A 144,179-nucleotide genomic window follows, 5' to 3' on the forward strand; every position below is an offset into this window, starting at 1 on the left:
TCTCCAGGCAACACTGGGATAAGGCTTGAATGAGGCTCTGCACGGGCCACTTCTCTATCCTTGGTCGCGCTAACAGGCAAAGATAGCTTCTGTTTCATCATTCACTGACAACTAAGGTCGGCTTTAAAGACTGCTAATGATTCTGAATCCAACCACCCATTTAAAGGAAACCCAGAGGCCAGAGGGATACTGAACCACACCAAAATCCAAACTGGAAAATTGTCAGCAAAATCCAGACCGGAAAATTCTTGAGGTACACAGTTGTTCCCTTCATGAAATAAATTGCAAGCCTTGATAGAGAGAGAGGGAGACAGGGAGAGAGAGATATTCATAGATTAGAAAAAAAAAAAAAAGACAGGACACATTGACCAACCACAATATATGGATCTCATTAGGATGCCGATTTAAAAGAAAAACTGTAAATAAATGAGTAGGAAACAATTTGAAAATTGGATATTGACTATTTGCTTTTCAGGATTTTTATTCATTATTTTAGCTGTGGCCATCGTGTTATGGTTGTTTTTTTAAAAATCCTTGTCTTTTAGAGTTACACAAGAGGTATTTAGGGATGAGATGATATGATGTTTGGAGGACAGAATTGCCCATGGCTTAATGGTTTTTGGGACTGGGTGGCTAGGACATGAGGGGTTGTAATACTATATTGTTTATTTTTGTGTGCAGTCAAAATTCTTCGTAATAAAAACTAAAAAAACAAAAAAAGCTTATTGGTTAAAGTAGCATGGGATTATAACCTGAAGTATAAAATAAATGTCCAGGAATCAATAGTAATGCAAATAATTATATTTATGTTGAATGAATACATAAATAAACAGGGAAGAAGAGACAAATGCAGAACCCCAACAACTAATGTAGATACTCTACCCTTGAGAAAAGGAACTCCCACTCCTTAAGTGTGGCCTGGGCCTAGTGACTTCCCTCCTGAGAGTGCCATGGAAAGTAGGGAGAAAAAGAGTGACTTTGCAGTGGAGAAAACTGACAACCTCAAGCCAGGTGATCAAGGTTCACATCAGTAGTAGAAGACATACTGATAGCATTGCTCCTCACAGGATGTGGTAAGAACGGCTCTTAGCCTCTGTGGTCCTCCTCTTGAAGACCCATTAACCCAGTGTAATCAGGCAAAACCAAATTGAGGGCAATGCCACAAAGTAGCTCACCGCCACTCCTCAAAACTCTCAAGGCCATTAAAAACAAAGGGAGTCGGAGAAATGGTCACAACCCAGAGGAACCTAAGGAGAATAACAAATGAATGTAATGTGATATCCCGGTTGGGATCCTGGAACAGAACATGGATATTAGGTAAAAACGAAGACAATGTAAATAAATGTACGGACTTCAGTTAATAATGACTGTAAAAAATTTTGTAAAAAATTTGTAAAAAATTACTTGTAAAAATTGTAAAAAATTAATATTGATTCTTTAATTGTAAAAAATTACTTACTACATATACTTATAAAAAATTCCTACTGTAAGACGTTAATGATAAGGGAAACTGGGTATATGGAAACTATTTGTACTATCTTCACAAAGATTCTATAAATCTGAAACTAGCCTAAAATAGAAAGTGTATTGTTGGTGTAAGCTGGTTATTGGGTAGAGTATGGTAGTATGATGGGCTGAGCCTGTCATGATTTCTCGTTTCTTCTGTTGCCATAAGCAAGCCTGCTTTCCTTAGCTAAAGACTGTTCTAAGTATGTTTGTGAGAGAAGGAATTGAAAGTGACTGAAAGTTGGTATTTTGCAGACATTTCCTCTCATCCTCCTGTTCCTCTTCAGGAAGAGGAAGCAGGTTGGTGCTCACTTGAGACTTACTACTGGTTTCCACTTCAGGGTTGCAGATACATGGGTAGGGAGGGGAGGTGAGGGGGAAATTCTGATTAACACAATAATGTTTTCTAAGAATTCAGGTGGATTGGGCCTCATCCCTCCTCTTCTGTCTCAGCAGAAGCTTCATTCCTTTACACCTTTGTCATTGCAGGGAGAAAATACTCCCCTTGGAGAACTCTCTTGAAAGACTTTGGTAGTAATTGTAATACGGAGGGGTTGGGGAGGGGGTCGGGTTGGAAATACGGTGAGGTTAGGGGATAAAGAAAAATTACATGGAGAAAATATTTTTCATTACTTTGACTCAAAATGGAGAGGGAGAAATATTATAAGAAGACTGGATTCAAAGGCTTTTCACATACAAATGGGTCCATTTGCTGGACTGCCAGCTTCTTGCTTAGGCATTAAGGATGTATCTCTTTCATTCTGGACCTGGTAAAGTTTATTTAGCAGGATACTAAAACAAGCTTATTGTGGAGGATCCCTGCCAGCTAGAGGGCGATCCCCTCGGTGCAACTGCTTCTTCAGGGACAAGGTTTATCAAGCAACTACTAAGGCAATCTTCTCTCTCTTTCCTTCTTTTAAGAAAGGAAATGTCGGAGTCCTTGGACCAATTTTTCACTGTCTTTGGGAGCTCTAGGAGTTTGTTTTTCCTAAACATATTCTTTGGAGAAGCCTGGAGAGGAAAGAAAAGTGGTCCAAGTGCACACAGATGGTAAACCCACAGTTCTCATCAACAGCTGCAAGAAATCATCTTGACTCAAGCAGGCCACCTCTGAGATAGGAAATGAAGCCTCGTGAGAATGAGGAATGGAAGTCCTTGAGTCAGAATGATAGGATGCTCTCAAGAGACCTGCAAAATAGCCCTGAGTCCCGTCTTTCCCCAAAAGGCGCATTTTAAAAATGACAGCAAAATAGATATTGGTCTAGACAATCAATCAAGTCATTGGATATGTTGTTTGTATTTTTCTGCAGTTTTCCTCACTGGACCTTAAAGTCATGACTGGAAACTGTTTGGAAAGAATTGCAGAAGAATATAATATAATTAATAGAATATAATATAATGTATAATATAATTAATATAATATATAATATAAGTGAATATTTATATTCTCTTGAGATAGGGAATTTTTTTCTAAATATGGCATTAGAATAGAACATGAGGAAAAAGATCAGTGAATTTGACACAGTAAAAACTAAAAATGTCTGTTTATTTTTTCAAAAACACTGTAAATAACATTAAAACGCAAATAGCAACCTTGAATAATGTTTCCAACATACCTTGCAGACATGAGATTTAAAATCTTTATATATACATATAAAATAAAGGAGAAGACCCTAATATGAAAATATATGTAAATAAATGGATTAGATATTTATAAAAGAAAAATTCAAATAGCCAATAATTTTATGAAAAAAAATTGTCTATAAAACTAGTAAACAAGGTGGGGCACCCGGGTGGCTCCATTGCTTAAGTGTCCAACTCTTGATTTCAGCTCAGGTCATGATCTTGGGATTCTGAGATCGAGCCCTGGGTTGGGCTCAGGTGCTGGGTGTGGAGCCTGCTTGAGATTCTCTCGCTCCCTCTGTCCCATCTCTTCCCTCAAATAATTAATTAATTAATTAATTAATTAAAACAACAACAATTGGCAAACAAGTAAATGTACATTAAAACAACCATGAGGAACATTTTCGCCAAATAAGCCACAAAGGAAAAAATTACTAACGTTAAGCATTCATAAAAAACTAGTACTTTCATATATGCAGAATATAACCTGGTATGTTCCTGAAATTTGGCAATATGTATCAAAAGACTTAAAAATAAGTTTCCCCTTTGGCCTAGGAATGATCATAAAGAAATAATTGAACATATTTGCAAAAGTGTATGTTTGAGGATGTTCAACTCAGAATTGTTGATGATAGCAAAGCAGCTTCTGAGTTGGAATGACAGTCACCAACTGGGAATAGGTTCAGTAAATTACAGTATGGGATGAGTAAGTGGTTAAGAGCATGAGCGCTGGGCGCCTTGGTGGCTCAGTCGGTTAAGCATCTGCCTTTGGCTAAGATCCTGATCCCAGAGTCCTGAGATCGAGTCCTGCATCAGGCTCCCTGCTCAGCAGGGAGTCTGCTTCTCCCTCTTCCTCTGCCTCTCCTCCATCCCCTGCCCCCACTCCCTTCTCATGCTCTCTCTCTCTCTCAAATAAATGAATAAAATCTTAAAAAAAAAAAAAAAGAAGGCATGCTCACGGACACTGCCTGGGTTCACATCCTGGCTCTTAGTACTGGGTGGCTTCTCTGTGCCTCAGTTTCCTTACCTGTAAAATGAGGATAATTTTATAACACCTGCCCCACTAAGTCACTGTGAGAATTAAATGGGTTGCTCTGTGTAACGTGCCTGTTCTAGTCCATGTGCTAGCTGCTCTGATCATCCCTCCTCTTTCCTTGGCTAAAACATGGCTATTAAATATGTTGTAGAACACACAAAAATATGGGGAAGTGGACATGATATAAGAAGTTGAAAAAAAAAAAGCAGATGGCAGGAGAGTGTCCATAATCCCAATAACAAGGCTGTAAATACATAATCTATGTAGGCAAAGAAAACACATGTATATAAAGGGAACAGACCAAATGTTAGCAGCGCTTATTTCTGGGTGATCTTTATTTCTTCTTAATAATTTTCAGTATTGGGGTGCCTTGGTGGCTCAGTGGGTTAAAGCCTCTGCCTTCGGCTGGGGTCATGATCCCAGGGCCCTGGGATCGAGTCCCATATTGGGCTCTCTGCTCAGCGGGGAGCCTGCTTCCTCCTCTCTCTCTCTCTGCCTGCTTCTCTGCCTACTTGTGATCTCTGTCTGTCAAATAAATAAATAAATAAAATTTAAAAAAAATAATAATTTTCAGTATTTTACAAATTTCTACCGCAACAATATTTTTGCTTATAATCAACAAATTTTAAAAAATACAAATCCGTGGAGCGCCTGGGTGGTTCAGTGGGTTAAGCCTCTGCCTTTGGCTCAGGTCATGGTCTCAGCGTCCTGGGATCAAGCCCTGAGCATCAGGCTTTCTGCTCAGCAGTGAGCCTGCTTCCTCCTTTCTCTCTGCCTGCCTCTCTGCCTACTTGTGATCTCTCTCTCTCTGTGTCAAATAAATAAATAAATAAATAAAATCTTTAAAAAAAAAATACAAATCCGTTTTTCAGCAAGCATATGCAGATGTAGGCCTGTGGCCCATTGCCTTGTCTGACAGGGGCCGGGTTGGGAGGAACATCCTTCCTGCTCCTCTTTAGAGTCTTGAATTTCACCCCACCTTGGAGTTGATAGCCCCGCCTCTTCCTTTGTCGGGCCCAAGGCTGGACTGCGGACTGGTCCTGGAGGAGCAGATGAAGCTGGTGGGATTCTGGGTCCCCTGAGTCCCCTCTGAGAAGGAAGAGTAGCTCTGGGGCGGGACTGGGCTGCGTGGGGGCCACTGCTGGTTTCTACATGCTAAGCGGTGGATATGTGAGAAGGCCTTATGGGCTTCTGCTAGAGCAGGTCCTGCTGTTAAACTTGAGTTTCAAATGTTGAGAATCTTCATTTTCCTCTTGCCTTGATGAATAACAGCAAGACGTAGGAGGCAGGGAGGCAGGTGGCATTCATCCCCACCTCTAGATTTGGCAATCAGGGCAAGGTCTTTAAATGGCTTGGCATCCTGTGCTCGCTTTATTGTCCAGAATTGCCAAATGATGGCTTTGTTCACACCTCCCAGGGGAGAATGGGAGGGCGAGAGGCCCGAGATCCTCATTGGTTAAGGGAGGCCCCAGCACTGAGATGGGTGAATAAAACAGGTTTTTCCCTTTCTCCTTGGTGGAAAGCAAGAGAGAATTTGGGCGAGTCTAGGTCTCTGAGTCATGAATGGGCGGGTTTCAGTCTTTCCTGAGGCTTCTGGGTGTTTTTGTCTCTCGTTTCTGGAGCCTGGGAAATTGTGGGTGTTTCACAAAACTTGCTGACTGGTGAGCACATAAAGAAGTGTCTGGGGATGAATACGGGAATGGATAGGTGGATGACTGGTGAGCTGGAGAACTGGCAGCTGGAGGCCAACCTGCCTGAACTCCTTAATCTTTCCCCTCCTTTAAACTTCCTGGAAGTAAGGGGCACAGCCCCACTCACAATTCTGATGCTCTTATCACAATTTCCCCTGCTCACAACACCAACGCTGAGGTAACAGCAGGCTAAGCTAAACCAGAAACGGCTGAACGCTGTTAAGGCAGGCTATTAATAGCTGCGTGTTAGGAAGGTGTTCTCAATGTAGAGTTGCTTAGGAGAAGGACAACGGACAAAATTTCCAAACGAAGTCCCAAATCCTGGGTGTCTGTGTAAATAAAGCTGGGGTTCATAGAAATCTAGGTTGACAAATGGTGGGGAGCTGTCTGTCTTTGGGTATCAGGGGAATCTGGTGGTTAGGACTAGGAAAACCAGTTTCTTGAGATCTTTGAGACAGGTCAAGAGTTTATTTACGGGTGAGAAGGCAGAAGCAATGATATTAGAAACTGGGCTTCAGGCCATTAATTCACTCTCAGGGAAATGGAGCACAACAGAAACAGCTCATCAGGGCAGGGTGGTTCTGGAAGGACTCAGGGTCCAACCTGAGCGCTACTGACTGGGGGCTCCATTCTCTCTGTTAAGGGCTGCCACCACAGGTGAAGGGCTAGGAGCTAGGGCCCCAGAGGTCAGCAGATGAGGAGATCTTTACATTCTCCAGCCAGGATCTACGTCATTATCATCTCCCCAAACTTTGAACATTCCCACTCCACTGGTTCCTTCTTCCTCTGAGTACCAACATGTCCCAGGCTCTCTTACCTTTCAAAAGAAAATCTTTAATTGCCCTCACCTTGAACTACCAGCACTGGTTTCCTCTTTTATTGCCAAAATTCTCAAACAAGTCATCTATATTCAATGTTCTTCCACTTCCTGTTTACTAGCTCATTCCGTATTTTTTCAGAATATCACTTTCTCTGATGCTTCTTAACTGAAATTGCCACCCAAGATCACCATGCCTCCTAAGTCCCCAAATCAGTCATCCTGCTCACTTCTCCTCCTCCTCCTCCTTCTTCTTCTTATTTTGAGAGTGAGCGGATGCAAGAGGTGGGGAGGAGGTTGGGGAGGAGGGGTAGAAGGAGAGGGAGAGATAGAATCCTAAGCACACTCCTTGCCCACCACAGAGCCCAACACAGGGCTTGATCCCATGACCCTGAACTTATGACCTAAGCCAAAATCAAGAGTTGGATGCTTCACCAACTGAGTGTCCCAGGCGTCCCATCTCTGCTCAGTTCTTATTCTTCTTGACTTTTTGGTAGCATTTAACAGTGATGACCTGCTACTACTTGCAACTGTTCTCTTTTTTTTAATGGCTGGGGCATCTTGCTGTCTTGATTTCCCCCCCATGTCCTCTAATTACTCTCCTCTCCTTGCAAGTGCAGACATTACTTACTAGGACAGTATGGCACGGTGGTTTCAAGTCCCTGCTTTGTGGTGCATGGAACAGGGCACATTGTAAGCACACAAATAATGTAGCCAATGGGCAAAGAATCTGCTTCCTCATGCCCTTGCCTCATCAGAGCCCTTATCCATTCCATGGGTTTCCTCATGGGCAGCACCCCAAATGCCCTTCTATTTCAACACTTCCCCGTCCCGGGGAACTGGAATCTGTTATCACAGGAGGGGCCTGCTTCCCCTACAGATTTGAAAAGTGCACAGGGGAAAGGCCCTGCCGTATATTTCCAGCCCCAGTGAGTAGCTCTGTGTGGCATTTCAGAGATTCTTATGTTTTTGTTTGCTTGTTTCTAGAAGGACCTCAGTGTAACCAAATGTGTGTTTTCAGGACACCCTTGCATTCAAGGCTACAGATTTATATTTCTAAGTGCCTGCTGGACATTTTCACATAATGTCTCTGTTTAACTAAAACCAAATTTATGGTTCAGAATTGACATTCTCCCAGAAAAACTCAAAATCACAACATGACCACTATTGTCTCTCCGTCATCCCTGACATACAGACACCCACCCCTCCACAATTCTGGGGTATCACACTTCCCCACTCCCGTATCCAACCCACTTTTTCTATTCCCAAGACCCCTGCTGATCACGCTCATTGGGACCAAGTCAACCCTAAAGCTACATTTTGGTTCTGTCACTTCTGTATCCTCAATTAACCACCAACAGAGTTCAGGTAGCCATGGAGTTAGGGTGGGCCTCTGGCCTCCCTTCCCATCTTCCTATTCCATTCCTCCCTACACAAAGACTGGGTGACTTCCCTTGCCTAAAGACAGCACCCATTCCCTACTTTGTGCCTTTTGTTTAGAGTATCCCCTCCCTAACTTTCCCCCTAACAAGTTCCTAGCAATCACCCAGGTAAGTGCCACCTGCCTCGGGCTATCTTCTCCCTATTTACTGTAGCAAGAAGTGATGCTTCTTTTGTCTGATCTCCTCAAACATTTAATTTGTAACTCCCAACATGAATGAGAGTAGATAGATCATTTCTGTCTCCTCCTCCTTTGAGGGAAGGGATGGTACACCCAGTGCTTTGCCCATTTTAGGCAATATTCATGTACATGATTGAAAGAATCACCTTACCAAAACTTTGTACTCAAGAGATCTGTGATCTCCACAGTGACCATCACCAGCTCATTTCCAGTCTAGTTAAGTCTGTGATTGTTGGCCCCTATGGAAAAAAGATCCCATTAGGTTTAGGCTCTGGGGAAGTGTACAAGGCCTAAAAAATGAGTCAAATTAATGAATGAGCCATTCCTCAAGCATGGGAGTTCTTGAGAGCCAATGAAAGGAAGGACAGGGGCATTTCATGACAACAGAGGACCAGGTGAGGCCCATCTGGAATTTTCTGGAGATCGAGGCTTGAAGCTTAGATCATGGCTCAGATTCACCACCATCTAGTCCTTGGGCCTATAGTGGGATCACCCTTGGGAATGTAATTAGGAGTTCCTCCTCTCTTTCCTGTTCATACCCTTGTTTCTTTTCTCTTTTTTAGAGTCTCGGTCTATCCCATAACCCATTTCTGTAGCATCTTTGTTCCAAAACTGAGCATTTCTCAGGAACTAAGTAAGGGGGTAAGACAGAAAACAAGAGAAGCTGTAGATATTTTACCAGCAGGAAGAGCTGTTCTTGACCCTCTAAAGTCTGACCCCATCCAGCTCAAAAGCCAGGCCTCTCCTCCAGAGAGCATTGATGGAGGCATTTCACTAGGAGGTCCGGGCAGACTGAGAGTAGCTGCAGGGATCTTCAGGAGACAGGAAGATGGGAACTAGCCTGTATTTAGTGGAGTTTTATAGGTAGTGATTAAACACTTGTTAAAAAGCAATTATTGAATGATTACATGCTTATAACTGACCCCTTCCAAGAGCATAGTCTCAAGAGCGGTAACATCGCACCATCCAGGATCCTGCTGGAAATCTAGAACCCGAGGCCCCCATTCCAGGCCTGCGGGATGAGAAATCTGCATTTTAGTGTGATCCTGTCATGATCTGGGTCCACATCAAAGCGGAAGAAGCACTGCCATAGGCATTTTATACTGGTCTCTTAAAAACGGGTTTCCAAGAGCCAGTGTCTATAAAAGCAGTCAGCAAACCACCACACGGCAGAGACTTACTTGCCTTCTTCCGAAAGGGTTGAAATGGTGGGAGACAGCCCCGTGGAGGATGTCCTTATCGAACCATCCCTTCCTCCTAGGGTTCACATGGCCACCTCCCTTCCTGGCTCAAATCAAGGGGCTGTTGTGCTTTACGAGATTGCTGGAGTGGCTGTGAAGGGGAAGGGGGGAGACACAGAGGAGTGTGCAGAGATGCTGGGGCATCTGACTCCCCACAACTGTTCCCATACCCCCACTCCCTGGGAGATCAGAGCAAGAAGCCTCGTAAGGCTGGATGCTTCCTAAAGAACTGCCAGGGGTGCCTGGGTGGCTCAGTGGGTTAAAGCCTCTGCCTTCGGCTCAGGTCATGATCCCAGGGTCCTGGGATCGAGCTCCACATCAGGCTCTCTGCCTGGCGGGGAGCCCGCTTCCTCCTCTCTCTCTGCCTGCCTCTCTGCCTACTTGTGATCTCTGTCTGTCAAATAAATAAATAAATAAAATCTTAAAAAAAAAAAAAAAAAAAAACTGCCAGCCCAGCTAGTTTAAGAGAAAGGCAGCTTCACACCTGGAAACGATCCAAATCTCCACCAGCAAACGAATGGTATAGCAAGCAAATTGGGGTATAGCCCTGTGATGGGCTACTACTCAGCAATAAAAAGGAATGAATTATTGATAAATGCAGCAACAGGGATAAATCTCAAAATAATTGTTCTGCAAGCAGCCAGACCAGAGAGAGAGGAAGAGAGAGAGAGAGAGAGAGAAATGTATGACTGCATTTATATAAAGCTCTAAAAAATGTGATCTCACCTATGGTGACAGGAAATCCGTGGGTCTTGAGAATGAGGGACAAGCAAACAAGAACAGGAGAAGGGGATTACAAAGTGGGCATGAGGAAAGTTTTGGGGGTGATGGACAACGTTTTCTGTCTTGCTTCTGGTGATGGTTTCCTGGATGTATGCCCCTGTCAAACGCTATCACACTGTATACTTTAGAAGGTGCAGCTTTATCCTATGTTAGTCATACATCAGTACAACAGGGGAAGAGAGAGGGAAGGCTGCTGGTCAGGGTAACCAAGAGCCAGGGAAGAGCAATGAGAAGGAGAATGGAGAGAAGCCTGGAGCCTGAGCGAGGTAGAAACCAGAGGTAAGGCGAATCCTGGTACCTGCAGGCCTCTGCGCTGCAGGAAGGCGGCCTGCCTTGTTGGGCCCCACCCTGGGCATGGCACACTAGGAAGAAATTCTGCAGGGGGAGCCATCCAGGCCCTAGTTCATCTCTGGCTCAAAGGAGTCTTTCCAGAACCAGTGGCAGTCTGGTTCCCAGCAACATAGGCTTTCTGTGATGGAGGGAACCTGGACTCCCAAACCGGGCCTGGAATAGACCTCGCTTATCAGAGAAACAAAAGATAATGGGGGCCTGTCCCTTCTGAGCCATCCCTGGCTCTCTGTTTTCTAAGCTAGAGTCAGATGGCTTCTGGCTGAAGGGTGAGGCATTGCTCACCAGGACAGAGGCCCCATGGTACTGGAGGGGAAGTTCAGAGGATAACCTGGGATTGGGGACCTTCTTGAACTTGGTCCATGCTTACCGCATTAGGCAAGGCTGCCTCCCATCACTTTCACCCTGGAGGTCAGCCTAGCATTAAAGGACTTGATAGTTGTTATGTCCCAACAATGGGTCCATGATTAAAGGAGCGAGACTGATACAAAGTGAAGGTCAAGCAAAGCTTTATTTCGTGCCAAGCATCAAGAATGAAACTGGCCAGCCAGGGCCGCTCCTCTTACAGAGAGGGTGACCCCGCTCTCCTTTACAGACTAGCTTTTAAGGGCAAAGGACATGTGGTTGGGCCTGGCCACGCACAGGTGGCCAATGAAATTGTAACACACAGAGAAAACTGCACAGTGTTGCTAGGTGACCAATTGAATTACAATTTCACCTTGGTTAGGATTGGTGCCCAAAAGGCTCCCAAAGGGAGGGGCCCATACTCCTTGGTAGCTAGGGAGACAGTATGCATCCCCCCCACTGATCAGATGTCTCCGCCTGGCCTGACCCATCCTTGTATCTGTGCTTTATTACCTGAGGCTGGTTTCTGGGACTTGTTTTTAAGTAAATCCCCTGGGGGAAGGGGAGTAGGGACAGTTTAAGGGTTAAACAACAATGGAATGGAAGCCTCTGGTTAAATAGGTCCTTACAATGGTGACCACATTCCACATCAGGGACTGCCACTTAACTGTATGACTGTTAATCATATGACATTGTTGATCAAGGGAGGTCCTGACAGAGCCCCTTCCAGCTGGGTTTAACCAGCCCCACAAGTTGACTTTCTTTTTAGTGTCAGTTCTGTCCGCTAGTCCATAGCAGCAATCTCCTCCAGAGCTAGAAGTCTGTGGGGAAACTGCATTTCTCTTCAGTGGCTCCCCGGTGATCTTTCTTCCACAGAGGGGGAATGAGAAGCAGTGCCATGCACTTTCAGGCAAGGCTGGCTAGAGATGTGGTGTCCCGGCCATTCACACAGCCTGCTCCAAGACAAACTCCAACTCTGGCTTCATGGTTTTAAAATTAAGGTACGATTTACATGGGTAAAATTCACCCTGTGTGTATAGCTCAATGAGTTTTGATAAACGTGTAAATTTGTGCAACCACCACCCTAATGAAGACAGAGAAGAGCTCCATCTTTTCCAGAATTCCCCCATAACCCCTCTGCCCATCCCTCATCCCAGCCTACCACTCATGCGTTTTCTGTCCCGATGGTTTTCCTTGGCAAAAATATCACATAAATATCATATAAACGGAGACGCGTGAGATGCAGGATTTGGGGTCTGGCTCCTTTCATTCAGCAGGAAGTTTCTGAGGCTTGTGCATGTTGTCACATGGATCGGGACCTCATTCCTTTTCACTGTATGGATGTAGCGCAGTTTGTTTTCCATTCCCAGTAGAAGGACATTAGGGTTGTTTCCAGCTTTGGGGGATTTTGAATAAAGCAGCCAGAAACGTTTGCATAAAGGCCGTTGTGCGGACGTAGATATTTCTGTCAGTGAGGAGTGGGATGATCAGGTGAGATGGTAAGTGTATGTTCTACTTTATAAGAAACCACCAAATTGTCTTCCGGAGTGATTGCACCCTTTCATACTCCCACAACCAGCAGCATGTGAGCTTTCCAGGTCCTTCACAGACTCACCATGGCTTGATACTGTTTGTTTTTTAAGCCATTTTTTAAAAGATCTTATTTATCTATTTATTTGAGAGAGAGAGAGCGAGAGAGTGGGGGTGGGAGGTGGAGAAGTGGAGGGAGAGCAACAAGCAGACACTGAGCTGAGCGCAGTGCCCTGCGCGGGAGTCGATCTCACAACCTGAGCCGAAACCAAGAGTCGGGCACTTCACTGAGTCACCTAAGTGCTCCTTGTTTTTAAGCCATTCTAATAAGTGTGTGATGGTACCTCACCGTGGTTTTAATTTGCATTTCTCTAATAACAAGTGATACTGAGCGTGTTTTCATGGGCTTGTTCACCATCCATCTAGCTTTTCAGGTGACCTCAAATGTTTTGCTCTGGTCTCGTTTTTAGTAGCTGAGGTTGAAGCTCTCCACACCTCAGGGCTCTCCCCTTGCACCCGCCTCCACAGGCTGCTTCAGAAACTCAGACTGAAACAGTGCACCCTGAGAAACTGGTGGGGAGGGGAAGAGCGGGTAACAGAGATTAGTGTAGGGGCTTCTGGGTGGCTCAGTCAGTTAAGCGTCTGCCTTCGGCTCAGGTCATGATCCCAGGGTCCTGGGATGGGGCCCCGCATCAGGCTCCCTGCTTGGCGGGGGGGGGGTCTGCTGCTCTCTCTGCCCTTCCCCCCAGATGGTGCTCTTTTTTTTCTCTCTCTCAAATAAATAAATAAGATCTTAAAAAAAAAACCAAGATCTGTGTAATGCTGCCAAAAGAAAGAGTGTTAAAAAGTGAGATGGAGAAAGGCAGAGTGAGTGTTTTCTCAGATGGATTTATAAGAACAAGGAGAACAGGAAGGGACAAGGAAGCCATGGTTCCCTTGCAGGAGGGACAAAGGCACCCTACCTCCAGCATGGCAAGATGAAAACCATCCTGCTCTTCTAGTCTCTGTGCTTTGGAAGCAGGCACCACGTTCTGCTCTTCTAGAAGACAAGTCAGTGAGATCCTGTTTTCCTGGGCTTCTCCGGAGAAGTAGGCCAGGGATGCTAGGCAGTGGCTCGGAGATACAAATACAAACGTGCAGCTGTGAACATGTGGCTAGAGAGCCAGTCTGTGCTTCCTTGTGTTCATCTTCTTGTCAAGGTCCCCAAAGAATCTTCCCAAGAGGCTCACTCCACCCATCCCCCACCCCCGCCCCGTGTGCTCCGTGGTGCCTCTGTTGCGACGCTGCTGGCCCGGAGGCCTCTCACCACCGCTGTGCATTTCCTTCAGCTTCGATCCATCACGAAGGGTTCTCCGGGCTGCTTGTTCCCTGGGCCTGGGTATGTGAGTGCTGCCAGCGTGGTCATTTCCCTGCCGTGCTGTTGGGCCCTGCGGGTCTTCCTGGGGTCCCAAGGGAGCGCTCCCAGGAAGACAAGGGGCAACTCAGACCCACCCGCGAGGCCTCGGAGGGTGCAGAGAGGCATGTGGATGGAACTCGCAGTAGGGAGGCAGGTTGGGCCTAGAGCAGAAGCCCTACACACACACACACACACACACACACACACACACACACTCAACGTTCCAAAAGATCACCTCCAAGAAGAAGTGAGTCTGGAAACAGTCATTTCAGCAACAGGGCCAAACATGGCATTCAGAAGAAACACCTTCGGCAGACATCCAGTGGAAATGTGGCAATGTGGAGCCTGGCTCTTGGCCACCAGGGGTCCAGCTGCAAACAGTCACCATGCTCCCCAACCTCCAGGGAAGGGCTGTGAAGTCATTCCTTCTTGACTGGCCCTCCCCCACCTGACCGGTCTGACAGCGACAGCGGTGACAGCAACAGTGATGGATAAGGCTCTAGAGAGGCAGCCAGAAGCAGCCAGAGGCTGACTCTCCAGATAGACAACACGAGATGGTTTCATTACTTTGCTCTCCTGAGAGCTCTTCAGAAAACAATCATCCGTTTAAGCAACCAGCCTTCAGGCCAGACCCAGTAGGCCTCAAGAAGGGCTGGCTCCTTTGTTTTCCTCGGGAGGGTTGTCTGGAAGAAGCACCTACGGCCTGAAATTGCTCTCTTTCTCACAACCCCCTTTTGAAGGCTTATCGATGCTCATTTGCAGGCTTGGAGATGTTCTAATTCAAATATTTCTCTTTGCTCAGGGAGTGATTCCCCCTGTCCACCATCCTTTCCGTGAAGCCATATTCCTTCCCTTTCTGGCTTGAATATCATTAGAGGCCAAAGGCAGTTTTGCTCCTGGAGATAGAGGACAGCTACCCACTCCCTTGAAGTGAGTGGGTGGTTTGACTCAGGGCACTGGGTGTGACTAAGTGAGTTCAACAGAACCCAGGGCATCACGGGGTGGTTCCTGTTTCACTGGCAAAAGATCTTTACCGGAAGAGGCCTGGCCCTGAGGCTTGCTCCCCAAAGGGTGATCGCTTCACACTCCACAGTCTTTCTTCACACTTGCACAGCTTTGAGCCCTCACTGTTCTCAAAGTCTCAAGCCGACTCACTTGGGCAGCGAATTGCTAGAGAATTTACTACTCTATTGAGGGCTTCAAACTTCAGCTGTTAATTTCTGCGTCTTTTTTTTTTTTTTAAAGATTTTATTTATTTATTTGACAGAGAGAGATCATAGGTAGACAGAGAAAGGTGGGGGGGAAGCAGGCTCCCCGCTGAGCAGAGAGCCCGATGCGGGGCTCGATCCCAGGACGCTGGGATCATGACCTGAGCCGAAAGCAGAGGCTTTAACCCACTGAGCCACCCAGGCGCCCCAATTTCTGCGTCTTGTTTAGGCACTGCTACAACAGAGACATTTTGTTCATTGATTTCCATAAGTATTTATCAGGGTGTATTTGTTCCCATTATAAATCGTTTGGATTTATGAGTTGGTGTAGTCCATTCTTACTCATACCCTGCAAAGCCCAAGAATCCTGAAGAAATAATTATTATATATGTTCAACTCTTAGATGCCCTTGAATAGTGCTCTCACTGCACATATAAAATGTGAGCCCGGGGAGGTTTGGTAGCTGCCTTGTTTTCTCCTTGAACTATGCATAGGTGGGAGACTGGGTTATTTTTTCCTTTCTGTTCCCAGAGCACTCTTATTTTCTGGTACAGAGGGGAAGGAAGAGCTAAATATTCAATTAGGAGAAGAAACACCAGGAAATGTAAAGAACTTCGTGTGAAAAAGAAGGAGGGGAATTTTAAGGATTGGTAAAGAAAGCCTTCTTAACACAAAATAGTGCATGCCCATGGAAGAAAAAGGGATAAACTTTAGAAAAGCAAACTATAGAAAATAAAGAGGTCACCATAGAGCCACCCCTTTGGAGATAATCACTGTGAACATCTTGATGTACGCTCTTCCTGAGTGTGCTGAAATGTGGGTGTGCGCATTTGCATATGCACGTGTGTGTTTACATGACTTTCTTTTTACCAAAAAAGGTACACCTTGCATGCTTTTCCTCTTGCTTTTTTTTTTTTTATTTTATTTTTAAGTTATTTTAATTCCAGTTAGTTAACATACAGTGTAATATCAGTTTCAGGTGAAGAGTATAGCGACTCAATACTTCCATACAACACCGAGGTCTCATCAGCGCCCTCCTTGATCCCCATCACCTGTTCTCCCCCCCTACCCCATAACCCTCAGTGTGTTCTCTGTAGAGAAGAGTCTGCTTCTTGGTTTCTCTCTCTTTTTATCCCCCTTTGCCTATTTGTTTTGTTTCTTAAATTCCACACACAAGTGAAATCATATGGTATTTGCCTTTGTACCTTGATTTTTAAAGAAGATTTTATTTATTTATTTGAGAGAGAGAGAGAATAATAGAGAGAGAGAGAGAGAACACGAGAAGGGGAGGGGCAGGGGGAGAAGCAGACTCCCTGCTGAACAGGGATCCTGATGTGGGACTCAGTCCAAGGACTCTAGGATCATGACCTGAGCCAAAGGCAGTTGCTTAACCAACTGAGCCACCCAGGCACCCGTAACTTGTTTGTTTGTTTTTTTAAATTGGGTTATGTTATAACCATCTTTTAATTTAATTTAATTTAAATTTAATTTAATTTCAGTATATACTAAAACAACCTCATATGGATGTATGACAATTTACCCAACTAATTCCTTCTCAGGTAGGTCTTTCGCATCAACGAGCTGGTCAACTAACAAATGCTAACTGATTCCAGCACCGAAGTCCAGAAAAGATCTTTATGGATTAGGGGGAAGTTAAATGTAAGGCCACAGGCTGGGGAGAAAATAACAATGTAGAGTGGGGGAAAAAAAACGTGGACTGATGTGCTGAGGACCTAACAAAAATTAGGATGAGTGTAATGGAAATCAGGTAATGGATCTAAAATAATTTATGATGTCAAAGAAAAATTATAATGTTGAAGCTGGATTTTCTACTTTTTTATTTTTTTCAAGTTGCATAACATTTTGAGCCTCAGTTTCTTCATCTACAAAAGGCAAATAATTATTTCTGTATCAAGGAGTATAACTACAAACAGAAAAGAGGGTTTTATAAAAGACCTTAAAGAAAGCCTATTATAGAATAGAATGTGTGCTCAATATTTCTTCATTTCCTGTTCTACTTCTACCCGTTCGCGTTGTGTTGTGGAAAACTGGGAAGAGTTGGCGGGCGCCCTACACTGGGAGCAGATGTGTGTGCTATGTTGTTCTGGAAACACAGCTGCCAGTTGTTTATAAAGGTGGTCAGAAGTTGGTGAGTTGCACGGAGATGATTTTTCAAGTTAAATAAAACTTACATGGGTTTGTGGGAAATTTTTTTTTTCCATTGCCAGTCTAGTTGGCCAACAGGCATGGTATAACAATGGTGGTTCTCAGGGTGTGGTCTCCAGACAATGACAGCAACATTACCTGGGAACTTTGTAGAAATGCAAATTCTCAGGCCCCACTTCAAACTTCCTGCATCAGAAACTCGGGGGACGGATCCAGCAGTCTGTGTTTTTTTTTTTTTTAATAACATTCTTTTTTTTTTTTTAGATTTTTATTTATTTATTTGACAGACAGAGTTCACAAGTAGGCAGAGAGGCAGGCAGAGAGAGTGGAGGAAACAAGCTCCCTGCTGAGCAGAGAGCCCGATGTGGGGCTTGATCCCAGGACCCTGGGATCATGACCTGAGCCGAAGGCAGAGGCTTTAACCCACTGAGCCACCCAGGTGCCCCCAGCAGTCTGTGTTTTAACCAACCCCATAGGGGATTCTGATTTGTGCTAAAGGCTCAAGACAGCTACTGTGGCAAGAGTCCTGGGAACCAAGACTCCTAGGTCAAGAATATACTCCAGTTTTCCAATTCACTGTGGGACAGTGGACAAGTCATTTTCCTTCTTTAATACTACATTTTCTCATCTAGAGAAAATAATATATCCCTGCCACCTCAAATGATTATTTCACCAACAATGAATTTAGGAGGATGAAAGATACTCAGATAATATATGACATAAATGGAAGGGATACTTATTATTCCCCCTATCCTCAGGCAGGGCACTGTCAAAAGCATCCCCATTTGAAGAAAAATGGTCCTATTTTTATTGACCATGAAAAGAAGAGCCTGTACCCTCCATGGAAAATCTGGCTCAATGTTTTCATAGCCCTCGCAGCATTTTCTCCTGTGTAAATCGAAATCAGCTCAAGGAAGCACCTTCAGTATCTCAAAGGTGTTCCGAGAATGAGATGCTCTGACAGGCATGACAATTTTTTGGCCAAGAAAAAAATCCACAGGAGAGGTAACATTTGTTATTTGTTCTCCTTTTTCAGTCCTTAGGGAAAATGGAGAACAGTGGGCCACTACCCTGTGGGTGCCAACCCTTCATCAACGTGAAGGGCGTTATTAAGATGTCCCTCAGACTGCCTGGCTTTTCCTGCTAAAGGGTTCTGCTTTCCTTCCCTCTACTCAAAGGCCTTCCGGTACTCCCCATTACCCAGCTTTGCTTCTGCTCTCTGAGCTCTTTCCATGTTCTTTAGCGATAGCCGCTCACGCACCTGCTGCCCAGGCGTCTTGAGTTCTGGAGTGCAGAAATATGCACAGACGCCCGGTCACCATCAAATGGATGGCTGGGAGCATGGCTACATAGTTCTAGGACATTGGCCTCCAGGAGCACCGTGTGACGCTGACACCACAGAACGAGACTGTGGCTCCAGAAAGTTCAGATGCTTTTTATTTTTATTCCAGTTTACCTAGTCATTTGTGTTTTATTTTCCATTACCCTTGGCATGCCATCTTTTATTTGTGCCTAATGATCTTTGCTGTTCTCCTGACACCTTTGATTTTCCTAATAGAAAAAAATAAATTTAATCCATTTATATACATACAGAAAATTAGAATATATGTGCTTAAGAAAATTGGAAGGAGAAACACCCGAATCTTAAAAGCCATTTTCTCGGGGAAATGAGATCACAAGCTATGTCATTCATTTTTTTACTTGCTTCTCTGAATATTTAAATTTTTCTGTGATTGAAGCATCAATTGTTTAATTTTTTCCCAATGGCTTAATTTTTTAAAAAGCAAAAACTAAAATTGAGAAATTAACTTCCTGCATGCTCAAAGGGCATCGAAATAAAACTTAACACATGCTTGTGTCACGGCCGGCTCGACAAATCGACCAGGAACATGAGGGTAAGAGGATGGTGAAAAGAAATTAAGAGACAAAGGGATGGGGGCAGGAGGAACCCATCCTAAGGAGGATGTCCAACAGTGCCAATTTTATTCCACTTCTTACAAGCATTTATAAGGCAGATCATAATAGAAGGAGTAATACATCAGTATCTAGTCTAGTCAGATAACCGCAAGTTCCTATAACAAGTTTACATTAACTACAAACAAATCTCGTGATGCCAGGTAGTCACGACTAATGCCATTAGCTACTATTGATTCAAGAAGTTACAATCAACCAGGGAGTGGGTTATGGGAGGTACAGGAACAACAAGGACCAACTAAGAATTCATGACCCTGACCACACTGTTCCCTTCTGTTTGGGGAACGTGTGGGAAGTCACGTAGGTGAGCGCACGACACATAGCACAGACCCTTTCTCAGTGTTACTCAACGTTCCCGTCCTTAACCCCTTGTCAAGGCGTCTGGACTTTAAAGGAGACACAAGTCAGGGCCTAGTTTGATCCACGACTCCAACCGTGCCGTGGCCTCCAACATGCTTGTGTTAAGTAAGGTCCCTCTGCCACTCCTGAGGCTCCATTCCAGAAGAATATAAAGCCACGCTTGGCCATAAGACATGGTTTGTCCCAGACTGTCCTGGTTTTAGCACTAAAAATTGGCAAACCAGCACAGTTAGTCACCCTACACCCCAGCCCTTTCTGTCTTCTTTTCCTTTGCTCACCCGTGGCCACTTCCTGGGCTCTGCACAGTCCTTCTCTCCTGTATCCAGCTCTGCCTTTCCTGGGGACGTTCAGCTTAGTTGAGCCTTGAGGACAGGAAGGAGCCCCAGAGGCATCATTTGTGTCTGTTGGTTCAAGTGAGGCTTAGCTGTAGAGGGCAAACGAGAAGAGGCCATTGAACTGAGCTCACTCCTGGGGCAGGGAGTGAGAGCCAAGCCTTTGGGACAGGATGAAAAGACAGAAGGTTGAGAGGAAGAGCCAGTGTGACTAAAGGAGCTGTGGACAGTGCTCCATGGTAAGGGTAGAGAGGGAACAGCTGTCCGGGCCTTCTTCCTTTTGACATGAATTATTTGGGGACTTTGGTTAACTGTATTTCTCCCTTTCAGTTTCAATATGTTATATTTACCTTATCTGGAGATCTCAGTTTACAAAGGGCTCATTCTAAATCAGTGGTTCTCAATCCTCGCTGGATGGGAAATTACCTGAGAAGCTTTGAAAACGTTTAGGCCCCAACCTAGACCACTTAAGTCAGAATGTCTAAGAAGGGAGCCTAAGGAGTTTATATATATAGAAGATATTATAATTATACCTAAGGGATTTACATATATTATTACATATGAAAGTCTACATAAAGGAACTTTAAGTATTGTAATTATGTAATATGTAATTAACATATAATTTATATAAATTCCTTTAAACATGTAATTATTTTATGCATACGTATAATTTCCTAAGGATATATATAAAGGAATTCATATATAAAGGAATCCATATTTCTGTATTATATATATAAAGGAATTTATATATAATACAATTACATGTAAAATGTAATCGCGTATATATGTGTATAATTAATATACATTACAGATTACATTAGCTAGATATATTATTATATCTAATATAAAAATTATATATAAAATAATACACAATTTTTAAGGAATTCATATGTAGATATTATCATTACATAAATAAATGTACATACATATATAATACATATAATTATATATGTAAATTCCTTTATATATATATGAAGTTACATATTCTATGTAATAGTATGTTAATAGAGCCCCCTTTATACATTATATATGTAATCACATAAATTCCCTGGGTTCCCTTAAGTTCCCTCTTTACAGCCCTCTTTGTTTCCTCTCTGCCCTCATCCTCTTAAGAAGCATTACTACAAAGTACCGTCTATCTACCAAATCTTCTCAGGGGAGTCTAGCCATGATTAAGCATCATCAATACAGACATTTAAGATGTGTGATAAGGGGACCTCAGGAAGTCAAAGGAGCTGAAGGACAAGCTAGGGAAATGAGTCAGCAGGGAGGCAGTAAGGCAAGTAAGGCATGCAGAAAAGGACTCTATCTATAGAGACATGTCAGTCAAGGAAATGGCTCAAGAATGGGCCGGAGGCCTGGATTCTGGTCCTTTAATGTTCAGGACTTCGAAAATCTTTCTCCAAGTCAACAGGAAGTGCCTTACCTTCTAGGCACTGGTATTCCATGAAGGGTCAGTGCTGTGGGCCATGGGCTCCTGGAGTCCCCTGCATTAGACTACAGGTTCAAGCGAGCACAAATGTTGGAGAGGGGACAGAAATGAGCCACGAAGGAAAATTGGCTAGTACCCATGACCAAGATTGGGAAAAAAGGGTTGCGTGTTCTCAGTGAAAAAGCAAAGTACCAGATGAGCCTAGGCAGGTTCACTTTCTGAGGGCGTGCTTGACTGAGCTGTTGAACCCAATGGTTTGCCTTTAAAGGCCATGCCCAGCCTCTGTTGGTCCCACCCTGTAGCCATCCACAGCAGCTGCACTGCTTTCATAGCACTGATAGGTCGCTGGCTAGCTGGGGAACGGGCCCAGGCTGGAAGTGAGGAAGGGCATTGTGTTCCCAACAGGTAGGTGTTCAGAAAACACGAGACCTCAGTCAAGGATTTCAGCATTGGTCTATGCTTTCCCACACTGGGTCTTCTTATCTGAGGGTTAGATGCCTGTGGGTAGGGCGGGTATATGTAGACTTACTGGAGAAAAGAAATGAGAGCTGCTCTCATGTTTGCTTCATCTTTTCCTGAAGGTTCTTAGCCGGGCTGTGCGGTATGTGAGCAGCAAATGTGAGCAGGCAAGGGGAGCCAGGAAGGGCAAGAGGCCTCTCCAACCCTCCGCTCTCAGCCCAGAGGCGCTAAGGCAGTGGTTCCAAGGATAGAGGATTTCTTAGAAATACAAATGCCAGGTCACCACCCGCAGGGCTTCTGGCTTACTTGGTTTGAGGTGGGATTTGCAATAGGCATGTTATTGAAATACTCTCCAGCTTATTCTGAAGTGTAGCTAGAGTGACAACCACTGACTTTACCTTTGGTGGAGCAACCAAAGAGGTGGTCAGTCGGGAAAGGGAGGGGGATGGGGCAAGTGAAGAGGATCAGAGGACCCGCTTGCCCCACACGAGAGCATTAACCCTGGAATCGGTCCAGGGGCTGGTTTTTATTTTGCCCTTTTTGCCTATCGATCTTTTGAATTTTGCAAGTCTTAATGTTTTAAAATATCTATTTTCCTTCTGGAGCCTCAGATTTGAGCTTCATCAGAATCACCAGGTAAACTTGTTAACACAGATTGCTGAGCCCCACTCCTAATGAGGAGTGGGGATGGGGCCGAATCATTTGCCTTTCTGACCAGTCCCCGGGTTACACTGGTGCTGCCTCCAAGAACCACACTTTGACAACCTCCGGTCTCACTTTATCATTTCATTCTTTTAGTATTTTAGTTCTCTGGATTTACTGTTCCAGTTAGATCTTGATTTTCCTCAGCTTTTGTTTTCCTCTTCCCATTAAACTATATTTTTTTCTTAAATTATAATTTTTTTTGAAGATTTTATTTATTCATTTGAGAGAGGGAGAGTGAGACAGAGAGAGAGAGGGTATGAGATGGTATGGCGGGGGGAGGTGCAGGGAGAAGCAGACTCCCCACTGAGCATGGAGACCTTCACTGGCCAGATCTCAGGACCCTAGACCACTACCCGAGCTGAAGGCAGACACTTGACTGACTGAGCCATCCAGGCGCCCCTTCATTTATAGTTTATCTAGATCTTTCTTGCTGCCTTTGATGCTAATTTATACACCATTTTATTTTATCAATATATTTTTTTAATTTGCCCTTTTGACCCGTGTAACAGACTGCTAGTTGCCCACACAAGGGTCATTTTCTATCCCCCCTTTCCTGTTAACCAGACCTGAATTTTGTTGAGGTATTCAGTAGTCATTGTCTCACCAGAGGCTCTAGTCTCTGGGGTGATCTTTTTTTCAGCTTTCTTGAGAAGTAATTGATCAACGATACTGTAAGATTCTTAAAGTATACATCACGATGATTTGATGTACGTGTACACTGTGACAGGGTCCCTCTCATCTAGTTAATTAACACGTCCATCACCTCACATGTATATCTTTTGTGTGTGAGAACATTTAAGTTCTACCCTCCTAGTGAATTTCAATGATATGATACAGTGTTATTAGGGGTGACTCTTAATTAGACTAAACCAATGAGGGTAATTCCACTTCCTTGCCTCTGACAAGCCTAAAAATGGCAATGTGAAGGAAAGTCAGCTAGTGGTCCGCGGTAAAGTTTTCTTCAGAACAGGGATCAGGAACATTCTGTGTGTCAGGCTTCAGACTGTTGTGTGAAGGTTTGATCCTGAGAGAAGAAAGAACCATCTGGCATCCATGAGGGAATAAGCCTCAGGAGCCAAGGCAATACCCTGAAGATGGCAGAGCAGGAAGGTGGAAGGAAACTGGGCCTTTGATCATGTCCTTGAGCCACTGAGCTCACAAACCCTGGACCCGATTTATCTTCAGACTTTCTGTTACATGAGATTCTCTTTGTTTAAGGCATTTGAAGTTAGGTCTTCTGTTTCCTCAAGTCAAAAGCGTCCTAAATGACATATGTTATTTTAGCCGCCCGAAGATTACTCTATTTTTATTTGTCTGCAGGTATTTATGTATACATCTTAAATTTCTTGAGACCAGGAATCATGATTTTTTTAGTATTTTTTTAAATGCTCTATTTTTTTAAAAAAGATTTTATTTTTAAGTAATCTCTATACCCAAAGTGGGACTCAAACCCACAACCCTGAGATCAAGGGTTGCATGCTCCACCGACTAAGCCAGTCAGGCACCTCAAAAGGCTTCATTTTTAAAGGAGTAATTTTAGGTTCACAGCATAATTAAGAAGGTACAGAGGTTAACCAGATACCCCTTGTCCTCCCCACCATATATCTAGCCTTCCCCATTAAAACATCTTCTACCAAAGTGGTGCATTTGTTACAACTGAGAAACTTACACTGAGATCCAAAATCCATAGTTCACATTAGGGTTTGCTTTTGGTGTTGTTTGGACAAATGGATAAAAACATAAATTTACCATAACAGTATTATACAAAGTAATTTCACCGCCTTAAAAAAATCCTCTGTGCTCTGCCTATCCATCCCTCCACCGCACAACCCCTGGCAACTACTAATCTTTTCACTGTTTGCCTTTTCCAGAACGGCAGATGGTTGGAATCATGCAGTCTGTAGCCTCCCAGATTGGCTCCTTTCACTTAGTAATATGCATTTAAGTTTCCTCCATGTCTTTTCACAGCTTGATAGCTCATTTCTTTTAGCGCAGAATAATATTCCATTGTCTGGATGTACCACAGTTCATTTATCTATTCATCTACTGAAGGACTTTTTTTTTCAATTAACCTATTTTTTAAATTAACATATAATGTATTATTTGTTTCAGGGGTACGGGTCTGTGATTCACCCGTTTTACACGATTCACAGCGCTCACCATTACTGAAGGACATCTTGAGTACTTCCAAGTTTTGACAGTTGTGAACAAAGCTGCTATAAACATTCGTGCATGGGAGGCTTCTGTGTGGACATCAACTGTCAGCTCCTCTGGCTAAATACCAAGGAGTATGATTGCTGGATCATACGGGAAGAGGTTATTTCATTTTGCAAGAAACTGCCCAACTGTCTTTGAAAGTGGCTGTTCCATTTTGCATTCCCACCAGCAAGAAGTAAAAATTCCTATTATTCCACGTCCTCACCAGAGTTCAGTGTTGCCAATATCTCAGGTTTAGGCCATTCTAATAGATATGTAGCAGAATCTCACTGTTGTTTTAATTTGCATTTTCCTGATGTCATATGATGTGGGACATCTTTTCACATGCCTATTTGCCATCTGTATATCTTCTTTGTTGAGGGTTCATTAAGGTCTTTGACCCAGTGTTCAATTAGGTTGTTTTCTTGTTGTTGCTTTTGTGAGTTCTTTATATATTTTGGATAATAGTCCTTTATTAGATGTGTCCTTTGCAAATATTTTCTCCCAGTCTGGGTCTTGTCTTCTAATACTCTTAATATTGTCTACTGGAATCATGAAATTACATGCAGAATTTTTCTAAGGTCTCGAATACAACGTAGTTTGAGAGAACAATTTCATTATTACATTTCTATAATTATTTCTTTTCCAAACATTTTAAGACTTAGTTCATATCAAACTTATGCTAATCACTGGAACACTAAAATGAACATACGCACGTACAGCTTGTGGTTCTTCAAAACAAAAACGGGACATCTGATCACCTTTAGAGGCAGAAACTTTATTGTGAGGCTGTGTGTGGACGGCCCTTCCACATCTCACAGCTCTGACCCTGTCCTCTCCTTGCCTCTAGCTTATCTGACCTGTGTGGGCCTCTCCTTCTATTTTTGTGAGTTCTATCCTTCTCCTCCCACCAAACAAGTGGCCAAAGGGGTAAAAATTCTTTCAAGTTTCAGAGGGACACATTTATATTAGTATTTTATCACCTTTGTAGGAAAAAGCTCTCAGGCACACTACTTTGTGATCACTGGACAACTTTGGGTCAAGTGCCATCTTGAGTCAGCCAATGACTACCTCAAGACAATAAAATACCCTGATGTATCTTCCTTCAAACACTAAGAGGAAGTTGGAAATGAAAGGTACCATGACTTGGATGTTGAAAGTGTTTTTGAAAGAGTGATTCAGAAAATAACTCCAGAACTCATATCTTTAGTCACTGCTGCTGTGTCTTTACTGTGTGCCCTGTTTGCCTTGTTTTTTTAATAATTTCTATCTCCTCAGATCAAAAGAATGAAATAAAAGAGAATCAATTCTCTCTTTTAAAATTAGTAATGATTCTCAGGGCACCTGGGTGGCTCAGTCAGCTAAGTATCAGAATCTTGATTTCAGCTCAGGTCATGATTGCAAGGATCTGGGATCAAGCCCCTTCTCTCTTTTCCTCTTGCCCTACCCCTCCAACTCGGTGTGGTATTCTCTCTCTCTCTAAAATAAATAAAGAAATCTTAAAAAATAAAATAAGATCAGTAATGACTCATAACTTGTTTTGGGGAAACGAAATGGAAACTAAGTTCTCAAGGCTAAAACAAAAATGTGCTCTGTTGGAACAAGGCACAGTGTTATAATTTATAAAGGACTAACAATATTTAGAAATATCGAATTAATTAGATAAGGTAAATGTTAAGATAACAATTACTAGTTAAGATAAAAACAACTACTGTTGTAGTTGTTTTTCCTTACAGTCAAATACTACTGTACCTGTAATTATATTCCCAGAGCAAGAGGTTATCATACTGACATCAACTCCACCAAGAATAAAAAGAGTTACCTGGAGGATAGATTAGGTTCCTGTACTAATAGTTTAATGGAAAAAATTGTTTTTAAAGATTTTACTTATGTATTTGACAGAGAGAGTGAGATCACAAGTAGGCAGAGAGGCAGGTGGAGAGAGAGGGGGAGAAGCAGACTCCCTGCTGAGCAGAGAGCCCAATGCAGGGCTCCATCCCAGGACCCTGAAATCATGACCTGAGTCAAAGGCAGAGGCTTAACCCACTGAGCCACCCAGGCACCCCAGAAAAAATGTTTTTTAAAAGCTTATTTATTTTTATTTTAGAGAGAGAGGACATGAGTGGGTTTGGGGGAGAGGGAGAGAAAGAATCTTCACCCAGACTCCCCACTGAGCTGGGTGCTGTACTCTAGGCTTTATCCCTTGACCCTGAGATCATGACCTGAGCTGAAATCCAGAGTTGGCCACTTAACTGACTGAGCCACCCAGGCACCACTTAAATGAAAAAAATTTAACTTTATTTGTTTTCATTTTATTTAAATTCCAGTTAACATACAGTGTAATATTAGGTTCAAATGTAGAATTTAGTGACTCAACACTTCCATACAACACCCAAGGTTTATCATAACAAGTGCCCTCCTTCTTGCCATCACTCATTTAGCCCATCCCCAACCCACCTCCCCTCCAGCAACTTCCAGTTTGTTCTCTATAGTTAAGAGTCTGTTTTATGGTTTGTCTCTCTCTTCTCTACTCCCCTCTCCCATTATGTTCATCTGTTTTTCTTAAATCCTACATGAGTGAAATTATAGGGTATTTGTCTTTCTCTGACTTATTTTGCTTAGCATAATACACTCTAGCTTTAACCATGTTGTTGCAAATGGCAAGATTTCATTCTTTTTGATGGCTGTGTAATATTCTGTTATATATATATAGATATATATATATCTATATATATATATATATCTATATCTTCTTTATCCATTCATTGGTCATTGGTCAATAGACATTTGGGCTCTTCCCAGTTTGGCTAGCATTGATAACACTGCTATAGATATCGGGGTGCATGTACCCCTTTGCATTAGTATTTTTGTATCCTTTGGATAAATACCTAGTAGTGCATTTGCTGGATTGCAGGATAGTTCTATTTTTAACTTTTTGAGGAACCTCTACACTATATTCCAGGAAATTTTTATTTTTAAGTAGAAAAACACAAGTGTAATTTCAGAAGTATTCTTTAAAAAAAAGAAAGACTCTGGAAAGAAATAGTGGGTGATGCTTTTATTTTCTGCCATCTACCAATCTGCATTTTCTAATGTTTCTACAGTGAGCATATATCACTTCAAAAATAATAAAATGGTAGGGCACCTGGGTGGCTTGGTTGGTTAAGCATCTGCCTTTGGCTCAGGTCGTGATCTCAGGGTTCTGGGATGGAGCCCCACATTACCATCAGGCTCCCTGTTCCACGTGGAGTCTGCTTCTCACTCCCCCTCTACCCCTCTCCCTGTTCATGCTCTCTTTCTGTCAAATAAATAAATAAAGTCTCTAAAAAACATACATGGAAATGTTGCATTAATGTATGACCCCTAAGTAAGGAAAAGGGAAATAAAGAAATGTATTTGGTGTAGTGCCCAGTGTGGTGACTTAAGTAAATTTAAGTGCTTTGTTTTCTAATGCTTCTGAGGGTAATGATCTCCATCCCAGAGTTGGCAAATGTAAACAACACAAGATACCCTGGAAACACACTGGAACCTATTTTGATTCATTTGAATTTAGAATTGTGGTAATAAACCTATTTGAGTAAGTGTCAGATGATGGCTACTTCTATGAGTATTTGTCCTGTGACTTCACTTGCTGTGGATTTAGAATGCACCCAAAAGGACAGCTGTGCAAGATGCTATTTTTGTCTGCCTCCAATTCCTCCGGGACTTGTTTATCCAAATTGTCGAAAACCACCCAGTCCTCAGTGAAAACCCACCAACATCAAATGCAATGCTTTTAAAAAGCAACCCATTCTGCAACACGGTCAGGGGAAAACGTGTTATTTAAAAGAAAATGTCCTTTGTGGGGTGGACTTCACTAGAACGCCGGTCAAGCCATATGCTACTTCATTGCCAACAGAACCCAGTTCCATTCCTCTAGGACCTTGTCCCTGACTTCCTTTCCAACCTCACACTCCACTTTCCAACCACATGAGATCGCCCTTCCCCAAGGCCACCAAACCAGCTCAGCCGGAGCAAATCTCCAGACGTCACCATGCAAACACTTTCAAAAGTTCATATACGAAACGCCAAACATTAAAACCTCTGTTTTATTGTGGCTGACATCCCCCCCTCCCCCCAAAAAGAGCCAATGTGTTTTGCAAAAACAAACAAACAAACAAACAAAACACAAAAACAAACAAACAAGCAACCCCCCCTGAGAATGGATGACAGTTTTATGCAATGGGAAAATAACCACACCAGAGGAAGAGAAGGTAGGCAGCCTCTGCATCAGGGAGTAAATGTTAGCAAATCTAAACTCTTGGCAGGGAGACAGTGAGAATTATTTTGTTTCTGATTTGGTAACTTGTGACCCATTTCAAAGGTAAAGAAGAGATTTTTTAAAAATCCCATTTGAATAAGGGCCGTTTTTAGATTCTTTAATTCCTTTGTTCATTCAACTTGTATTAATTGGTTTTAAGCTCTCTTCTGGGGCAGAGCTTTGAGCTAGAGCAAGTCCTAAAGTTAACTCAAACATGGTTCCTGCTTTCCAGAAGCCCATGGTAGATCAGGGAGGAAAGAGATTGTCTAAATTATATAATCTGAATGTGTTATGGTAAAGGTCATGAGTAGCACTACAAGGCTACAGGCACGCTGTCAGTATCCTTCCTCTCCACTAATCACGGCCATGAACAGTGTTTCTAGCACGACCATTCAGGGACTCAGAGATCCAGGCATACCCTGAGTCATCACACAGCATGACTCAGCCAGATACATTTGCTGGCTCTGGAATGAGCAGTGGCTCTTGCAGGAGGAGGAAAGAACAGTGGCAAGTTAAGTGTGAACAGCCCTATCTTTACAAGCCCCATCTTTGCTGTCTGCCGTATGGGTGACAGCCACATGATGCAAAACTTCATGGCTTTGCCAAAAACAGCTCTATTTTCTCTGATTTTCCCTATTCAGGCTTGCAACTTGTGAATGAAGACGCTTAAGGGATATGTCACTCAGCTCTTGCTGCACTCGTGCGAGGTAAAAAACAATCCTAAATCTCTCCATAGCTTATAATCAGAAACACTCATTGTCAAGCCCCTGGGTCTCTAAGTCAGCTGAGGTCTGGCTGAGCTAGGCTGGATTCCAGGTTTCTGACCTTGTTGAGGTCTGCTTCAACTTATGGCGCTCATGATCTCAGATCGCAGAAATGCAAGAAGCCAGATTACACGATATGGCTTTTAAAGGACTTGTTCGCACCTGGCATATTATCTCTTCCCCGCATATCTCCTTGGTGAGAGCAAGTGATACAGGACTGGCCCCACAACGCTAAGGCAGGAAAATAATCTCTGCCTATCTGAGCGGCAGGAACTGCCAAGTCACAAGAGTGTGGATATAAATTTATGTAATTCAGAGAAAGCATAAGGAACTGAGAACAACAATCTAATCTACTGCGAGAGAGAAACTAACAATGAGATACGTAAGTAAGTGCAGTGGGGCTGTTGCCGACCTTCGGGTACTGGAACATAACATACGACTGATACCCGTGCCCAGTGCTTCTGTGTGGTTAGAGCTGAAGTCACCGTAACTGCTGACTTTGAGGGCTTTTGTTTCTGGCTTCCAATAAGCTTTGAGCCCGCTGCTTCACGATCAGTGAAGGAAACACATCACCCTTCTTTTTAGTGTCTTTGCCCGCTCCTTCCCTTCCTCCTGCCCCTCTTCCACAACTGTCAGGCTTCTCCAGCCCGCCGCCTTTACGGCTGCTCTCCCCTCCACTCAGGGATGCTCCCCTCCCCTCCACTCTCACCCACCAAGCCCTGCTACGTTGCTGTTAATACACGTCTACGTTTCTGAATCTCGGTGATGAAGGAACATCTCAAGAACACCCCTGGGTTGTTTGGAAGCAGGTCCTGTCTTTGGAAACGGAGGTCCGGGTCTCCTCTGGAAATGCTTCCGTGAGCCTGCCTCGGAAAGAAACTCACAGCCTCCTAGAATGTGGGTGCTGGGACTTTAGAGGGCAGCTAGCCAATCCTGCTGTGCTAGAGATAAAGCAAATGAGGCCCAGAGAGTCCATTTACTTTTTTTTGCCTTTTCTTTTTTTTCTTTTTAAAATGTTTATTGTGCTGTGTTAGTCATCATAAAATATTTCATTTGTTTTTGATGTAGTGTTCCATGATTCACTGTTTACGTATAACACCCAGTGCTCCATGCAGTACGTGCCCTCCTTAATACCCACCCCCAGCTCACCCATCCCCCAACTAAAAGCCCTCTAAAGCCCTCAGTTGTTTCTCAGAGTCCACAGTCTCTCATGGTTCGTCTCCTCCTCTGATTTCCCCCAACTCACTTCTCTCCATCTCCCAGTGTCCTCCGTGTTATTCCTTATGCTCCACAAGTAAGTGAAACCATATGATAATTGACTCTCTCTGCTTGACTTATTTCACTCAGCATAATCTCTTCCAGTCCCGTCCATGTTGCTACAAAAGTTGGGTATTCGTCCTTTCTGATGGAGGCACAATACTCCATAGTGTATATGGACTGTATCTTCCTTATCCATTCATCCGTTGAAGGGCATCTTGGTTCTTTCCACAGTTTGGTGACTGTGGCCATTGCTGCTATAAACATTGGGGTACAGATGGCCCTTCTTTTCATTACATCTGTATCTTTGGGGTAAATACCCAGTAGTGCAATGGCAGGGTCATAGGGTAGCACTATTTTTAATTTTGGGGGTGGGGGGAATCTCCACACGGCAGAGAGTCCATTTACTGAAAGAACTAAGACCAGGGTCTTGGACTTCTTATTCTCAATCCAGGGGACCCAGCGTGTCTCAACACTTGCATCCTTCCCTGAGGGAGTCATTTGAATTCTTATTAAAATTATCATGAACATGTGTGGCAGGTATTAGATTAACTTCTATAAATACAAGGATTTGGGGGCCCTGGGCTCTCTCTGTTTATACTCACTCATCGAGAACTCCCCAAACTAGTAAATTGGACTATTTGGCCTGGGAAAAGGAGATTTCAGCTAAAATGCAAAGATAACTATAAAGAGATAACCCTTAGCTTCTGATCTTCTAAGGGGACCAGAGCTGCATTTTAGAGACAATCCTCCTCACTAACCCTGGCACTCCCAGGGCGATCTCAGAGAAAACTAAGGGGATGGAAGGACCCGAAAGTAACTGAAAGTTTATTCCATATAAATCAGAAATTGCTAAACTGACTGGTTGTTTGTGTAAGTGACTCTATTTCCTTTTTCCACGACCAGAATTGAAATTCATAACTGATCCTATAATGGAAAAATAGAGTAAGTTACTATATTCCAGGCCTGAGTTTGCAATGTGCATTTTGAACCTACCGTCTATTGGCAGGATAATAGTACCAACTACTAGTACTGGCAATGAAAGTAGGAGTAACCCTCTTAGCTAATATGTATGGAAAAAGATCTGTAACACTTTAAACACGGAATACTTTCATTTTGATTATGTGCACTTGAATGTTTCCACAATAAACACGCACGGTTTTTGGAATAAGAAAAATAATATTTTAACTGAAAAAAAACCCCTCCTACACTCCGTTACTCATTTCTACCCAATACAGATCCTCTCCATTTTCACTTATTTTTGGCACAATCCACATACCTTGGCATTGGAGTTGCTTCTCCTTACATCTTTCTTATTCAATTTTGCAATTCCCACCCCTTCCCTGAAACCTTTGTGCCTTTGTATTTTCTAGTTTCATTGGTGTTGAGGATTTAGATGGCCAAGACATCAGCTGAATCTGAGAAGTCAAATTAAATAGAAAAGCCAATAAAAGAAAAAGCATTGAGACCACGAATCTGATTTATCATTCTGAAGTGGGCTTCAGGACAGATACTGTGCATTTGCTAATGTTGTCTGCTCTACTTAAAAATTACTTGAAGTCACTTAGAACGAAATGATCAAGATATCATTTGCTCAAAACCGAAACAGCAGTGGAAGGAAACTGAGTTCCTTTTAACGGGCGTGGGAAGCCCCAGCTGAGTAAGACTGGGGCAGTCAAATCTGTTCTCCCCTGCGCTGTGGGGGTGGGGAGGTGGGATGGCATTTAGCTCTGCAAGAGTCGAGGGGAGACTTCTGGGAGGGCTCCCTGGTGGAGACCCGTCTCGAACAAGGTCCTGAAAGAGAAGTTCAATTAACCAAGGAAAGAAATGTTCCTAGAAGGGATAAAGGAACCCGGGCTAGGCAGAGTTATACCACCAAGTTCTACACTCAGTTCCAGGCTTCCTGGCAAACAAGGCAAAATGGGGGGAAATGTGCTACTTATTTTTACTATTTGAGTAAAGGGAAATACCATTCCAGGAGCTAAAGATGAAACTCTAGATTAGTGATTTTCAAGTGTTAGCCGTATAAAAATCCCCTCGAACACCATGAAACACGCAGAGTTCTGGACCCCAGCTCCAGAGATTCTGACTCGATAGTTCTGGGGTGCAGTCCAGGACTCTGAAATAAACAAGTCACCCCAATAATTCCAATGGAGTTTCCACCCATTTAAAAAAATACCACCATCAAATGAATTTTTTAAAAATCAACTTTTCATTCATTTTTTCATTCAAAAAACTATTAAGTGCTGTCCTCAATGTTGGGGGTTGACAGGAGAAGGAGGCAGAGTGGTGGTCTGCCCTCAAGGGCACTATGGGCCGTTAAGAGGAGGGCCACAGGGTCTCCAGGCCAGCCAGCCTCTTCTCATGTGTTCCCCATGGGACCCTCCAGACCAGACACCTGTGCCTTGTCCCACGTGCTCATTGCCACTTCTGCCCCTAACCACAATCTTTCTCAGTTTCATTTTTGGTGACAAGGCCATCTGCCTGGGTTCAGAAGACTCAGTCGTGGAGGAGGTGCCCACTGAGGCACCGGATGGAAGCTCCTAGGATTCTCCAAATGCTGCAGCAGCTTCTTGGAGTGACCAGCTGAAGAGTATGTCACCAGAGTCGGCAGCCTGGATGCAGGGACAGGGACCACTGAGGATCCTGACAAGTGCAGAGGGGCTGGTCAACCAGATGGACCTAGATGGATCCAGGCTCCCAGCTTCAAAGATAGTGTGCTATAGATTAAATATGTGTGCCCCCCAAGTTCAGATTTTGGGGCCCCAACCCCCAATATGAAGGTATTCAGAGATGGGGACTTTGGGAGATGTTAGGGGTTGATGAGGTCTTTATGGTGAGGCCCTCCCTATGAGATTAGTGTTCTTATAAGATGAGGCATCAGACAGCTTGCTCTCTGTCAATGTCATGTGAAGACACAGGGAGAAGACAATGATCTCTAAACCAGGAAGCGGGCTTTCCTGAGAACATGACCATGTGAGCAACCTGATCTTGGACTTTCAGTTTCTAGAACTATGAGAAAATACAGTTGACCCTCAACAACACGGCTTTGAACTTCATGGGTTCACTTACTCACAGATTTTCTTTGATAAATTACTCTCAATGTATTCTCCCTTCCTTACAATTTTTTGGGAACTTCCTTATGAATTTCTTTTTTTCCTTGATTCATTTTTAAAAAAATTGTTATGTAAATTCAATTTAGTTAACATATAGTGTACTATTAGTTTCAGCGGTAGAATTTAGTGATTCATCAGTTGTATACAACATCCAATGTTCATTACGTCAACTGACCTCCTTAATGCCATCACCCAGTTATCCCATCCCCCGCCAGCACCTCCCTTCCAGCAACCTTCAGTTTGTTTCCTAGAGTTAAGAGTCTCTATGGTTTGCCTCCCTCTCTGTTTTTGTCTTATTTTATTTTTCCTTCCCTTCTCCTATGCTCATTTATTTGGTTTCTTTCTTTCTTTCTTTTTTTACAATTTATTTATTGGAGAGAGAGAGGGGGAGATGGAGAGAGAGAGAGAACATGAGCAGAGGAGAGGGGCAGAGGGAGAGGAAAATGCAGGCTCTCTGCTGAGAAGGGAGCCCAACACAGGACTTGGTCCCAGGACCCCAGGATCATGAACGGAGCCAAAAGTAGACAATTAACCAACTGAGCTCTCCAAGCAACCTCATCTGTTTTGTTTCTTAAATTCCACATATGAATGAAGTCATATGGTAATTGCCTTTCTCTGACTGACTTATTTTGCTTGGCATAATGCACTCTAGTTCCATCCATGTTGTTGCAAATGGCAAGATTTCATTCTTTTTGATGGCTGAATATTATTCCATTGCATCTATGTACCACATCTTCTTTATCCATTCATTTGTTGATGGACATCTGGACTCTTTCCATAGTTTGGCTATTGTGGACATTGTTGCTATAAGCATTGGGGTGCATGTGCCCCTTCAAATCACTGTGTTTGTATGTTTGGATAAGTACCTAGTAGTGTATTTGCTGGGTCATAGGGAAGTTCTATTTTTAACTTTTTAAGTAACCTCCACACTGTTTTCCACAGTGGCTGCACCAGTTTCTATTCCTACCAACAGTGTAAGGGGTTCCCCTTTCTCCACATCCTCACCAACATCTGTCTTTTTCTAACTTATTAATTTTAGCCATTCTGACTGGTGTGAGGTGGTATCTCATTGTGGTTTTGATTTGTATTTCCCTGATGCTGAGGGATGTTGAGCATTTTTTCATGTGTCTGCTGGCCATTTGTATGTCTTCTTTCGAAAAATGTCTGTTCATGTCTTCTGTACATTTCTTGATGGTTTTTTTGTTTTGTTTTGTTTTTGAGTTTGGTAAATCCTTAATAGATTTTGGATACTAGCCCTTTATCTGGGATGTCATTTGTAAATATCTTCTCCCATTCTGTTGGTTGTCTTTTAGTTTTGTTGATTGTTTCCTTTGTTGTGCAAAAGCTTTTTACCCTCATGAAGTCACAATAGTTCATTTTTGCTTTTGTTTCCCTTACCTTTGGAGACATGTCTAGCAAAAAGTTGCTCCAGCCGAGGTCAAAGAAGTTGCTGTCTGTGTTCTCCACTAGGATTTGGATGGATTCCTGTCTCACATTGAGGTCTGTCATCCATTTTGAGTCTATTTTTGTGTGTGGTGTAAGGAAATGGTCCAATTTCATTCTTCTGCATGTGGCTGTCCAATTTTCCCAGCAGCATTTGTTGAAGAGACTGTCTTTTTTCCATTGAATATTCTTTACTGCTTTGTTGAAGATTAGTTGACCATAGAGTTGAGGGGTCCATTTCTGGGTTCTGTATTCTGCTCCATTGATCTATGTCTGTTTTTGTGCCAGTACCATACTGTCTTGATGATCACACTTTGTAACTGAGCCTGAAGTCCGGAATTGCGATGCCTTCAGGTTTGGTTTTCCTTTTCAACATTCCTTTGGCTATTTGGGGTCTTTTCTGATTCCATACTTCCTTGCGATTTTTTAAAAAGATTTTATTTATTTATTTGACACAGAGAGAGAGAGATCACAAGTAGGTGGAGAGGCAGGCAGAGAGAGAGGGGGAAGCAGGCTCCTCGCTGAGTAGAGAGCCTGATACAGTGCTCCATCCCAGGACCCTGAGGTCATGACTTGAGCCGAAGACAGAGGTTTAACCCACTGAGCCACCCAGGCACCCTACCTTGCGATTTTCTTAACAACATTTTCTTTTCTCTAGCTTACTTTTATGTAAGAATGTGGTCTATAGGGGCACCTGGGTGGCTCAGTTGGTTAAGCGAGACTGCCTTTGGGTCAGGTCATGATCCTGGAGTCCCTGGGTCGAGTCCCCCATTGGGCTTTCTGCTCTGCAGGGAATCTGCTTCTCCCTCTGACCTTCCCCCTCTTATGCTCTCTCTTTCTCTCATTCTCTCTCTCAAATAAATAAATAAAATCTTTTAAAAAAAAAGAATGTGGTCTATAATACATACATAAAATTGACGTTAACCGACTACTTGTGTTCTCCATAAGGCTTCCGGTCAACTGTAGGCTGTTAGTAGTTAAGCTCTGCAGAAGTCAAAAGTTACACATGTGTGGGGGGTTACACACCCTAAGCCCTGTGTCGTTCAGAAGTCAAGTGTAAAAGTCTATGGTATTTTGTATGACAGCCCAAGCTAACCAAGACACGGTGAAATTGCCATCTGCCCTTCTCCTGGCTGTAGTCTCTCTGCACACTCTGGGCTTCAGTTTAATCCTTCGGCCCCAGCCCTGCCCTGCCTGTTTATCTGTATGGGCACTCCTTTTCCAGCCAGGGACCTTAGCCTGCTCCCTACACTCTGTCAATCAGCTTCAGAGTGATTATACGCCCACGTGCTTTTACTATTACCATGTCTGAGGACCTTCTGACAAAGTAAACACTGCAGATCATTAGCTGCCACCATCTAGCATTTAGACAGAGAAAGAAGTCCCAGAAAGTGTGTGCGTGTGTCTCAGTGTGGGTGGAGATTTTTTGTGTGAGTATGCAAAATGTGGGTGTATGTTGAGAGACAATATATAAATGGACAAAGGCCAAACCATAAATGTAATAATAATACTGTAACCCACGGTCCACAGCAAACGACTCAGGAAGCCAGTCTGCTATGAAGCAAACATGTCCAGGTTGGACCCTATCTCTAGCAACGGGCCCCAGAAGTCAAACAGTAATCCCAAATCCCTGTCACAATGGCCCTTATTTTTATTCCCTCTTCCAAGTTGGGAGAAGCCAAATATGCACCCCTAGCCAGTCACCAGAACCAAAAATTAGAACTTGCTTCTAGTTCCTCATGCCAACAGCCTCTGCTCTCGGGGCATACGTGAAATCGTCTCCTTTTCCCACTAACAAGTTTTCCCACTTCTGTGTCTGCCTTTGCATCTTGGCCACAGTGCAAGCCACGGTGGCTGACTCCATTGTTCCAGCAAGCTGGGAATCAAAGGTCTTTGCTTGTTCTTGTTTGGATGATCTTCATGTATTTCCACAGTGTGCAGGAGCATGTAGAAGCACGTGTGTATGAACATGTGAGTGTGAGAGGGAGCTGTGTGTGTGTGTGTGTGTGTGTGAGTCTGTGTGGGGGGGAATGGCAAGGATGTGGGGTAAGGAGAATGGTGGAACGGGATGCCGCACTCACCATGAGATCTCCTTGCTTCTGGGTTTGTTCCCTTTGCCCCTCCTCTTGTAGGGCTGATGGGGAGGGAAGGTTGGGTGGGGAAGAAGCAGGAGGGAAGGGAGTTGGACTTGGATGGGAGTCACTTCCGTGATACAGACAGTTGATGATAAAAGCCAGACTTTCGTGTAGAGTAATAGAGTCCCTAGAACATCAAACCAGTCCCCCTACCACTCCCCCCACCACCCTCTAGAGCACTACACCTCAGAGCATTTCCCAGCCCACCATACTTCAGGACCTCCCTTTCTCCTTTCATTGTTGAAAGCCAATGGCAGATTCCAGGACAAGGTTCCCACTCCCCTCCCCATCTCTGTGCCTGCCATTCCCACTGGAGCCTCCCTGGTGTCTTATGGTTGTGACTGAGTCCCTGACTTCAAGTTAGTTACCAGTGTATCCGGGTTTAATCCGAGGCCAGGCAGCCACTTGCCAAAATTAATGGTTGGTGACATTAGAACAAACAGAGGTAAATAGCCTTTACCTAGCACAGCATCTCCCTGCGATTTTAACAGCAGCAAAGAGATCACTGCGGTTTTACAATTTTCTGATCAATGATGGTAATTTTCCTCCCCTTAAGATGCGGTTAATCACACTAAGGGTCTTAGAGAACACAGGAGTCAAAAGAAAATTGCACGTTTGTGCAGGCTTTCTGCAGGACCTCCATATATTTTGCACATCACGCTAACTGCTGGGGGGTTGTGGCGCCCAGGAGCTGCGCCCTGCTCACTCGGATAAATGGTGCAGAGCTTCCCTACTCTGCCATGGGAAAGAGTCTGGGGTCCTGCCACAGATAACCTGATTCCACAAAGCCCCTGCCAAGCTTCTCTTTTAAAAATGGAAGAAACCAGGGCTGACACCCCACCCCGGCCAGTGAGCGCTTGGAGCCTGGCATCCCTAGTCCTAATAAGACGCAAGTGGCCTAATGGAGGGAACTCCCAATGCTGGGCATCCTCTCCCGCACGTGGGGGTCACAGCGGCTGGGGATGTGTATGCTAGGACGGGGGGTGGGGGACTACCAGCCGGACTCAGAACCAGCTCCGGGCAAACCAGTGGTCTGCTCACTTGCTCGACAAGAGTTCTCTCCCTGCTGTTTTCCAGTCCATCCACCAGTGTTGGACTTGTCTATTTCCTCCAGTTGTGCGCTCTGCATTGTCACCTAAGCTGCAAAGCGATCGTATCTGTTGACCTAAGCCACTTTAAAACAGTGAAATGCATACTGTAGGTCCAGGAACCAACTGGACATTTCATGAATCACCAACCCATTTCTTGTGAATACGAATGGAGATTAACAGCGACTAAGGTCACTGAAAAGCAATAACGCACTAACCCCAAAACAGATAGCTGTGTCAGGGGCCGAGGAATTCTGGTTGCTTCCGGTGTTCACACCAAGCAGAGCACCAGGGATGAACTGACTACAAGGGGTTACTCATGGTACTTGCAGGCAGGGGCTTAGAGACCGGGTGGGTGTCTGCAGGCAGGGGCTTAGAGACCAGCGATGGTGCCTCTCTCCTCTTTCTTGGCACTACCACAAACATGACTATGAAGTTTCCTTCTGTCCTGCCTGGGCCCTAAATCTAGACCAAAGGAATGACTTCACTTAGAACACAAACACGTAACACACTCTAATCTCAGTTGCTTGCTGGTCTAAACATCACATTGTTTCCCCTGGGCAGAACCGCCACCCCCATTCTAATCCAATTCAGTCCTATTTTGTTTGCTAACCACCTCTGAGAATGTTATTGTTATGTAAAAAGGAAGAAAAGCGAAACACAGATTTTTTTACCCCCTGAGAACAGATTCTGTTTCAGAAATGGGCCCTTTAAAAGATCATTGCTCTTCATCATAGAGCCAGCAATCAAGCCCTGCGGCAGTTTCCCAAAGGATCTAAACACTTATGTCTGCACAAATGCATGCATCCAGATGTTTCTGGCAGCTTTATTTGTAAGTGCTGAAACCTGGAAGCAGCCAAGATGTCCTCCAGTAGGCAAAGGAATTGGTAAGTGTGGTACATTCAGACAATGGACTGTTACTCAGTGCCAAAAAGAAATGAGCTGTCATGTCACAAAAAGACATGGAGGAAACTTAAATGCACGTTACTAAGTGAAGGAAACCAATCTGGAAAACTACATTACATGCCACATAATTTCAGCTGTACGCCGTTTGGGGAAAAAGCAAAACTCTGGAGGTAGTAAAAAGATCAGTGGGTGCCTGGAGTTAGGGTGGGAGGAAGGATGAATGGGTGGAGCATGGAGGATATTTAGAGCAGAGAAACCATCCCGGAGGATAATATCATGGTGGATTTGTGCCATTTTGCATTTGCCAAACCTACAGAATGTGCTACACGTGAGAGAACCCTAATGTCAACTATGAATTTGGGGTGATTACAATGATCAGCGTGCATTTCTCCATGGTAACAATTTGTACCAGTTTGGGAGGATGTCCACAATGGGAGGCTGTGCATGTGTGGGGGTAAGGAGTTTATGGGACATCTCTGTACCTTCCTCTGAATTATGCTAGGAACCTAAAACTGCTCTAAAAACACATGAGCTTTATAAAGAAAAAAAAATAATAGAAATAATCTCTCTCGGGGATGCAGAGTACCTTCGGGCACATGCATAGTGTTGTCCTTTATCTCGCTATGAGGGAGGTGGCATTCAGGGCCCAGCGATTGTGATGCGTCTGGCTGGAGAGAAGTGTCCCAGCCATTTTCTGATGGTACAGGTACCCCTGCCCGCTAAGCCCGAGCTGTCCAACACAGCAGCTGCTAGCCGCATGGAGTTCTTTTAATTTAAATTAATAAAAATGAAAGTACAAATTCATTGTGCACTGGTCTCACTGAAGGGCTCTATAGCCTATGTGGCTAATGGCTACTGTATTGGGCAGATTTGGGACCTTTCCATCATCTCAGAAAGTTCTACTGGATGGCGCAGCTCTAGACTCTGGGCCGCCCCAGAGGCTCACCTAGGGTGCAGCAAAATCACCAGTGGAGAATGCTTGAAGTCCAGGATCCTCAGGCCCAGATCCCAAAGGACAGCTGAGCTCTAGACCCCTTTTCTAAGAGCCAGTTTCAAAAGATGGGGGCCGGCGGCAGGGCCAGGACTGAAAAGGGTTCGTGAGACCTTGCAGGGCAACTTCTCTTTTGCAATCCTTGCTGGTCTGACAGGCTCCTACAGAATTACATCACTTCCTAAAAAACAGGCAAACACCTCTCCTTCAAGTTAGCACCGACCCAAACAAGCAGGAAACAGGAAATGTTCAGGTTTCAGGGAGGCTGAAGCCCAGCGCAGCATCATGACAGGGCGGCGGCGAGCGGACAGGAAGGCTCCCGGGGCTGCCCTCGCTTTTGCCCTGGCGATCACGCTCCTTCCCACCAGCCAGGCTCAGGGTAAGCTACGTCCCGCTTTCCAACCCCCAGGAAAGAGGAAAGCCAGGCTGGGTCAGTGCCCGAGGCTACAGAACTCTGCCGAGGAGGGGAACACCCAGAAAACCAAGTCCTTTCTATAAAAGAAGGAGATGAAATTAGAATTGTAGTTTGGGGGGCGGGGGGGTGGAGTTTGGGGGGGGGGGGGGGGGGGGGGGGGGCTTGGCTGGCTTCCCCCGCAGGCGGCCAATCCTCCTCCCGCTCCCTCACTCCATCTAACTTTCCTGCAATTTTTGTCCTCTACCAAGTGCGGGGTCCCTGTAATTTCCCGGCTTGGACGGGCATCTTAAAGAAACCATAAACTTTTTTGTCAGTTGGTGTAAAAGAATGTTTCAATCAGAAGTCGTGAATTTCCTTTTAATACTGTGGGCTGGGAAATCTGCTAGTAGCAAAATCTCCCGGAAAAACTGAGGTATGGAAATGTACTACTGGAATGTATACTAAAGAAAACCAGTCTGTTAAAAAGAAAAGAAAAGAAAAGAAAAAGTAAACAGGAAATTATCGGAGGAGTTACCAGGCATCCATTCTAACTTTTCAAGAGAAGTCTTTCATCTGTTTTTCTTTGAACTTGTTACTTTGGGGGATATTTTCTTTGCATGCGTTTTTACTAACGAACCTTTATTTTAGAAAGTAATGTGATTGTAGCAAAGCAAATGTATTGGAAAGACAAAATATTCAATCTCATTATTTTGAGCTAAGAGCGGGCAATTGATTTATACCCTTGACAGTTGCTACAACGAGCACAATCTCCCTCGATTGCCTCATACAGTTTTGTTGACTTGCCCTTGGGTAAATAAACTCATTGCCCATGATTTCTGTCAACAGATACTACCTGTTTCTAGTAGTGCAGGTCAGTATTTCAAGTAAAAGGAAAGTTCTCACGCTAGGGTTCTTCGAATAGGGTGGGGGTTGGGGGGCGGGCACCGGGCACTGACCTAGCCTGTGGCAATTTCCTGGAGGTTCACAGTCAGCAGCCAAACACACCGCCTGCCCCACCAATTTCTCCTGCCCTGGGTGCTCTCCTTGTGGTCTTGCCAGGCATCTGGGGTGGAAAATGAAAAGTGAAAGGCAAATCATTCCCACTGGAAAGATGTCCGGTTGAAATGCGAGGTGTGTTTCAGATGAGACCCCGGCGGGACAGTGTGTTGTCTTAGGCACAGTTTGGGGGCTGGGAGCGAGCATGAAGATGACGAAGCTCCAGCCGCACGGGTGACACAGGTTAAGTCGCTGAAGCAGGGGACGGTCAGATGTCCAAGTGCCGCGGCTGCTCAGCTCTTCTGACTGGGACCCCGGGTCCCCACTGTGCCCCAGTGGAGATTCCTCCGCGCCAGACTCCTTTCCCTGTGGGGTGTCGCTCAGCAGCCCAGGGGGCAGAGCTCGGCCTTCCAACTTCCAAGTCTTTTGAGTTTCAACGCTACCGCAGGTGCCTCAAACATGCCCTGAGAGTAATACTTAAGGCTGCCTAAGTATTTTCTGGAGCTTCTGAGCATCTCCTTGACATATCTGAGTTGAAGCGTAAGGCATCCAGGAGATGCAGAAGGGTCACATGAAGACCCAGTACAAGTTTTCTTTCTAATGCTGGGCTCTGATCAGTGGCTCTTCCACAATAAAGACCTTTGGTTGCTCCTCATTTATGCCTTGGACCCTTGTTTCAACCTTCTTCTCAGGTGTCTCCTCCCGTGTGCCCTCCCACGGCCCAGTCATACCGAACAGAGGGTGCACTACAGATCTCTGCAGCTCTTGTCAAGAATGGATGACAAGTTCCCTTTTTTCTACTTAGTGAATTCCTATATAACCCTAAAGACCCAGACTGGAAGTTGCCTCCTCCTTGATGTCTCTTTTGACTGCGCCTTGCCTGGTGGCTTTATCTGTGTCATGCCCACATAAAACTCAACTTCAGTACACATCGCTGATTGCATAGAATCCTAAGTGTGTGTGTGTCCGTATCTCCCATAACTGCTGTGAGAGCCACCAGAGAAAATGCTCGGTAGCTTATCTTTGACTTCCCAAATCCTTGTTGGGATCCACATAAATAAAGAACTCTGTAATTGTTGACAAATGCTACAATCATTCTAGAATGGATTTGAGGTTGAGCACTAAAAGCTGATGAGCTCCTGAAAACAGGTGGTGTGAGAATGTCAGGGAAGTCAAAGGGGAAAACCTGCATTTCAGCTGAGCGCAGGGTTTACCTAGATAATCCAACACGCTTATTGGGCCCTGTCTGGATTTCCAATGTCAGAAAATGCAAAATGTCCACTCACAAAAATCTATATAATCAAAGCCAAGGAGAAGTCTTTTATAAATTAAGGACTGATTATCTATTTTTTAATTAATTGATGTATATCCTTTTGAGCTAATGGCGCCTAAGATGTGAGGATGTGAGTTAGTAAATGCGTGTCACACTTGTATTTCCTTGAATTCTTCAGGAAGTATTTTGGAAATGTTTGGCAGTAGAATCCAGTCTACTGAGCAGCCTGACACCCCCTCCTTGCAAGCATATTCCAGGATACGGCTCAAGTCAAGCCAACCACAAACAGGCAACATAATCTATTATCAGCAGTCCCAGGCTCTGCTGCAGTACCTCGGAGTCAGTGTCCTTTCTCTATACGGAGAGCCTGCTGCAGTCTTGATTACTGTCCCAAGTGAAATAATCTACTTAGAAGTCACCGGGAGAGAAATGAGAAAACAGCTTTTCTGGGATTTTGACCAAACAGATGAGCATAGTTATAGAAAAGCTGCGGGTTTAGGTACCTTGGCCAGCGTGGACGCTAAGAAAATTCAGACTCTATGTCAAGGCGACATTCTGTCCACGGGGTGAGGGAGTCATTTTCACCTGGCTTCTTGCCCTGTGTCCTGTCAATGTCAGCTTAACACTATCAGAGAGCTAAAAGCAACCTCCCAAGACACGGAAAGCATGGGATTTATTAGCTGCAATGGGCAGGATGGTCTGTAAAAGGAGAGCTGAGGGCACCGGGCAGAAACAAGGAGGCTGTGTTTTGCTGGGTCAGGGTTAAACAGCGGGTTTGACGGGAAAGACTCGGAGATTTTCTGCACCATTCCAGAAGAGTAAGAACCATGTAATTAGTAGATAAACTTTGAGAAGAAAAGAAGGAATTAAAGAAAACACTATTTATGTAAATGGAACTGCGATTTCTGACACTGATTTCGTTTCAATGAGTGTGACTGGCATCTGCTATTGCCTGGGACAGTTCCAATTTCAAGTAGCAATAATGATGAGAGCAAATGCATATAGTCCTCATTGCATGCCAGGTGCCCTTCTAAATAATTTACATATACTCATTTAATTCTCCTAATGACCTTATATAGTGAGTACTAGTATCCCTGCTTTACATATGAGAAAATGGAAGCACAGAGAGGTTAAGTGACTTGACTCGGGTCACACAGCTAAATAGTGGATCTAAGTAAGATTCAGTCTCAGGAATCCATGCTCTAACGTATACTATAATACCTCTGGGTTTTTAGGCTCTGCTAGTATATGTGTCTAGTTCTAAGTTTAGGAAAATATGTCTCTGGTACCCTTCCAACTATAAATGTATCACATACATCTTAGACCCCCTCAATTGGAGTCTAAGGTTATTGCATATTAATAAAGGAGCTGTATTTGTTTGGTTGGGTCAGAGACCGGCCTACAGCAAAAGGGATGGAGCAAATTGGTTTAACTTTGGCCTGTAGAGGAGGAAGGGAAGGACTGCAAGTTGCAGCAGGAGGAACAGAGCATCTGGGGATTAGCAAAGTTAAGACCAGAAACAGGAAAAGTGGAATGACAAAGTCACCAGTAAGAGGCTTTAGGGTGTGGGAACCAGGGAGAGACAGCACAGCCTTGTGTTAGCTGCCCTGGGAGAGCCCTGCTGAGATCTGACCTGGTGGACCAAATAGCCTTCAGGCACCAAAGAAAACAGGCAGGAAGGGATTTCCTGGGGTTTAAAGTCCCTCTGTGTCTTTAAAAGCCTGATCTAAGGATCCAGAAGACGGCTGGATCCTGGCTGGGTTGAGCCCGATTCTGCAAAAAAAACCAGTATGACCTACAGTCTGCCTACCTGTGTCGAGTTTGCACCACCCTCAAATTTTGGCAAAGATGTGGAGAAAAAGGAACTTTGCAGTGCGGGTGGGAGGGTTCCCGCAACCCCCTAGCCTATCCTGCTGCTTAGCCTGTGCTTTGGGCTTTTCATTTCAGTTCTATTTTTCACTCTAGACAAATTTTTTTACTTTTTTCTTGTTAATTATTCCTTCTCTCAGGTCTTTTTTTTTTTTTTAAACGTAGTCTTTTGTGCTAACTTTTATCTGCACTTTATGTAGACCTAATCTTGTCGCTCATTGCATCTGTTGATTCCCATTCATGATAGATATCTTGGGGGGGAAGTGCGCCTGGGTGGCTCAGTCAGTTAAGCGTCTGCCTTCTGCTCAGGTCCTGATCCCAGGGTCCCGGGATTGAGCTCTGCATCAGGCTCCCTGCTCAGAGGAGAGTCTGTTTCTCCCTCTTTCTCTGACTGCGGCTCTGCCTACTTGTGCTCTCTATCTCTCTGTCAAATAAATAAAATCTTAAAAAGAAAAAAAAAAAAGGAAAGAAAAAAAATTGTGGGGGCACTGAGGACTTGCTGTGGCACACAGAGGATGACTTCACCTCATTTGACAGAAACCCAGATTTCTGATTCCAGCACCTAGTTACTGTAAATACTTTCCCAATACAACCTAGTCCTGTCGCCACGGAACTGTTTGGAAGATACGGAGGCAGGGATGTGCCGGGCTGAAGCTTGGACCTCAGGCTTCAAGCCTGGCTTTGGGTTGGAGATGGGACAAGCTGAGCAGTCTTCAGGGGCCAGACTCCAAGAGCTGTATGAGGGGGTGCCAAAACCTCACGAAATGTACGAGCCAACAAAGCAGCGTCTTCTGTGGGGGCAGGTCAATCCCAGAAATGGGCAGACAAGGATGCCAAAGTCATTGCCAAGGAGAAAGAAGTAGACAGAATCAAACTGAACATCAGAAGAGGGGCCAGGGTCCACAGTGTCAGGATGATGGTGAGATCAGCCTTGGGGTGGCACACCTGACTCTGATTCTGAACTTTGCCAAAATCATTGCTCCTTCCTGTCCTTCTTCCCTCCCTCTTTCCATCCTTTCCTCCCTCCCTCTCTCCTTTTCTTCCTTCCTTTCTTTCTTTCTTTCTTTCTTTCTCTCTCTCTCTTTCTCTCTCTCTCTCTTCCCTCCCTCCCTTCCTCCTTTCCTCCCTCCCTCCCTCCCTCCCTCCCTCCTTCCTTCCTTCCCACAGCCTGGTATTTTAGCTTTAACTTTTTTTAAAAAAATATTTTATTTATTTATTTGACAGAGAGAGAGAGAGAGATCACAAGTAGGCAGGCAGAGGGAGAGAGAGAAGCAGGCTCCCTGCTGAGCAGAGAGCCCGACTCGGGGTTTAATCCCAGGACCCAGAGATCATGACCCAAGCCGAAGGCAGAGGCTTAACCCTCTGAGCCACCCAGGCGCCCCTAGCTTTAACTTTTAACCCAAGAGATGGACCGAAGTCCCCTGAAAGCGTGATATAGCCTCTTATGTCCCAATGGGCCCAACCTTTGTTCTAGGAAATCCCCATAGGTAAATTTGTCTCTAAATTTAAATTTCCTGTATCATTTTTTCTTTCTTCTTAAAAAAAACAAATTCTGGGGGCTGGGGATTTCCTTGTTTTTTTGACATTTTGTTATACTGTAAAAAGTTGTCTCATATTTCATTCAGTATCTCTGGGTGCTGCATATTGGGAGAATTTTTCAGGTTACCAACTGTATCGGATTACTGGAAAAGGAAATTTTTCTATATAATCAGCTTGGAGAACAATTTGGAAATATTTAGTCAGCTGAATATGTTCATACTTGACAACCCCAACAATCCAATCCTAGCTATATACCCCAGATGAAGAAGAAATGCACAGCAAAGAGGCATGGCCAAGAATGTTGATTGTAGCATTGTTTGTGAAGATGGAAAAAATAGAAACAACTTAAATGTGCATGCACAGAAGAATACATGAAATTTAATACAGTCACAGCATGAGATATCATGAGATATCATACAACAGGTAAAATTAAGTAGCCCAAATGTATGAAGATGACTCAATCTCAAATGCAGTGTTGGCCAAAAGAGCCAATTGAAGATTATTATGCACAGAATGATTATATTTATTTAAATTTTTAAAAAACACTCCAAATTATGCTTTTATTGCTTAGGGATATAGGCATATTTGAAAAGTTGCGACTGACACCATTAACTTTAGGAGAGTGGTTACCTTTGGAGAGGGTGGGAGGGGAATGAGATCGGGGCGGAGTACAAGAGGGTCTTCAACTGCATCTCTGATGTGATTCTTTTCAGAAAACACCACGAGAGGCCTGGAGACAGCAGATGAAGACCCAAGGGTCAATTCCAGTGAGTGTCCTGTTTTTTTCTGACCTGGAAGCTAAGAATGGTTTTTGTGTATTTGAATGCTTAAATGAAAACTTATTTAAGTGGTTAAATGAAACCTGCCTTTTGCTTTCTGGACCACAAGATCTAAAATATTTATTTTCTGTTCTTTAAGAAAAAGTTTGCCAACCCATCCTCTGGTCAATATGGAAAGGTATAAGAAAATCAGTGGTGGGTACTCAGTTATCTGTTACATTGTTCTCTCAAAAAAAGGTAAAAATAAAAAAGTATAACCTCAATACAGTTATTACCTTAAAAAATTGATATCATCATATATCCAATAATGTCTAATTAGCTCTGATAATTATCTTATAAATGTTTTTTAATAGTTGTTCTGTTCAAATTCGGATCTAAACAATATCAACACATTAAAAAAAAAGGCAGGTATACATTCATAATGAAAAATAACTAGAGTACCTTTGAATACTTCTCGAGCTTTCCTCTATCTTTCCTTTCCATTGTTCCCAATCTCTTTGAAAGACAGTCAACATGCCTTCATCTCAGCCCACTGACATCTGGCTGCTGTGTTAAGAACAGCCACTCAAATTCCTCTCTCTGGATTCCCAGTGCCCTCTAAATAGCTATTTAGGCATATGGGACTCCATACACAAACAATCATACACAACGGCTTTTATTAAACCACGTTATAGCTATTGATGTATGTGCCATTGTCCCTACTTACCTGTGTTTTCCCTGGGAGGCATAGACCTGGTTTCATTTGCCTTTATATCCCAGGACCTACAACAGTGTCTGGTACATTATAGGCACATGACTGACTGAGGAATGACATGAAATTTATCCAAGATTTACATATATTCATGATAAAATCATAACCATTTAAATAATGAAATGAAATTGTGGTAATACCTGGATAAATATGATTTTTTAGTTAACCATATTTTATTTTATTCCAAAATGTTAACTATTCCAAATAATTTATATATAGTTTACTTCTGTCTTCTCACACCAAAAAAGGCAACAGTTACTACTTCCCTTCCTGTAGAGAATATTATGTAGCTGTATCTATGAGTAGTACTGAGAAAGTACTTTTTCTTAAAAAAGATTTTATTTATCCATTTGGCAGACAGAGAGGGATCACAAATAGGCAGAGAGGCAGGCAGAGAAAGAGAGGGGGAAACAGGCTCCCCACTGAGCAGAGACCCTGATGCGGGGCTTGATCCCAGGACCCTGAGATCATGACCTGAGCTGAAGGCAGAGGCTTAACCCACTGAGCCACCCAGGTGCCCCGAGAAAGTACTTTTTAAAAAAGATTTTTATTTGTCAGAGAGAGAGCACAATCAGCAGGGAGAGGGAGAAACAGGCTCCCAACTGAGCAGGGAATCCAATGCTGGGCTCAATCCCAAGGCCCCAGGATCATGACCTGAGCCAAAGGCAGGCACTCAACTGACTGAGCCACCCAGGTGCCCCCTGAGAATGTATACTTATCCATCTTCCTCTCAAACTAGGGATGAAGTTCAGACCCAGGAAATATGCATTGAGCAGCGTGACAAATTGCAGAAATGTCTGGTAGTCACAAACATTTTGGGGAGACTTTTGAAAAGGATACAAAAGGAAAACAAATTCCATAGATGATAAATTTCAAGCCAGTAAGAGATGATTTAAAAACTTGAAAAAGAAATAAAATTTCTGTAACATAAAATAAATAGAAAAATCTGCCAGGGCGGTGGGGGAAGGGGAATGACAGCACAGAAACATTTCCTGATTAATTAAAGAAGGTAGTTTGAAAGAAGAGTTATTTACTGGAGAAGGGTCCATTTGGTGGTGGCATTTTGATTTCTTTTCCTTGAAACAAAACCACCAAATCTAGTTTGTTTCTGAAATTTCCACTTTTCTTCTATGTGTCTTTGCTATATAGGAATTAAAATGTCTTTATTATTTATTATTATTATTTCCTGCTTCCCCACCCTATTGTAGTTTTCAGAAACAGGAGACCAGTGGTTCCTAGGGCTTGCGGACATGTGCTTTCTTTCTTCCATTGACAATATTATTTTAAAAATTCATGTATTCTTTTTTAAACATAATGCTTCCTTTTTATGTTTAAGATTACTAGATTTAGCAAATAAAAATAAAGGACACCTAGTTAAAGGTAAATTTCAAATAACACTTCTTCGTGTGTGTTTAAGAACATCTTGTGCAATTCAGTATAAGCAGAGGCCACACAAATATTGCACGCGACACATTTATGCTAAAAAATTATTTGTTGATCTGATATTCAAATTAAACTGGCCATCCTGTACCTTAGTAACTCTATGACTAGGATTATCTTTTCTCAAGCAAAGACCATCCTTATGTTGGTATATCACTAAGAGCACAGGCATATTGGCCATGTACCCAATTAACAAATATTAGAAGAAAATTTAGGCTGAGTCCTAGATCAATCATGCACATAATAAATAAAGGAAGTGTGCTGGAAAAAAAAACAAAACAACAAAAAACATCCCAGTAATTGCATAGACTAAAACCGGGAATCCAAGAGTGGGTCAACATTAGAGAAACTTCTAATGTAATTCATCCCATTAAACACCAGAAGAGGAAAAAAAAAATTGTAGGATCATAATGATAAATGCAGAAAAGAGGCTGGCAAGAGAGTGGGACCACCCAGCATCAGTAGTTCAAGCAGCAACACTCAGTTCTCAGCGCTGGAGCCCTGTTAGATCGGCCGGGATGGAGGGGCAGGATTGAGTCTTTCTCAAGGTAAAGTAGGATCAGAAGCAAGCAGGGCTTAGACACCTGGTATGGGAATTTGCTGATCTCAGAATAGCCAACCCCCAATCTGCTCTCCTCAGACACTACTTTAGGGACCTCGGGAGATTGTCTCCTTCCTCAGCCTCCCAAACTCTTGCTCTGTGCTCCCCAGTAGGCTGGTGATGGGAACTTCTGATTACACCTTGTCCCCCTTTCTCCTGCAGCTGGTGATGAGGGTACCGTAGTCCCTGAGATACTAGCCCACATCTCGTTTCCCTGCTCTCCTGTCTTCTGATTTGTCACAAACATCCATCTACCACTTCGTTTTTTGGCTTGTCCCTGTCTTTCGGTTGCTTTCTCTGACAACTCTGAGTTGTTATGCCTAGATGGAGGGCTCTGTGCCCTGCGGAGGAGCCCACCTTTCCCTACTCAGAGCGGGGCTGGTAGCAGGCCAGGGAGAGGACAAGGGCATGGCCAAGAACATTTGTTTCCAACTTACTCTCTAGAATTGTATTCTTGAAACTGGCTATTCAAAAGAGAGCTAGAAATATAATACAAATAGAAAAGTATTCAGATTACTAATGACAATAAATATTATTTTAATAAAATCTTTTTTTCCATTTCAAAGCACTTGTGCATCTATTATCCCACTGATGGTAGAAAGAGTATTAAATATGAAATATGTATGTGTATCTGTCCCATAAAAATACTTAAATTCCTTCAAACTGCCAGGTACCACAGGCTAGAATAGGTCTCCAGTGTGCAAAAAGGTAGTCAGATGATCAAAAATGCAGCTTCCGCAGGTGAGTAACTTCAGACCGGGACAACCTGAGGGTCTGGGCAAGTCTGATTAAATATGAGTAAGCTTTCTCTTAAAAAGACATCAAAATAAACAGTTTGAAACAGAAAAGACATCAGAGCACTGTGGGCCCCCTTCGTGGGGCATGTTTTCATCCGATAGTAAATTGTAATTGCAGGTGTTTCTCAAGGCAATGTGGTGAAAATAGAACCAAGCTTCACAAGTAAATTCCCAGAGCAGGCTACTGCAGGGAAGCATTTTACCAGAAGACCCTCCTCAAAATAAGCAAAAAGAACATTTGTCAACCTTCTTTCAACATGAGACATCATCCCCTTTAGTCAGTTGATGGCTGGAGAGAAAGGGTGTGAAAAACACAGGCACCGCTTTCCCCTGAACCTCCCTGTGATAGAACCTGCCCTTATCCTTCAGTGCTTTGTCTCCCATCAGTTCAGCCACACTTATGCTGACCATATCTTCTTCAGATAAATATGTCAGGAAAAATATTTTCAGGAATATTTTCAATTAACCAAAATTGTTAAATACATCATACAACAGAGCAAATAATGAAAACAACAATCGTTCTGAGTCCCTAGTCCTGTCCCCAGAGAATTAGGTCACCTGTGGAAAACCATGTGGAACACTAGATTCCCTCCACCCCACCAAACAAAAACTACAAACATGAAATTTCATCACTCAGGAGTCTTCACTTGGCATTAAACCGTTCCTCTCATTTTCCAGTGTTTTCTTTAAAATTCAGGTAACCTTTTGAGGAAACCACTTAGTTCTCTTTGTAACTAAGAACGCACTGTATGTATTCTTAGAAGAGGGTGGACAGAGAGAGGAGGAGAGGATATTCTTGATAAAAAGGTGAGAGATGTCCTATTATTGTCTCTCCAACTAACCTGACTTATTTACATTTCCTGAGCAACTTGTACCCAACGGCGACTGCACAGCAGACAGGGTTCCAGGAGTTAGGGAGAGATACGGCGCCAAACCGTGGAGGCATTTGGCAATAAACAAGTACCTGAATGAACTCCTCTCAGATTATAAACAGTAAGCCAGCATTGTTTTGAAACCAAGCAAACCAGAGAAAGGGCAGAACACTTCAGAAGCCATGAAGGATTGTGTCCCAGTGGCTCACCATCAAGGAGCCATTGTCCATCCACCTGGTGTTGGCATGTTCTGGCATCAAACGGCATCCCCTTCCCACAGACAGGCTGGGGCCCCATGAGTCTGCTGAGTCATCTGTTCCCATTCTTCCCTGGCCCATCACAGCCAGATTCCACAGATGCTGAGCCACTGGTTTGTAAAAAGATGCCAGAACCAGAGAGAGAGACCATTCACTTGATGGCCACATACGCCTATTCACCTATTCATTTTGCTTCCAGAGGCTTCTTTCTGTGTAGGGGTCTCCAATCACCTTTAAAGCTGGTGAGGACTATCTTCACGAATAATGACAAATTAAAATAAAGTCAAGTGAATTACAGTTTAATTCAGTAACTCTCAACCCAGCATACTTCCTTACTGCATGCTTACTGCTGAAAGCTCTGGGGCAGCTTTGAGGACATATCGTTGCCCAGGTGCAGCTACAGATACCCTCACATAACGGATGTGGGTGTAGCTTAAAACCCACCAGGCAGTGTTGGTGGACCGTGAGTGTTGAGAATAAGAGGTGTTACCAATAATTAAGCACAACTAAATAAGCTTGTCTGGGCAAATTAGACCAATAGCTCAAAGTATGGCTCCAGACCAGCAGTGGCAGCATTGTGTTAGAAATGAAAATCCCTGGGGCACCTGTCCGGCTCAGTCAGTAGAGCATGTGACTCTTGATTTTTGGGTTGTAGGTTTGAACCCCATGTTGGGTGGGGAGATTACTTAAAAATAAAATCGTAAAAAAAAAAAAAACAAAACAGTAACCCTTAAAATTCTTGGCGTCATTCCAGACCTGCTGAAGCAGAGACTCTGGGAGCAGGGGCCGGCACTCTGTGTTTGAGGAGCTCTCCAGGTGATTCTGACGCTAACGCTTGAGGACCACTGGTACAAACCTCCAGGCTGAACTGTCTGCGAGCACGGCTGCTGGAGATGAGGGTTTTATGCTCCAGCACATTCTCTCATGTTCAGACTTACTCAGGAAGTCATGGTTGTCACAGTGCTCTCTCAGTCCAGCCTGGCCAGAGTTTCTCAGGAGCTCCAGGCTTCAGTGATGATTCTTCGGCTACTGCATTCCGGTGATGGAGTTGGCAGCTTTTGGCATCCAACTCCCTGACCTCTGGCTCTTCCCCGGTTTGCCAAGGAGGAGCACAGAGAGCAGGAGGGGAGGGTGCTAGAGTGGCCCAGGGGGAGACTGGAAATGGGTAGGGTTGGGGTGCAGTGGTTCTCAACCTTGGAGTCACCTGGAGAACTAAAAAATACTGAGGCCGGGGCTCACCACAGATATTGGAGGTAAAGGTTTGGCTATCAGGAGAGTGGAAAGGTTCTGAGGTGATTCTTTCATGCAGCCAAGGCTGAGAACCCCTGGAGAGCTTCTTGGTTTGATTTTGTCTCATCCTTCTCACACTGACTGGCTCTTTGCTGTGTGCAGCCCTACAGAGGGCTGAGAAGTAGGCTGACCTCTTGAGTTTACTGTCTTGAATGTCTTGAAATTCATATCCTCCTGTTACTCCTCAGAGCAGGAGTGAGTTTGAATGCCTGCCTTGTGTTTCCTTTCATTTCATTATTTGAATTATCAACTTGTTAAAAATCACAAAATAAAATGAAATATGGGCACCTGGGTGGCTCAGTAGGTTAAGCGTCTGCCTTCAGCTCAGGTCATGATCCTGGGGTCCTGGGATCCAGTCCGCATCTGACTTGCGGCTTAGCAGGGACTCTGCTTCTCCCTCTGCCCCTACCCCCCTTGAGGGCACACGTGCACGCCCTCTCTCTCTTTCCCTCTCTATCTTGCAAAAATAAATAAAGAAAATCTTAAAAAAATAAAATGAAATAAAAGTTGACATAATATGGGCACAGAGTCCACATAACAAATGAAAGAATGGGTCCTCTGATTGAGGCCCAACCTACTTGATGCTATCCCAAGTTTACGCCATTCTCCTGGCCTTGTTCTACTTTACAATATAACAGCCGCATGGCATTCTTTGAGTTGGTACTAATTCTTGCTTTTTGGGTTTTGTTTGTTTTCCCACTTAAAAAAAAAAAACAACAAAACTAGAGCTAGGTTGCATATTTGTTCCACTTTCAAAAAAAGAGGAAGTTAGCTGGTTTGCCTGGCTGGGAAGCAGAGTCATTTCCACTTAGTGATGGTGTTTGGAAGGCAGCTGGGGGGGGGGCTGTTGGGGGGGGGGGGGAGTGGGGGGGGGGGGGGGGGGGTGTGTGTGGAGTGTCACGTGCCTGTTCCGAGGCTGGGGCTGTCAGGCTTACCAAGAACATTTCCCCCACTTTCCGACCTACCTCCGAGGATTTGCCCCAGGGTCCTTGCCAGATGTGTGGAGTATGCGTTCCAGATGTGTTTGCGTGCATATTGTCAATAATCTTTCGGAAGGGACGCTGCAGGCGCAACTGAGCTGGCAATTTTAGGATTTGAGGATTAAAAGCCAAGTGGAGCGCTTTCCTCATTCCCATGCCAACACCCAAGATGTAGAGATTTGGCGGGACCTGAGTGGAGGGAGAGAGACGGTGAAAGGGAGAGTGCAGGGTGGGGGCGGGAGAGTGTGCATGGGGACCCCTTGAAGACAGAGCTTCCGTGGTGGCCTGGAGCCCTCGCCGCCGCACACGGATTCCCTGGGCAGGTCACTTGCAGGGCCCGGGCCCCGCCGGGTGACCCTTACACAGCCTGTCCAGTACTTGTCCAGTACTTGTCCTTGTACTGTCCTTGCTCTTCCTTCTTCTCTTCTGTGCTTTTGCAGCCTAACGTCTCTCCCTTTTCGCTCACAGGCTGGACCCTCTCCATTTCTTCAGCTTTCTCAGTTTTAGCCCCCGCGCCATACATATTTTACCCCGAAATATGTCCAAATTTAGGTAAGCAGACATAACAACGACAAAACAATGAAGCCGTTATAGCGGACAGATTAGTCCCCTGGGGAGCAGCAGAGAAACCAGTGAGTCTAGAGAGGGGGGAGGGAGAAGGGGCAGAACATAAAGGAAGTAGCAAATCCACCAGCACCTGGCAGGAGTGTGGGGCTCTCTGGGTTAGCCTTAGCCGCATTTTCATGTCTGTGATTCCCTTTGCTCTTCGGGGGACATGGGGTAGGCAGGAAAGGGGCCTCCTTTCCTGGCCTTTAAGAAAGGGAAGGTTGAAGCCGGGAGGGGCTTTCGCAGGCCCTGTCAGTTGGCATCCTGCCTGCCACGATGCCACGGAGATGTCCACAAAGTCCACGCACCACACAAGACACGGCCCTGAACGTTCTGCTTCACACGTAAGCCCCAGACTCGCTTCCTGAAAGAGAGTTCTGGGTTTTCCCGTAATAGTGCTGGACCCCTTAGGTTGGTTATCCCAGCAGCATAGGATGGTTCCTACAGGAAATCACTCTTGACAGTTATGGGCCTCAGCAAGTGTTGCTTAGAAAAGGCTGGGGTCCAAGGCATGTCCAAGGTAGTGTGGCTTTAGGGGGCCCCGTGTTCATTGGGTTAAGAGTTGCTGTTACCCCATGGGCCACAGGACAACCTCCATAATGCTCCCGAGAAACATCCCCTGAGTTGCCCTCTGGACTCCCCTGCCTTGTCTTGTGATCCCTGGTTCCTCTGCAGTTCCCACCTTGGGTTTGTCCATCCCTGGTTTTCTTCTGAACTCTTACCTAGGTCACCCATGCTTGGTCACTGACCTGATTCAATGGCCCACCCTGATTTCCCAGCTCCCCTGTTGATGACATGTAATGCTCCTGGCATGAACTCTTGGGACTGATCCCCACTCTTGGTCAACTTCTGCCCCTCCTTTCTCATCAAACACTCTCTGCACACCCAGTATTTTCCCAACTTACTTTCTGCCAGTCCTCATAGTGTGAGGCCTGGGCTGGAGCTATCTCGGAGAAGTTATGAGGGCAGACCTCTAAGAGTAGTTTGGTGCTGTCTCCTCTCCCAACTGCACCCAACCCCCTTGCCCCTGCTCTCTCTACACTTGAGATGAAATACGGACAGTACAGGGGTGCCTGGGTGGCTCAGTTGGTTAAGCATCTGCATTTGGCTCAGGTCATGATCCCAGGGTCCTGGGATCTAGTCCTGCATCGGGCTCCTTGCTCAGTGGGAAGACTGCTGCTCCCTCTGCCTGCTCCTCCCCCTGCTTTTGGTCTCTCTCTTTCTCTGACAATAAATAAATAAAATCTTCTAAAACAATACAGATTGTACAGGCACACGTGCCAACTGAAGGATGTATAGGGGTATTTATTGTGACATCTCTGAAAATGCAAAAGAAACAACCTAAATTTCTGTGAATAGGAATAGGTTATGATACAACCAGATAATAGGGGGAAAAACAACTCCCTGTATAGAGACAGGAAATAATCTTGAAAACCAGTTTTTAAGTAAAAAAAAAGCAAAGGGTAGAACATATGTAGACTTTGCTACCTTTTGTGTTAAAAACAAAAACAAAAACAGGAAATGATACTTACATAGGCAGGGAGTTTCTCTGGAAGGTAAAAGAAATAATGGCCACCTCTGGGGAAGGAACAGGAGTAACTAGGGGACGTGGTGTAGTGATATTTCCTTTCTGACCTTAGTACCATGTGCCTAAGTACCATGTCTAAGTACTTGTACCATGTACAAGTATCATGTCTAAGTACCATGTGTCTAATAATTCAAAAATCCTAATTAAAAACAAGATAAACACTATATGTGTGGAAATGTGGAAGTAGATGGGGCTTTGGGGATCACCCCTTAGTTGTACAAACTAGGACAGTAGGCCACAGAGGTGAAGAATTCATTCAAATTCCCACTACTACGAAGTGAGAGAGTTGTGACTGGAAACTTCCTTGTCCTTTGGCACCTATGCTTTAGGGAATGCGGTTTTCAAACCCCATGTGGCAGAACTTATAAATGTCAGGGTTGTAACCCAGGGCAAGACATTCGAGACTCAGTTTCTTCATCTGTAAAATGTGCACAATAAATTTGTCATGAAGATGAAATTAGGCAGTGCCTGTTATCCTAGCTAGTTCCTAGCATACAAAGCATCGGATTAATGCCTGTTACCATTATTTATTATTTTTGGCTATGATGGTGTTGGATGGGGCAGAGAGAGTTGGATGGGGAGGAAGGTTCTCATAGAAGCATCTGGAGATGAAGGCTTGTAAGGTAAAGAAAAATAAAATAGGGAGAGAGACTGACCCCTTGGTTCTTACTTATTCAGGTAGTCACTAGAGATTCTGAGAGAGTAAATGAGGCTTCATGTGGAAAATGTATGTTAGGGTGTATATGAGAGGGATATGGGGAGAGGAATGCCAGCCCTTTTCACTGCCAATTGTCACTAAAGGCCAGCCGTGACCAGCACTGCCCCTTAGGCTGAAAAGTGAATGTGCAACCTGGGACCATCTGGTTGTACCATTTCTCTTTCATTCCTGATTATCCAAATGCCCTCGTTATTCCAGCTACCACATTTCCTTCCTTATTTTCTCTTCTTCTGGGGCCGTGGTCAAGTGGTGACTCAAAGCCTTCCTTAGAGGGATGGATGGTTGAGCGTCCAGCTCTTGGTTTTGGCTCAGGTCATGATCTCAGGGTCGTGGGATCAAGCCCTGAGTTGTGCTCTGTGCTCAGCAGGGAGTCTGCTTAAGATTGTCTCTCCCTCTCCCTCTGCCCTGCCTCCTGCTCCTGCTCTCTCTCTCTTTCTCTCTCCAAAATAAATAAATTTTAAAAATAAAATAAATAAAACTTAAAAAAAAAAAAAAAAGCCTTCCTTGGAGAGGTGCCAGGCCCATCTTGCTGTTCTGGGCAGCTTTGCCCACAGTGCACCCGGGCTGAGGAGGAATCCTGCAGAGCCAAGTTTCTGGAACCCATCCCCTCACCCTTCCCTTTCGTGACAGGAAGCCACCTCCTTATAGGCAGAGGAGCAAGGACAGGGGGTTCCCTCTCTTGTTCACCACTCGATGACTGGTAATCATCCTATTCCTATCTTATCAGAAGGAAAATACCATGTGAGGTTTAACGCTCGGGTTCTGCGACTGGCCCTCTTGGGTTCAAATCCTCCTCCATGATTGCTCTGTGACTATGGGCAAGCCGTGTAACCTCTTTGCCCCAGTTTCCATCTGGAAAAATGGTAAGGGCAAATGAGATAATCCAGGTAAAAGACAGAGCACAGAACTTGTCTTGGTCAGTTCTCTAGGAAGGTTAGCCTAACATAGTGACGGCAGCCTCAGCTGTAGTAGAAGTAAGGGAATGAGATAAAAGGCAAGTCTGGGGATTTGATCAAGGTCCATGAGCACTGACCTCAAGGAACAGGGTCAGTACCACCAACTGCACCTGCAAAGGTGCTGCTCCCCTCCCCTCACCCCTGATGCCCTGTAAATGTCTCGTCGTCTCTGGTTGGATTATCAGTGAAGCATGCTATTTGGTCCCAATAGTTCTGCAAACAAGGGGACTCTAATGAAAAGATTGTTCTGTCCTCTAATGAAGGACAAACATCTTTTCCTGGTTCAGGGTGATACATGATGAATCAAAGCTCTTAACATAGGTTATTATTATTAACTTATTTGTTTCAAAACATATATATAGACAAAGCCACTTACCCCAGACAGAGGTCAATAAATAGTAGACATTTTTTAAAATCCTGCTTTTGGCAGAAACACGTGAGGGACACTGGTTCCTGCAGTTTGTGATTGATTCTGATGGTTTTGGGTGGCATTTACCAATGAGATTTTCAAGTGGATTCTGGGCTCTTGGAGGACACTGAGATGTTGGTCTGTATAACAACAACAACAACAACAACAAATTAGACTATGATCAAACAAATGTTTTTATAAATAAAATCAGAGGAATCCATCATCATTGAGTCGTACAGATAGATAGCAGTGGCATGGGCCCTGCAGGGACCCACTCCGACATTCCGCAGGGCGAACTGACCTCTGAGTAGAGAGCTTGGCTTGTAGCAACTGACTTTTCTATTTGCACAGCACCTTACTCTTTAGAAAGAATTTTCCCATCCGTCACCTTATTGGATTAATTTTCTATGGCCCGAACTCATATGCTCTCTTCCTTGGCGGGCCCCATTTGAAGGATAAGCAATGCTATGCTATGGTAGGATGAAAACCTTCTGCTTACCTTACTGTGATCACTACATAGCCAAGGTGAGGGGAGATTTGTCAGATAATTGTCAGGCTCATAGTCCTTCCCTGCCATGGGATGAGCCCCAGGATGGCTTTCCACACAATCGGAAATTCAAACAGAATAAACTTGCTTAAAGTTTCTTAATAGGGAAAGTTCTAAAAATGCTTTTTATGAAATACATTTAAATATTGGAGTAGTTTCCTTAGTCCCTAAGGGAACTTCCTCCTGAGAACGTCGCCTTACAAACGAGGTACATGCTGTGTTTTTATTTAGAACCCAGGAAAATTTCTGTCAGATAACCCCAGAGAGACTCAGTACTCTGCACTATGTGGGAACAGACACTGAAACCCAATCAGTCACCCCAGTTTCTAAGAATTCTTCCACACTGATAGGTAACCTTTTATTAAAAATTAGGACAGTCTGGGACACCTGGGTGGCTCAGTCAGTTAAGTGTCAGAGACTTGGACTCTTGGTTTGGGCTCAGGTCATGATCTCAGGGTCGCGGGATCCAGCCCCACATTGGGCTCTGTGCTCAGCGGGGAGTCTGCTTCAGATTCTGTCTCTCCTTCCATCCCTCCTCCTCAGATCCTGTGCTTCCTCACGCAAGGGCACACACAATCACACTCTCTCAAATAAATAGATAAATAAATGAATAAATAAAATCTTCAAAGAAAATTGGGACAGTGTGCATTCCTTTATACATAAGTGTTGCAAGGAAAGTAGTTCACTTCTAGTAGATACGAATTTAGGTTTATCCAGAAATGTTATTGAAATAGCATGAATCCCCTATAGGAGATGTTCTGGAATATCAGCCTTGACACCACAAAGCTTCTCAATGCCTTTCTGCAAGCTTATCTAACGTACCTGGTCAAGGCTAACCTGCCTGCATTTGTGGAAGTTTTCTCTCGGGGCTCTGATCCCATGTTCAATATACTCCCAGCCTGAGCTCCATTTACGTTTAATCGATACTCGGTCACCCTAAACTGGAAAATCAAAGGCAGGGGACCAAGTTTACCACGGGATGCGTGTAGGATGTATTTAAAAATCATTGAAAACATGACATAGTAGCTTTATATCCATGGCAATCTCAATTTTGTGTGTGTCCCTACAGATTTTTTTGAGGAAACAGAAGAGTCAGCAGATATGTCCCTGGAAGAGGAAAGAAGATATGAAGATTCTAATATACAAAATATATTTGATACAGTGACCACAGGAGCACTCACTGCAAATTCAAGTTTCAGCGACTTTGACGAGGATGAGAATCAGTTAGAGTTTTTATTAATGGTGTTGATCCCACTGGTTTTATTTGCTCTCCTATTTTTATCAGTGATAATCCTTATAATACGCTATAAAAGAAAAAAAGCCAAACAAGGTAAATATTTTGTATGTTCCCATTTCTGGACAATTGCTTCACGTGTTAACAAACCATCCGTAAAACAAAATATTTTTTTGCTTCTTCTCCACAGAAACTTCTAGCCGAGGATCTCAGAGTGCCTTACAGACATGTGAGTAGGATCCTAACGCTGTCTGGAGTGGGGAGTGGGGGAGGAAAAAGAAGGGAAAGGTTTTAAAGTTGAACAACCAGGACTACATGAAATAGTAAATGATGACTATTCCCTTATTTTTCAAAAAGGGAATGGCTTCGGCCTAAATCGAGATTTAAAACACACAGCTGCCATCTCTGTACCTAATCCAGATGAGGGCCTTATCTAATATTGGCCAAGAGGTCCATGCAGCTTTCCCTAAATTGGAGGAAACATTCAAAATGGCGAAGCAGTGGGTCGGCTTAGGATTGGGGAAGGGAAGGTTGATACCCTGGGCTCGTCTCCACCGGAAGAGGATTCTTCTGTTGTATATTCTGTATATTATATATGATATATTCTGTATATTTCTGTTGAAGATACTGTTTTCTTCTCCATGCCCCATCCCAATCTGATTATGAAAAGACCCGAGTAAGCATGGTTCTTATTCTCATTAAAGCTATGCTAACTTTTGTATGAGATTCCTAGTAGGATCAAGATTACCAGCATCAGTCTGAAACCAATCTGATGGAGAATTCCCTAGGTCAGAGATCCCTCTGTGTGTATTCAATTCCAAATCTAGGAGCAACAAATACTAGGTGTCAGGGTTTTCTAAGTCCAGAGCAGACTTGAGTACTTTTGGCTTGTACTGGTAAAAATGACTTAAAGTTGAAGCCTTTGGTTATTCCAAAAATCACTCAAGAATGAGACCATCGCTAATGAGCTACATATTGATATGTATATACAAAACTCACTCAATATCCCTCACACTCACTAACAGGGCACCTCTGGCTTTGAGATTGTGCCCTTGGCCTGCGGGACTGGCTCACTGTCCTTGACCGGCAAAGCCTTTAAGCTCTCGGCAGGAGCTATAAATGGTCATTTTCCATTATACCAGCAGGTATGGTAAATGTGAGCTAGGGAAGGAGCACTGATGTGCGTTAGCTTTCTTGGCAGGAGCCAATATCATAGATTCCAAGGGAGTCGAAAAAACACATGTTTCTCCACTGCTCCACTGCTTGAGAAACACATGTTTCTCCACTAGGGTGACCTAGTAACAGTGTTCACATGGGAGCTCCTTTATAAGCTAAAGAAAAAGATAAAGCAAACAGAGCTGTCTGAACCCCATTTTTTAAACCTCAGGGACAGTGAGAACTTCCTGCCTAAACCGTAGCCCAGTAGCCCATCTTATCTAATGATGTCATGGGGCTTGGGGGGGCAGGATGGGGGTGTCCGTTCAAATGTGCATGCTTTCAGGCTCTAAATACAGAAAGGGATTTTTCATGGAACTTCACCGTGAGCATCTCCAAGTTCAAAAGCCATTTGCCATCAAGAACTGGCCTCCTTCTCAGAAGGCTCATGCACCCTGTACTGGAGCCACTCTCCCAAGTATTTGCTGCTCCCAGAGCCTGGCTTACACGTTCACGATGTTTTCTTACATGACTGGTTGACACTACTCTCCTGTTTGGGATTTCCTTCTTGTCTGCTTGGCAACCTGCCACCTTCTTCTTCCATGCCTAGTTCTGAAGTTTTTGTGAAGCCTTGAATAATCACTCCCTGGGCAAAATGAATGAATCATGGCCTCTTCTCGGCTCTTACAGACTGTGGTCTCACTTACGGTGCACAGTATTTATGTTGGCATAAGTTGGTGACTTGTCTTTTTTTTTTTTTTCTTTTTGGTCTCTCTTACTAGGTTATGTTCTCTTTAGGACCAAAAGAACCAAGGACTTGCCTTGTTTATCTTGTTTAATGGTGTGGTTTGGAGGTTAGAGTGTGGACTCTGGAACCACACTGCCTGGGTGGTTTTTTTTCCTAGCCCTATGACTTCTCTGATTCAGTTTCCTCATCTGTGAAATGGGCAAATCCAACACTGGGCTTACAGAGCCGTCGTGAGAAGTAAATGGATTCATCTATGTAAACCACTTAGGAAAAAGAGTAGCTGGCATGTTGTGTTAGCTGCTGCTTCTTATGATTACTGCCCCTTCAACCCGACACAGTGTGTAGCCCACCACATATATCAGTGGCCCGATAATTGTGGTTGAAAGAGCGAGTTCATGAAACTGTGTTAGCACTTTTTTTTTCTTTTTAGAAGAGCATCTACCTATTCCCAGAGATAAAAAGAAACTTGAAACTTATTCTTGATACAAATTGGCACCTTCTTTTTGTTTTAAATATACCTCACTTTAAGAGAAACAACATAGACATCTTAAGTTTTCAAAAACAATTGCTTATCACAAGTTTTGATAGAGAGAGCTTTATTTGAATATTTCCTTTACTATAGATATGGATGGTTCACTGCTTAACACATGGGTATCTCTTCAAACAAACTAAATGCTGGAAAGTTGATCACTCCTGTCTGCTGAAGTCCGTATTTAATGTTATAATGCAAGCCAATTAAAAGAGAGAGGCGCCTGGGTGGAGAAGTTGGTTAAGTGTCGGACTCTTGATTTTTGGCTCAGGTCATGCTCTTAGGGTTCTGAGATCGAGCCCCACATCAGGCTCCATGTTCAGCAGGGCATCTGCTTAAGATTCTCTCTCCCTCTTCCTCTGCACCCCCTCCCAGCTCTCTAAAAAATAGATAAAAGGAGACAGTTCAAATTAACAAAATCTGATTTAAATATTTTTTTCTTCCAGGAGAAATAAAACTGTCACGCTGGGTCAGACCAGCATTTTGCTTGCAAAGCATCTAAAACAATGTTTTGTGGGAGGGCATGGATGACGTCCCCTCAGCAAGTTAGAAATAGACACATTTGTTCCCCGCCCTCTCCCAAGTGAATAGAGCCTGGTGTGTTCTTCATCACCAGGAAGTAAGCCTGTACATTTGATGACAGGGGAGGACCTGGCCAACACCTGTAGCAAGAACCCTTCTTCTGACTGGCAATCACATTCTTCCTTTGGGCTTGTCCATTTCAAGTCCAGGAGAAGGAAAGTGCTGGGCGGTAACTCTGTTCTACTGTCCTTCCTAGACCTCCAGGAGTTACATTTGCAGTTGTTCTTATTTAACATTTATTAAGGGTCTCCATGGGTTATGTCTCTATGAGAGCTGCAGGGAAAACAGCTGGCAGGAAAGCCTCACTTTAGGCAGGCTGTGACATCTTGGCACCTGGCACGGCTCAGTATATCTCCAGAAAGATACTCTCTCTCTTGCTGAGGGTTCTGAGTGGGGAAAAAAGCTTAAGCAAGTCAGTCTCTTAAGGGGCTCTGGCCCCCACTGCGAAGGCCTCCCCCCTGCCCTGCCAGCCCAGCAATCCCACTACCAGAGGTGCACAGAAGAGAGTGACTGACCGTGGGGCGCGGGTGGCTAAGTGGGAGTAACTGGGAACTGGAGGGGGAGGACAAAGTGGGAAGGAGGGTATGGAATGGAAGAGCTGTAGGAGGAAAGATGGGATTAAGAGCAGATGGAGGTTGTGTAAGAGGTGCATTTGCCCTCCGGTTGCAAAGGGAGTAGATGGCTATAAATAAAGACATAAAGGCCAGGTGGAGTGGTGCAGGCAGCGCCTGATTGCTGGGGACATGTAATTGGTCTCCCTCCTGGCTTAATGCTCCGAGCCGGTGAGCTCTCCCAGATGTTTTTCTGTTGCCATGGCGGCTGGGCCAGGGGTAATGGTCTCAGAGCAGGGGAGAGGAGGCCACAGAAGGCTCTCTGCTCTGTTTGAATACTGATTACAGGAGCCTCGTGTTTGGTGCGTCTGGAGCACTTTTGTAATGGGTTTTTAAACTTTTCTGTCGTCTGCATGCAGGGTTGGCTTTCGCTTGCCACAAAGCCTGCAGGTGCTCAAATTATAAAGATAAAACCCTGCCTTCTATGGTGGGGCTGTGCGGCCACTTGCTCTCTGAGAAATTAGAGTATGTTTGGGGGTTGGGCTTGTTACTAAGCAGGAAAGGAGGGGGAGGGAAAGGGGGGGAAGTGACACAACAGAGGGATCCTATGGGTCACCTATAGGAGAGGCTCAATTGTGTAGTAAAATCCCTTAAGGAAATAGCATGTCAATTTAAGATTTTAAAAATACATAAAAAATGCAAGATGCATATACTCCCCTCTCCCCAGTCCAAGTGTCTGAGGATCAGGCATCTGCAGAGAGCTTCCGGTTCCTACCAGGGCCAGAAAGGCACAACCCAGAGGCCCTGGAAGGTAGGCAGTCATGGCACGAAACTTCCATCTGTGCCTAGCTTTCCTGGATCAGCAACACCATGGAAGCTTGCCAACCCCCAGGAAATGACACCGGCTCCCAGCTTCCAGGAGCTTGGTTCCAGGTGCCTGCCGGCTGCATTTCCTCGATGGGGATCTGCGTTTCTGCAGGCCTGGCAAAAAGAGACCCCTGACTTTCGAGGATCAGGAACTTCTGACTGTTCGGGGGACCTCTGCAAAGTGGTTTGCTTCTCAATGGTTTCACATCATAGAAGGTGCTGGGGGCCTATGCTCTCCAGTCACGTGTCATCACTGCCTTGTTTCTCTGGAGGCATCCGTTTCCCGGCCAAGCAAAACAGAGCTGGAACCGGGGCCCCGGGGTCTGCTTCTTGCTGCACGTTCATGTGGAGCCCGATGGGCATTTGATGTCCTGTTACCTGGTTCTCACATCGCCCGCAGCAACACAAAGCTGGTTTGCTCAAAGCTGCACTTTTATAGCATTATGGAAGTCTGAAGCATTGGACATGAATTTAATCTGCGTTGGACCATCGACATTAAGACCTTCTCATTTATTCAATACCTATTTACCGGGTGTTTGCCGGCTACTGTGTTAGCTGGATGGAAGGTGAGGGGCAATCAGGGCGAACAAGACCGGCATGATCTCTGTCTTTCTGGAGCTATGTTTTAGCCAGAGACACAGACAAAATTAAGCCGATGAATTGATCAGCGATAAATTGGGTCAAACGCTATAAAGGAGTAAGAAAGGTGCTGGGCTGGGGAACAACGGGAAGGTGGGCCCTCCTTCAGATATAGGGTGCTCCTTGAGGAGACAGTATAAACTGAGACCAGAAGGGGAGTGAAGAGTCCAGCCAAGCAAGCAGCAGGGATGAAAGCAGAGTTCGAGGGGAACCCTTGACGGAGGTTACCACAGCCTGCTCCGGAACAAAGGGACAGTCACGGTGTTGGGCTTGATGTGTCACAAGGAGAGATGCAACAGTGATTTTTTTTTTTTAAAGCTTTTATTTACTTATTTGACAGAGGAGAGATCACAAGTAGGCAGAGAGGCAGGCAGAGGGAGAGGGAGAAGCAGACTCCCCGCCGAGCAGAGAGCCCGATGCGGGCCTCCATCCCAGGACCCCAGGATCAAGACCTGAGCTGAAGGCAGAGACTTTAGCCTGCTGAGCCACCCATGTGCCCCAACAGTGATGTTTTGAATGGGATATTTTGGGGCAGAGGACCAAGGAGCCATCCCTCTTGTCTCATTCCTACATGCCTTCCCTCACACTGTTTTCTTCTTTATATGGATTAAAAAAATAAAAAGGGATAAACTTCTGATTTGAGTTACCTCTCAGAGGACCATCTTATCTTAAAAAAACAAACAAACAGATTTTATATGGATGAGGACCTCGTTTCAATATGGCGCATGTCTGACTCAGGCTAACTATTGCTCCCTTAAAAATGCTATTTGAAGTCATCTCTTATCTTGGTAAAGGAGTTTTCAGCTGTGGTTGAAATAAAAAGTTGTTACGGACAGTGAAAGCTAACATGACCTTTGTATTTTCTTCTCTTTAGGTGAACTGGGAAGTGAAAACATCAAAGTGTAAGTCCTCGTTGCCTGTGACCCAGCTCAGTGAGGACAGGGATATCAGGGAGAGGAGCAGTTTAGAGAGCCATCTGCCTTTTTAGGAGTTTTTATTCTGATACCCTTGAGGGACCCTTGAGGAGCTCTTATTTCCTGGACTCCAGGAGAGGGCCCTGAGCAGCCTACTAGGGGAGGGGGATGCAGACTAGTCCTCCAACCCCAATTCAGGAATCTGGGCAAAGAACAAGGTCCTCTTCAGAAAAAAAATCTCTTTTGACTGCTAACAGTTCCAAACGCATTGTAGTTCAATACTCTGATTCTGGGTGTATTTCAAGGACATCGGTTCATTTATTCTGGTTAAACATTTTATCATCAGGAAAGATAGGTTCCCTGGTATCAAAGGAGGAGAGCCCTGGTAGAAGCCTAAAGTTCATGTGGCAGAACCACATTGGGTTGGATGGAGAAGGCAAATGGTGGGGGAGAGGAAGGAAGGATGGAGCAGGGAGTGGGGGGACAGAGTGAGAGACAGAGAGAGGGAGAGGGAGGGAGGGAAAGGGGAGAAAGAGGGTAAGGAGGAGAGGGAGAGCGAGAGAGCAAGATTCCACTAGAAGAGTTTTCTGGGACCCTGTCACCACCCACGCCCCCACCCCTGCTTCCCCGGCCAGCAACCCGGCTTCTTTAGACACTTTGCTCACTTCCTGCACATGGTGTCACGCCCATGCTGCGGTTCAGAGCTGGTGGTCCTCCTCCCCGATACCATTTACATTAACAGGGTCTTCTTTCCCATAATTGTGGATTCCGAGCCCTGGTAAGTGGGGCCTGGTGGGTTTCTGAAAGCAAGGGCTCTATTTCTCCATGACAGAAAAGCCTGGGAATTGAAAGGAGAGGTGAGGAAAACCGCCTGTTCACAGTGGCCCCTTGACCTGGGGCACAGATCAGAAACCTCAAAGAAAGGGAAGTGAAATTAAGCAAGGCAAAAATGCTCAACAGGGCAACTCCCCTGAGGCTCGTCATGGTGGAAGGCTGGCACAAGTTTGTACCTTGTAGGGGCCGGTCAGAGTCTCCTGGGCTCCCTTTGAGCTCCCTCTGCACCCTCCGACTTTGGATCGGTGATCGAGGAAGGTTTGCTTTAGTTCTAGCCTTTCTTCCTTTTAGAGTTTGGTACGGTGAAGAGGGCATACCCCGCCCTCCCCCCATCGGCCCTGGAGTGTCACTCGTGAGATCCCGTTCACCTTCCCCCACACAACCTTCCAGGCTCTCCCAAAAGGAAAGGCTCACCCCACGCTTCTTTGGGTTCCAACACGGTTTTTGCTTCCCTTTAGCCCCATTTTTGAGGAGGACACACCCTCTGTTATGGAAATCGAGATGGAAGAGCTTGACAAGTGGATAAACAGCATGAATAAAAATGGTACGTCACCGAAAGTTGCTTTTTCTGTCTTCTCTAGTCTGAGAGGTCTGCAGGGTTTGAGAAATACCCATAAATCCTGGAGTGGGACGGTGTGAGCCTGATCCATGTTAGATCTGGAACAAGGAGATCATGAACCCGGGTCTGACCATCCTTGAAGGCGGCGTCACTTGGTGCCGTTTGTTTTTATTTTCGTGCGAGCTTTTCAAATGACCTCTTTAAAGAAGCAAATGGTATTTTTTTTTATTTCTCAAGAGAAGAACTCCCCAGGTCCAAATTATCTGGAAAAAGTCAGCATCTGACTCTAGAATTTAGAGATCTATGATTTTTTTTTATTAAAATTTTATTTTTTTGACAGAGATCACAAGTAGGCGGAGAGGCAGGCAGAGAGAGAGGAGGAAGCAGGCTCCACGCTGAGCAGAGAGCCCCAGGCGGGGCTCGATCCCAGGACCCTGGGACCATGACCTGAGCCGAAGGCAGAGGCTTTAACCCACTGAGCCACCCAGGTGCCCCGAGATCTATGATTTTAATCTGCATATGGTTATAAAACTTTACCACATATAGTTTACATAGATCAGTGCTGTCCAGTACAACAGATGCCAGCCATATGTGACCATTTAAATTAAAATTTTAAAAAATGACAGAAAGTTAAAAATTTTGTTCTTCCATCACTCTAGCCATGTTTTGAGTGTGTGGTAGCCACTTGTGGCTTGTAACTACTATATTATACAGCGCAAATCTAGAACATTTCCACCACTGAAGCAAGTTCTATGGGATAACGCTAATATAGTGGTATTACAAATATTCTCCTTAACTTATTTCCCAGTTGATATCTGGCAGTAATTGTATGTGTTCCTTACTTTTCCTTAAATTAATATTTGGATTTAAAAATGATGGTAGCTATTCTTTCCTCTTTAAATTTCCTTTACAAAGTGAATACTTTTTTTTTAAATTTAAGGATTATTTATGTATTTATTTGACAGAGAGAGACACAGCAAGAGAGGAAACACAAGCAGGGGGAGTGGGAGAGGGAGAAGGAGGCTTCCTACTGAGCAGGGAGCCCGATACTGGATCGATCCCAAGACCCTGAGATCGTGACCTGAACGGAAGGCAGACACTTAACGACTGAGCCACCCAGGCGCCCCCAATCAATAAATTGTTTTTAATGCTCCAATTAAATGAATAAATCCATGATTTATTTTACCATATCATTCGTATTTTTAGCACTCATCTTTAAAAAAAACCCTGGGATCTATCATGTTCAATAACAGTGAAGTCCAATTCCAGAGACCTGTCATTAGAATGATTGTACCAGAGGCTTTATCAACATAAAACTTTCCAAAAGATTAGAACCCTTCAGGAACTTGTACAGTTTTGAGCAGAACTGTTTTTCATAGCCCAATATTGAGGAAAGAATGGCTCCATAGGGCATTTAAGGATAGGAGCGGGTCACAGAGATAATCTTGAAGGTAGTTTCATTTTGTTATTTTTAGTTTATAAAATATGCATATGTAATATAATATGGAAAATGCAAAAAAAAAAAAAAGTAGAAAGGAGAAAAAAATACATACTACCCAAAGATAACCTTTCTTATTTCCTTTTGTGCCTGAGATCATTGTAATACAAAATCAGGATCCTAGCACACTCACTAAATCAGAAACCTGGGAAAAAGCACTTCTATTTCACCACCACAGCAGAGTGTTATTTTGACACATGCATGATGGAGGGGATGGATTTTGTTTTTCCTTAAAAGTAACTATGGCATAATAGGAGAGAGCTCTGATGGCTTTAAGAAGGTTAGTCGTTCCTCAGTTTACCTGCAGCTTTTCGATTGGGCATCTTGACTGAAATCATTCTGCAGGCACATCAGGACCTCTGGTAAAGCTATTTTATTCCAGTGTCTAACCTGAAAGATGCAGATTCTAGATCTTGGAGCCACAGTGGGGTTCTTCAGGGACTGAATAAGCAAGCGGTGATCAGTTGTGCCCTTTCCAACCAGGCCAGAGGCATGTTGAAGTCTTGTATCTGTGTTACTAATGCTTTTTCCATTTCAAGAGCCTTGCCATCATTAATCTTTTAACCTCTGGAAGTCCCTAGTGAGGCCATTTCTGCACAAGGAACTGTACAGATCAGGGAAATGTGATGCTCAAATATATGAGTTTTGTGGCTAGAAGACAGAATTTTGGTGACTAATAATGGGTTTGCTTTTTTTTTTTTCTTTCCTAGCTGACTGTGAATGTTTACCTACTTTAAAGGAAGAGAAGGAATCAAACCACAACCCAAGGTACTTCTAGTTTCCACTATTGATGAGAGATCTATGGGGGTGGGGATGGGAGACTATGGGTGAGACCTTTTGCTTACCGTCTCTTTGCCTGTAAATTTCATGTGACAGTTTACGTGGATATATGTGTGTGTCATATGGAGAAAAGAAAGTGTGAGTTATGGCAAATAGGAAAATGCAAAGTAAACATCCTAGTGGCTCCATCTTCAGAAGCAAATTAGTGCTGGCATTTTCTTGCCCCTCGAAAGAGACACTGTTGAGTCAACTTCCATTTTAGTCATAAAACTTTGTGATTATAACAAACTATAGGCTTGTTTAGCTTGGATGAAGAGATGTTTGGTAAGGAAAACAGATGGAAGTGGCCATCTTAAAGGGAATAACTGTACATAAAAGTGAGCAAAATGGACATATAAAAAAACAAGGCAAAACAAAACCCCACCTGGATTGGGTTGTTTGTTACAGGAGAGAAATTAAATGAGAATTTAATAAACATATTCCATCCTACCACTAGGTGGCTCTGCTTGATAGAAGATTTTGGCCTCTAGGACTCTGGTGGTGTTCAGCACCCCGTAATGGTGTTTAACTGTTATCTTTTGGGAGGATGGAATGACCATGTTTGAGGTCTTTTTGATCAGAGAATTGTTTGGTCGGGACGTGAGAAGTGATGCAGTAGGAAGGATTGATGACGCAGCAGCTCGGTCCCTCATCCCACATTGCACCACTGTGATTTGGGGGGCAGCAAGTTGTTGGTAGGGGTGACTCAGAGGTGATCAGTGAGCAGAGAATGTGACTGAGCCTGTGACTGGGACTTCATGCTTCTGTGGGACTAAATAGAAGAAACTTTCGAGCAGGATAAACACCACCCGTCTTCTCTCCCTCCATGTTAACCAAAGGTCCTGTTCTTGTCATCTTAAATGCTTCCAGAATGCAGTCCCTGAGGCTGGAGCATCACAAGGAAAGACTGATTGTTGATAGTGATTGGGGCAGTCAGATGCTTGTCTTCTGGACCCTTCTTCTGCACCTTTCCCTCTACCCTGTCTGAGACGTGGTCACTCCCCCCATGTCACACATCAGGCCCCCACATTCTTACTGAGGCACACCTCAGCTTTGACAAGGAAATCCACTTCCTATTGAATATTTCAGTCATTATTACCTCTCCAGGTATCTGCATGTTAAAAATTCGTCACTGGCTCAGAAAAGAGCCTATCCTGTTTAAATGAGATGCCAGATATTAACAAGCAGAGGAGAGAAAAGAAAATGCTAGGGGGAGTATCACAAAGGAAATTACAAAGGAGTGTTTTCCCCGCATTTTAATCTTACCTAAAAATGAGTCACTGTGTATGTTTTGTGTGGGGCTCACCCACATCACCACCAAAACCCTATAAATATCTTGTTACTGTATCTCTGACGGGCACCCTCACATGATGCGAAACATCAGTGGTTTTTAGGTACCTGCCTCTTGATCTTTGAAATTGTTGGCAACATAGAAGAAACGGAATGTTAGAGGATTATAGGGTTGTGAAAGCATCTTAGAAACCACGTTTCTGAAATATTGAAAGGTTGGTCCTGGGAATAAAGTTGAGCTCATTTCTGCCTGTATGACAAAAAGCCTTAAGCTATTTGGAGGGGTGCTTTATGCTAAACTATGGTTTTCAAGGTGTATGTCTGCATTCCTCCACTGGTCCAGAGCTATCTGGTTTCAATTCATAGGACGACAGCCTGGCTTCACCTCGTTCCCTCTCGGGGAAGCCAGCACTGGCGTATGGAAACAGCAGTGGTGAGTCCCCAGGCTTTGGTATATAGGTGCTTTCTGATTACTCAAAGAGCAGTACAAGATTATAAAGCAAATCTAATTGTTAGTTACTAAAAACTTGGAAAGATACAAGGCACTTAGAACAAACCCTGCCACAAAATAAACTCTCAATAAGAACTGGTATTATTATTGTTTTTAAAGATTTTATTCATTTATTTGTCTGAGAGAGAGCACGTGCATGTGCGAGCCTAAGCAGGGTGAGTGGCAGTCTGTGGGGGGGGAGGGAGTAGGCTCCCTGCTGAGCAGTAGCCTGGCATGGGACTCAATCCCAAGACCCTGAGATCATGACCTGAGCCCAAGGCAGACGCTTAACCCACTGAGCCACCAGGCATCCCTGGTATTATTATTATTTTTTAAAGATTTTATTTATTTATTTGACAGACAGAAATCACAAGTAGACAGAGAGGCAGACAGAGAGAGAGGAAGAAGCAGGCTTCCCGCTGAGCAGAGAGCCCGATGTGGGGCTCGATCCCAGGACCCTGAGATCATGACTTGAGCTGAAGGCAGAGGCTTTAACCCACTGAGCCACCCAGGCACCCCCATCCCTGGTTTTATTATTATTAACTTAATATACATAAATTCACTGCCTTATGTGCTAAGGAGACTGTGTCCAAGGGGCCAGGCACATCCATATCTGTGGTTGGGCATTTAAAAAAAAAAAACAAAACTTGCTATTTTAGAGCAGTTTCAGGTGTACAGCAAAATGAGCAGAAATGACAGAGGGTTCCCACATACTCTGCACTACCTCCCTGACTATTGATGCTCCATACCAGAGGGGTACACTGGTCACAATTGGCTAATGTACTTTGACACATCATTGCCCCCAAAGTTCCCCACTGGCTTTTCCCTGTGAGACTCATCCTTCCTCTCCCATTCAGGCAGCGTGCTGTAGACCACAATGCTTCAGAAAGTACTCAGTGGAGAGTGAGTTTAGTAGAAAACACATGTCTCCCTCCTCTTACTGCATTAAGACTTCCAGAACCCATTTGAAGTGTTCAGTCCTTCTTGATGCTAGAAATACCCTCTGACACAGAACCTCCGTTATATATAGTCCATGTGCTTCTAGAAAAAGGAGTCCATCTGGTCACCATGCTACCCTTAACGTACCACACGGGGTGTGAAGACTTTTCATTAGGGTCCTTAGTCTCAGGTCTTTCAGTTCTTTTCCCACATATCCCATTGGCCAGCCATTGTTCATTACCTTGCCCTGTCCTCATGGAATGGACGTTTTCTCAGGCGCTGTGGAATCTAACATTTAGCACAGGACTTTCGTAAGGGCCAGAGACATAGGAAGCACTCTGGGAAGTTTACACTAGGGTTTTCATGTCTTTAGAAAATCAATAAGATAAAAAGGACTTGTGGAGGAGGGGGAGTTTTATGTTGTTATTTCCCACCTTAGCATTTCTCCCCTAATTCTTACCTATTATGTGTGAAGCATTGTGGGAGTAGTGGGAATAGTGTTGGTGGAACAGTGTCTAGGGAGTACAGTGGGGCAGTGGGAGAGGTCTGCCTGGAGCTGAAGAGAATTCCATCAGTAGCATTGTTCAGCTTTTCCAGCACTCAGTGATAACAGAAAGCAGATCTATTGAGTTGGTTTTATTACTGTTTAAATTCTCTGTAAAGAATGCACTGCCTTATTGTCTACTCTTAAACCTCCCAGCATCTTTTTAAATGCCACTAGATAGTTGTAACCACATGAAGGATAGAATTCCTTTTATCACAGTGCTTAAGGTCTAGCCATCCTGTCCCTTCTTCCCGAGGCCTTTAGAATCAGACAACTTCCTGCAAGCGTTTCTGTCTTGGCAAGCTTAGGTGAATAACCACAGAAAAGGAAACACAAATTTTAGCCACCTGTCCATCTTCTTTCCCTTTATGCCAATTGGCCACAGTGATGAGTTCATATTGAGTAATAGCATTGGGAAAGACTAGGGGGAAAATCGATTTGGTTCCTTCCAAGTGGATTTAGAATTTTGAAGGCACATTAATAACAAAAAAACAAGAAGATATTTATACAGCATTTTATACAGACCAGAAGCCTAGGTACTACCACCTAGGAAGTTAGCTAGTCAGAGAGGGTAAAAAAACAGCATACCTGTTCTGATTTTGTAATGATTCTACTGTTTATTTTATGATTCATGTCTGAGCTCAGTGACATAAAAATGGATTGCTTCAATATTTCTTGGGAAAATCCAGGTTAGTTTAATAAAGAATTTTGTGAATTTCTTCCTGTTTCTGCTCTTCTGTCTTTTTTTTTTTTTTTGAAAAGTATGATTGTTGATGTCGTTTTACAAAATATATTTGCTGAACACCTAGTATGTGCCTGGCATGGTCTGCATCATGCCAGTTCAACCAGTTAGAATAAAATAATCTGTATGAGTAAACCTGGAATCAGAGAGGTTAAGTGATTTGTCCAATTTACACAGCAAGTTTATGATAAAACTCAATGTGTCTTTTAAAACTACATTTTCATTTCCATTTATTAACTGGTTAAGATAAGAGACATTCCACATATTGAAAGACAAATTAGAGATTAAAAAATAGGAGGGACATTCAGCAGCAAGAAAGACAGCCACCATGAAGTTATTAATACCTGACAGTATTTGGTGGGTGGCGTAGCCATCATCTCGTCCAGTCGTTGACAAGACTGAACCATTAATAGTGAGAAAACAGCAGTTTTGGTGAACTGTTTTGGCTTCTCCACTCAAGTATATCTCAGTGGCCACTTCTAGTTATTTTCTTCGTGAATTTCTTTCCTTTCTTCCTTTCTAGTTTCTCAAAAGTCCTTTAAAACTCAACAAGTATTCAATAGGAAGTATGTTTAAGTGGCAGCTGGTTTCCCTCAAATCTGAGGGATGTCTTATGAGGGATAAAAGTAACATTAGAGGGCACAGAGTAACCGCTTATAATCCCGCAGGATGATAACCTCAAATAACACTGTTAAAATGCAGGTGTTGTACGTGTGTGCATGTGCGTGCCTGACGTGTGTGTTGTGGGTGAGAGAAGATGTATTAAATTTAATAAACCACAGCATTACTTGAAGAGTGGCCCAGATTGTGTCAGGGGCAGGCATGATCTATGTGTGTTGGATGAATTTTAGGCCTGGCTGTGATGTTAGCCAGATGTGTGACCTCTATAAACACCCCCAACCCCATCCCTACACCTCCATCCCTACCCCCTGCCCCATGCTGGCCTCTTTCGGGAAGGAGAAGGGAGGGGATATTGGAGAAGAGAAAGGGAGCATGATCTAATTGTTAGGTGACTTTATGCCATACTGAGCTCTGCACTGCCCCCAAACCAAGTTTGGGAGCATCCTAACATGAGAAAGGTTTAATGCCATCTTCGGAGCCAGGGAACATCGGCCGTGGTCCTACGGAGGGAGCTGGTCAGGAGATACTGGTCAGGAGAACCAAGATGGCTGATCTGCTCCCGCCGGCGACCCAGGAACAGTTAGGAAACAAGGTGTTCAGAGCCGACTCTGTCCTCATTTCACTGCGAGCGCTCCAATTAAATGCTTTCTTACAAATCATAAGATGAGGCTTTGTCATAGTTCAATTTGTTTTTACAGTTAGTAGTAGGCCTGTTACTATAAAGGCTGTTGGGGAAGCTGTCCCACATTCTTAAAATATCTATGTAACACTCCGAGAAAAAATTACTCACGATTGCCACTGTCGTCGACAAGACACTAAAGCTGCCAGAATTAACACTGAGGCAAGCAACAGAGGTTTGATGCAGGAGCCCTGACTTTATTTGTTGCAATCGTGTGGCGGTTTGCCAAGGTATTTTTGACAGGGAACTCGAGGGTTTGCCAGCGTTAAAAACGCCCGGCCTTCCTTCATGGTTTTCCGGAGATGATAAACGGCTGCTGAGGACAGCAGGGAGCACACTAACTAGATAAAGGAAGGAATGAGCGAGAGAGAATATCTCCAGGCCCGGGTGGTGGGCCTGACCCCAGGGTGCCGACTTCCTCCCAGACCCTCACCCCTCCGGTGAACACACGCATGTAAGTGTTGGACACTAGGCATGACCTGATGCCCCTGAGGCAGCGGGTGTCAGCTTTGAGAGCGTCTTGTGTGGCAGGACCCGTCACACCACTCACAGACCACGCAGCTGAGCGGGGTGCCACGTGTGGGCTCCCGGGCTCTTGGTGCTCGCAGGAAACAAGTTCTGCTTGGTGGACAGTGTCACAGGTTACACCTTCGAAATGCTCACAGGGTGTTCTCAACAAACCCCACGGAAGTACATTCTCCTCAGAAATGGGAAGTTTGTTTTTGGAAGATGGTTTCTTAAAGCCTTTGGATGTTGGAAGCAGTGTTAAAGCTTATGTTGAACCAACAAACATTTGTTAACGTAGACTCTGCAAAATAAGAATAATACATGTTCACACGTTTGTAGGTCAGGCCGGTAGAGCAGTGACTTCCTGAGATTTGCTCTCTTCTTCTTCTTCTTTTAAGATTTTATTTATTTATTTGGCAGAGAGAGAGAGAGAGAGAGAGAGAGAGCGCACAAGCAGGGAGCGGCAGGGAGAGGTAGAGGCGGGCTCTCTGCTGAACAGGGAGCCCGATGCGGGACTCGGTCCTGGGACTGTGGGATCATGACCTGAGCTGAAGGCAGAAGCTTAATCGACTGACCCACCCAGGCGCCCCTCACTTATTCCTTGTAACAACGCTATAAAGTGCATAGCATTATTATATATGTTTTGCGGGTGAGAGGAGAACAGAAAACTAAGGCTAAGAAAAGTGCACTTGCCCAAAGTCACCCAGCAAGGAAGTGGCTGGACCCTGGTTCAGGTTCTGGCCACCTGACCCTATGCTCTTTTCTACTTTGTAAAAGAGCCACTGTTAGCACGTACTAGCATGCGTACTGCTGTAAACGCAACAGGGGGTGTTTAATGCCGAGGTATAAACTTAACCAAAAAATAGATGGCATAATGTAAAAAGAAACTGTTCAGTTTTATGGAGGGACATAAAAGATTTTTAAAAATAGAGACATACTGTATTCCTGAAAGACTTCACAATGTCATGATTAAAATTAAGAGTTCTCTCATGCTTTAGATTAATATAGCCTCCAAATGAGCTTAAATGTTAAAAAAAAAGTCCAGAAAAAAATAGAGAAATATATTATTATAACTTAAGGTGGGGATTGGTAGAAGGCATGCCACACAGGTCAAAAATCATATCAGAAAAGCATAGTGGTCTGGGCGCCTGGGTGGCTCCATTGGTTAAGTGTCCAACTCTTGATTTTGGCTCAGATCTTGATTTCATGGTTGTGGGACCGAGCCCCTCATGGGGCTCCATGCTCAGTGGGGAGTCTGCTGGAGATTCTCTTTCTCCCTTTCCATCTCTACCTCCCCGCACTCACACACATAACCCTCTTCCCTGCTCAGCGGGAAGCCTGCTTCTCCCTCTCCCACTCCCCCTGCTTGTATTCCCTCTCTCTCTGTGTCTCTCTCTGTCAAATAAATAAATAAAATCTTAAAAAAATAATAACAATAATATCCAGTATTGGAAAGGATGTGGGGAAAGGAAATCTCCCTAAAGAAAGTGTGGGGAGGAAGGTAAATCATGCAAAATGTCTAGGGAAGGGGATAATTTGCCAATGGGCCATTCAAGCTTAGAAATGGCATTAGTTTAACCTGGCAATTCCTCTCCTAGGTATGTTTATGCAAAGGTAACAATTGGAACTGTGCAAAGATTTTTTTATACTAAATAAAAACTAAAAATTGGAAATAGTCTACACATTTAATCTCAAGAATACAGCTTAAAAATGCTTTTTCGGTCTGGTGAGATAATTGAAGACTCTGTAGCTGCTAAAAAGATACTGTATATTTATTAGCAAGGAATGATGTCTGTATGTGAATGATGGTGAGAAATGCCGATTACAGCATGAAATGCGTAATATGATCCCCCCCTTTTTTTTTTAAAGATTTTATTTATTTATTTGACAGACAGAAATCACAAGTAGACAGAGGCAGGCAGAGAGAGAGGGGGAAGCAGGCTCCCTGCTGAGCAGAGAGCCCGACGTGGGGCTCGATCCCAGAACCCTGAGATCATGACCTGAGCCGAAGACAGAGGCTTTAACCCACTTAGCCACCCAGGCGCCCCTGATCCCCCTTTTTTAATCCCCTTTTTGTACATAAAGAATGTATATCATTATCAAAAGAAGGAAGCTTGGGAGAGTACACACCAAGATGTTAACTGTGGGAAGACTTAGTATTTTTGTTTTGCTTATTTGTATTTATTTTTTTTAACAAAGACTATGGATTGGTTTTATAACACTTTAGAAAATCACTTCTGTTAGGACTGCTGGGTGCAGATCAGTGCTATAGACAAAAGAGGGCTTGTGCCCATTGCTATCCGGCTTTGTGCTACACTCTGCTTAGAGTGGCTGGCATTTCAAGATAAGGCCACAGAAGGAAAGAGACTTACTTATGTGCATAGAGATGAACTCCTAGATCTTAGAAATAATAACCTGCTACCACCCAATTTCCAAGAAATGGAACCTCCTTGCCCAGCTGAAGAGTGGTTCAGGGTCACCAAAGTGAAGCGTGGTTATATCTGCTCTTTGGGGGGAAAATGTCTTAATTTTCCATCAGCTTTCCATTTCAGGTAAGTTTCGCTGTGGTAGTTATCTTTTATTCACAACTGTCTGCCTCCTCCTTTCCCATCGATTGCCCATCCTTAATCACAGCTTCTTCCCTCCATCTTTACAACACAAACACAAACACACAACCATACACCCAATGCCTCCCCTCTCCTTCCACGGATAGATCTATTTATCTATCAAACTGCTTCAGTCTTTTTGGAAACACATGCTGTCTCCCTGAGCAGGAGAGCTTGGAAGTAGGAGTCAGATGAATCTAGTCAGTTGCAGACTATCCACGCCTGTGAGCTAAGGAGATACGAGATTCTGTTGGCTATTATCATTCAGGCACTTTCTTGGTGACAGAGGTCACTTCAAGTAGGGATGTTCTGGGACCTGAATGATGGGACAGCAAAGTGAAACAAGAAGCTGGAGGGGTAGAGTGGCTTGCTTTCCAGGAGACGTGGGTGGAGGCATGGTCTCACTGGGAAAAGCTGCGGAGCCAGATACAAGGCCAAGATAGCCAAGCTAGAAACAAAAGCACAAATTAGCCAGCCGGCACAGTCATGTCCGAATACCATGTCCATAATTTATGTCTCCTCACACCCCAAGATGCCTAATGATTGAATTCTAAATGACACCGAGAAGGCACCTTTGTGGATATGAACAAAATGGGCTTTTGAAAACATGCCAGGACCACAAACTCCTGAGAAAAAACAACACATGGAAATTTTTTTAAAAGGGGGGGAAAAAGCAATTTGGCATCAATTCATAGAGAATGGGATTAGATTTAATTAAAGGGAGGGAACCTCCAACTCCATCTGGTTCTCTCCACATCAGCACTAGGGAAGGATATTAGAGCAAGAGCTAAGGGATTATTTCTTGGCTTTCAAGGATTTCCTCCTCAGGGATCAAATACAAAAATCCAAACCAACCTTTGGTTCAGAAATGGTAAGCCGGACACTGTTGGCTTTCTGACTGTTCATGTTTTCTTGAGTCACCTCCGTAGTGGAGTGACCAGCTCTTGGTATCTTCTTGGAAATATACGATTGTTCTGTTTTTTTGCAGTGACAATGAATCCTGAAACTGAATGGTGCTAATGTTTTCCAAGAGAAGCGGCCCCAGAGGGAGCTTGCTAGCCTGCCAACAGAGGATGAAGAGGATGCAAATTTAATTAATTTCAAATCAACATAGACACAAGAACCTTTTGCTGTTTCTTCCAACGCCCACACTTCCTAATGATGGCATCACCTGTACTTGGAAGAATGCACAATTGAGCAGCACTAGGAAGAAGCTTGGCTGCCGTCCATGCTAGCTGCTGAGGGAGGAGGAACCACATGGTATCCCCCTCTCATCAGGGCCTCTTCCCTCCCATCCACCCGCCTCTCACTGTCTGTACTCACTCTGGCCATGCTCTCTAGGTCTTACCTTTCTGCTTCACTCCTCGGAGTTTAAATCAGGAAGCTGTTTTATATATGGCTTCCTTCTGGGTCACCTTGTTACCGAATTAGCTCTGGATAATTTCCTCTGATTAGTCAAGTCGTCTGATAGGTCATCTGCGTTCAGCAGGAACTTTCCTCAAGGCGAGTTACATCATGGGAGAGACAGAAGACAAAGCAAGTGGTTCACTGTATACATCATCCCAGGGGCTTGGTAAGCTCACCTACCTGCCCAGAAGACGTACGGAGAGAGTCTGCCATCCTGATGCTGTTTGGTGCCTTGTGGACTCTGAGTTGGCCGGACCCTTTGGGACCTTCTCTGAGGAATTGGAATCTTCAGTGAGAGAGCAAAGTGATTTCCTTCTCAGCTAAAATCACCTGTCTGTTCACATTTTCCCCAGACCTCATTCTTGCTCTCAGCACACCTCCCTTGCCTATGGTATGTGAATAGGACATGTACACAGGGGATCAGCTGTCAACCTTCTTTGTTCTTGAGATCCTTAAGGTCATTTGAAACAAACAGAATAGGAATAGGAAATACCTGTGTCTGTGGTAGATATCACTCAGTGTACTTTCCTATCAGGCTGGGACAAGCCTCGTGTCCTCCTCTACAAAGCTCTCCCAGAGGCCACAATCAGTCCATTGGAGAGGACATTCTCTGCCATATTTGTTGACACCCTTTACAAGAAGCAGTGGTGCAGTAGGGTCTGCTTATCATTCCCATTCACGTAAAATCATTCCTCATTTAATCCTTAATTTTCTACTTTAAAGCAATCTAGCAAGTTGGGAGTCCTCAGATCTTCTACACACCTGATATTTTATTCTAGGAAAGAAGAATGAAAACTTTATTTATTTTATTCTCTACATATAAACTGAGGGGAGATGAGGTTCACCAAACATTTGCTGCCGAATTTGGGGTCTTGCGTTTGAAAGGCCGCCTTAATGCGTAACAACAACGGCCCCTCTCCCTCCTTTTGGAATCCCTCTGGCATGCTCACCTTTGGGACTGTGCCCATACTTTTAAAGGCAGAGCTCCAAAGCTAGGGAGATCTTTCCACACAATGAAAGAAAACTATCTGGTTGTGTTTAACCACAGCTAATTCTGCTATCCTGAGACTTCATACAGCTTTGGCAAAAGACAGTCTTCGTGGTATATAATTTCAAGAGATTTATCTGTCATATTCTCGTTAGTACATCCTAATACGGCATTTTTGTTTTCACTTCTGTTATGTACATTCATATTCAACTTGTGGTCCACAGTGACTCCCAGATACTTATGCCAAAATTGCCATTTTCTGAATCATCGCTTCAGCCTATTTTGTTAATTTTGTTCCTTCTCAACATTTTGACTCTCAGAAGACTCTCTGATTGCTTCTTTCTCTCTCTAAGTATCCAAGATTTGGGGGGAACACTGAGCCCTGTCAATTTTGTCCAAGACCATCCAATAATGCGACTTTAGAAGTTCAGAGAACTATAAGAGGACTTGGAATCTCATTTTGATGAAGCAATATTTTACGATACAATAAAAATACTCTCATTTGGTATTTAAAATCGTTTCAAATTCCAGAAGCAAGCTTCAGCCCTATGCCTTTCAATTTATCTCTGAAAAATGTACTAACTTCTGTAATTGCACAGTATACAAGCATTTTTTTTAAAGGTTTTTTTTTTTTTTTCTGGCAAGATATAGGAACCAAAGCAGTGAAGGGTCAATCCTAGCCTCCTGTATCTATTAATTACTGTTCAATCAATAGGTGTCAATATTTATGATAATTTTAAGAATTGTTTTAAACTCAAAGTTAATTTTATGTTTCAGATTATTGTCTATAAACAGCTAACTAATTTTCCCTTAATTGGGTAGCCAATCAGAACAAAATCTATTGGGGATATTTTAAAGATATGTAAGTTTCACTGCATTTTTGTACATTTTAAGCAAACCAGGTTAATAATGTTGTCAAGTCGAACTTCTCAGGAAACTTGTTTTAATAAATATGTAAGGATATCAACCAGCTACTCTTACCGCAATGATGTGACTCCTCTTTCTGGCGGGCTCATTGTTATCCAGACACAGGCATATAGCAGGGATCAAACTTCAGAGCCATGGTGGGGTGGGGGAGGGGAGGCAAACGCCTCTAGCAGTGTAAATGCATGCTTTAAAAATGCTTTTGTCTATTTTTAAATTTTGGTTGTTTATCAGTTTGCACCATGTCTGGAAGGAGGCTCCCATGATGAGTAAACAGAAAATATAGACTTTAGTTTCAATTCAATTAATACAAATTCTGAATGTACTGGAGTGATAAGACACAGTTACATACTAGGAAGACACTGCTGAAATTCTCATTGTGGGGAAAACATTGACATTTTAGGCTGAATTAAATTTACACATGCTATGTTTTCACACTCGGAAGATACTCAGGATGAATCTCGGGCTTCCATTTAACAGGGACAACAGGCAGGCCAGAACAGCTTCACGCGTAGATGTCATTTCTTCAATCTTAAGGTAACCAGGAGAGTCATGGTAAATAGCGTGCAATGAAATTAGTCAGATTGGTTATTAATAATTGTAACTGTGATGAATAATTGCATCATCCAAACAATGAATCCTAAATTTGTTTGAGCAGTTCTTTGACATTACCTTGGCACTCTCTTGGTTACTAAGATCTTATTTTCCTCTTAGTCCTTTTGGGAGTGGCTATTTGTAGATACGCAGCGGGTTTTCTTGATTTCTTTTGGGTTTTGCCCTACTACCTTTTCTCAAAAAAAAAAATGTCATATTCACAGGATAGTGATCCATTCAGTTATATAAAACTTTTTCAAATCAATTCCATAGATGCTCTAAGCTCTTTTTGAAATATTTTAAGAAGTTAATTTCTTTTTTTTTTTTAAGATTTTTTTTAGTTATATATTTGACACAGAGAGAGACAGCGAGAGAGGGAGCACAAGCAGGGGGAGTGAGAGAGAGAGAAGCAGGCTTCCCGCTGAGCAGGGAGCCCGATGCAGGACTCGGTCCAGGGTCCAGGGATCTTGACCTGAACCCAAAGGCAGACAGTTAACGACTGAGCCACCCAGGTGCCCCAAGAAGTTAAATTTCTAAACCAAAGTACATCCAATAACATGGAGACTTTTATTTCCATGCTGTATAAGTTTAGAAATACAACACTGAGCTATTTAAGACAAGCAAAGGTGACTGGATTCTCTTCCACTGGACTTCAAGTGTGGAGTGCGCAGGTAACCATATTCCTCACTTCCGATCACAGCATCATCACTGGCCTTTAGTATTTCATAAATAAGTAATTGGACCTTTTACAAAAAGCACGATCTTCACATTTTTCACTTTTTTGGTCTGCATGGCAAGAATTAAATGAATGACACATAGAAACTACAAATAGTAAGAAACATTTTTTTCAGTGTAAAGATCAGTGGAAAGTAATCACCATTTTACTCTGACTTAGGTAAAGCCCCTGAAATTATATATAACATCACAAACTTAGGAAAACTCTGAGTGTTTAATAAATGTCAGCTTCCAGAAAAAGCAGCAATTGTAGTTTTCCAACAAGTTAAAAATAATCTGGTAGGTCATTGGTAATTTAGCATGTACATGTCTTGTTTTAAAAGTTAAGTGAAAATAATGCAAAAAAAAAATCCCTACCTTATTAGACTCTCTCATTTTTCAAGCAGTATAAAGTATTTTCTCAGAAAGTCAGTAAGATCATCAGATGTTGTATTTACCATTGGGCTTCAGTGTAGAAATTCTACCTTGGAAGCCTCATGTAAGAAATCATCACTGATTAGAATTTATTTGCAAAACTACTGAAGTGGTTTGTTTTTTTTTTTTTAAGATTTTATTTATTTATTGTTAGGGAGAGAGAGAACACAAGCAGGCAGAGTGCAGGCAGAGGTAGAGAGGGAAGCAGGCTCCTCGTTGAGCAAGGAGCCTGATGCAGGATTCGAACCCAGGACCCTGGGATCACGACCTGAGCCAAAGGCAGCCGCTTAACCCACTGAACCATCCAGGCATCCCTAAATATGTTTTGTTTGTTTGTTTGTTTTTCTTTTTGTTTGATTATTTTTAGAGAGAGAAGGGAGCGGGGAGGGACAGAAGGAGAGGGAGAGAGAGAACCCCAAGCAGGCTCCACACCCAGCACGGAGCCCAACATGGGGTTTGGCCCCCATGACCCTGAGCTCATGACCTGAGCCAAAGTCAAGAGTTGGTGGCTTAACGGACTGAGCCACTCAGGTGCCCCACAACTACTAAAGTTTTAACACTGATGAAAGGTTTTAGGGTTTTTTTCCCCTTGTCTTGCATGCTGAGAATAATATATATAATATTATTTTTCCTTTATAGCTTATAGCTTTAGAAATGCCAGCTATATATTATATATGTATAAATTGCTCTATTCTCAGCTGCATGATTTTTGATTAAAAAAATTATTAAGTCCATACCTGTTTGTATGCTACATTCATCAATCAGCAGTGATAGAATTAAAAGCATTTCTAAATTCAGTTGAAAAATAAAGTGCTATAAGATAGGAATAAAAAATATCTTTAACATTAGTTTCTATGTAATTAATGTATATTAACATTTTAAATTAATGTTTATTTGAAGGTAAGGTATTTGTTTACTAAAATGTTGTTGACTGAGGGTAAAGAGGTGAATTAAACATCTTTTTAAAGGATAAATCTTTTAATTTCTGTGGCTATGAAAAAGAAAAAATTTTACCTTTGATACTTATGCTCTTTTGATCTATATACCTCTTTAAATAAATGAAGCAATGCCAATTTTAAAAGTTCTTATAGAACTGAACCTTTTTTACACAAAATTATCTACCCTAAAATTAATTGGATTTTCTACATATCTAAAAGATACTATAACACATTGTCTTCTTTTCTTTGCAAAATATTTTTAAATTGAAAAATGAAATTTTAATTGTCTATGGAATATAATTTTTAAACATTTTTTAAGTAAAAATAGGAAAATCTCAGAGCTAAAGCCTTCTCTTTGTCCTGATTACTCACTTTTTTGTCATGTCTTTAATTCTAATTTCATTTTCTACACGTTGACATTATAATAGTTAGAGCAAGGCTGACAGGCAGGTTCACCACACACAGATCCTACGAAGACACCTGTGAATAAGGATGTGTTCTTGCAGGTCACAAAAACTAGTCAGCACCTTGACAAACAACAAGCAGAAAGATCCCTCCTCCAGGCCCCAGCTGAAGTAAAACCTGGTCGTTTAGAGCAACATTATACCCCTAGGGTCTGTGGCAATGGGTATTTCCTTTCTATTTCAACCAGAACGACTGAAGGACTGAAGTGTTGGGACAGATCAGCCTTGAGATGTCTTGGACCCAAAGAGCAGAGAGTCCCACAACATTAGGGAAATGATACTAAGAGAGAACAATAATACTAACTGTACCTAGCATCCATTGTGTGTCTCAGTTAGGAATTAAGTTCAGCTTCCAAGAGTAGACACACGAAATACAGTTGTTTTAAGCAAGGTCTTTTCTTCTCCCACATGAAAGAGCACAAAGGTAAGCTGGTGTGGTAACTCCACGGTCACCTGAGACCTGGGTCCCTTCTCAGTCTCCCACCTCCGTCAGTGCAGAGCTCCAGTCGACCAGGTGGCCACATGATGTAAACTCTCCAGCATCATGTTCACAAGGAGGAGAGAAAGGCAACGAGCCCAGGGGTGAGTCACTTAAAAGAGCTTTCCTGCTGGCGCATTGAGACACCTCAGCCTTATCCCATTAGCCAACCTATCTGCCAGGCCACCGGGAACAGTAGTCTCCGGGGTTGGCACATTAGCATATCCAACAAGGTTCTGTTTCACAAAGCACTAAGAGAATATTGGATATCTATAGAGGCAGTAGTCCAGGCCAGAAGGGGCGAAGCATTTAATCATGTAGCATCTCATTTTAATCCTCACCGTATACTTTGAAGATTGGCTTAGAGAACTCATCAGCTTGTCCCATGTCTTCCCAACTGCAGAGCACATGCTTTAAACTACTACACTAACCCGCCTGTCCAGTAATAACCAGTAGGAGAATGTTTAAGAAGGTGTTGGTCATTGTCAAGGAGGCCCATGGGTGGGCACGGTCAGATGAGAAGTAACGGAAGCTGCCAGCTGGTGGGGAAGGAAGGGCGCCACACAGTGCCAGTGGAAATGGTGTATCAGGCTGAGAAAAAGAAGCCCGGGCTTGGAATAAAGTGGGTAAGGGGAAAAAACCTAGTTTCTGGATCTAGGTTCTGGTAAGGATTTGGTCACTGAGTGAAAAAATAAAATCCCATTTACTGGAGCTGAAGTCAGTAGGGTAGTGGTTGTCCTCTTCAGGGTTGCGATAGAGAGCCATGCCCAGTTACTCTCAAATACAGGGGGTTAGTGCGATCGCGTGTAAATGTAGAGTTGCTTGAAAGATCACCTCTTCAACAGCCATAATCGCTGTGGCTTTCAGAACCAAACCTGGCAGGTCCATAGCCCTTGTGTAAAAGAGGAAGAACAGCAATGTTTGAGATTCGCCCTGACCTCAGAGTCCCACCTCCAGAAGCAGTCATACTTTGCAAAAGAGAAAAATCTGATTGAATTGGCATTTTGCCCATGTATTGCTGCCTAACTACCTTAGAACTGAGTGGCTTAAACCAAAACCAAACCAAAATAACAACAACAAAACAAAGCCAAAAAAATCAGAAGCTTAACCCAGCAACAATCATTTATTTTGTTCGTGAGTCTCCAATTTGGGTGGGGGTTCGTTGGGAGTGGCTCCTCTCTGTTCCACATGGCATCAGCTGGGCGACTGAAAATTGGGGCTGGGGGATCTGCCTTCAGATGGCTCACTCCCATGGCTGGTAAGCTGGTGTCTTTATCGGCTGTTTGATTGGAACCCAGCCAGGCCTGTGGGCCCGGGGCCTTGGTTCCTACTACATAGTCCTCTCCATGGCTGTCATGCAGCATGGTAGCTGGGTTTCAAGAGCAAATATCCCAAGAGAACAAAGTGGAATGACGTGGCATTTTATAAGCTAGACTCAGAAGTCACATATCGTCACTTCCTCCATCCCCTGTCATTTGAAACAGTCACAAAGTTCAAGGGCAAGAAGACATAAATGCTACCCTTCAGTGTCAAGAGCAAGTGGGATAGGAGATATGTTATAGGCATTTTGGAAAACATCATCTGCCAAACTTGGTGTGGACCCATGCTATGGCTGTCTTGACTTAGACATACATCCCAGTAATTTTGGTAGGTTTCACCACCTACATGAGGCCTGACATAACAGAACAGGCCATGGGGGAGCAGACACAAAGAAACTTATACCTATTCTCAGTACATAAGGTTATAATGGGAACAGATTCGACTGTGAGCACCTTGAGGATGGGGATTAAAAAGCATTAGTCATCTCTGTATCCTGAACAGTGCTTGGCCCTAGGAAATGCTCAATAACCATGGGAAAACCCATCACCTACGAAACTAAGAGTCACTGTACAGCCCTTACTCAGTACTACATCAGTCTTTACCATCAGTGACAATAGAACCCAAATAGAGAATTGTTTATTGTCCATTATCATTTTTACCCAAGTTTCCAGTTCCACCGTGTTTCCCTCACCTTCCAGCTAATCGATTCTGATGCCGTTTCTTTTTATTTGACAGAGAGAGATCACAAGTAGGCAGAGAGTCAGGCAGAGAGAGAGAGAGGAGGAAGCATGCTCCCCACCGAGCAGAGCGCCCAATGCGGGACTCGATCCCAGGACCCCAAGATCATGACCTGAGCCGCACTGAGCCACCCAGGCGCCCTCTGAAGCCATTTTTAATCATTATTCGAAATTGTCCTCTTGTGTGTGCTTTTTGTTTTTAGTTGTCTTAAATCCAATCTGGAAGGTGGCAGAGAACGATCGTAATTGAACTAACAAGCAAGTGGAGGTGGAGGAGAAAAGTTGGCCCCAGTTTGGAGGGGAAGGAACACAAGGGGGGGGAGCCCAGCAAACCACTGAAATCCTCTCAGCAGCTCTTTCTACTCAGCTCTGGGCTCCCCTCCTTTGCTCTCTAGAATGTGCATGGAGAAAGGAAATACAAGTTTTATTAATAACAAGAGTCAATGATCTATTTTCGGTGATGACACAAGCAAGATACTGACTGTTTCTTCCTTGGATAGGAAGACAGATGAACAAAATAAAAGGTGCTGTAAATTCTTCTTGAAAGTTCTCCAGCCAGCACTAAATGTAGATGAAGCCAACCAAGCCAGCTAATGGGGCAAAATGGTGAACTATGGGACCCATGTTATTCTCACTGCCATGAATCTGTACAGAAATTCCTCCATCTTGTTACATGCAGTGACCAATGACTTTTTATCTCATGTGAATGTGCCTTTCTGTTTGTAATCCACCCCTGTTCATTACAGATGCCTCCATCCTTCCTCTTTGCTTATAGTGCCCAATACTCTACCTTCAGGGACCAGGGATAGATACATCTGTGGAAACACCCAAATGAATTAATGTTAGGATTTGTGTTCTCAGTAGGGCTGGAACACGAACAAGGGGAACACAGTAGGCTGGGGAAGGAGGTGGGGAGTATGTGAGGAAAAGCTCTTGGGGACTCTCTGATTCAACAGATGAAACCAACATTAGTTGTGAAGACCAAAGGGTAGGATAGGAATCAAAATCTGGAACACAAAACTGAGGCAGGAGTTAGAAGCAGACTAGAAAGGGTTGGGAGTGAGAAGGGTGAGGAGAGTTCTGGGTGATTTCCACAATGGAGCTGAGCTGTCCAGAGTCTGCTTTCATTGTCCACTGGATGCACAGAAAATGGTGCTCAGCCTGGCTTCATGCTGGAAGGGCAGAAAGGACATAGATAATAATACCTTCTCTATAACAGAGTTGCGCCTCCTCCCTATTAAGTTGAGAAATTCAGTTCTAGAGGGAAAGCATGACTATTAAACCCTGGGCTAGGATTCATGGTCTCACAGCACTGGGACTCATACCCTGACTCCTATTAGAGCTCTGAGAGTGGTGGGAGCTAACTGAATTGTCTGAGAAGGGGCAGACCACCTACATCTCTGGTCAAACCCAGAGCAGGTGACACGAGGTGTGGACAGGACAAAGCCCAACATTTTCTTTTGAATAAATTTTACAATTTATCCTAAATAAATACAATTCTAATTTTCCGCCTTCACATGTAATGTTGCTGTGTTTGTTTAAACAAGACTCTTGATTCCATGAGAAAATTTCCAACTCAAAATACCTCAGCTCAAAAGAGACATATGGGCTCAAGTAACCAAACCGGGCAGAGACAGGAAGTTGTTTCTCTCAGAGACAAGCAGAAGGAGGTTCATCTACAGCAAGGGGCAGCCAGACCAGGTACTCAAACACAGTAAGGATTCTTCAGTGTTTCTGTCTTTCCTTTATTGTCTGAAACAACTTTCTCCACGGGGCTATAACTATTGAGCTAGTAGCTCCAGGAAGCTCATCTTTCTGTCTTTCCCACCAAAGTAGAAGGGAATCTCTTTCCTTTACCCAATGAAGAAAAGTCCCCCAGAATGACTTTTATGCCTAACCCCGCGAAAATGGTATTGGGACTGACGGGGTTGACATTTCTCTGCACTGTCACAGGTTGAAATGTGTGTGTCCGTGTGTGCATGTGTCAGGTACACACATTAGTTGGTTGGTGGGGTGGGTAGTTCATTAGTTCATTAGTTGGTTGTTTGGTTGGTTGAAGAGGATTCATGATGAAGTAGCTTCTAAAGGGAATCAGAGTGTTATGACCAGATGCAGGGTATTTGGGACCAGCCACGCATACAGATACCCCCACCCACTACACGTGCTCTTCTTTCCCATTCTCCTTACTTATCCACATGCAGAGTCAGAAGTCTAGAGTGGGGGGGCGCCTGGGTGACTCAGTGGGTTAAAGCCTCTGCCTTAGGCTTAGGTTGTGATCCTAGCGTCTTGGGATCGAGCCCAGCGTCGGGTTTTCTGCTCAGCAGCGATCCCTCTTCCTCCTCTTTCTGCCTACCTCTCTGCCTACTTGTGATCTCTGTCTGTTAAATAAATAAAAAAAAGAAAAGAAAAGAAAAGAAGAAGAAGTCCAGAGTGGACCAGGTTCTCAGGATGGCGGATCTATCGATGCTTTTCATTTCCTCCTTTGTACATTTTTAGTATTTTTCTAAATGTGCTATAGTAAATGTGTATTGCCTTTGTAATTTATGTTACAAAAAACAGAGTGGGTAAGTTTCCATTAACCGAGGCAGAATATTAAGAACTCAGACAGGAAAATCCAATAATATTTTTACCATATATCTTGTGAACCTTAGTTGCAAAGCTAATTAATATATTTAGGTGTATATGACCAGGACTACTTTTTGTGGGAAAGAGAAGGGGTTCCAAATGGGGGTTGGTTAGAAGCCCTGAAAGCCTTGCTCCACAGTGGGGAATGTCTTGTGTTTTTCCTACGTGCGTTCCTGTATCCCAGGGTGAACATGGACACGCTTCATGCATTTCTCTTCAGGGCCTATGGCAGAATCAGGGTGCCTTTGGAGATTGCATTTACCTTGTAGGCTGTGTCTCCATTGAGGACAGGAGCAGAAGATCCTCAGGCGGTTGTCAAGATCCCAAGAAGCTGAATGAGAACAAGCCAACATTAGAAAGACTTTCTCTCCCCAGGATGCCTAATGTCTAATCACTTAAGGCTCTTTTTTTTAAAAACTATAAGAATCATTAAATATTAAAGAATATTTTGAATACAGAGTAAAAATATCCTCCATTTAAAATTCTCTCCATTGTACACATCTCCCTTGCCACAGTTTCTACAATTAACACAGACACTTTTCATAGAGTAAAAAAATTAGTGAAAATAAAGTGCAATTAAAATACCCCCCCCCCATCAAATTCATTCTTAACTCCACGAGCCTAGCAAGGCGATTTGTACTCTCCACCAGCTCATTCCAAGAAAAGCAATGTGAGGGACGCCTGGGTGGCTCAGTGGGTTAAAGCCTCTGCCTTTGGCTCAGGTCATGATCCCAGGGTCCTGGGATCGAGCCCTGAATCAGGCTCTCTGCTCAGCAGGGAGCCTGCATCTCCCCCCCCCCACACCTCTCCCTAATTGTGATCTCTGTCTGTCAAATAAATAAATAAAATCTTAAAAAAAAAAAAAAAAAAGGAAAGACAATGTGAGAAGAAGCCTGAGGATGAACCCTGATGAGGCTCACGGGGGCCACTCCTCAAGCCCCCTGAGGGAGCGTGCTTTCCCGAGGAGAGCAGTAACATTCCCAGCTGTTATCGGGGGCTTTAAGGGGGTCCACAGCAAAGGGAGCCAGTCAGAAATCCTGGAATGAAAATACGTGAAGGCTTCCCTAAAGATGCCACTGGGATCCATTCATTCTGCAAATATTTATTGTTTATACTCACTCTGCTCCAGGTAATAAAGATACAGAGGAGAGGTGGGATAGCGTGAGAAGCCCCCAGCCTCTGGAGCCAGACTGGCTAGGTTTAAATGCTGGCTCCAAAAGGGGAATCCTCCTATACTGTCAGTGGGAATGCAAGCTGGTGTAGCCACTCTGGAAAACAGCATGGAGGTTCCTCAAAAAGTTGAAAATAGAGCTACTTTACGACACAGCAATCACACTACTGGGTATTTACCCTAAAGATACAAATGTGGGGATCTGAAGGGGCACATGTACCCGAATGTTTATAGCAGCAATGTCCACAATAGCCAAACTATGGAAAGAGCCTAGATGTCCATCAACAGATGAGTGGATAAAGAAGATGGGGTATATATACACAATGGAATACTATGCAGCCATCAAAAAAACCCCAAATCTTGCCATTTGCAATGATATGGATGGAACTAGAGGGTATGATGCTAAGCAAAATAAGTCAATCAGAGAAAGACAATTAACATATGATCTCTCTGATACAAGGGATTTGAGAGACAGGGTGGAGGGTCATGGAGAGTAGGAAGGGAAAAAATGAAACAAGATGGGATCAGGAGGGAGACAAACCACAAGAGACTCTTAATCTCATGAAACAAACAGGATTGCTGGGGGGTGGGGGGCAAGGATAGGGTGGCTGGTTTATGGACATTGGGGAGGGTATGTGCTATGGTGCGTGCTGTGAAATGTGTAAGCCTGATGACTCACAGACCTGTACCCCTGGGGCAAATAACACATTATATGTCAATAAAAATAAATAAATAAATAAATAAAAATAAATGCTGGCTCCATGCTTCAGGTTACCTAACGCTCTGTGCCCTACCTGCCACATAAAATTTTCTGAAAAAACCCACATGAATTAATCCATGTGAACGCTCTGAACAGCAAGTGCCCAGTGTGTAGTAAGGATTGGAGAGCACTGGTGGTTACTCTTGTCATCTCTGCCCTTAAAGACATCACAGTCCCGAGGCTGAAATGGCACAGACTGTAAGTCTGTGGAACAAGAGGAAGGACCTGCCAGGCTCAGTGGGTAAGATGCAGAGTTGTTGAGAGGCTCCCCTGCTGAACAGCTGGTAGGAAATTACACTGCCCAGGACTCTGGCCCCAGCACAATTTTGAAGGTCTTTGGGTCACAGAGGGCACAGTCCCCTAGCGAGAGTCATTCCAACTGGGAATGATGGCATGATGATGATGACGATGATGAAGACTTTTATTGAGCACTTACTTGGTGACAGATACCCTTCTACTTGTTCCTTGTGAACGAGCTTGCTTAACTCCCCAGGTAAGTATATTATTATCCCCATTCTATTTTCAATTTTTATTTATTTATTTATTTATCTATGCGGGGGGAGGGGCAGAGGGCGAGAGAGAATCTCACGTAGACTCTGCACTGAGTGGGGAGCCTGATGCAGGGCTCGATCTCACAACCCTGAGATCCCAACCTGAGCCTAAACCAAGAGACAGACGCCTAACCAGCTGAGCCACCCAGGCGCCCCTATGATCCCCATTTACAGAGAGATGAGGTAACTTGCTCAGGGCACACAGGTGGTATGCGGTAGAGCTGGGATTTGAACCCAGCTAGTCTGTTTCCAAAAACAGCCTGCGTGTTACCAGGCTCACTGTGCAGATGTGCCATTTTCAGGGACTGGGAAGGAATTGTGTGAAGGGTGACCCTGGATGGCATTTTGTCCACTTATTTGAGTATCATTCATGTGTTCTTTCAACTGACGTTTCCTGAGCCCCTTATCGTATGATCTCTCTGATACGAGGAATTTAAGAGGGAGGGTGGGAGGTCATGGGGGCTAGGGAGGGAAGAAATGAAACAAGATGGGATCAAGAGGGAGACAAACCATAAGAGACTCTTAATCTCATGAAACAGACTGAGAGTTGCTGGCGGGGTGGGGGCAGGGATAGGGTGGCTGGGTGATGGACATTGGGGAGGGTATATGCTATGGTGAGGGCATAGCATATAAGTAGGGCACAGTGGGACCTGTTAGGTGCAGAAAGAAGCCAGGATCCTCCCACTAAGCTGTTTCGGGAGATAAGGTTTGTGCCCAAATGCAGAGTGACAAGTTCCTGGGGAGGAGCAGATACAGGGCTCAGAGACACAAAGAGAAAGGATGACTGGGTTGGGAACAGCAGGCTGAACCTGAAGGAGGAAGCTGAATTGGAGCAAGGCCTTAAAGGACAGAGGGTTGGGACAAATGGTCATTCAAGAAAATGGCATTCCAGTTTCTAAGGAAGAGCAGGAGGAAAGGCAGGGCATCGGGGGAACATAGCACAGCACAATTTGCCCGAAGCATGCAGGGCGTGTGAGGGAGAGCGGCAGGTGAGGAAGGAGGCACAGGGAAGCCAGGGCCTTGAACTCTGGTTTAGGAAGTTGAATTTCATTTAGCGGGAATCAGGAGCTCTTGAAGACCTTAGGGAATGAGGGCATGATGCCCAGCACTGGGATTTGGAAGACTGATTCTCACATGTGGAGGGTGAGTTTCAGGGAGAGAAGCAACCTATTAGGAAATGAGGGTAGCAGCAGAGGGAATTAAGAAAAGAGGAGAAAAGAAATAGGAAGGACTCCCCAGATAAGATCAGGTCACACTGCCCACCCTCCTTTGGCTGCTTAAAAACCTTCAGATGGCTTCCCATTGATTTTCCAATGAGCTCAAAGTCCTTAATATGGTCTGAACACTACCTTTGCCTCTTGGATCCCCCATGGTTCCCAGTGCTTCAGCCAACAGCCTTCTTTTAACTCACTGAATACACTGTGGTCTTCTTTCCTTGGACTTTCTCACGAGCTCTTTCCTCTGACTAAAATGCACCTCTGCCACCCCACACCTCTCCCTACTCTTTGTCTCGGCAGGTCCATCCATCCTTCAGATTTGAGCTTAGTCAAAGCCTTCCCTGCCCCCACTGTGTGTTCTCACTACCCTTTCTTTGTAGCATGCGCCGCCATTGCAGTTTTACATTTGTTTGTGTGACTCTTCAACAGATGCCTGTCTTCATTACAAGTTTCGTGAGAACCGGGGGCACATGGGTGGCTCAGCCGGTTAAGCATCTGCCTTCAGCTCAGGTCATGATCGCAGGGTCCTGGGATGAGCCCCACGTGGGGCTCCCTCCTCAGCGGGGAGTCTGCCTCTCCCTCTCCCACCTCCCTGCTTGTGTTCCCTCTCTCCCTATCTCTTTCTCCATTGAATAAATAAATAAAATCTTAAAAAAAAAAGAAAAAGGTTTCATGAGAACAGATAAATCCCTGCCCTTGACTGCAAACATGCAACAGGTATCTGCTTGGCCTATTCTTGTACCCCCAGCACCAATCAACTCTTGAGCTACCCGCCCTCAAAATGTTACATCAATGAATGCAACATCTGTAGTATTTGGTAACTGACTGAATAACAGAAGTGAAAACTAACACAGGCTTTGGACCCCTAGTGGCAGGAAACGTGGTGTTGCCATTTGCTGTAATAGAAAACATAAGAGGAACCGTTTTTCAGGTTTTGTTTTCCAGACTATGAATCTGGCATCACACAAATGGATTTGGGGGTGCCCGCAGGTCGTCAGTTTGTCCAGCAGGCCGTAGCAAATTTAACAGTACAATTGAAGGGGAGTGTTACAGCTGGAGAAAAAAAGCGTGACGAGTTTGTGGGCACATTCATGAGAGTTACTTGCTTGCACGCAGCAGAAAATCCAAAAAAAGAGAGGCTTAAATTTGCAAGGGCTTATTGTCTCACCTAAAAGAAGTTTAGAGGTAGGAAGTCCAGGACTGATACGGTGGCTAGATCATGCTCTCTATCTTTCTGTGTCATTGTTCTTAGTATGTGGGTTCTATCCTTGAAGCTGCTTTTGGCCCCTGATGGCTGCTGGAGCGCTGGTCATCAAGCCTGTCCTGCTGACAAGAAAGAAGAAGAGGGAAGATGACATGCGCTCCCCGGAAAGCCCGATGCACTTATGTCTCATTGACCCAAACCTTTAGGAAAGCAGGATGTCCTGCCTTAAGTAACATTAGAAAATGTAGTCCTTTTGGTGGGTGCATTGCTACCTTGAAGAAAGTCAGGGGTTCTCCTGAGAATAAGGTATGTCGGATGGGCAATGGCTGATTCTACCATCAGGAAGCCAGAGCCTAGATGTGAGGGGTGAGGTCATGAGAGAAATCTGCATTTTCATAATGTTCATCCAGCTGGGATGAATGAGTGTCCAGGGATGGGTACATGAAATTTTAGAGAAGCAAGGAATTTCAGTAATCTCCTGGTGCAATCCCTGCATTTTGCTGATGAGGAGACTTGACCCGTAAAAACAGAGAGCTTTGGCCAATGTCACACAGCAGGTGGGTGGCAGAGCTGGGGCCAGAAGCAGAGTCCCTGGATGAAGTGAGGAAACAGACTGGTGGGAGAGTTTATAGCAGCCCCAGATGAACATACTGGAATAAGGAGTCATGTCATGCAACATTACAGTGAATCAGAGGGGACGCTGGCACAGAACGGTCTTGGGTTTGAATCCCAGCTGAGTGAGCTCGGAGGAGTTACTCAGCTTCTCGGAACCGCAGTTCCTCTTCGACGTAATGGGGCTGACGGCACGGAGTAGGCACGTTATCCCTGGTGCTCATCCTTATCGTTATTATTAGAAAGAAACAAACATCTTTAGAATAACTAAATGAATCAGTGAACAAACAAAACATGAATGGATGAAATGACAATAGACAGCTATGGCTGTTTGCTTGCTGAGAGCTTTCGAGCCGGGTAGCTCATTTCTATGTCCTCGCATTCAGTTCTATCGCTGTAGCTCCCCGCATGCGCCCTACGAAGCATCTGGCTTCCTCCGACTCCCGCTGGTCGGCCTGCCAGACCATGCTTTCTCCTCTGTGATACCTGTGCCCCCTCTAAACATACCGGTTCTATAAAAGATGAGCTGGACATGACTTCCATGGACTTCCAAGTGGACTTCCTCCACTCCTTGATTTCAGTTTCCTTTTCCCGCCCTCACATATCCCTTCTCACTGCCTCACCTGCTCCCCAACTTCCTCTTCCATCCGGCAAGGCAGCACATTTGGAGTGTGGACCCAAGACTGAGCTCAGTGCCGTAGAACAGTACGAAGAAGACAAGAGTCATAGACACTGGCCTTGAATTTTTTTTCAATATGATGACAAATGTGTGAGCCATAATGACATTTCCTTCCTTCCTTCCTTTGTAAGATTTAAAAAAAAAAATTTATTTATTTATTTGACAGAGAGAGACACACAGAGAGAGGGAACACAAGTAGGGGAAGTGGGAGAGGGAGAAGCAGACTCCCCACCGAGCAGGCAGCCTGATGTGGGGCTCGATCCCAGGACCCTGAGATCATGACCTGGGCTGAAGGCAGACGCTTAACCAACTAAGCCACCCAGGTGCCCCTCTTTTTAAGATTTTATTTGTTTGACAGAGTATAAGCAGGCAGAGGGAGAGGGAGAAGCAGGCTCTCCACAGAGCAGGGAGCATGATGAGGGACCTGATCCCGGGACGCTGGGATCATGACCTGAGGCGAAGGCAGCTACTTAACTGACTGAGACACCCAGGTGCCTCCACACTGACATTTTCTAAGACTCCATGACTTCGAGGTATGGTGCAGACAGCTGTCCTATAGCTATATTTTTCCCACCTTCCCGCTTTATAGTTGACATTTCCCCAACTCTGTCATTACCTACTCTTTGCTACTTCACACATTTTTGCATTATTAATTCTTGTGAAATTTTGAAGGCTGAGAAATAGTTATATTTATGGTCTTTTCTTTCCCATCCTTTTTTAAAATTCTTCTCCTTTCCTATCTTAAAAAAAACTCATCAATTCAGTATCAACACCCAAGGTAAAATAGCATTAAATTGCCAAATGAAACATGGAAACTTTGTAAATACTACGTGAGAGCCTCGTTAAAATTAATTTATTCTCTTTGGGCAGATAGCGGATTCTAGTTTGATTTGGAAATGCAGAATTTATGTCTGTTGTAAAATATGGCAGTAAGTCCCATATTGCTGTGTCCAGGACGAGATGCCAGCTGGAGAAGAAACAGAGCTCAGTATTTGCCTGTCTGGGAGAGTTTCATATCCAGAGAGCCTGAGGCCCTCTGTGCAGTCAGAACACTCCCATATTTCCTCTCCTATAGGGTTCTGTTTCCACCGCTAACCAGCTGGGGGACTTTGGGAAAGCTGCTTCACTTCCCTGGGCCTCAGTTTCCCCATCTTCAAAACAAAGCAGCTAGACTAAATCATTTTCAAGTCAACAGCTGTCCCACCAAAGTGCACACAAAGAGCATATCTCTGAGCTTCTTAAAAATTCAAAGTCTTGGGTCACCATGCCAAAGGGGGATTGGCTCACAAATGAGCAGTTTAATGAGCGTGTCATATCATTGGGAAGCAAGGAACTTGTGGACCCGATGGAAATCTACCACAAACTCTTATTCAGCCTCAGTATGCTGGATCTTCCTCAGAAACGTATTACAAATAAATTCTCGAAGAAGCAGAAGAAGATGGAGGAAGCGGAGGAAGAAAAAGAAAAAGAATAAGAATAAGCAAGAGCCCTGTTAGCCCCGGGAGCAGAGGCTTGAAGGGCAAGGCCCGTGGTTCCCAGGGCTGAACTGCTGGCCGCTGACCCCTCTCCACCTCACACAAGGGAGGAATGACTAGCTTTGAGTCCTGTAGGAGAAGGTTCTCTGAGGTTTCCACTGGTGGGGAACTCAAGCAGGGCTCCCTTAGCACCCACATATGATGCTTTCAAAAACCAGCTCCCTTCAGGATGGCTCGAGATGGTGAGGGGGAGAGGCTTCCTTTCCCCTGATGAGGTCTTCCTATTGCTAGTTTAGGGTCATGGGGACAACTGAGCACTTTTTTGGCATTTAAATTAGGGACCGCTTAGTACAGGACATTGAAACACCGCCGACAGGGGCTAAAACTTACTTTGTGCTGAGCAATGTTCTAAGTAATTTACCTGTGCTAACTCCTTTACACCTCTCCACAAACCTGTGAGAGAGGTATTATAATTGTACTCAATTTCCGGAAATGGGGGCACAAAGAGGTGAAGTAACTTGCTGAGGGCCATCCTCTGGGAAGCAGGAGACCTGGGATTCCAGGAAGGGCAGTCTGCCTCTACAGCAGAAGTTCTCAACCTCTTGGTTTCACTGCCTCTCTTATGTTTTGGGGTGTCTCAGCTCCCCATCAGCTGTGGCCTGTGACCACAAAGAACTCCTTAGCCATTCCTTTTCTAATTTGTCCATTTGCATCCTCGGTCTGCAAGAGGGCTGTGTGGAGAGAGGGCCAAGCACAGCAGGAAAATGCTCTTGGGCAGCCTCGATGCCTTCCTTCATAGTAGACATCCAGAAATCTGGGAAAGCAGATAGCTTTGGTAGGTAGAGAAAATACTGGAACTGCTCAGTAGTGATGATCAGACCCTTAGGGACCCTGCTGTAAACATACCTGCAAATGTGAGAGCGAAGCTGGAACAGCTCTACGCCCCTCTCCAACCTGCTCCAATAACTTTCAAGGCAAAGGTCTAGTGCATTTCCTTTGAGGGTTGTGTGTGTGTGTGTGTGTGTGTGCATGCGCCCAAGGAAGCGTGCTTCTCTTATTCTTCAGGTGATTAGATAAAATGATAAAATGCCTTGCACAGATAGTTTCCTCCTGCAGGAAGTGAGCGGATGGGAGATTCACTGTCATGATGAGTCACTACCCAGATTTGAAACAAACACACCTACAAAGAGACGTGGGGTGTAGACTCAGTAAATAACCAGCTGGCTGGCACTTCTAAATCCAATCGCTGCCACAGATTCATTTTCCTATTTTTTTTTCCTCTCCATTTTTCAATGCTTTGGAGCCATCCTCGGCTACAGCCTGTTCATTCTCTGCATTAAAATGCAGCGCTCTCCTCTATCTTCAGAGTCCTGGGAGCGGGCTCAGTACCGAGGGGAGAAATGAGGGCAGGGCTAAAGAGGAACATATAAAAAATAAATGAGCCATTCATAAAAATGAATATTATTACCAAAAGGAGCCGTCTGCCAACGTCTCCCTGTATATATTAAGTCAGCTGCTGAGCTCCGTAACGGCGCGGAATTAAGCCAATGCATCATCTTTTTAGTGGTTGCTCAGTTGAGCTACTATTAACTTTAAACAACCAATTGTGAAATGAGCACTTCACTATGCCATAATGATGATGAGGCTTCGCCTGGCCCTATTTTTTATAACGTGAGCTTGACAATTGGTAAAATAAATTCAGCTGTGCTTAGCCCACTCTCGTCACCCTCCAGAACCAGATATTCAGGTGTGGGGGGCAGACAGCTCCCACTCAACCAGCTTTGCGAGGTCATTTGCACAAATTCTAGAAACCGCCTTTATTTTTCTCCAGTTTAGCCTATCTTTTGCCTGAAAATCCGAAAGGCCAAGGTGTGGGGCTTTTTTCGCTGTCTCCATGAGCTCTTGCAGATGGCTTCTCTTCCCACTCGAAGACTTGCATCGCAGGCGCCCGTCTTTTCCCCCGAGGCCTGCACGTTGGTGGAGGTGAGAGTATGAAAGACCCGCGAAGAGCTGGGGTTGACAACACAGTCCCACAGGCGGACTGAGCCCCTGTTTCTTGAGTCTTGCTCGGTGTTTCACCCGGTCGCCGGAGGCTTCTTGCTCTTTGCTTCTCCAGGTCGGGGCTGTGATCTGGCCCCTCCTTGGAGGTGGTGGCCCTGAAAAGCAGTAAGTGATTCCCACACGTGGCTCATGGAATCAGGGTTCTTAACTTCGCAGCCATACCTTGTAAATCTCCCCAGGCTACAAGCCGGTGTCTGTCCCCTGCAGTTCCGAGAACAATCCTGCAAACGCTGACAGGAAGGGCCATTATGGTCGTGGATGTTCTCACCATCTGGAATGGTTACAGTTGTCAGGATCTGAGATGACTCACTGCTGAGGAATCATTTCTCTAATGGCAGCACTAATCAGGAGGGACGAGGCCGTTGCTAAGTGCCGCTGCATGGAGAAAATACCTTGCCAGATGAAAAGGGAGGGCTGTTGATTTGCTTTTGCTCATTTGAAAATAAAGGGGCTTGGAATGTTGTCCTTGCTTCCATCTCATGACAGGCCATCCTTCACATCGGGAGCCCATGTGGCTCCTATGACCAGCCTTCGGGATGGTTGGCTCTTTCTACATACGGGCAGACAGGCTCTGTCCTTCCTCTCTGGCTGCCCTGAGGAGACTGGGCAATTTTCTCTGCTGGAGGTGTAGCAGTTTGGTGTAGAAAGGGCAGTGCAAACAGATGGGTATATGGGGGTTTTTTATGTAGCCCCCTCCCCCGAGTGTTTACCCTAGTGCTCTTCGTGCAAACTCTAACCCTACCATAGACTCTCCCCTCCCTACTGTCCCTTCCCCTGGGGGTAGGGAGGCAGCTTTGGAAATTCCCATCGGCAGCTGGAGCTCTGAGGGGGTCCTCCTGACCCTTAACTGTTGCCTTCAGAACGAATCAAGCCTGTCTACGCCTTGATTGTGGGCTTCCGGCCTCCAGAACTGGGAGAGAAGACACTTCCTCTGTTTTATGTCCCTCAATGTGCAGTTATTTGTTACCACAGCCCTAGGAAACCAATTGGGTGGGGTTACCAGTGGACCTTACGTGTCACAAGAAGACGTCAGATGAGAGCCAAACAGTCTCTTAGTCAAACAGACTAAGAGTTGTCAGCAGCTCCATTGTGAAGTTGCTGCACGAAACACCCTTAGACTTTGTGCTTGGGGTCATTGGCTTGTAAAATACAGGTTTTTATTTCATGGGGGTGGTTGGTTTATCGGAATCCACTCCTTTTGTTACCATCAGAGTCCTGAATCCAAGCTGAAAGCTCATCCCTGCCCTTTTCCTCATGGATCGGAAACCAGGATGCCACGACAATTTTCCCTGGAGGTGACAGTTCAGGGTGTCCTTTGTAACTATTTCACATTCATTGCCATGGGGTGGCCACGTCATCCTTTTCTCTGATCTCCTTCCCAAACTTCCTTTTACCTTGGCCTTGCCTTGTGCAGTTGCATACCCATTTCAGCAGTGATCCTAAGAATCCCGATGGAAGGAAATCCAACGGCATCCTTAATCTTCAAATGAAAGTGGACACTTATGCATGTTTAAGAACTCATTTAATTCTCATAATCAACTTGTTACTATCCCTCATTTACAGACAATAAAATTGAGGTCCAGAGAGGCTAACCTGCCCTAAGTCAACAACCAAAAACCATGAACTCTGGCTCAAGAGATCTGCGTGAACCAGCTCTGCAAACTGCCTCCAAAGGAAAAGCCCCTTTGGGGGCTGCCAGCCGCACACCATCTTCTGCTTCCCAATGTTCCCTTTCCATGTGGGACCATCCCACTTGAGACTGTAGCTCCCCCATGTCATACACGGACCCACGCACTCCCAGCTCCACTTGTAATTCCTCCCAGCACCGCCACAACTGAGCTGACATCATTAAAGCAAGCCTCCACAATCACACAGAGAGAAATGTGCCACGTCCCACTCAGGATGTGCCTCGCCATCTTGCTGCTAGGCTTTCTCTACCATTGAGGCCATCTTGTTCCCTTCCACAGAGGTGGGGTTGGGAAATGAGGACTAAATCCCAGCCCACGGGCAGGGGGAGGCTATCAGGAGAAAGGATGGCTATTTCTGCCTGCCTGCCTTGCCTGCCCACTTCTGCTTCCCAGCTGAGGTCCAGCCGGAATGATCACACACACTTCCCATCAGGAAAATCGTCCCTTGCTTCATGTGGAGGTGGTCCTATCCCCTCCTCTCAACAGGACCTCCACATCCTAATACAACACCATAAACCTGGTATCACCCTGAGGCCTGCAGGTCCAGGAGCTAAAAGAGGGAACATCCGTTATATCATCTCCGTGATGGAGGGCGCAGTCTCCAGTCACACGAACGGTCATCTCATCCCCCTGTAACTTGACAATGTAGTCTCATTCTTAGCTCTACTAGCCATTTCCTCTTTGGTCTAATAAAAAAGACATTCCATTAAAGAAATGAATAAGGAAAAAAGGAACAGAATTTACTCAGTGTAAGAAACATTTGGGTTTTTAGTTCACACGTTCATTGCAACATGAAGGTGATGTGACCACAGCTGACTCACAGAGTTAATCAATTAGCCTGCAACACATAGAAAATGAACATGACAATGACACAGCAGTAGAAGTTACCAAGTGGCTTCCAGGAAGCTGTCCTGAGCCTACATGCTTTGTTTTATTTGGTCCCTCTTGTCCCTAACATTAGGGTTTGCAGACACTGGCTTCTGATTCTGCCTGTGCCAATGGCTCCAACAGTTAGCTCAAAGCTAGGGCGTGGTGTGTTAGAAAATGATTTCAAACTGAGTGACATTTCAGGGCTGGGCAAAGGCTGCATACACTGCAGAAACGGAAGGATGGTTTTTGCTTTTGGACAATCTGCAGCACACTTTCTTATACCACTGCCTGTTGAGAAAGAGAGGGTCCCTCTTGCCCCCGCCCCCAGTAGAACCCCATTTCTGATTTTGAAATAAATATAAGCTGTATGTCATGGGCTGAAAAATGAAGTTATCTATTTTTAAAAAACAATTTCTGATTCAAAACAGCAACTTGCTGTAGTGATTATGATAGTGGTTTAGGGTCAAGTTCTTCAAAAGATAAATAAGATCATCCCAAATGTAATTATGTTGAAATATTAAACATTAAAAGCTCAATTTACCAACAGTTCATAGTCTGGGCTATTATGAAAGCAGTTGAGTCAACCACAGAGCAGCTTCCAGCAGGATCTAGAAAGATGCTTAGAGAATAAAGATTATTGATTTTTTTTTTTAAGTTAAGGAGCAAGAAGAAAACTTAGTGATTCAGCTTCTTATCTTTAAGATGACAGGGAAAAGGACGTTTGTAGGTAAGTTTGAACAAATGTATCAGCTGCAGAAGGGAGGCTTTTCAGCCCTGTGAGGTGTTCACATCCGGTCTCTCCGTAGCCCGTGCTAGACACACAGCCATGGGTTATTTCTAGTGGCTGACCTGAACGGTACGCCACAGCCAACCAGCCTCTTTGTCGTTCTTAACACCTCCCTCGATATTTCACATCTTTTGCAAGTTGTTTGTTTGTTAGTTTTGTGTTTTGTTTTGTTTGGTTGGTTTTTTGGTTTTTTTTTTTTGAACATTGGGGCTGACGGGTGGCGTTAGCCACAGTGACTACACTCCGACTCAGTCTTGCCAGTGGTGGGGAAAGTCTGGTGTTAGTAGCAGTAGCTCTTGTTTGTGTGTTTTCACTCTCTTTTTTGTTTTTATTTTATTGCTGATTACGTTCCTCCTAACCTTCTGACTGGTTGTGTCTTGGCCTCTCTATGAAACTAAGACCAGGAGGCCTGGATGCAAAGCTTACTCTCACTATTACACAGGATGCTGGACTTAGATGCGTCCTTTAATGTCATCTGTACCTCACTTCCTTATTTGTAATGTGGAATTGATGAACCAAAGAACCTTCAATTGGATGAGATCTTAGATGCTTTTTAGTAGAGCAAAATATTTTCTCTCCCTTTTTTTTCAGATGAAGAAATTGAAGATTAGGGAAGCATTCATTAAGGGAAGAATTCATTAAGAATTGCTTACAACTGCCACCTCTCAGGATTGAGAATAAATATGGGGTAATAAGCAAAGGATATTTTAATAACTTACTTAATACTCCAAATTCATAGTTGTCTTTGGCAAAATGTTGAGGTAGATAAAGACTGTTTTCTCGCCTTTCAAGCTCCCTACCACTCTCTGAGTCCAAATATTTGGAGCCATTGTTTGCCAAGAGAAACCGGTAAAGCAATCATAGCCTGTCTAATACAGTTTTTGATTTTACACTGAAGGACATCTGTGTTTGTATACCTCAGAAAATAGACTACAAAAAGCATGGGTAATTAGGTAAGTTCTAGAAATACGAAGGTAGCATGCTTCTCAGTGTTAGCCTTTTGCTACTACTACAGAATCTTGAACATAAAAAGATTATGGGACAATGAGACAACACCTAGAGGAAATGGAAAAGATGTTGGCAGCTGAGGATACAACCTTTGGGATGAACATCATTCTCTGTTCTCCATTCCTAAAAACTTGATCATTTAAAAGGCAACCTGATATGAAACAAAGTTAACTTAGAAAGTAAATAGAACATGATTAATTTTCAGACCTTCCTTTCAATATATTTTGGCTATTTCAGTTAAAAGAATATTGACCTACCTTCTTTTTGTTTTTCTTTCTTCTCTTAATAGGTAATGACTTTACCTATTTATTTATTTACATGATCTTTATGTCCAATGTGGGACTCGAACTCACAACCTAAAGATCAAGTATCGTGTGCTCCACTGACTGAGCGAGTCAGACATCCCCTGGCTCGTGGCCTTATAAAAGGATGCAGCTGTTGGATGTCAACATTCTTAGCAGCATTCTTCATGATAGCCAGAAAGTGGAAATAATCCAACTGTCCATCAACAGAGGAATGAATAAACAAAATATGATATATGCAGTGAAATAGTACTCAGCCTTAAAAAAATAAAATTCTTGGAGCACCTGTGGGGCTTAGTCAGTGAAGTGGCTGCCTCTGGTTCAGGTCACAATCCCAGGGTCCTGGAACTGAGCCCCACATAGGGCTCCCTGCTCAGCAGGAAGCCTACTTCTCCCTCTACCTCGCAGCTCCCCCTGTTTGTGCTTACACTGTCTCTCTCTGACAAATAAATAAATAGAGTCTTAAAAATAAATAAATAAATAAATAAATAAATAAATAAAATTCTGACACATGACACTGTGGATGAACCTTGAACACATTTTGCTAAGTGACACAAGCCAGACACAAAAGGACAATACTGTAAGAGGTATCTGGAGAAGGCAAATTCATAGATACAGAAAGTAGAATAGAGGTTGCTAAGGGATAAGGGGAAGGAGTAATAGTTATTATTTAATGGGTATGGAATTTCTGTTTGGGGGGATGAAACGGTTCTTGAAATGGATTAGTGGTGATAGTTGCACAACATAATAAGTGTGCTTAACACCCCTGAGTCGTGTCCTAAACATAGTTAAAATGGTAAATGTTATGTATATTTTATAAAAAAATTTTTAAGTGCAGATAGGAAAAACAAAACAAAACAGGATGCAGCCAACATAGCAATACCTTAAGGAGCAGGTCCAGCTTCTTTGTTCTTCCACCCACCACCCCCCCAGTCCTTACTAGTTGGATCAAACTGGGATGCACAGAGCAAGGGAGCCCATTGACATAGTTCATGAAGATCAGCCATGCAGGGCACAAAACAGGGTGGAGAAGAGAAGATCTGAAGAGACAAAAGGCAGCTGGATAGCCTGGGTCCCGTCATCAGTCATTTGCTCTCTGGAGGAAGCATCAAACGTACCATCAGAACATCAAAAAAGCACTGGAATGAGAAAAGCTAGCGGCAGGTGTTTTCCCCTTCCCCAGAAACAACCATATACAAGCAGTAAACACAGCATTATGTTTTCAAATTAACCCAGAAATTCTCTGTTTACATGCCATGATATTCATTCATATCTTTTGATCCAGAAACCCCACTGCCAGAGACCACCCTAGGGAAACAATCAGAAATGCAGCCGAAAAAGGACTTACACAGAGAATCCCTGAAACAGTATTTATAATCACAAAAGAGAAGCGATGAAATGTGTGGAGTGCACAATATATTAAGTGGGAAAACAGGCAGCAGAGAGAGTGTATGTGCAATGCCAACTGTGTAAGAGGCTGCAAACTACGCGAACACATTAGAAAGCTTATCTTCAAATGATTGGATTAAGAATGACTTCCCCCCCCCTTTCAAGGTTTCTTATTTTTCAGCATTTCTGTGTTGAACATGATTTACTCTGATAAGCAAGAGAAAACAACACATTATTTTTTAAAGCCTTGTGTCTGCCTCGCAGAGAAATATTCCCAATACAGTGACCTACAGAGTCTTCTCTGCCAGCCTCCCTAAAAGGCATTGATTACCTGCTGGCTGCCTATTAATTTGAAGGGAAGCAGCCAAGGGAGCGCAGCCACTGCCTCTGAAACAGACAGCGTGTGTGGCTGAGGGGGCAGCTTCCTTTGATGAAATATCGCTAAACGATGAAATTCTATCTCCTGCAAGAAATGATTTCTGCTGGCTGTGCAAACGTCAGGCTGGAGCCTGCCCTTGGAGAGGCGGCTGCGTTACTCTGTATTTGTAAAATCAGCAGAGCCTATGCATGAGCGGTCACAGTGGGTGATTTTACAAGCTACTCACGACGGGCATCTGCGCATTGAAAACCATAGCTTGGAGAAGATAGAACCCATTGTGATTCCCTCTTGTTTCACGCTTTGCCGTTTTGAAAGGGGGTCGCTTTACCCAAGAGAAAATGCTCTTTGATGAAATGATGACAGAGACCTATGAAACTACAATATATGAACCTGAACTTGGTACAGTCTGGCCTTTGATACATTGTTTAACCGCTTCTCAGCCTAGCCCCACTCACACTCCTGACCTGCTCCGTCAGCAACCAGCTCTGTGCAGAAATGTGGGCTTCTAGAAGGAATTGAGTGCTGCTTAGGAATAACAGCTGTGGGAGGCCTGACCCATGGATGTTCTGCCCAGTTCTCCCCAAGACTTCAGGTGTCCTGACATAGGCCACAGACCCTGCTGGGTCTGCTCGTTGCTGGGTCTCTACACTTCAGACGACCTACTGGCCATAATGGCCAAGTCAGTATTTGATGGCACTGGGGCACCTGTCTGCTGCTGGCTTGACACTGAGTCATTGCATCAACTCAGCAGATGGTAAGAGTTTTTAACCCACACAGACTGTGCTTCCTTCAGACTGGGACTTGGTGAAGTCTCCAGGCTTTTTCTCCTGTCTGCCTTCACCCGAGTATCATTTGCTGTGAACTTTACCTTGCAAACTGTCTTTCAGCATCACAGTGTTTTAACCAGGGAAATTAATTTTGCCATCAGTGAAACTGGTAATAAAACATCACAAAAAGTTGAGAGCACTTCCAATTTTAAAAATTAGACTACAAAAACGAGCCATTGAGAAAAATCGTTCTTGGTCAAGGTAGACACAACAAAAAACTTGTGAAGCCTTTTCAACATGTTGCTTGGGTCACATCCCCAGAGACCTGAACCTTGAAAACGCTTCACTTAAGAGACATTGCATTCGAAGAATTACTGGAAGAAATGAGGCAATGCTAATAGCATTCATTGGTAGTAGAATATTTCCTGAAGGATGGCATATGATTTTCCTTTAGACTTCGTTGCATCCAGACAAGAAGATGTTTACCCAGTGGTTAGTCTTGCCCCTGACTACTGACTCAGATTGGCATGAGCCCCGAGTGGACAGCCCTCTTAACTGAAAGCAGAAGGATTCTCCACCTCTGTTAATAACGTCTTTCCTAACTGAGCCGCTCATTTTCCCCACAATTTTCCAAGTTATGGCTCAGAGTTCCTGATCTCAAGCCAGAGCAAGAGGGAATTCATATTTGTTAATGACTCTCATAGCATTATTTCTGGAGAGAAATTAAGTGTGAGAATAAATAACTTGGCCAAGGGTCTGATGGATGCAAAGCAGACAGATCTGAAGAGAACATAACAGCGTGGCTGCATTTGACACTAACTATGCATCTATTCAGAGGGGAAGATAAAATGCTTTTTTTTTTTTTTAATCAGTATTGGATAAGAACACAATTCCTACCTCTCCATTTTTAAATATTTTATTTATTTATTTGACAGAGAGAGATAGCAAGAGAGGGGAGTGAGAGAGGGAGAAGCAGGCAGGGAGCCTGATGTGGGGCTCGATCCCAGGATCCTGGGACCACGACCTGAGCCAAAAGCAGACACTTAATGACTGAGCCACCCAGGTGCCCCTCTTTTCCCCTCTTCTGTCCTACATAAATGTAACACAGTAATGAAGTCATCAAAACAGCCTCAGACAAGGCCAGAAAAGGAGGCAAGGCTGCCTCCATTTTCCGTACATGTGACCAGAGTTCTGAAAAAGTTGTCAAACTACCGTGTCAGGTAGTAAACGTTCAGTTAACACAAAGGTAAGTGTCGTAATTGAAAGATTATTTCTTTATTAGCTTAGACATACAGAGTGGTAATTGTATGTTACTATTACTTCATGGCCAATTATTCCATCCCTCTGGGTTGAGCCCTCACAGAAGGTCTTGATAGCACCCGCTATGCCAGATTCATTTTTAAGCCACAATGCTTTCCAAACGATGACTCTTTGTGGCCTCTCTGCAGATCTCAAGTGATCCAGACAGAAGAAGTTAGTGACTTACCCTCCCAGAAAGAGATATTACCAACTTGAATGAAGGCTTCGAAATTTCTCAGCGGGTTCAGAATTTCTGTCCCCTACCTTACTACAGATAGGTTAGAAGGACACACCTCCAAACAATATCTGGGACGAGATAATAGTAATAGCTGGAAAAGAAACTCCCTTGAAGATGAGACTAATAGAGATTGATTCATGAACAGAGCTACCCTTTGGTTCTGATTCTAGGACTTCCCTCTAAGCATGCTGCCGTTATCTGGGAGTTTATGTTCAAAGCTTTGCAGCATCTGTCCTCGAGCTTTCCAGAAAAAGGATGGCTAAGCAGGAACAGAATGATCACATCACACTTGAACTCAACGCGATGAGCACATTTGTTTGTCCTCATTAAGTGCCGCAGAGCCGGCGCTAACGGACGTGCAGAGGCAATGTGCTGGGGTGGGGCCAGGGGGTTGGGAGCTGGGCTCGCTCTGCCTGCAGCCTGGGGAGATGACCGCTTCTCTGAGCTCTCAGCTAACTTGTCCAGAAGAAGAGGCATTAAGGCAGAGGTTTACCAAAAGCTTCCAGGGTCCCCGGGGAAATGCCCAAGACTACCTCAGGGGTCTAGAGGAAAGCCAAACAGGGTACCTACAGGTACCTGTCTTCCATGTCAAACTTGGAGGCTTTATATATATCAAATTCCAAGGTAGACTGATCTTAAAGCTGTGCAAAGCACAAGATGAGCTAACCTTCATGTTCTTTATTTATGAAAAGGCAAAATGAGGAGCCTGATCGTCTTTTCTCGTGGCCAAACACGATGGCGCCTGGAGCCAGCCTGCCTGGGTTCAACCCTCATCTCTTCTCTCTGGATCCGTGTGAACTCGGGCAAGTTTGTTACCTTCTCTTTGACTCGGTTTCCTCATGTGTAGCATGAGTGTAATAGCAGTAGTTGCTGCATAGGATTCTTGCGAGGTTTAGATGATGTAATCGATACAAAGCCCTCAGAACAACGCCTGGCACACAACAAGTGTTTCCTATTATTATTGGCCCCAGCTAGCTGGGAGCGTCTGGCCCGCATGGTTAATAAAGCCACAAAAGGAAATGCAGAAGAGCTCACTTATTCCACGTAAAGGTGCTTGGGAACATAATTGGATTTGCTGAAAGTGCCTTTTTAAACGGTACTGTTGGTTTCTGATTCACATTTGGGAAGAAAAGCAGAACAGAAGGTGATAAATTCCTTTATGGGTGAGCTTGGCAGGAAAGGCAGATGCGACTGCAAAGTTAATTGGCGAATGGGAGGTGGGACCCCTGGGCAAAGGCAGACTGACGGCAAGAACATGTTCTTCCCTCTCCTGCCCCGGTTTGTGGTGATTAATTCATTAGGGATTCTGAAAGGCCATTCTTGGGTGGCTGCTGGTCCTGTCTTTGCCCAGACGGGGATGATGTCAGCATATCATTTGTGGAGTTTTATGGAGTTTATGGAGTTCTGCAAACCTCTGGAGGATTCCAGGAGCTGTAGATCGTCTCCAGGCTGCTGGCCAGCTCTCTGATCACTGAATCCCACTTGAACCTTGCATATTGCAACTTACTTGTCTCCATCATGACTTCTGTTGTGGTCGTTGTTCTTTGTACAAGCACAGGGGCATGAGAAAACCTCCAAAGTCCCTTACATAAGACTCAGTTTTCTAGCCCTGAGGGCTTGAATCTCTCTGAGAATTCGGCTCCATTTGTCATGGAATGAGATAACACACCGGACATACACCAAGTTTAAGATGCAGAATTTAAGACTGTAAAATGTATCATTAAGAAAGAAATACCTGCTAATTAGACTCTGACACAAGCTTTAAAAAAGAGAAGTTTGGGGGCGCCTGGGTGGCTCAGTGGGTTAAAGCCTCTGCCTTTGGCTCAGGTCATGATCTCAGGGTCCTGGGATAGAGCCCTGTGTCAGGCTCTCTGCTCGGCAGGGAACCTGCTTCCCCCTCCCTCTCTCTCTGCCTGCTTGTCTACTTGTGATCTCTGTCTGTCAAATAAATAAATAAAATCTTAAAAAAACACACACACACACACACACAAAAAGAGAAATTTGAAAATACTCCTTTGGACTGACTTAGGCCGATTTTTTAAAATTTAAAATTTAAAATCACACACCACTCTCACATAAATACACACATGCATAAAAAGGAAAATATCAGGTTAGGGTTTTCCTAAAACTTTTTTGCATACAGAGTCTGAGTCTTCTGAATCACTCTTTTTAAACCCTCGTATCTCTGTTCCTTCACATAATACCATTCTGTGCTGTTAGGGGCAATGAGTATGTAGAATGTCAACATCAACATCAACAAATCATGATGTAAATTTCTGAAGTCATTGTAGATGGCCTGGGGGCTCAGCACAGGTGGTGACAACCATGCCACTTCTCAACTGAAATGCCCTTTGAACAGCTGTGACAGGTTTGTAGTTGTGCCAGAACTGATAACTCTTTCATAACTACCACCAGGCCAGCATCAATAAAAAGATGCATCCCAAATGAAGGAACATTTAAATATGGGGGGAAAAAAATCTGTGTCTTGAATCCATGAATTGGTAATAAAGGTTTACACTTGTTTTTTTTCAGAGGATGGGTTTAATTCTTAGGCAACTTTTCAAAGATTGTCGAAAAACTGTACCCCATCCTGTTAGAAGATACGCAGCAAAGTTTTGGCTTTTTCCAAGAACTTGACAGTTCCTCCCATCAGGGTCTCCTGGAGGACCAGAAAGATCCCAGAGTCAAGAGCCAGCCTCTGGAGAGGACAGCTGCTCCCGGGAAGATGATGGCATTGTTATTTTCTCTGTTAAAATACAAATACCCTTAAAAAGGTCATTCAGTGTCACCCTCTGATTAATGATTTCTCCCTTCCAGAGTGGATTTTGCCAGAGGCTTATTTAAAGGAGCCAACCTTTTAAATTACAATTAAAAAAAATATTTTATTTATTTATTTGACAGACAAAGATCACAAGTAGGCAGAGAGGCAGGCAGAGAGAGAGAGAGGGGGGAAGCAGGCTCCCCGCTGAGCAGAGCCCGATGAGGGGCTCGATCCCAGGACCCTGAGATCATGACCTGAGCTGAAGGCAGAAGCTTAACCTACACTGAGCCACCCAGGTGCCCCTTAAAGCACCACTTTTTTTTTTTTTAAGTCATCTCTAGCCCAAAGTGGGGCTCATACACATGACCCCGAGATCAAGAGTCACATTCTCTAATAACTGATCCAGCCAGGTGTCCCTCTAAAGAGCCAACCTTTCAAAAAGAAAAATCTCAAAATGTCTTAATAGCATAAAGCTTAGATCAGAAAAGACCATATATTGTACGATTCCATTTACATAAAATGTCCAGAATGGGCAAATATCTAGAGACAGAAAGTAGATTAGTGTTTGTCAGGAGCTGGGGGGAGGCAAATGGGGGTGACTAGTATTCGGTTCAGGGTTTCTTTCTGGAGAGGATAAACTGTTCTAAAATTAGATTGTGGTGATGGTTGCACAAACCTGTGGATATACTAAAAACATTGAGTTGTACACTCTTAACTGGGTAAATTGTATAATATGTGAATTATATCTCAACAAGGGAGTTTAAAAAAAATGCTTGTCAGAATGTGTTGTGTGTGTATAAAATAACCCAACCAGTTCTTTTGCGCTTATCTTGGTGATATTTATTTAATAAAAACTTGGAATTATTTTGTTCAAAGCAACCCAACAGATTCAACAAAGCAAATGCTAGGGCCTATAGCAAAGAAAAACTGATCTCTTCTTGGAGGAACCCACAATCAAGAAACAGCAGAAAGGAAATGGATGCATAAATAATTCTGGAGGGCAGGGGAAATATCTAAGAAGACTTGAGGACATTTCTTGGTGAACTCAGGATCTGGCTTGACTTTGAAGGCATTGGATTTTGATAGGTAGGTATGGGGGGAGTAAGGAAGGGGGCACAGGCGGAGTCGAGAAATGTCTCATTTCCTCTGCAAGCAGAGAGAGGCTCTTGGCAAGAGGTCCCAGTCCAGGTGAGTTTATGGATCCAAACCTCTGAGAGCTTCTCTGGGAAGAGTTGAGGAATCCATGAGCCGTGGAGAGTGAGGGTAGGTGGAGTCAAGCCAGAGAAGGTTCTGGGACCGTGGGGAGAATGTTGTCAACAATGAGAAAGGAGCAGGGGCATTGAGCAGCCAGCTGCTGGTACAGATTCTGTTCTCAAATCCAACTTTCTTAACTCTCAGCTCTGTCATCTCTCCCTGGAATGACTGTCATAACACATTCTGTGTCATCCATGTCACCGGCCTCTGGTGGCCTTGGGAGGCTGTGGTCTAGTGGAAAAACACCAGCTTTGTTCAACTTCTCATCATAGGATCATATTCCATTAACAACCATTCCCGCCCCTCGTACTCCTGTTCTCTAAGGGGTCTGCCAACTCTGGAACCCTGACTGCAACTAGCAGGCGGATTTGTGAAGGATAGGTTTCTTTTTTCAACCAACCCCCCTAGATTTTTAATCTGGGAATTTATTTCAAAAAAATAAATAAATAAGTTGAGATGGATGGAGTCCATACTTTGGCAACTAACAATTTAGACTTAAGCGAATAACTGACCCAATCAAAATTTATATATTAAAAACACATGGAAAAATTATGGTGTTAACTTTTTATTCTTTCCTCACTGAGCATCTGAGGTGATTCTTAACCAGATTTCACTGAGGCCATTGTATCTGTTTTGGCCTGTCAGGATCTCTTCCTTTTCTTTCCTGGGAGGTTTTTATGAGGTGATCCCCTGTGAGGCTTCATGCTCTTCCTCATTCACGCTTGTCATCGAAATGGTTTCTCCCTCACATGAAGGCTTTTCGTTTTCTTTCTCCATCTACAGTGGCCCAAAGTGCTCCGTTTAAGAAGAGACTCTTCATCAAGTGTGTTTCTGTCACAGGCCGGAGAGGAACGCACGTGGAGCGGAGGGCAAGTGTTCCTCCCTCAGCACGGCAAGCGGCCACCTGTTATCCAGGAAATTCTCCCTCCACCCACTCACCCCCCTCTTCATCGATTCTTTGCTCTGTGTCAGAGCTGTGCCTGTAAGCTCTCAGAGAAGTAAAGAGGATGTTTATAACTTCTTGTTTGAGTACTAACTTAAAAAAAAAAAAAAATCTCTATCGGCTCAGAAGTCATTGGTTGACATAAACACTCCGGTTTGGTTGTTGCCCCTTTCTCTGTTAGACTCTGCTCCGCCTTCATTCTTACTTGCGCCTCGTTGCTCCCTGCGGCGGCAAGCTTGCGTGCAGGCACACACTTGGGCACACGTGCCACCTCTGCTGGGCAGGGCGTGGCTTATACCATTTAAAGGAAAGGCGGGGAGGTTCTGGGAAGCCTCACTTGACCTCTCTTCCCGGCTCTCCTTAGTCCTGCTTTTGCATCTGAACTATTTCCTTCCTTGATCAATAGATGCAAGCTCCTGCAATAATAAAACCAGAGAGTGGGGCACATGGGTGGCTCAGTCCTTAAGGGTCTACGTTTGGCTCAGATCATGATGCCAGGATCCTGGGATTGAGCCCCACATTGGGCTCCCTGCTGGGTGGGAAGCCTGCCTCTCCCTCTCCCACTCCCCCTGCTTGTGTTCCCTCTCTCACTGTGTCTCTCTCTGTCAAATAAATAAATAAAATCCTTAAAAAAAAAAAAAAAAAAAAAAAGAAATGCCTATTTAATTCAAGCAAGAAATATTCCTATCCATCTGTACCATCATGGTGGATAATCAAAAATTTGCACACTTATTTTATTAAATCGAAGAAGAGTATAAAATTAGTGCACTTTCTAATTCCATAATATCACTCATTGCAGATTCCTTTCCCTCAAGCTATTTAACTAGATTGGCTAATTCATACTATGGGATATTTTCAACTGTTTACCAAATTAGAACAAGTCCAGACCAGATGCTTTTAAAAAATGCATTCTTCATAAACCAGGAAAAGATCCTAAACTCTGAGAGAATCCCAGATGTTTGGATGTTTTATCTCAACTGGGATGGTAAAACCCTCTTGTCATTGATTTGTCAGATCAAATGATTTCTTTATTGTGACTGATAATTGCACAAGAGCAGCCTTGGCTGACACCATCATTGACATTACCTCTTCCCATAAACACCAGTAGAAGAAAATTCTGAATTACTAAGAAAGGTCCTGCTCTATGACTCTTCTATGATTACTTCTATCAACTTTTTCAGTCTTGAGTTTCACATTCCCGACAAATACAGAAATACTGCCTTTCTTTTCTTATAGGCCAGTTCACAGAACACACCATTGCTTAAAATTATTTTTTTGGCTTATATTTCAAATGATTATAAACCTGAAGACTTCCAAGCAAAGGAAATATTTAACTTTTTTAAGTTTAAATTGTTTACCCTCCCTTTTTTAAAGGTCAGTTATTGGGGTGCCTGGGTGGCTCAGTGGGTTAAGCCTCTGCCTTCAGCTCAGGTCATGATCTCAAGGTCCTGGGATCAAGCCCTGCATCAGGCTCTTTGCTCAGCAGGGAGCCTGCTTTTCCCCTCCCTCTCTGCCTACTTATGATCTCTGTCAAATAAATAAATACAATCTGGGGGCACCTGGGTGGCTCAGTGGGTTAAAGCCTCTGCCTTTAGCTCAGGTCATGATCCCAGGGTTTTGGGATCAAGCCCTGCATTGGGCTCTCTGCTCAGCAGGGAGCCTTCTCCCCCACCCCAACTCTGCCTGCCTCTCTGCCTGCATTGGGCTCTCTGCTCAGCAGGGAGCCTTCTCCACCCCCACTCTGCCTGCCTCTCTGCCTACTTGTGATCTCTGTCTGTCAAATAAATAAAATTTTTAAAATCTTTAATAAATAAATAAATAAATAAATAAAATCTGTAAAAAAAATAAATAAAGGTCAGTTATTTTGTGTTCATGTTTTGTAAATTATTCATTCAACAAAAATTCATGTACTATTAACTAATGAAAAGATAATGGCAGAAGCAGTCAATGGTCAATAAACAAAGAAAAAAATGCATGATTAAATACTTGATAGATGTTCTAAATAAAAAAATGTAGTGGGATATTAATGGTGAGTATGTGGCGTGTGTATGTTTGTTGTTAGATAGAGAGAGGCCTCTTGGAGGAGGTCACAATGAAACCAAGACCTGAAAACAGGAGGATGACAAAGAGAAAGGGAGCAGGGTCCCAACAAGAAGGAACAGTAAGTACAAGGCCTCGAAGAAGAGAAGATGTTGGTATATTCAGTTGGAGAAAGGATTTCAGTGTGGCCGAGAGCAAGGAACAGGTGGGTCAAGACAGGAAAGGGGAAAAGGCCAGATCATGTGGGCCAGGAAAGAAGTTTAGATTTTACTGGAAGCAAAACCTGTTTAAGGTAGTCGAATAATGCTGTATAATGACTCAGTTCATATTTTAAAAAGATAACTGTGGCTATCTTTTGGTGGGAACAGGGAAGTCAGGCCACTATTGCAGTGATAGGGGGAAAAGTGGAGAATGGATTACAGCTGGAGAGAAACTGTTGAAAGATGAAAAATATTCAAGAAAGTAGAAAAGGCAAGAGAAAAGGTAAGAGAAAAGAGGGAGGGAGGAACCCGGCATGGCAGGGCCTTTTAGATTTTGCAACTGGATGGAAGATGGTACCACTCAATAAGATGGAAGAAAACAAGGGGAGGGAATGTTCTGGGGTAGGGATTGGGTTGGATCAAGAGTTTCGTTTGGGGGATATTGACTTTGAGGTGCCTGTTAGGAAAGTCTTATATTCTTAAGGATCGTCACGCTCTAAGATGCTTTTGTGATTATTTCCATCAGCGTCTTCAAACATCAGTGCATCTGGGGAAATGGCAGAGGCAGTTTGTTAAGTAGATTGAATATATTATGTATATGAGCTTAGAGGGGAAGTCTTGGTTGGGAAGTATTTAAAACCATGGGTATTGATGGGTATAGATGAACAGCCCTAGGGAAAGAATATTCAAGGGAAGAAATTAGGCCTCCTGATTGAACCATCAAAACTTCAACATTTAAAGATGGGGTTGAGGAAGACAAGTCAGCAAAGAAGCCTGAGGAGTGGCTGAAGAAGTAGGAGGGGTACCAGGAGAGTTAAGGGGTTGGAGGGGTGGTCATACAGGCAGGCAGAAGAGTGTATTCAAAAGGTGGAGGTGGTCCCTCATTTTGGGAGGAAGAATTTCAATAGCATGGCAGGAGTAGAAGCCATAAAAAACTTGGGAGTACCCAAAGGTCATGGTGGTTTTAAATGCCTGCTTAATCCAACAGTGTATAAAGTTGAGTTTACAAACTAAAATCCCACTGACAGTGCAAGTCCAAACGTCAAGCAAAATGTCAAATGTCCTGCAGGATCCTTCATTCCTAGAAAGAAAGAGAAATAAAAAAAACTTATGCAGAACTTGTCACATAAAAGGGCTGGCAATGCATATAGTATATTTCAGTAAACAAATCAAAGAACAGGGTTTTTTTTTTTTTCGTTTGTTCAAGTGGGTGGATTTATTTATCGTTAAATATTCTTGCATAAAATATATGTACACTATGAAGGCAACCATATTTGAACCATGCATGTGGGAGGTAACATGCAAAAATGAAGTTTTGTTAGAGTTATGATATTTACATGACTTAAGAAAATGATGTTTATATTGCTACTATATTATCTTTTTCTAAAGAACAATTGATTTCCCATGATATGAAAAGGAAGGAACTGAGGTTTTTATGATTTCTGCTCGACAGGTATCCATTTTTGGGATGATGGGAACTTCCGAGACCAGGCAGGTAAGAAATGACCCAGACCCTATAGTGAGGCAGTGTGGGAGGAACTCCAACCAGTCTTCCCCATCGGTATGCATATTTCTGTTTCCAGTGCTCCTTTAGTATCACAAAATGACCAACCCCTGAAACTCTGAAATCTAGTTTTCATCTGATTCCCTAACTTCTGCTTTGGGACAAGATTAGAGTTGGCTATCAAAGCAGCATTGTTTATCTGCATGATTTCCCACTTTGATGTGTACACCTAAACATGAATCCGTGGGTTTGTTTCTCCGGATGGTTGGAGGGGCTGGACCACCATGGTTTTCCTGGCTGCTGTCCAGGCCCCAGCTGGACTGATTAGAGGCAGAAATTGAGGATGGGAGCAGGGTGGGGAAGGGGGAAAGCGGTTGCCTTAATGTTATCAGCTAATACTTTTGTACTATTTTTTGGCACCTTCCCACCGTGAACCAGCAGAATCTTGATGTAGTTCCCGAGTTCAAAGGCGGGGTGGGCAAGAGAAGCAAGGAGCAAAAGCAATGTGGCTTGATCTTCACCAGCCTCTCAGGCTGGTGATTGCTGAGGTCAATCTTAACATCAGTTTTTACTCTCTAAGCCTTTATTGAGTGCTTTGGGTGGTCTGCGTGTTTGCTGCCCGCCTGATTCTTAAAGCACCTCCCCATGATGATCAATTAGGAGAGACAAAATGATACCGGGATGTGTGTCCTTTTGAAATGCAAATAACTCTGAGAAAAGAAATAAAAATTGCCACTGCTTTTGTAAAAATCAGAGGACTCAACCCCTGCTCCTCTGAGCTGCATTTAATACCTTTTGCACACTCCAGCCACTCAAATAGAGGGAACTGGCAAGAAGAAAGGCGTAGAGCTTGCAGATTAAAATGTATCCCAAGAACTCTTTCCATGCTCCAAGGTAGAAATTCTTCATAGAATTATACATGAACAAATCTCCCTCTCTTAAATTAAAAAAAAAAAACCTGTTTAGAATACTGTTTTTTAACTACAAATTATTATTTCTTCTTCTTCATTTTAAATGCTTTATTTTAGTACCAGCTACTTCTCCTCTTGGTTAATGTGACATCCATTTATCTTGGGAGGAACATAACCTAAGATCAGGCAGTAGTGACCCTATCTGAAAGATTGATCATTTACTTGCATTGAGAAAAGACGTATTTTTTAAATGGCATGCTCAAAACGTGTGTAAACATCTTTAAGGAGCTGCTCAATGATGACGTTGCACATTCTCTTTAGGAATAATGTGATTGTGAAGCTCATTCTTCTTCCATGACTTTTTTTTTTTTTTTTTAAGAGTAGGAAAAAGAGTGGGGAGAGAGGGGCAGAGGAAGAGGGAGAGAGAATCTTAGGCAGACTCCACGCCCAGTGGGTCTGACACCGGGCTCGATCTCATGACCCTGAGATCATGATCATGATCTGAGCCCAAATCAAGAGTCGGACACTTAACTGATTAAACCAGCCAGAAGCCTTCTTCCCTGCATTTCTTACTGTTCTCTTTGCACAAAAGATTCTCAGAAGGATGGGGGCACCTGGGTGACTCAGCTGGTTAAGCATTTGCCTTCAGCTCAGGTCATGATCTTGTGGTCCTGGTATGGAACCCCGCTTCGGGCTCCCTGCTCAGCGGGGAGTCTACTTCTCTCTTCTTCCTCTCCCTCTGTGTTCTCTCTTTCTCTCTCTATCTCGCAAGTAAATAAATAAAATCTTTTTTAAATTAAGAATAAAAGATTCTCTGAAGGAATGAAAGAAAAAAACCACCATTTTAAAAAAAGATGACAAATGCTTCATTAAAGGGTAGAATAAAGGCAAAATGGCACGGAATCCAGAGGCCTCGGTTAAGACTTTCTGGGCCTCAATTTCCTCTTCCGCATAATGGGGGACAGCAGCTGTTATCATGAGGAAGTACAATTGGGGTTAGATGTTCATGTGTTTATTTTACGAGGGGAATATAACCCAGTGGGCCCCTAAAAATAATTCAGACCTATAGGTCTGTACATGTATTTTTTGATTCAGTGACAAATTCACATTCAGTATTCTAGTTTATAAGACACAAGAGAAAGTTCAAAGCCTTTGTGGAAAAAGCAATCTTGCTGAAGTCTTCTCAAAGGACACATTCATTTAGTCACTCAGCAAATTGTTACTGAAGCCTACTACATCCTGAGCATTTGTGCTAGGTGCTAGCGAGTGATCAAACGAGTTTCTGATCTCACGGAACTTGGATCTAGTGGAGAGGAGATTGTGATTGACCAAATAACCACAAATAAATATTACAATCTATAAGAAAAGCTACGAAGAAGAAAATTCTGACTTTTTTTTTAACTCTTGGAAAATAGAACATTGAAAAAAAAACTTGAGAAGTATAATTTTGCCATTTTTCAATCTCAGTGTCTTTCATAATCAATAGTTATGATGTTAGTACTTGGATTCACTTGTTCATGTGTGGCACTCTCTGTGAAGATAAACTGTGTCAAATACATTTCAAATTTGCAAGATTGGATTAAAACATGGAATCACTAACATAGCAAACTGATGAATCCTTGAAGCTACAACCTCATATCATGGCCATGCCTACATTTTGAAAGGGCAAGAAACTCTGGACAGGAAGCTAGGGTGGACCTGAGGAGGCACCTAAGGAAGGCAAGGGCAAGATTCCCAAAGCGGTTGTCGAGTCCCCTCAATGAGGAAACCCTGAGCCAGAGTGACAAAAGGATTGAGGCAGGGCTAGAAGGACTAGTCGTGGCACCCCGAAAGCAAGTCTCCAGGGGAGGGGGTTATTTGTTAGTTCTTACTTGTATTCAAAGACTTTATCCAGAAGACCTCTAAGAAGTATTTTTCAAACAGTAACTTATGACTTACTTTCAAACAGTAAGTTATGACCCCTTCTTGGGTCACAAAATAAATTTAGTGGGTACCCACGGGCATTTTTAAATGAGATAATAGAAAATGTCCATGTGCATTGTCCACAGCAGGGATGAGGTTGTCTGTGTTTAGGAGTGTATGTGTGCACCAAAGGGCTTCTGGAGCCCAGAGCCTGTTCAGTAGTGGGAATTTCCTGAGGAATACCCTGTCCCTGACTTTTCTTAGGATATGGTCCTGTAAAGTTACAACCTTCTCCCAAGCAAGTTGGGCAGGGACGTCGGTTGCAGAGCAGAGCTCCTACCCAAGCTAAAGCCCAGGGATCCATCTGCACTAAAGATGGTGTCTGAATAGGGGGCTGGCCTGCGAAGGTTCAATCTAGAAGAGTTGTTCCTTGAATGAATGAAACAGAGACCAAGTACAAGGCAAGGGTATTACCTTCCTTTGTTGGGAAGGAAATACATAGGTTGGAATCGGTGCTATTTGGCCATTTTTTAACCTGCAAAATGGCAATCTCCTTTATTAAAATTAAGAGGTGGGTTGGCCCAGCTGTAGAGAGATCCCCTGATGACACAGCCTCATTTAGGAGTTGACTTGTGAGTGAGAAAGGTGCTGATAACAGAGAAAATTGGGAGTGGGATTAAACCAAGGGCTTACATCCCTATTTTCCTTGCTGGGCTCTTTGCCCTTGAGTGACTGCTCTGGGTTCCTATCAGCTGTCTGTAACTGAGGCCATTGTCTTAAACAACGTACACTTAGAGGAAGCTTTCTTCTGTCCTTTGTGCTTTTACTAAGACTGCTTTCCAAATACTGTCAATGTTTTGAGTTTTATTTCTCCCACTTAATAAGATACTTCTTTCATAGTGGTTAAAAAATTAATTTATATGAAAACTTTTTGAGGGGAAGGATCAAGAGGTTGCTCATTTTATTTGCAGATATAATTTCTAACTTCAGATCTTCCCACATCGATTTTGGATGGCAGAGAGAATTCTCAAGGCAAGAGGAATGAATAGCTGGTCTTCCTTCGAGTCCTTAGAACATTCTAGAGAGGACTCCTTGATGATAAACAGGGAGGAAAGGTTGACGGGGTGGGGGTGGGGGATGTACACGTTTGGCAAACTGTGGGGTCCCTTTTTGCTGAGTTAAGTTGGTAGAGAGGGAGTCAGAGAACAGGCTCTGAGCTGGGGACCCAGACAGATAAACTGCCATGGAAGAAAGACCAGTAAAGCAGTAATGGAAGAGGCCTGCTTTCACCCTGGTGAGGGGCGGGTGGTTCTCTGTGGAGGCGGAGGAAGATGCAATCCAGGGACCCCAGGATGAGGCATAAGCTGTCAAGAGAAATGGCAGATCTCCAGGACAAACCACTGATTTCTTTCAAATGACCCACCCTGTCATTGCAACTTCAGCCGAGGTGTCCGATCTAGGGAATTTGAGTTCTTCCGAAAGCTTTTCTCAGTCAAAGCCAAAGGGCTCTTTATTTCACATGTAGAGACAAAGAAATGTTTCTTTCAAACTCTCACCTAAAACTTCCATGTCGTGGAAAAAGTATGTGCTTAGAAAGGGGACAGACGTGAGTAGCATTTTTTTAAATGCTCACCACAGACTTGCTGTGAGCCCTTGGGTAAGATAGTTAACAAGTTAGGAATCTCAAAGAACTACAGTCTCTTACCCTGAAAATAGGGAAAATAATACCTCTTTTGTAGGGTTGTTGTGAGGATTACATAAAACAAAGTTTATAAAGTGCAAGGCCATGTCCGGGTACTCAGTAAATGAAGTTAGTATGTATGTTATGCTCTTTCTGGTCCAACCAGCAGTGAAAGGACAACCAAAACAGAATTTGCAACCCTTTTCGAACACCGTTGTTGATCACAATATAAACATTTAGGGGCAGATTTACAGAATTTATAATTCAAGATGGGGGTCTTTTTCAAAGCTTTTATGAAAGTGTTACATGAAGCAGCTGAGGCAGGTAAGTTCAAATTCTATGGCAAGAACAAAGGAAATGCATCCAGTTTTAATTCTCGTGTGAGGATCAAACGTAAGATTATTCAAGCACTTTGGTTTTCTTCCTTTCCAATTTTGTTGTTTAACCTCTGTTTTATGTAATGTTGGCTTCCCTATTGTGGTTAACGTGAGTAAGATTTGGAACAAAGGCTTAAAAATTATAGACAGTTTAGACTTAGAGCTAAAACATAGCTCAGGGGTTATATCCAGGCTAGCATATTCTAGATGAGGCCCAAGCAAATATAACATGTCACTATTTTGTCATATTCCTCTATCACTTACTTAATATTTTTCTTTAGGTCAACTGTCTTAACAACAAAACAAAACATAATACTTAATTTGCTTCCAAGCAGTGATATTCATGAACATCTCCGGTTTGAAATTCTAGTAAAATAAGTTCATGACTTAAAGCATTTAGTTAACTTTTTCATCTAAAATCATCTCATGCACTATGAGTGGCATGGGGGGGGGGGTGTCACACACTTAAGTAACCACTGATCGCATATGCCCCTCTATTTTATAGATGAGGACACTGAGACCCAATGAATTGAAGTGATTTCCCAGTCTGTGACTGTAATTCCAATAAAAGGCTTGATATAAGAATTTGGTAATTAAAAACCATCTAGGGGGGCACCTAGGTGGCTCAACCAGTTAAGCATTTCTTGATTTCTGCTCAGGACATGATCTCAGGGTCGTGAGATGGAGCCCTGCATCAGGCTCTGAGCTCATGCTCTCTCTCGCTCTCTCTCTCTCTCTCTCAAATAAATAAATAAAACCTTGAAAAAAAATCTAGGAATTTCAATAGCACCAATTCTTCCTTTTCATGTTTCCCATATACTCCCCAGAATCCAAGTGAGTAGGCAAAAAAAAAGGATTGGCATTAGTGAATGAGAGAACACTACATATTATATATAGCCCCTTCAAAAAAATGTGGAGATGAGTCAAAGGACAAAGAACTAGATTTTATAATTTGTTTCTCTCTTAGAACAATTTTAATAATCATCTTAACACAGCCCAAAGCTGAATCATTTACCTGAGCTCATACCCCTTTATGGAGTTTATTTTTACTGACCAGATTAAGGTCAGCAATATTGGCCCTCTCCTGACCCTGAATGCCTTATTCGTTGAAACTCGAGTGTTAGTTCCTGTTTGCACCATTGTACCTTGTTAGAGAAGGTATTTCTATTCTCCAGAGAGTGAACAATAAGCTACTGTATGTTTGGTCTCCAGAGTTCATTTCTTCATGTTTTCATTAGTTTTATTCATAAGATTCTATTAGAGTCGATTGTTAAATTGCTGGAAACATCCCCAACAAAGGACAAAAAGGTTCTTCTATAAAACAAGAACAGCCCATCCCCTGCCCAGACTTGAAGGACCATAAATTGGTATAGTAAATTGCAGAATATAAGCAAGTAACTTTTCTTCCTACTCTCCTAAGGGGCCTGGGATTTGTGAGTCCACGTCTGAAAGTAGGTCAGCAGCATAGTAAAAAAAAAATCTTACTAAATACAAGTTGGAGTTTACTGCTTTGAAAAACTGTGGTCCAATCAAGTTAAATCAGAGTTCATTATGTTCATTTTAATGTATTCATTTATCATACATAACCTGGAATGGTTGAAATAATTGTTATAATTAATAATATCTCTTTTGAGATACTCCTTTTAAAAAAAAATTCTCCTTTTATTTCCAGAATTAATGGTTAAAAAAAATTCCTCGGTTTATCCTAGAGGTTTCATTTGACTCAATTCCATTGTGAAGTCACAGTTCCCTGGTGTCTTAAAGATCCTAGACTCTCTTTCTCTCTCTGTTGAACTCATGGAAGCATTTAATACAAATCTGTTTTGATTCATTACTACAAAAGCACATTATCCCAAAAGGTGCACAATCTGAGAATATGCATGGTCATGTAATTTCTGGCCAAGAACATAAAAGCAAATACATCACTTAATATTTATTAAGAATTAAGTACCCAAAGGGGGTTAGTTACTAACAAAGACAGAAGCACATGTAATTCTGTGTCAAATGAGAAATTTGAGCATATTCATTGGAGCAAGCATTAATCTTTTATGAATTGTACAATTTTAAATAAGGCAACATAGGGGAAATTACAATAGAGTGAAGAAAAGAGGCAATTTGGGGGAATTATAATGTATTGAAAACACATGCCAAATACTTCCCTCCGTACTGATGAATGGGATCAAGCCATATTCTATGCGAACTTCACATTGTTTTTTCCATCCTACATTCTAGCAAAGTCTGAAAACAGCAGGGTAAGGAGGCAGGGATAGAAATGTTGCAAAAATATTTGTTTTACAGTACAATGGGTGCTTATCTTATTTTAAATTAAATGTTCCCTAACAGACAGCCGCTTAATGGTGCTCATGTGCCCGCCCCCCCCCATTGTGTAACTTGCCCACAGCATTCCCTCAAAAACTACTAGAGCGAGACTTTTGCTGTTCTTTAATTAAAAAACAAAAAACCAAACCAAACCAAAACAAAACCAAAAACAATAGCCAACCATCTCTCTAACACACAGGTAGAATGTTCCCAGAACAGGTAAAAGCTCCTCTATTACACATTAGTGCCCTTTTCACTCCATGAACTCCAAGACAATTTCCCAACTATTTATTTACTTTTAGCGCTTTTCTCTGCAAACTCAGAAACCAGCTGCCATTCCCTTTATACCCTCAAAATTAGGTGGGAATATGTCAAACAATGAATGATACAGGAAAGAGCTCCTACCTGTCCCATTGTACCTATGGAAGAGCTCCTTTAGGAACAGAGGGATCCTCCAGGGGTCACTGCCCCTTGCTTGGGCTGCCGTCCAGCCAGTGACATCTGCAAAGTGCCATCTTACTGTGGACGAGAACACACCTGCCAGGCCGTGCCAACCTTTGTCACTTGCACTTAAAAATAAGACAGAGGATGAAACTTCTGACTTAGAACCAAGAGACTTGTTCTGACAGCACCATTGTGAATGGTACCATTTTAAATAAGCAATATGGGAACATTGCAATAAAATGAAGAAAAAAGGCAATTTGGGGGAATTAGAATGTATTGAAAACATATGACAAATACTTCTCTCAATGCTGATGTATAGAGACAAACATCTCTGGGTATCCCCTAGAGCTGGACATGGTTTTTTGTTTGTTTGTTTGTTTGTTTGTTTTGTCCACGCCTTGAACTCTCTATCTGGATACTTGGGCTCCAAGTTTATCTTGCCTTTTTGCCCACTCAGAACCTTTAGTTTCTATAGCTAGCTTCCCTGCTTGGGGCCACACTTCATCATTGCCTCCAGGTCGGTAACTTGCCTCCCATCTTACTGGCTAACCTCACTCCCTTCCCTCCGGTATGTGGTTTTTGCCGATCAACCAGAACAGTGTTGACCTGGGACATCCTCTGTCCTGGTTCTCTCTAGCCTATCCACCTCCCCGCCCCCGGTTTCCTGCCTATGTGGTTCCCAAATTCCTGAATTAAGGAATCCAAAGATACATTAAAATTCTGGCCTCACCTAAAGAAGAATAATGTAATTTTGTTTCAAATGTGGCAAATGTAAAGTACTCAGGTAGTCAGTATCCTTGAAAGTGATCATTTACCTAAGCAATTAATCTCTTAGGTTGTGGGGTTTTTCTCAGCACTTTATGCTGAAGGGACATGATTCAGATCTTCAGTCTGAGGGGAGAAAGGAGACAGAGGGTAGCAAGGGCCAGAAAAATGTGAAAAGGATTGGAAAAGGGGACCAAGAGAAAGGTGAAAGAATGTGGGGTATTTACTTGTGAGAAGAAATTAATTTGCAAGTTCATAACTCTCTTTAAGAATGTGATGTTACTCCAGGAGCATTGGATTTTATTGTCCTCTCATAGCTTCTGTTCAAAAAATACTCCGGAAGGGACAAAAGACAAAAAGCCGAAGGAATGTGAAGAGAGTGTGTTCAGTCTAGTGCTTTCTGAGGGTGGAACAGGCACTGACTTTAAAAGGCATATCACGGAGATAAGGAAGAGTCTTTTGAGAGTTGCCAGACCAGTATTTCCTAACACCCTTATTTCCTCTCCTGTCGTCAGCGTGGCCCAGTTCACATTGTCTGAGGGTAAGTCATGAACTGTTCCTACTCTGAGACCCACTAATTCCCCTTTGAAGAACCTACTCCAAGGACAAAGAACAAAAGTAACTTCCACAAACTTGTTCATAGCGGTGTTATTCAAATTGTAGTGATGTCTTTTAGGGGTCAGCCCAGCCCATGAGCTAGCCCCTCTTCTGTAGGAACCCCTGCCCCTCTCCGTTCCCCAGAGATGGGGCCCTGGCATCCATGTTTGTAATGGGCAATCTCCCTATGGTCTCCAACTCAACCAGGGTTGGATCTAATGCAAACCAGGATGTGGAACTGGGACGGAAAATTGCAGGTTAATCTCTGTATGTGGTTAGAGTGACACAATAAACTATGAGGTAACTCTAATCAGGGTAAAGGAAAGAAGAATGAAGCAGATTCACCAAGAAAAACAGAGATAAACAAAGAATGGACTGTCAACTTTCTGGCTCCTTCCAGACGCCCAAACAGCATTTCTACCCTTTGACTCTGTGACACACCCCTCTGTCTTTGTAATAAATTACCCTTTTAACTTAAAGTAATTTGAATCACTTTTTTGTTAATTATAACCAAAGTCTTAACTGACACATAATAATAAAAAAAATCAGAAGCAAAGTATCCAAAATAAGAAAGTAAATCAATTAGTGTAAGTTAGCATGATTCAATATTTTTTCAAGTGATTATCTACATGGAAAGATGCAGGCGAGAAAGCAGAATGAATACTCGAGAAAGCAGAATGAATACATTGCTTGCAACTTTTAAACTGTAGACTTAGTCAACAAGGACTGGAAAAGTATACAAAGTAATGTAAACAGTTACTAAGGGCACGAGGGTTGCGGAAACATTGTTTATACAATATCTTTGAAATTTAGACCTCTGACATTCTGAAGCAGGGATTTAATATCCCACTTCAGATCTTTCTCAGAAGGTTCATTATTCTGATATTGATAGCCCCCCATCAGTCTTCACCCCAAACTGGAAAGTTGTTCTCGAGTCTGTCTTTTCTCCAGAGGACCTTTTACTGGGAAATAGTATTTGGGAGTTACAGTTCTGGGTGTGATTTTAAAATCATCCTTACTTTTATATGGAGAATGGAATAAAAGCAAGCTAAGTGGAATTTGAGAAATGGACTAGAAGATGGTGTGGTCGTCCATCTGGACTACCAGTAAGAGGAGTCAGGTCTCCTTGAAGGATAAACTGATTACAGGTCTGGCGCAAGAAATGTGTAAGACTCGCCTGGAACATCTTACCATACCAGAGAACAGTGAAGCAATCCAAGACTACTAGCGGCCTGTTGGAAGGACTGAGGAATCAGCCTGAGGAGACTTCCACTGACCCAGTATGAGATAATTATATATTGATAAAAATAACAATCGCAAGAGATTGACCCAGATTAAGGCATTTAGATCCTCGAATTCATATCATTATACACACATATGTAAAAGCTTTGAAGGATACTAAGTCATCATCTACATTGAAAATCCCAAAGAATAATTTTTAAAAAGATTTTATTTATTTATTTGGTAGACAGAGATTACAAGTAGTCAGAGAGGCAGGCAGAGAGAGAGGAGGAAGCAGGCTCCCCGCTGAGCAGAGAGCCCGATGCGGGGCTCGATCCCAGGAACCTGAGACCATGAACCGAGCCGAAGGCAGAGGCTTTAACCCACTGAGCCACCCAGGCGCCCCTCAAAGAATAATTTTTATAAAAATCCTAGAACTAATTCGTGATGATAGCAGGATGTTGGGACACAAGTTTATATACGATAGCCAATTGCTTTCTTATATGTCAGCAGTGAATCTGAAACCAAAACACAATGCCATCTACATTAGCACCAAAAGAAATACTGAAGTATAAATCTAACAAACTATGTTCTAGATACATACAACTATAAAACTCTGCTGAAAGAAATCAAAGATCTAAATAAATGGAGAGATGTTTCCTGTACATGGACAGGTAGCCTCAAAATTGTCAACATGTCAGTTCTTCCCAACCTACCTATAGAGTCAACACAATCCCAATCAAAACCTCAGCCACGGGTGCCTGGGTGACTCAGTGGTTAAGCCTCTGCCTTCGGCTCAGGTCATGATCTCAGGGTCCTGGGATCGAGTCCAGCATCGGGCTCTCTACTTGGCAGGGAGCCTGCTTCCTCCTCTCTCTCTGCCTACTTGTGATCTCGCTCTGTCAAATAAATAAATAAAATCTTTAAAAAAACAAACAAAAAACCAAAAATCTCAGCCAGTTATTTTAGGAATATCAATATCAATTGCAAAGTTTATATCATTTTGGCACTGAGAAACTCACTCATTATTTTGAAAATCACTAAATAAAGGGGAAGAATAAAGCAAGAATAAAAGTAGATTGGATATGTCTCTTCACAGATTAAAACCTCCCAACTGTTTTAAATTGCATTTTAAATAAAAGCCGACCTATAAGGCCATGCTTGATGTGGCATCTTCTAAACACGCTCATCTTATTTCATGCCATTTAGCCCCTTGCTCATGACGTCCCAGCCACCTTCACCTTTAAATAAACTTGCTTTTTTCTGCCCCAGGTAGATTCCTCTTCATGCTTTAGATCTCACCTTACCCTTCCAGGTGGCCTTTCCTGACCATCTTAGGAGTAAAATGCTATTTATTTCCTCCCCAAAGCCTAATCAATTTTGTATTTTTTTTGTTTTTTTTGCTCACTTGTTTTTCCCAGTACACTGTAAATTTTAAGAAGAGAAGAATGCCTTGTTTCCACCCAGGAGCTACTATATAGAGGCACTCTGTAACTATTCGTAGGAACAGTGAATGAAGTTATCCATCACTTTGAGACTGGATAGTTGAAATCAACAGATGAGTCTCTCAAATAAACCAGCGAGGGTGATTGTTGGATCTCTAGAAGGGCAGAATCCCCAAGGTCCATGTGTACCAAAGAGCCAGAAGAGCACTGGGAACAAAAAGAAATGTGATTTCAAGGACACCTCGGTGGCTCAGTCAGTTAGGTCTCTACCTTCAGCTCAGTTCATGATCTCAGGGTCCTGGGACTGAGTCCTGCATTGGGCTTCCTGCTCAGAGGGGAGTCTGCTTATCCCTCTGCCTGTGACTCCCTCTGCTTGTGCTCTTCCTCTTCTCTCGCTGTCTGACAAATAAAATCTTAAAAAAAAAAAAAAAGAAAAGAAAAGAAATGTGATTTTAAGGAGAAGGTCATTGTGGAGACTGAGAAAGAGATGTGATTACCTTAGACTTTGGGAATACTTTCACGGAGGGTTAAAGTCTTAAAAACTGTAAATACTACTTTATTTTTTTTTTTAAATTTATTTATTTGACAAAGAGAGACAGTGAGAGAGGGAACACAAGCAGGGGGAGTATGAGAGGGAGAAGCAGGCTTCCCACTGAGCAGAGAGCCCAATTCGGGGCTCAATTCCAGGACTCTAGGATCATGACCCGAGCAGAAGGCAGACGCTTAAAGGCTGAGCCACCCAGGTGCCCAATACCACTTTAAAAATAAAAATTGTAGAGTTCCTAGGCCTTTGCCTATGGATTCTCAATTAACTACTCCCATGATACAGCTAATAAATAAGGGACCCTTTTCATTATGTACTTGGCTATGGCATGGGGCAAATGATTCTAACAACTCTTACTATTATATCTGAATCTTTGATGTGTCTTGACGTGAGCTTATGTGTATGTATAGAAAACCCATCACGGTTCTATTTTATGCTTTGGCGGCTTTTACAATACAAATGTATCTTTTATGATTAGGAGTACTGTCATGCTCAATGCTCCTTTTAATTTATTTCTCTTTTTAACTGAGAGATTTTCTGAGGCTAGCTGTTAGCAAAACCTGTCATCATAGTTTCTGAAAATTAAGACTAGGGTAATTGAAATTATTCACAAAAATTCTAGGAACCTGGTAGGTTCTGGAGAGCATATGGCTTCTTTCTACCTGGGTCTTAATTACTCAAACAACATATATACTACAGAAAATTGGGGAAATATAAAAAAAAGGTGAAAGAAATCAGACATAATCAATCCCCATGACCCTCATGTTACAAATCTGATATATTTTCTCATGTGCTTATTGTTCCCTAGTTGCAATCTCAGTATGCATGTAAGGTTTCATCCTAAATCCTAAATAAAGGAGACAGCTGTAGAATGAGTAGTCAGGAAAGGTTTCATGAAAATGTCATTTGAGATAGAACCTGATCAACAAGAAAGAATCAGCCTTGTGACTGTCTGAGCCAGATCCTTCTCACACATGAGGTAACGAGGACAAGGAAACAGGACTGGAATGAACTTTGAGGAACAGAAAAGTGGTCAATGTTCATAGAGTAAATGAGCAAGAGGAACATGGATGAAGATGAGTTGGGGGAAGAAAAGGAGGGTGTGGGGGTGTGTGTGTGTGCGCGTGCACGTGCGCGCACACACACATGTATAAGAAAGGGAAAGAGATCCTGTGGGACCTCAGAAAACATGATAAAGAGATTACTTCCTGGTCGAAGAGGCATGTGAAGCTATTGTAAGATTTTACACAGAGCAGCGACATGTCTGACCTACATTCTTAAGAGTACTCCAGTCACCAAAGATACAATACCGAAATTATTTCTGCATAAGTGCGGACACAAATGCTTAAGGACCAAATCCTGACTCAAATCAGCTTAACTATTCCAAAATATTTGTCAGGAATGCTCACGCATGGTGGGAACTACTGGGAGTTTAGGTAGGGCTATACCTGGGGGTCCAGAGGTTGTCCTTACATCGTACTTTTCTCTCTCATTAATTCTGCTTCCCACCCTCTCCTCTGCAACTCTTGAACCCAACCAACAGGGGGTACAGATGCCAGTAGCCCGAGGTTCTTCAAATGGAAGACAGCTTCTGTCTATCTTCAATTTGGAACAATCTGGGAGAAGACTCAAATTGGGCAGGCAAGAAAAATGTATCTTTTCTTTGATCAGTTACCATATATAGGGGAATGCTACATTGTCACTGGTCCAACCTGCATCAGATACTTACCCCTTGGCAGAGATGAGGTTGGGCTCCTATGACATACCTTCCCACCAGGATCACACAAGATTTGGAAGGATTCTCCAAAGGAAAGGAATATTGCTACCAGGAGATTCATAACCATGCTGGGCACAGTAGGGAGGAAAAAAAAAAAAAGAAGAAGAAGAAAGAAACAACCAATAAGTGTACTGCATGGTCATTTGATTTACATAATCTTTTTTTTTTTTGCAGAGTAATATTCCACTATATGTATATTTTATTCATTTAATATTTTTGCTCAAACTACCATTGCCAAGTTCTCTACTTTACTGAAACAACTCCTGATGTTTTCACAATTAGGTTGTTTCCAAACTTTTATAATCATGATTAATATTCTATGGCTGTCCTAGTGCATATGGCTTTTTCTATATCTTTTGTATAGGGTCCAGATAAAAGGGCATGAGATCTTATTTTAAATAAATCAAATTTATTACCTCCTAAAAGGTTTTGTCCATGTGAAATGTCAGTATGCATTCATAAAACATATATACACTTTTCTGTTATCTTTACATTAATGAGTACCATCCCTTTTTCATTTTACCAGTTTAATAGGTGAAAAAGGACATATGTTTGTTTTGTTCGTTGCTTTGTAAAATCACAACTGCTGGGGAAATGTTGTATTTAAGGTTAGGTGTTGTAGCTCTTTTGTTAATGTTCTGCACATGCCCTTTGTTGATTTATCTATTAGAATCTGGTAATTTTTGTATCTCTTTATCCTAACTCTTTAAAGTTATTACTCATTTGTGATTGTGTTTTCAAGTTTGCAGTTTGCCTTTTTATTTTAACTTTCAAAATTATATTTGCTTTTATGTTGTCAAATTTTTATTTCATCTATTGTTTTCAGGCTTAGAAATTCATATTTTCCCAGAGGCTTGAAAAATATTTAGTTCTATTTTATTTAAGCTCATCTAAATCTTGATTTTTCTTTTTCATTCCTTTACATATTCCAAATTTTAATTTTTTATTTATAATGTGAGACGAAGATATGAGCTGATTTTTCTCTCAGTTGCTAGTTATTCAAACCATTACAATTTATGAACTGATATTTCCTTCCCAGTTGATTTGTGATGCAACATTTTAATATGTATTTTATGCATGCAAGAACCCATTTACAGGGTATTTTTTCCATTGAGAGATTTGTCAATTCAATCCTTACACCAGCACCAGGAAGTTTTAATTCTTATTGCTTTATGTTTTGGTGTCTAGTAGGACTAGACTAGCTCTCCACTTCATTTCTCTTTAGAATATCCATGTTATTTTCATTCGGTCGTTCTTCCAGATGAAGGTTAAGATAACCTCCAAAGTAAATAAAAACCAAAAAAGATCCTATTGAGCTGTTCACGGGAACTGCATAAAATTTAAGAGAGAACACTGGAAAATATCTAAATGCTAGGATCAGGGTTTTCTTTCATCAGATAGATCAGGATTCTGATATCTTGTTCTCCTCTGTCCAGTTTGCTCTTTCTTTTTGGGAGCAAAATTCATTTGCATGAGGAATAAATTTCCAATTTTTGTGGAGTTTTTATTTAAAATTTGTACTGTAGAAAATAATTCTAAATTATTTTAGATCTCAAAATTGAGATCTAATCTCGGAATTGAAAGTAGGACTTAAATGCCATCAGTGGATTTTGGACTAAAATTCCTATAGTTTTTTTGTTGTCTCTTTTTAGTTTTAGTACTTCTATAGATCTTTTAGCACCTAAACAAAAAACAAAAAACAAACAAAACAAAACAAAACAACCCTATAGTTTCAGGCTGGGAATCCCCATGTTGGGCTGTATTCCATGACCCTGAGATCATGATGGGAGTGGAAACCAAGAGTTGGCCACCCAACCAACTGAGCCACCCAGGCGCCCTGATGGTCCAACACTTTAAGATGCTTGTCCAGTGTCTGGAATCTTGGGGGATCGTGTGTGTGTGTGTGTGTGTGTGTGTGTGTGTGTGTGTAGTAGGCTGTAGTTCCCAAACGGTATGGTCAAGTTGAAGCTCTCCTCTGTGGTGTAGGATTTAGGGTAAACCCTATTGCTTTCCTTTTATCACCCTTCTTTACCACTTGATGCATTGCAATTGGTGTACAGGTAAAAGCAGCTTAAAATCACCAGATCTGAAGGATGAAGGACATCACAAAAGCTCAGCCAGATGATTGGGTATGGAAGTCAGAAGGGGTTGTACCTCTCTGTCTTTTTGGTGATGAAAAACATCTCCTAATTGTATAAGCCTGTGTTTTGCATTGCTTTGTGGAAGCATCAGATAAGATACTTCCTTCTCCCCCACCTCCCATAGCTGTGTTCAACTGTCTAGAACTTGGAGATTCTTGAAGATTACAGCATGTGTGTGTGTGTGTGTCCTTGACTATAATGTATCTCCAATACACTATACAAAACCATACACAAGCTTTCTGCTTCAGGAGATCATAATTTTTGCATACATTTATAGGCAACATGGATTGTTTCACCTTCGCTTTTACAGGGATGCTTTTCCTGTCTTCACACATTTCCCTAGTCTTTGGTTCTTTGTTTTTGTTCTGGTCAACTTTATTTAAATTCCTACTTATAATTGTCACACTCCCTAAAGTTTTTAGTTTTTCTCTTTTGGCAGGCAAACATTTTCTTTCCTGAAGAATCTTGCGGTCAAGAGAATGAAAAGCTCTTCTTTGTAGTTCTCAGAATAAGCAGAAGTTTTTTTTTTTTTTCTATACCATACACTGCCTAGTGGGGTTTTGGTTGGCACTCAATAGCTATTTATTTACTCAAAATAGATTCTAATGAATATCAAATTCATTCAATACCACATTCATTCAAATGCCACATTCATTCATTCATCTAGTTTCTGGTAGCTTCTTTTATATTGTCCTGGGTGTAAGCAAAGGGCACAATAAAGCTTCAAAGATTTTTTTTAATCAATGGATTTTATTTTTTACAGTAGTTTTAGATTTACAGAAAATGAGCAGAAAGTACAAAAAGTTCCCATATATGGAGCATAACAAACAGCATGGAGGACAAGAGGAGATGGAGAGGAGAAGGGAGTTGAGGGAAATTGGAAGGGAAGGTGAACCATGAGAGACTATGGACTCCGAAAAACAATCTGAGGGTTTTGAAGGGGCGGAGGGTGGGAGGTTGGGGGAACCAGGTGGTGGGTATTAGAGAGGGCACGGATTGCATGGAGCACTGGGTGTGGTGCAAAAACAATGAATACTGTTATGCTGAAAAGAAATTAAAAAAAAAAGTTCCCATATACTCCCTCACTTTCCCCAGTTTCCTCTATTATTAACATCTTGCATTAGTGGGATGCATTTGATGCAATTGATGAGCCAATATGGATACATTATTATTAACTAAGGTCCATTACATTACAACATTAGGGTTCGATCTTTGTATTTTACATTCCATGGGTTTGGGAAAATATATAATGGCATATATCCACTATTAGAGTACCATGCAGACTAGTTTCACTGCCCTAAAAATTCTCTGTATTCCATCTGTTCATCTCTCCCTCCTTCTCAGAACCTCTGGCAACAATTGATCTTTTACTGTCTCTGTGGTTTTCCCTTTCCAGAATGTTGTATAGTTGGAATGATGCAATATATACCATTTTCAATCTGGCCTCTTTCACTTAGAAATATGCATTTAAGTGTCCCTTGTGTATTTGTGATCTATAGACTTTTAACAATTCATCAGCAATATGTATTAAACCCCTGCTGCATGCTAGGCACAGTGACAGGTGTTGAGTGTACTGCAATAGACAAGACAAGCAGGATTGTTGCCCTTGATCTCAGCTTGAGAACTGTCAGATATTCAGTCCCCAACAACAGATTTTCCAAGGCAACAAGGACTCTACTTGTTGTTTTGAAGGTCTTCTTATTTTTCCCTGAGGAAATCATTTGCTTATGTCAACACCTTGAGGAGACCAGTGGTACCCACAAGTGATTTACCATGTTCCAGACTTACCAGTTCCCCCTTCTTAATGTAACAGGAATGAGCTCTTCTGGCTCACACTGTAGATCCCAATCAAATTTTGACTATGAAATTTGATGAAGCAAGAGGAAAGCAAATGCCCCAAAAGATGGTTCTGCCTTTTTTTCTCAGCCTGGAGTATATCTAGATCTTCCTTCCTACCTAACATATAGAAATTTATTTCTGCCTATAGTCAGTAATAAAATCTTAAGTTGTAGCTGAAATTTCAAAAGATGATTTATGGATCACTGGTAATACAGTTGCAAATGAAAATACAAGACATCCTCCAACTCCTTCATTGGTTTCTTCTCCCCAAATTGGCAAGATGAATCCTGTATGTGCTAGATGTCATTAGATGAATAAAATGAGGAATCTAGTCCCAACCTCAAATCAGGCCTACTTCATTTAAAAATACTTCACATCTTAAGGGGATTTTTTTTTTAGCTTGTTTGTTTATTGTTATTCACTCTTAAGACAGAACTAGAATGATGCATCTCCATTATAGTTAATAGTGGTTTTAAGTTTTCCATGAATGGAGGGTATAATTTACCCTAAAAACAGGTATTTGTATTCTGATAAGACCAATGTTAGAAATAAGATACATTACCAAACAAAGCAGTATTACATATATAATTAGAAATAATACTGCTAAGAGCATGAAAATGTTCAACATAGCAGCAAGTTACAGTAGGGTTTTTTTTGTTTTTTTTTTTGTTTTCTTTCTCTTTAAGCCTTGAGGTTTTCTGTACTATGTGGTGTATTTACAGTCATGAGAACCAAACTGGTTTCAACCAGATTAGAAAAGAGACTACATATGATGATATCATAATGCCCGAAGAAATGAATAATTAAATCTGTGATTAATACACAAACACAATGGGAATACTGAGATTCCTTACTTGTCAGCAAATACTTTCGCAGATTTTATTTTGAAGTCTTAGGCCCACAAAAGAGGACTGTCAAAATGGTTATTAAATCACAGAGAATGGGGACACCCACCAACAGACAATTCTTTTCAACCCTACTGCAAGAAAGAAATCTACAACTGAAAGATAAACTCTGGAAAGAGGTTTTATTTATTAATTTTATACGAAGAATATGCGTCTGTGTATGACAAAATATTCTATACTGAGGATAAGAAGGGGGCATGACGATTTCATTTATTCAGAATGATTGTTATTGGTATATAAAAAAAGAGCATTTGAAAATGAGAAATGTTCAAGGTAATAGCTTGTTTTTTTCCTTTGCGGGCTGTCTTTACATGTAGGGGCAGCTGAAGTTCTTTGCTTTGGAGATAATCTGTATTCTCTTAGCTTACAAACCTGTTTTCATCCCTTTTTCCTTCATTAGTTTAGTAAGGATAGAACTTAGGCATCTAATCACAGCTGCTGTTTTCTTTCCTTCCTTTACAGGGGAAGTTTTATATGGAAGATGCAGAAAACTGTGGTCAGGTGAATGGGTATGCATGACCTGCCAGGCGTTAGGATGGGAGCTGCGGGGGGTTTTGGATGAATCAGTCCTTCCATTCAGGACTGTGGGAATGAGCCAGTGCCTCTCGGAGCCATTTTGGAACCTGAGGTTGAGGAGAAACCAGTCATCCTGATCCTGCCTTCATTTAAAATTTCCATATCAGCAAATATCATCATCTATATTTTCACTAATTTAAAACTTTAAAAAAGTTTATATAAACTATTATATAAATATTATAAAAATGTTTATAATATCACATGAATATATAATACAAAGATTATAAAGCATATGAGATATGGTACATTCTATAAGATACATTTTTTAAAAGCTGGTGAAAATGTTTGAGATGAAAAAAGACTGAAGAGATGACAACCAAATGGAGAGTGAAACGTGATGAGGTAACTAATTTGAAAAATACTTGATTACTGAGTTTTTTTGCTGCTCCCTTAAAATTTGTATCTCGGGTGGGTGCCTCTCTGGCCTCACCCTGATTCCAGGGCTAGAAAGGACAACGGTGGCAGGGTAAAGGACCGTGGTCCAAGGGAGAGGAAGATGCAGTCTGGTTAGGGGGAGAATCAACAGTTTATGTAAGAAGCCTTAAAGGATGAGGAGGATTTCTGCCTGTCAGGCAACTGAAGGAGGAGAAGAGCACCGGGAAATGCAGGCACCTCAAGCAGAAAGAACAATGCGGGCAAGGGCATCAGCAGGGCAGGCATGAGGTCTGGAAGCTGCAGGCAAGCCCATCAGTCTGCGGATGGAATATGTATAGGTAGTAATGGGAGCAGAAGCTGAAAAGAAGATTTAGATCCTTCTGTGACCTGCCTGTTTGAATCAGGAGGCAATGGGAAGGTTACTGAAGATTTGTTCTTTTGTGTTTTTTTAAAAGATTTTATTTATTTATTTGGTGGGTGCCTGCTCAGTGGGTTAAAGCCTCTGCCTTCAGCTCAGGTCATGATCCCAGCGTCCTGGGATCGAGCCCTGCATCGGGGCTTTCTGCTCAGGAAGGAGCCTGCTTCCCCCCTCTCTGCCTGCCTTCCTGCCTACTTGTGATCACTGTCTGTCAAATAAATACATAAAAATCTTTTAAAAATGATTTTTATGTATTTATTTGAGAGAGCAAGAGAGAGTGAGAGCACAAGTGGGTTGGGGGGGGCAGAGGGAGGTGTGGCTCCGTCAGGGATCATGACCTGAGTCTAAAGCAGAGACTTAACAGACTGAGCCACCCAGGTGTCCTTTGCTTTTTAAAATTAATAATGCATTTTTGATGTTTTCTTAATTTATTTTCAAGCACTTACATAGAAGTAGTTTAAAACTTAAAATGTATTTTTGCTATATGCCTCTTCTAAATCCACTGGAAAGCAATAGGAGTGAAAATAGGATATTGGAGAGAAATTCAGAAGTAAGATGAAGACTTGGTTATTGATAATAAGCACAATTCTTATAGAGCCTGGATTTCCCAGCACAGTCTCAATTTAAAACTTCCTGTCCTATTATTTTCATTTGTACATTCTGCTCCTCCCCAACTTTTTACAGCTTTGTTAAGTTGTAATTGATGTACAATAAATGGCACATTTAAAATATACACTTTGATCAGTTTTGACACATGTTGTCAACTGTGAAACCATCACCACATTCAATAATGCACATATCATCACCCTAAGAGTTTGCTCAGGTCCTTTGCAATTCATCCCTCCTTCTCACTTTCTGCTCCCATCCCCAGGTGACCATTAATTGCTTTCTGTCATCATAGATTGGTTTTCATTTTTCAGAATTTCGTATAAATGGAATTACACAATATCTCCTGGATATAGTACATTCTAGAAGACATGTTTTAAAATAATGGAGGGGGGCACCTTGGTGGCTCAGTCGTTAAGAATCTGACTTCAGCTCAGGTCATGATCCCTGGGTCCTGGGATCAAGCCCCACATCGGGCTCCCTGCTAAGCAGGAAGCCTGCTTCTCCCTCTCCCACTCCCCCGCCTGTGTTCCCCTCTCTCACTGTGTCTCTCTCTGTCAAATAAATAAGCAAAATCTTTAAAAAAATAATAATAAAATAAAATAATGGAGGAAAGTTCTAGATTTGGAAAGACTAGAGAGACCTAACAGCCAAATGCAATAGAAGCAACTTGATTGGATTCTGGTTTGAAAACACTAGAGACCACACTAGACCACACTGGGTACTACATGACAATAGGGAATAACTATTAATTCTCTTGCATGTGAAAATGGTAATATTTTATGATTAATTACACAATCTTTTATGTAGAAGATTATCCTAGCATTGTGTGTTAAAGCACTAGGTGTATAAAGTGTCTTGCTTTTTAGCAATTTACATTCAAGTGGTTCAGAAAGACAATTAAACAAAGCAATGTGGAAATACTTTAACAACTATTGAATCTACATGGTAGGTATAAGGGGGTTTATAAAAGTTCTTCTCAACTTCCCTGTATATCTGAACCTCTTTTAATAATCATAGCTGGGGAGAGGCGAAAGGACAGAAAGTGAAAATCAAGACTCTCCTGAAGAAAACCTAGGCTATAGTTAATCACCAAGTCTTTTTTCTACTTCTGAATCTTTCACTGGTATCCATTCTATATTCAATTTTACCACCCACACCTGATTTAGAGAAAGTACACGTCTTAACTGAGAGCAACAATAAATTTCAACCTTCGCCTCAGATCATATACAAAAACTAACTTGAATTTGATCAGAGACCTAAATGTAAGAGCTAAAACCATAAACTTTCTATAAAAGAAAAAACAGAGGAGAAAATTGTAGTGGCCTAGGGTTTGGCACAGAACTCTTGAACACATGCAAAACGCATAAACTATAAATGAAAAAAAATCAATAAATTAGATTTCATAAAAATTAAAGTTTAAATTAAAACCACAATGAGATACCACTATAGAGCTGATAGAATGGATAAGATTAAAAAGACTAATGATATCAAGTGTTTGGGAGAATGTGGAGTCACTGGAATTCTCATGTACTACTAGTGGGAATGCAAAATGATAGAACCACTTTGGAGAACAGCTGAACCAGTTTGTAAAAGTTCAATGTGTACCAACCAAATGACCCATCATTTAACCCTTAGATAATGACCTAAAAGAAATGTGATGGCTCAAGTCTCCATCAACGGGTAAATGAACACATAATGATATGCCCACACAATAGAAGTCAGCAATGAAAAAGAATAAATTATTGATGGGGGGGTAGTTTGCAGAATAATAATAGTGGAGAAAACCTACATAATCTTGGCTACGGTGATGACTTTTTAGATACAGCATCAAAGGCACAATCGATGAAAGAAATAATTCATAAGCTGGACTTCATAAAAATGAAAAACTGCTTTGTGAAAGACAATGTCAAAAGAATGAGAAAGACAAGCCACAAGATGGGAGAAAATATTTGCAAAACAGCTCATCCTTCATGGCTCTGCTCAAAAGACCCTCTTCTGAAACCCTGACCTCCTTCTTCCTGACTCCATAACCACAGAGGTTGAGTGTTTTCAAGCCACATTGCAAATACTACTTTTTTTCATTCATTCACTCAAAAATATTTATTCTGTGCATGCCATGTTTTAGGCACTGTTGTAGGCATGGAGCATATAGCAGCGAATAAATCAGATGAAGTCTCTAGCTTACATTTTACTGAATGTGTACATGGTAGAGGGAGGCAACAAATAAATATAATAGAATTCCAGGTAGAAATATTGTTGTGAATAATTTTTTTAAAAAGCAGTGGAGTAGTAAAGGATGATGATGTGGTGTGTGTTATTTTATTTAATTAATTTATTTATTTTGAAGGGTAGTTGATAATAATGTATTCGTTTCGGGTATCAAAATAGTGCTTTGACATTTATTTACATTATGAAGTAATTTCCATGATAAATCAAGCTATCATCTGTCACCATACAAAGTTGTTACAATATTATTAACTCTATTCTCTATGCTGTACGTTCTATCCCCATGACTTTAAAACTGGAAGTTTGTGCCTTTTAATCTCCTGCCCCTGTATTGCTCATTCTCCCATCTGCCTCCCCTCTGGCAATCTCCAGATTGTTCTCTGTATCTATGAATCTGTTTCTGTGTTGTTTTGTTTGCTCATTTGTTTTGTGTTTCAGATTCCACATGTAAGTGAAATCATATTGTATTTGTCTTTCTCTGTCTGACTTACTTCACTCCAGATAATATCCTCTAGGTCCATCCATGTTGTCGCAAATAGCAAGATTTAATTCTTTTTTATGGCTGAGTAATATTCCATTGTAGGAGTGTGTGTTATTTTAGAAAGCAAGTCAGAGAAGGTATAGCTGATAGACATTGGTGCCTCACCCATACACCCTCTAGGTACTCTGGAATAATCCAGTACAAGCCAACCTCATTGGAAGTGCTTGTGATTCTCTGTCTGTGGCTTCTCTTTATCTGAATATGGGGCAGGCCCATGGTCAGGGAACAGACCTCAGCCAATGACAATGGAAGGTGAAGGACAAACATCCTAGCTTCTCTGCCTCCTTGGGTGGGACAACTTTGATGTGCATTCCCCATGTTTCCCAGAGATCCCCTATGGGATTGATTTCCAGTTGTCCTCAGCAGCACCTTGTGCAATAAATTGCTCTGTACTCTTTCTTCCCCTGTCTCACTTCTCCATTCCTCTGCCAGTACTTCTTGAAATCACATTTTCCCTTTCAAACATGCCACCTGTACTCAGATCCTTGGTTTTGGAGGAACCCCGCCCAAGCCAGTGTGTTCGAAGAAGTGATGCAAGGAAGGGGACCATCAGAATAGGGTTCTAGAATTGGATCATTTGCTGGTCAGAGGGCAATGAAGACCCGGTTACTGTTGATAATCTCTGGCATGCCCTCACATCATTATTGCTAAGAGTCTAACCTGTGATGAATCAGGATAGTGTACAAGTGTAAGAAAATGCACCAGTCTATAGACTAGCTCTTGAGCTGCAATCTATGGGGGGTGCAATATAAATTATTAGAATTTTGAAGTTGATTTGTTGTTAGCTATCGGAGGAGCCATGAAGGAAGAAAATAACAGGCTCAGATCAGGTAACCATTAATTTAGAACACAGTTTGAAAGAAGGCCAGAAATCTTCCCTCGTGTCTTTTAAAGGTAGTCTCATCTCCTGTGGACAGAGTAGACTAAGCTGAAAAGCAAGACCTCACATTTGATCTTTGGTATAGCAGGAGATTGAATTCACTGCCCTGAAGGTTTCTTAGGCTAACGTTAGGGACTTGAAAGGAAAGAAGAGGAGCCTTGTGACCTCTGATGGGAATGGCTGGATGGATGGGATTAAAGACTTCAGATTCCTTAGGATACTCTGGGCCAGAATTCTCTGGAGCCCTTCCTCTTGCTAGAGGAAGCCAGTGTCTGATTGCTTGGAGATTGTGCAAAGGCTTTACGTAGGGCAGATGCCTTGCAAGATGACACTTGTCTGCAAGATCTTTCCTTGTCTCTATTGCTCTAGACCAATAATTAGAAGTCTTATTATGAGCCAAGCAGAGAAATACTGCTACGTGAAGAAAGGGATTATTCACCGAGAGCACTGCAGTGCCTGTCAGATATGTACCAGCAGGAACTGGGAGAATTGGCCTGGAAATGGAACTTGAAGGTGCTGGATCAGGGAGCACTGACTATAAGGCTGGATGGGGAGAGTTTCTCAATAAGAGTGCCTAATGCAGTGATTCACAACTTTATGTCCTGGTAGAATACCTAAAACTATACCCAGTACATTGCAAAAGTGGCTCTTTGAAACTTGAAAACAATCATGAGATGAAGATGCTGGGATTTCTTAGAGGAAAGATGAGGAAGCAGTAAAAAAAAAAAAAATTATAGATTAGAATTAAGAATGCATTTATTATGTAATACTAGAGAACCTGCCAGCTAGCAACATTCCCTGGGAGGGCTCAGAGGACACTCCCTTCACTAAAGTGGTAAGATTGTACAAGTACATTCTGCGAAGCTCAAAATTTCTTGACCTCTAGACCAAGATTGATGATAAGAGATGCCTCAGAGTCAATGGACATAACAGGATTCTTGAGGCCAAGTTGGCAGCACTAGGCCATCAAGAGCAATGGGATGTAAGTATGGTCACATGCATCAACATGAATTAATTTTAGGGACCTAAATTTGATGGGGGGTAGGTGAGTTCCAGAAGAACTCATGAACTGCTTGGATTTTAAAAACATGCAAAATGAAAATGTAAGTGTGTGTGTGTGTGAGAGAGAGAGAGAGAGAGAGAAAGAGAGAGACAGAGAGACAGGTTAGTAAACTCAAAACTAGCATAGGGGTGCCTTAGTGGCTTATCGGTTAAGTGTCTGACTTGATTTTGGCTTGGGTCATGATCTCAGGGTTGTGGGATTGATTCCCGAGTCAGGGTCCTCATTCAGTGGGGAGTCTGCTCCAGATTCTCTCTCTCCTCCTCCCGTCCCTCCCACCACCTAAAAATAACAGATAAAAAAAAAAAAAAAACCTTAGAAAGAAACTAGAATAATGGTTATGAAAGGAAGAGAGAAAAGAATAGGGAGGGGGAGAGATATATAACAGAATTTCTATGGTATTGATAATATTTTCTATCTCAAGTCAGGTTGTAAGTACACAGGCACTCATTTTATTGTTATACTCTATACAGATAAGTTACACATGTTGAATGCATTCAATATTTAACAAAAATAATCTAAAGAAATAAAGCCTAACCATAGCTCCTTTCTGTTGTGACTCACAGTAGAGAGCAGAAGCATCGGATAGATGCAAACTCAAGTCAGGTTGGCTGTACAACCTTAGTTAGGGAACTTATTGAGTCTCTGAGTGATAGGTTTCTCACCAGGAAAATTATTTTGATAATGTCTTTCCAGCAGGGTAGAGGTAAGGATTAAATGAGATAATTTATATAAATTTTATAATCAGTGCCTGGCACATACCAGGTGCAGTTTAATAAATTAGTCCACTCTTCCTGTTTTCTTCCTTTTTAGAGATTTTCCATCTTCTTCATTTGATTTAGTTCCAATTTAATTATTTCCTGTAAGCAAAGAATTATGTCAGATGGGCTGTGCCTTAATTTAAAAACACTTTTTTCGTTTCAAAGACCATTATCTCATTTGATCCTCTCATTCAGTCCCCATTGGCCGGCACATGATGGAACATGTAGGAGCCCCAGTAAATCCCAGCAAACAAATGGATGTAGAATGTAGGTGTAATGGGCTGAATCGCGTTTCCCCAAAATT

The 144,179-nt window shown here is 43.0% G+C and overlaps 1 protein-coding gene and 1 long non-coding RNA gene across 3 annotated transcripts; one reads left to right on the top strand and one right to left on the bottom strand.

Moving 5' to 3' along the window:
- Nucleotides 1-40,954: 40,954 nt before the first annotated feature.
- Nucleotides 40,955-82,159, top strand: TMEM154 (transmembrane protein 154). Of its 2 annotated transcripts, XM_032855514.1 has the most exons (8): nt 40,955-41,148; nt 47,554-47,607; nt 60,501-60,761; nt 60,856-60,894; nt 66,611-66,638; nt 67,943-68,028; nt 70,252-70,309; nt 79,767-82,159. In XM_032855514.1, the coding sequence occupies exons 1-8, from the start codon at nt 41,055-41,057 to the stop codon at nt 79,780-79,782; spliced, it is 636 nt and encodes a 211-aa protein (XP_032711405.1). In that variant the 5' UTR covers nt 40,955-41,054; the 3' UTR covers nt 79,783-82,159. The 2 variants fall into 2 exon arrangements, with proteins under 2 accessions (XP_032711405.1, XP_032711406.1); XM_032855515.1 differs by lacking the exons at nt 40,955-41,148; nt 47,554-47,607 and adding an exon at nt 52,162-52,201.
- A 34,187-nt stretch (nt 82,160-116,346) lies between these two features.
- Nucleotides 116,347-131,608, bottom strand: LOC116866548. Its single transcript, XR_004382420.1, has 3 exons — nt 131,497-131,608; nt 125,157-125,270; nt 116,347-117,138 (listed from the first exon to the last, which is right to left on the bottom strand). It is a non-coding gene; the product is annotated as an uncharacterized LOC116866548 (long non-coding RNA).
- Nucleotides 131,609-144,179: the final 12,571 nt, after the last annotated feature.

The sequence above is a fragment of the Lontra canadensis genome, unplaced genomic scaffold (assembly GCF_010015895.1).
Source record: "Lontra canadensis isolate GAN:19392208 unplaced genomic scaffold, GSC_riverotter_1.0 scaffold10, whole genome shotgun sequence".
Taxonomy (NCBI): Eukaryota; Metazoa; Chordata; class Mammalia; order Carnivora; family Mustelidae; genus Lontra; species Lontra canadensis.

Coding starts and splice junctions, on each gene's coding strand:
- TMEM154 (XM_032855514.1), top strand. CDS start 41,055: ATGACAGGGCGGCGGCGAGCGGACAGGAAGGCTCCCGGGGCTGCCCTC. Junction 41,149..47,553: donor TCCCACCAGCCAGGCTCAGG/GTAAGCTACGTC, acceptor GATTCTTTTCAG/AAAACACCACGAGAGGCCTG. Junction 68,029..70,251: donor AAACAGCATGAATAAAAATG/GTACGTCACCGA, acceptor TTTCTTTCCTAG/CTGACTGTGAATGTTTACCT.